This window comes from Delphinus delphis, chromosome 8 (assembly GCF_949987515.2).
Source record: "Delphinus delphis chromosome 8, mDelDel1.2, whole genome shotgun sequence".
In the NCBI taxonomy this organism is placed as follows: domain Eukaryota; kingdom Metazoa; phylum Chordata; class Mammalia; order Artiodactyla; family Delphinidae; genus Delphinus; species Delphinus delphis.
In genome coordinates this window covers 7,489,487-7,633,665 of record NC_082690.1, presented here as the reverse complement: position 1 = coordinate 7,633,665, position 144,179 = coordinate 7,489,487, and the positions used below count along the sequence as shown (strand labels likewise).

The following is a 144,179-nucleotide window of genomic DNA, read 5'->3' as shown; positions in this document are numbered from 1 at the left end:
CCCTACAGTGTCAGCAGCAAAAGTTCGTGATTTGGCTCATCGCCACAGTAGCTTTTGATCTCTTAATAATCTGGAGAATGGTAAGGTGAAAAGTTTGGCAGCAAAATGAAGAGAAATCCCCTGCTGACGTTTCTATTGCCTTCTGTTCTCTAAAAAGTTTCTGTATTCCAAGATAGTATGATCTCCAAGGAGGATGCGGTCATGCCCTGACCCGATGATTTGGCCCCTACACCTCACGCCTGGTGAAATGATAGCTGTGCTAAGACATTGCACACGCATCCTCCTCTTCTTAGTATTAATATATAACTGTTGCTTAGCACTGGCCTGGTTCCAACCACTGAAAGATAAAAAAGTTATTTGAAGAACAGTGAGTCTAAATCAAAAGAGAATGATGATAATATTGTTTCTCAGTATGTTAAGTCATAGCCCGTACCCACTATCATTTTATCAGATGTCTCTGGTGAGCACAATGATTTCTAATGCCCAGCTAAGGGACCATTTATTTTAAGAAATATTAGCTATATCTACATTCAAGTACATTTTAAAAAATGGGCAGACCCTTGAGATTATAATGGAATGTTGTCCATAGAATATATAGTCACCCAGGTAAATTTTTCTTTCTTTCTTTCTTTCTTTCTTTCTTTCTTTCTTTCTTTCTTTCTTTCTTTCCTTTCTTCCTTTCTTCCTTCCTCCCTTCCCCCTTTCTCTCCCTTTCTTTCTTTCTTTCTTTCTTTCTCCCTTGTCTACCATTCCTTGATCCAAATGGCTAGATTAAAACCAAAATAAAGGCTCTGCTATGACCGACAAGACTTGTTCTAATCTGATACCTATTACATTTCCAACCTACTCTCCAATCTCCCCCCTCCCTTTATCACTTTTATGATCACAGTGGCCTGAAATATATAATTTTCTTCCCTCTAATCTTTCACACACTGTTCCATCAACCTGGAATGCTCTTTACCATCTCTAAACTCTAACTAACATCTACAGATCTTCATATCACGGAGACACCATGTCTTCCGAAGAGAAGGCTTCTCTGTTATCCCCAGACTAATTCACTCATGGTGAACAACTGTGGCTTTTGTGCCCCTGTATCCATTCAACCTTCTAATAATAAGCCTATCCCATCCTTTCTGGGGACCTAGGCTCACCCTCACTCACACACCACACATCTCATTCTGGTGGAGCTCCATGGGACACAAGCCGAAGCCAAAGTGGTTGGCATGGAAATGGGCTTATTACCCAATCAGACCTTTTTCTGAGAATTCTGGTATAAAGATTCTAACTCTTTTCCACTGGGCTTGAAGTTGAGACGTAAGATCTAGAGCTGCTGTATCTGCAAGAGGCTTCTGTAAGCAGCACGTGACATGCACACAATAGAAGTAGAGATGGGAAGCCAGACTTGGATGGCTCTGGAACCCCTACTGCGAGATACGCCTCAAGACGTCAACTCTTTAATTATGTAAGCAAATAAAATGCTTTTTTTTTCTTAAGCCAATTTGATTTGGATTTTCCCTCATTTTCAAGAGGAAAAGTTCCTGAGAACCCTGTGTTTTCTTGGATTTGGGCAGCCATGATAAGGGCAAGCATTTGTTCAATTTCTGTCTTTCACACAAATTAGAAATTCTATGAAAGCTGGAACCCTACGAATCTTATGTATTGTTCTTTTCCAGTTTCTAGTACAATGTGGAACACATAGTAGAATATCAATATTTTTGAATGAACAAACGAATGAATAACACATGAATGGAAGATTCTAAGATCCCAAGGCCTGTCACCTTTTTGTTCCAAGGTCCTGATCTAAAAAGTGATTCTAGTTCTCTGTGTCTCATGTTGGACTCGATGTTCTGGAAAGAGTTCAATTAGAGGATGTTCCCACTTTTCTGTTACTCCTTCCTTCCCAAGAGAGTAACTTACCTGTGTGTACCTTAGTTCTGTAGCTTGGAAGCCTCTTCACTCACACTCCCTCCACCGCTGCACAACTCCTGGAAACTGCCTCGTGTGTAAGGGTAGTGGAAGAGGAAGCCTCCGTGCAATGCAACTCCTTACGACCTTCTCACCTGAGCCGTGGTCTCCAACCGCTTCATTCAAATAAAGATGCTATGTCCATCTTCAGCCTGTCGACTCCATAGACTATCTCTCAGTATCCAAACTGGGGCAAGAAAAAAATGGGCTGCTATTTATTTTCCTTATGAATCCAACATTCAGTTTAATGAGCTGGAAAACTTCAGAAATAGAAAAGGGTTCGAATTTGGAAAACTAAACAGCACCTGTAGATTAAGGTTCCCGATGGGCCTTGGTTGCAGGCTTTAGGTCATAGATTTTAGCAACCATGGGTTTTGTGGAGTTTGACCTTATGCCAGGCGGCTGGCTCTTCTAGTTGTGGGTTGTGAGGCTTTTATCTAGTGCAGCTTGTGGAGGCAGATTAAGGCCTCGGGCTTTAGAAGTCAACCATATGGGATTTTGATGTTTGTAAGTCACTAAAGTTGATAGCACTTTTGTTCCGCAGGTTTGTAGCTTTCCTCAACACCCACACACCATAGCAAAATGCCCCAAAAATGGGGGGTTTAGTAAGCGCGTGCAAGCTGTGCCTATTCTAGCAAGAATTTGACCACAGGAAAAAGTCTTGCTAATACAGCCCTGCAGGCCTTGTGGTGGGTCAGCGAGGAGCTGGGCAGTGTCCAGGAAGGGACCCTGCAGAACAACATTGGCTGCCTCTGCTGCATTTCTCCAACCAGGAAGGAGGTCTAGACTTTACACTTCAAAGGTAGACACTTTTCTAAACAGCAAGGACCTCCTGTATAGCACAGGGAACTATATTTAATATTCTGTAATAACCTATATGGGAAAAGAATGTGAAAAGATTATATATATAAGTGAATCGCTTTGCTGTACACCTGAAACGAACACGACATCGTAAATCAACTATACTTCAATAAAAAGTAAATAAATATAAAAAGAAATTTGTTTTAAAAAAGTAACCACTTCCCACCTGTGCTGCAGAACACTGTAATGTGTCATGCTAGCTTTAAGTGTTTAAACCAGGAAGAGTTAGTCTTAGATCAGCTACCCATAATTTTGTTCATCTTTCCATGTTGTTTTGAAGCCCTTTTAGAGCCCAAAGAGGAAAATGTGGAAGGAATAACTTTGAATTCATGCAGCTTATCTTATCAAGAGTCACCCCCGAGTAAATGGCGTAACTTAGTTAATCACATATGTTTAGAAGGAGGCTTTAGACGTCGGAGTCCCAAGCTACAGCTCCTCCCACAGAAGAATATTATTATAGATTGTTTTAGGAAACAAAGAAAAAGGAAGGAGTATTTAATATTAAAAGAATATACCATTATCTTGGGAGGACATAAAGAGAAAAAAAAAATCAATGGAATCATTGTAAACCCAAATGCTAGAAGAGAATTTGAAACACCTATATTTAAAAGGCTTGACCTCTAGAAATCAAGCCTGCCTAGGAAATTCAAGAAGAACTGTAATTGTTTGCAAAATCAAAACATGTTTGAGTCATACAAACAGAACAGGGGTAATAAAAGATTAAGAAAAATTGCCCAAAACCTGTAAAAAATAATCAAAGGGAAAGATGGTATTTTCTTTCAATATCATACAGAAAGGTTGAATAGGCCTGCCCAAGCATTCTTTAATTTTCTTGGGGAATTTGTTTCTGTTTGACTTTCCTATTACAGTTTGATTATGGCCCAGATGCTGTAAAGTTTCAGGTTAACTAGCGTATTTCTTTCTACTAGAGAAGATAATCCCAAAGGTTACAGTTTTATTGTCCTGTTGAACATTAACCAATTTGGTACCTATCCTAGCAATCTTATTCTAACATTCTTTTTTATTTTTTAATGCTTATAAAATATCCAGTTCCTCAAAGCTGTCCTCTCTGAGGCAGCTTTACCATCTTACCGGTTTCCTCAACGATGAAAAACTATGAATAATGTTGGAGAAATAGTCCTTCTACATGTGAATGAGAGTCATGTTTTTAACTTTTTGAAAATTATACTTTAACAGTTGTGGAGGTCCCACTGAGATGCCTACAGAGCCAATTAAACTGAATTATCTAAATATTCATTTCATGGAGCAAGTCCAGAAATCTCTTTTCTTGGTTCTTGGAGTGATTCTCAAGGGGCACAACAACTTAACCTGTCCTGACTCTTTTTCTGGTCTTTTCCTCCAGATTTTGTGTTTTTGTTTTTGTTTCTATACTTAGCCAAGTTCAGTTCTGGGTCTGATTTGTGCACGGCTGACCAGTTATTCCTTATCGACGGCAACAAGATTGGGCATCTAATTCTATTAATCTGACCATTTGGTGATTTCTCTTGGATGACAGGTATCTATTCTAAGCTGAGAAACAGCAGAGAATCTGTTTTATTAATTTTTGTTTGTCTGTCTACTTATGAGCTTAAATGAAAATCATATGTCCTCTGAGAAGGAGAACTAATCTTTGAGATCTAGTCTGGTGAGTCTTTTTGTTTACTTTGACCCATGGTTAAAGTTGTAAAACTGAAGCCAGGGGATCTCTTTGTATAAGGGAGGAAAGTCTTTACCCCTCAGTGTGTGAATGTGAAATATTTTTCTACCTCTAGAGTATATTAAGAAATGAGATCATAATGTATTTTAAATTAAAAGAGCTATGTTTTAATTAGTTTAATGAAAATAAGTGCTTATAAATATATATATAACATTTTCCCAGAATTCAGAATATTTTCCCAGAAAATAAAGAAACTAAACACCTAATACTTTAAATATATTTTTAAGAGAATAAAAAGTTCTTTTCATAGAAACTACTAGCCCAGAAGTATTTTTATGTAAAAATCCAAGTTTACATAATTAAAGTGAATCCATACTGATTTGGTCATTTTGTTTGAAAATAATCATATTTTCAAATCATGGTTTTATTAATGTTAAGTAAAATATAAGCATATATCTTGTTTTTATAAGATTTGGTGTTCAACTAAATTAAAATATAATTTCAAGTTTTAACATGTTCTGTAATGTTTCAGCTTAAAAATAAGTGTAAAGATTCTTAGTTAACTTTAACTAGAACTGATATTAAATTAATTAATGACTAATCTCTGTACACCTGAATAGATTCTAAGTAAAATAGAATACTAAAGCATTGATCATAATATGTACTTAATCTATATACTTTTGTTTCTTATTTTTGTATGTTATGGAGTGACTATACCTTTGGGTCATGTTAATGGATATATTTATTTTGTCACTTTAGGAGGTTGTAAAATGGGTGTATGTGACTGTGGGTAGTTGTACCATGTATATCATATCCTAGCAATTCTGCTAAAATGCTTACGAATGGACAAATAATTATCAATCACCTCCCTCCCAGTTTTTTTCCCTATGAAAGTAGAAGTTAGTTAATTTAGTTAAAAGTTATAGTAAATATGGGTGATTAATACTATACTAGCAGAGATAGTGGCAAGAAAATACAACTGTGTTTTCATAATGATGGAAAATGTTTTGGTTTATCAAGGAAAACATGAGGGTGGGCCAGCAGGCTGGACACCCAGGGAAGAGCTGGTGCTGCAGTTCAAGGCCACCTGTTGGCAGAATTCCTTCTTTCTCGAGAGAGGTCAGCCTTTTGTTCTAGTCAAGCCTGCAGCTGATTGGGTACAGCCCACCCACATGGTGGAGAGCAATCTGCTTTCCTCAAAATCCACCAATTTGAATGTTAATGTCATCTAAAAACACCCTCACAGGAACATCCAGAATAATGTTTGATCTGGGCACCTTGGCCCAGCCAAGTTGACACATAAAATTAACCTCCACACTATTGTTTCTCAGGCACCTGAGAATTAACCTCCACACTATTGTTTCTCAGGCACTTCAGGCACCTGTGATACTGTCTTAATCAAGCCACCAAATCTACTTTTAGGACTCTTTTGAATTTAGTTTGCTAAGAGCATATCCCAAATTTGAAAAACAAACAAACAAAAAAAGAAATTGCAATTTCTTTTACACCCAAAACTATTTTTGAGATTTCCCAGAAAGCCCTGGACAGTCACAAAGATTTGTCCTTTCACCTTCTATAAAAAGAAATACTAGAAATGATTAGGTACACTTGGTATGATCTGTACTTCTCAATTAGCTCCGTGCTATTTTCAGAGCAGCATGGGAAGAGTTGTTAAGTCAAAGGATAATTTTATGTAGGTAAAATGTCATTAATATAAATATTTCTGAAATTGTACACTTTCTGAATTGGAAGTACCTGGAGATTTATTAATGTCTTTATTCTCTATAATATGTTCTTATCCTCAGGAGAAACACTTGTCAAATCTTTATGAAATGGTTACTTATTGTCCCCCAGTAGAGAACTTTGTACTTCTCCATTTGGATATTATTGATGACTGTAATAAATTAACGACAAAAACTATGGTTAATTTTATCCACACGTATTTTCTGCTTTCCTCAGATGCTTACCTGAAAGCTCACAGCTTTTCATGTGTTCAACAAAGGACGATCTCAGAGCTTCATGCAAAGGACTCTACCAAGTACTGTTAACTATTGTTATTTCAAGGAGTAGAAATTCTAAAGGATGGGCTTCAGAGCTTACAGCTGACAATGCAGAACCAGGGGACTGTACCAGGAGTCTTTTTAGTTCAAAAGCAGATAAATTCAAGAACATAGACTGCTGTCCAAAATCCAGCAGCACAAGAATTAATTTCACAAACAGAATAAATTGATGAGGGATATTCCGTGACGATTATTTATTTGGTAGATGACTTATCTCTTAATGTTTATATTTTGATGGAAATAATGAGAAAGATCATTCCTTTCCCTTCATAATCTACCGCAGATTTTCAATTTAGCAAACTATGCTCTTGCAAACTAAAATAAAAACGTGTAAATGGTATCTGATCCCCAGTGACCACTCAGAATTCAGAAATAATTGGAGGCTTTGCAGCATATGGCCCTGGTTGCAACTATAAACAGCACCAGCACTCTTCCACCGAGGTTGGAATTAACTAAGAGAGAAACACTGGCATTGGACATCTGCGGATCCAAATGTCAGGCATTTTTTTTTTTTGCGCTACGCGGGCCTATCACTGTGGTGGCCCCTCCCCTTGAGGAGCACAGGCTCCGGGCGCGCAGGCTCAGCGGCCATGGCTCACGGGCCCAGCCGCTCCGCGGTATGTGGGATCTTCCCGGACCGGGACACGAACCCGTGTACTCTGCATCGGCAGGCGGACACTCAACCACTGCGCCACCGGGGAAGCCCCAAATGTCAGGCTTTTTTACAGATAAAATCTATTTTAGAGAACGCAGCTGAGGTTCGTAGCCAAGTGGGCATGCTAATACCTCATTCTGAATTAGACAGTTACCCAATCACAAGTACATCCGGATGCAGGCCTCTTCCATGTGGACCTATCCCTGTAAAAGTCAGAGTGCAAGTAGCAAAGAGACACACTCTGCAGGAATATCTTAGGCGAGGAGGAGGAAGGGGGCTGAATAACACATGCCCGGGGGTATCTCCCAAATTCTCAGTTAGAAAAATAATTCCTCCTTCCCTGGAGATGTTTACATTAGGGGATTCAGGGGCCAGGAGTATTTCTTTACTAGATATTTATCCACAATGAGATATAAACCAGGATAAAAAACCAAAAGGTTTCTCCCATTACTTAAATAACCTTTGATCCTTTCACTCTCCTGATCAAAATGTTCAATGACCCCTCTTTCCTAGAGCACCAAGTCTGGTATCTTGCTATGGTATTGGAAGTGATTAGCTATGAGGCTATAAATTGCCATGGTTATATTACTATTAGCTACTACCTAGTAGCACTCTGGCCAGATGAGTCTATTCACAGTCTCTAGAAGATGCCATTCATATTGCTGCCTGCTTTTTTTCTGCATGCCATTGTTTCCACCTGGAATGCCCTTTCCTGTCTGCTCCAGCCTCTGTGAAAACTTCCTTGATGACTCTAGTTCTCAGTGACCTCTTTGCCCTTGAACTAGGAAAGCCTTTAGTGCCTGCCCCACTCATTAGGCATTTGCCACTTTTGTTGTCAGTAAATTTTGCACAATTACATTCTATCTCCAAATTTAGACTTTGACTTCCTTTAAGATCAGAAACATTTAGTAAGATTCTTTGTATTCTCAAAGCAGCCAGCATAGTGATTTCACCTAATGCAGGTGTTCAAATATTTGCTCATTGATTATATACTCTTTAAAATGATTTGTTAAATGTTATACAAATGTCTAACGACTAGAATTCTTCACTAATCCAAACTACTCCTGTCAGTAAAAATGAATGACGACTCGCTCTATTCAGATTAAGTCTCCAGGAAATTTCACAGGTTTTATGCTGATGTTGACCAAGAACCATGAAATGAGTTTTTAGCTGGGCTCTTCCTAATTCTGTGGAAATGTGGGCTTCCTGGGCTTCCAGACCACATCCTTCTTGTGAACGGCACAGATAGTAAGGGCATTTGCTTCCAGAGACAGAAACGGTGTCTTCAGATTCTTTCTCCTTCAAGAAAGTCTGTTGAATCCTCTTTTGCAATTATACCAAAGTAATTTGAAAGTGTTAGAACACTTGTGTGGAAAGCATAGGCCTTTCAAATAACACTGTTTCATAAAACACGAAGGTGAACTAGTCAAAGCAGGTTTTTCTACATCAGTAGCTCAGCTGCTGTGGTGTCACACTGGTAAAAAAGCCTTAGAAATTGAAAATGAATTTTGCATTGTCACACCATTGCCATTTAGTGGGGAAAAGCCAGGGGAACTAGGTATCCTAGATACAGTGAACATTCCCAGGCAACGAAAAATTACCCCACATTCCACATGGTTTGTTTTCAGAAGTCCCTTCAGACATTCGTGTGGGTGAAAATCTATTTATAACTCTCTGAGCCTAATACTTAATTCCATTTACATATAAACACATAGGACCTAATTTTTGTACAATTTTAAAGCAGGGTTTCATGCAGTTTGCATTTTCCATAAATGCAGCTTCTATGTAAATTGAGGGAAGACGTTCTTTTTTCTTGTACGGAAAATTAACAAGTTTTGTTAAGCATTCTGAAAAGTCATATTGCCAAGGGCAGCACCACTTATGGCATCTGAATACCCATGCTACACACTCATCAGGTATAGAATCATCTTCTCAAATATTTTCTCCATATAGCATTTTCCAGAAACCTCTTTTTTTCCTCTAGATGTATTCAACCAACTACTCTATCCTTCTCTCGTCAACACTGTAATCCTCAATTACACTTATTAACTTGGGCTACACTTTTTATTTACACATGCATGTCCCAGCCTTTTAAAACGTGAACATCAGAAGAGGAAAGGCTGCGTGCCATTCATCCTTATATCTTTAAAATTTTGCCTAGTACCCAATATGTAGACAGCACTATAAATGTTTAGTGAATGTATTCATTAATTTTATATTTGTTTTATAACAAATATTTATTTAGCATTTACTATGTACAAAACTGTGCTAGATGAAAAGAGTATTTCGGGGGTCAAATCTGATCTCATGGAGCTTAAACTCTAATCAGAGAGAGAAAAAAATTCTTAATTGCACAATTTTTAACTGTGATACAATTATCATAAATGCCAAAATTTACTAGAACAAGGTGCCATGAAAATGGACAAATGGGAGAACAAGATCTGGGTTAGAAGAGAAACAGGAAGTGATATTGAAATGTATCAGCTATGATTTGCTGCATAACAAATCAACCCAAAACTTAGCATCTTGAAACACCACCATTTATTATTGCTCACAAGTCTGTGTATCAACTGAAAGAATTGGTTGATCCAGGCCAGGCTCTGATCTCAGTTGGGCCTCCTCATGAATTTGTGGTTCATTTCCAGATCAGCTGAGGTTAGCTGGTCTGAGATGGCCTCAGATGGGATCCACACGCAGGCCAGACCAGGCTTGTTCACATGGTGACAGTGGGGTTCCAAGAGAGGAAGCAGAAGCCTGCAAGACTGCTGAGGCTCAGGCTCATCCCTTCTGCAGAATCCTGTTGATGGGGGCAAGTCACAGGCGAGCTCAGATTCAAGAAGGGGGAAAAGAGACTCTGCCCCTCCACAGGAAGTCACATGGCCAGAAGTGCCGCTGGAGGAGGGGTGAAGAATTGTGGCTACTTTCATAATCAGCTGCACCAAGCTAAGACCTAAAGAATAAGTAGAAGTCGATCAGACAAACAGGGAAGGGAATTGTGGTCAGCATGTAAAGACCCTGAGGCAGCGAGAAGCCTGGAACATTCCAGGAAGTCCAGAAGGCCCGAGTGGCAGCGTGCTGAGATTGCAGCTGCGCTGTGTGAAAGGAGGCTGGTAAGGAGGGTGGGGCCGGTGTCACAGAGTCAGGGAGGGAAGCCAAGCTATGAATCAAGGCCTTTATTCAGGAAAATGTTTAAAGCAGGAGAGGGACATGATCAGAATTTATATATACCTAGCTTCTGCCTGGACCATATCTCAGACAAGTTAAATGAGCATCTCTGAGTCTAGGCACCTGTAGTGATGAAACTTTCCCAGGTGATACCAACGTACAGCCAAGGTTGAACCTCTGTGTATCAGAGAAAGGAAAAACTTAAGAAGTTATTATTACCTGTTATCCAGGTGAGAGATGACAGTAGCTTGAATTAGTACGCTTGCTTAGTGAATGAATGAATGAATGCATTTGAACCTCCTGTGAAAGGATCTATAGTAAAACTCTTATCTCAAAGCACAGCTCAACCATGAACTAGCCGGGTGACCTTGGGCATCTTACTTACTCTATGGGGCTCAGCGCCCTCATTTTCACAAGGAGGACAGCAGTAACCCCTCCCTGCACAGTGTGTTATGAGGACTAATGGGGTCATCCTCCCAGAGCACTGAGTACAGTGCCCGGCAAATAATGGGCGCCCAATAAACGTCTGCTGCTGTTACCATCATTGTTAAAAGGATGATGTCGGCAACGTCACATGGTCTCACGCAGTAATAGCTTTGTCCCCATCAGTCTCCCGAAGGAAATTCTCTTCTAATCCCAATTCCACTCTGTAGCTCTGACTTAGCTCATGTGGTTACGATTAAGCCAAAGGCCGATCAGGGACCAGATATCGTCTTCCTCCGCTTGGCTTGCCATCCATCCTCCCGCTGCCCCTCCTCGGGTCTGTCTCAGGCTCTGTCATCTGGCTTTAGCTCATCTGGGGGAGGACAGGGAGAAGCCAGACGGCCGTGAATCTTGCTGTCTGCTCGTGAACGTCCGCCATCTAGAGAGGGCGGAGAGGAGCTCCTGTCAGGGAAACGTATAGCTACAGTAGCAGGGGCGATGCCCTTTGGCTGTGCCAGAGCCCAGGGTCAGTGAAAATCCTTCCGGAGACCACAGCGCCCAGCCAGAGCCTGGCTTTACACAGACTCCTGTGCAGCTCACAGGTGATGGGCAAAGGGGAAAGGGGAGACTTTGAGCCTGAGCCCCAGCTGTGTATGTGGAGCTGGGGTCCCAGGCAAGTTCCACTCACAGAAGGAGGTGATCTTGCATCATTACATGTAAAGAATTTTGTTTGACTAAATTACATATTTTAATATGTATATGCTTTGTTGAAATCTAGAAAGACGACAGGACCCTAAGATAGCACAATGGTAATAGTGATTGTCTTTGGTAAGAGTAGAGATGCTTTCATTTTACTTCACTCTTTTCTGCATGTTCTCATTCGTTGTCCATAAGCCTATATTTTAATAATCAGAAAAAAATGGAAAGTAAAAAATCAAATGTTAAGTATGCCAAGAGTTCCCCCCACATTCCTAGTGAATTCATGAATTGCTTGTCATAATTCCATGGTACAGTTCTGGGCACAAAAGCTTTCGCTTAGAACCAATCCCAATTTACTCCACTTGGATGTATTAGACACACATGTGGCCCAACAAAGTGGACCCACAGTCTGCTCTGCCTTTTGCCCTTTTGCCTCCTTTTCATCAGCTCTCACCACTTAAGACTTCCCTCACCCATTCCTTAGGGCTTTAGAGCTCAGTTTACAGTATAAGAGGTGAGTTGAATCTGAGTCAGATCCTTAGTCATGTAACCTCGGCTGGGTTATGCAACTCAAGCACATCATCTGTAAAATGAAGATAAAAGGAGAATCTGTATTAGAGGATTTTTGTGAAACTTCGGTGAGATACTAGATATAAAGTACTTAGCAGAGTGCCTGGCATATGGTGACATTTGAAGAAAACTTATCATCTTTAGTCCAGTCTCCCTAGCCATAGCACGCTTGATGTTGACTGTAATCTCTGCGCTCTGGTCCTTTGCCTGATATGACATATAAACAGGAAATAAAAAGGAAGTCAGATCATACAAACAGGCCACTGTTTTTATTATGCCAGCCTGTGCCTTATTGAAATCAGCTAGGCGGGATTGGCAAACACCGAATGTTTCTTGAGGAATGTAAGGAAAGAGGACCCTGCCCCTCGTATCTCCCCACCCGATTAGATGTCTCGGTCTGAAATTGGGAGTGGTTAAAAGCAGAGCTTTGAGGGAATTCCCTGGCAGTCCAGTGGTTAGGACTCAGTGCTTTCACTGCCCGGGGCCCAGGTTCGATCCCTGGCTGCACAGCACATGACACGGCCAAATTGAAAAAAAAATGGAAAAGCAGAGATTCGACAATAGACCTTGGTCTGCACCCTTTCTTCCCTACTTAGAGCACTGGGACTTGGGCAAGTTAGTCGCAGGCTTTCTCATCTCTCCTTGGGGAGCTGGGGTGCACACCCAAAGCCATGATGTCATCCAGCACACGCCCAGGAACCACCAGGAGGGCTTCCTCACTTCTTACAGGCTCTGATCCAATGGCAACCTATTGAAAGGCTTTCCCTGATCAGCCCATGTAAACAGGGGCTCTGCTCCATCTCCGACACGGACACACACTGGCTCTCCGCAGCCCACAGCTCTGCTTCACTTTCTCCAGTCTTCTTATCCCCAACTGACATCTCACAAGTATTTTTCTGTCTGTCTCCTCTCAGAATTCAGGTGCCATGAGGACAGGTGGCTGCATGTTTTGTTCACTGCTTTACAAGTACCTGTCATGTAGTAGGCACTCCGTAGTATTTGTTAAATGAGTATAAATGAGTAAGTTAGTAGGTGACTGGATTAATTAACTTAAGGACAGCAAAGTCCTTGGGAAAGAAGAAAGCATGAAGACCTCAGCTTGATGTGGGAAGAAGTCCTAAGATGGGTCTCAGTCAACTACTTATTTGCTGAAGTGACCCTGGGCCTGTAAATTTCTCCCTGGGCCTCAGTTTACCCATCTCTAAAATGGGGACAATACCTTACTTACCTCAAACAGCTAGTGGGAGGATAAATCTCAACCATGGAAATAAATCTGTTTTGAACACCGTCAATCCCCATATCAAAATGTGATGTTAGTATCATTATTTTAAGTAGCGCAGCAGTTTATTTCCAGGGTGACACCCAAAAAGAAAAACAGTTCCAGTCAGAATGGGATAAAGTCAAGGCTTCATTTGGGACCCATGTCTGACTTTAAGCCTTGGTGCCCCTACTTGACTCCTCGCACGCCCTCGCTGCCATGGCCCAAGGTCCCAGCTCCACGGGCACCGCAGAGGGTACGGCTGGAACTGTCTAGGCCGCCCTCCCAGGCAACACGCCTTTGGCGTGTCCACAGCCCTGGAGCCAGCCCAGGCTTAGTCACGGGATACAGAGCTTGTCGCTGGGCAGGGGAGGGCTTGCGTCAGGAGCTGTCGCTTTCTGGTGGTTGCCTGGTGACCTTAATGGAAAATGAGCTGTGGGGACCTAACCCCAGGAGCCACTCCCGGAGCTGGCGGGCCCATCGGAAAGCCCGAGTGCCACAGCAGGGGGAGGGGCCGCCTCCAGAAGAGCTGTCCCCGGCGCCTGTGTGTAGGTGGTGGCGGGGATGGGCAGAGAAGTGCGGAACCGAAGGAGGGCTTGGACCAGGGCCTGGATCTCCTTGCAGCCTGAGTTGCTGTTGCCCGTAAAGTACAGTCATTAGGGCTGGTCCCAGGCCTGATTTTAGGTAAAAAGCACAGCAGAAAAATCCCATCTGTGCTCCACACCCTGCAGCTCCCAAAACACATGAGGATGGGTTCTGAGTTTCTATGAAGTGCTCACTCAGACCCATTGCATTGCTGATTCCAGGAACCATAGAGGGGAGGTTGGGGACACTCTGGGGGAGGTAACCCACCCAGGAGAAGCTTCACACATAGGACAAGAGAGGCTTCCTGGCTCTGGGTCTATAAGAAAGAACACCGAGAGGAGAGTGGACCCTGGCTGGTTGGAAGATATACGCTGAGCTCCATCGGTGGGAAGACAAATTGCCTCGTACATTTAAAAAAGATTGAGCCGCAGATTCAGTCAAGCCCCCTAAAATGCCAGCTTGTGAAGGATGTGCAGAGGCCCTGGGCTGGGCTCCATGAGGCTCTCTCCCATCCCTGCCTCATTTCATCCCAGGGTTACTATCATCATATTTGTAGGTACTAAACGTCTTGTTATAGAGATGAAATTGAGGCCCAGAGAGACTGAACAATTTGTCTGAGGTCACACAGCTACCGAGTGACAGAGTCAGGATTTCATCCTTGCTCTTCTGATTTTAATTCTAACGTTGCCTCTGCTAACATCCCGCCAGCACCCCGGAGGGGAGAGCTCTTCTCCACCAGCACACCGACTCTCTTTCCCGATTCTATTCCCCTTCACCCAGTCTCTGGTTTCGTATGACCTCAATGAGTCAAGAACTAATTTCACTGATTTGGTCATTCATTTATTCACCAACAACTATGCACTGAGTAGCTACTGAATTTCAGGCATCAGGCTAGGTGCTGGCGATGCCACGGAAAACTTAAAGATGTGCTCTTAATCCTCAAGGAGCAGAGGTATCAACTTATCCCTTGAAAAGAGAGTTTACAGAGTTAAAAAGCAGCTTAGCAAATAAGACACAGCAAATAGCCTTCTCTACCCAGTGCTCCCCATTACTACTGCTATATTTAGAAGTCAACAATCTTCATTTCGTTTCATCCTTCTCTATTCAAAGAATGGCCTCAGTCAGCAATCTTCCCAGTCATGCTAGTGATGAGGGTCTATCCAATGAAGAGGTTATGAGGTTAAGAAAAATAACACATAACGCCCCTCTTTTTTTTTTTTTTTAACAAATCTACCCAAGGTAGCTCAAATATCTTACTGAAAATCAGAATAATTAAGAGTAGTGGGCTTCCCTGGTGGCGCAGTGGTTGAGAGTCTGCCTGCCGATGCAGGGGGCGCGGGTTCGTGCCCCTGGTCCGGGAGGATCCCACATGTCGCGGAGCGGCTGGACCCGTGAGCCATGGCCGCTGAGCCTGCGCGTCCGCAGCCTGTGCTCCGCAACGGGAGAGGCCGCAGCAGTGAGAGGCCCGCGTACCGCAAAAAAAAAAAAAAAAAAAAAAAAAAGAGTAGTTACCACAACGGGCAATTTCCCAGTTCTTGGTGCCTTTAACTCAGAAGTTTACCTTTTTTACTTACGTGATGGTGTGCTTTGGGTGGCCTCTGTTTTGCTTTGTTTTTGTAGCTTTGGAACAGACTTATTTTTAAAAATTTTTTATTGAAGTATAGTTGATTCACAATGTCGTGTTACTTTCAGGTATACAACACAGCGATTCAGTTATACATATGTATAAATATATATATGTGTATATATATATATATATATATATATTCCTTTTCAGATGTTTTTCCCTCATAGGTTATTACAAAATATTAAGTATAGTTCCCTGTGCTATACAGTAGGTCCTTGTTGGCTATCTATTTTACATACAGTAGTGTGTATATGTTACTCCCAAACTCCTAATTTGTCCCCCCAACCCTTTCCCCTTTAGTAACCGTAAATTTGTTTTCCATGTCTGTGCGTCTCTTTCTGTTTTGTAAATAAGTTCATTTGTATCTTTTTTTTTTTAGATTCTACATATAAGTGATACCCTATGGTATTTGTCTTTCTCTGTCTGGCTTACTTAGTGTGATCATCTCTGGGTCCATCCGATGTTGTCTTGATTCATGCATTTCTTTCTAGGAGAGAAAAAGATTTTGCTAAAACTATTTTAATGAATGTGTTCCCAGCACTTACGGATAGAATGGGCTTGAGTGCAAGGAAGAGTGGCTGAGACAGCTGAGATCCGCCCCATTTGTGAGAGAACGAGGCAGTGACTCGGCCAGGAGGTCAACCCTCCCTGTCTACCTCCAAGCTCCTGTGTTTGGAGCAATCCTTGGGTTTCTGGGTGCTTTAGCTCATCTGTACTTGGCTAAGGACGGTTTCCTGTTTCTAAGAAAATACTGCTCGGATATCTTACCAGGTCCCTTGGACAGTGAGTCCTTGTGGTCCAAGCATGACCGGGGGTAGAACCAGAGGGCAGGGACAGTCCCCGGGTGGCAGGGGGGTTGGTCCTCATTAACGCCCTCCAGCCCTAAGGTGTCCTGAGACTCACAGAATGAGGCTCTTACAAATATTTGTCAGATTGGCTGAAAAATGAAGAGAAGTTTACAACAGGGCTGAATATGCCCGAGCTCTCCAAAGAACATCTGGATTCGCTAAAGCCTGAGCCAGGAGACAGGACATGACAGGGACGATGGGGAGGGTCATGTGTGTAACGGCTTTGAGCCCTGGCGTGGACGCTCCCCTCTCCGCCTCCTGCTGCAGCTCCCACCCCATCGCTCTCCTTCCAGCTCGGTAGTCCGCAAATCACTTTTCCAGTGATATCACAGGCGGTTACCATGGAGGCAGCTGTTATGGCAAAACAGAAGTGGCCGATCTTCACCCCCCGGCTCGAATCCTGAGGCCGAGCGAGGAGGGCAGCCATCCTGCGACCACAGGCCTCAGTGGAGCGCTCGGTACAAACACAAACAGAAGCCTGGGACCCGCTGTGGTGGGGAAAGGAGACCCTGTGACGAGACGGGAAACTCCCCTGGGAGGGTGGAGGGAGACTCCTGCTGCGGCCTGGCCAGCCATCCAGACTGAGATGCAAGGAACAGCTGCCTTCCCCACCACCAGCCCAGCCCCGCCCCAGCTGGACCGTTCTCCCATCTCCGCTGCTCCCTGCATCCGCTGGTCGGCCACAATGAACAGCATCACTTGAGCGGCTCTCAAAGCCCTTTGAGGGGAGGAGCAGTCTACAGAAAGTTGATGAAGCTGCCTGGGCTCCGTTCCTGGTCCCACACTCACCAGCATACGACCCAGCAAAAGCCACTCAAGGTCCCAAAAACTTGAGTTTCCCAATTAAGATTATTTGGCATCATCCCTCACCGAGTTGTTATGCTAATCAGTTGAGATAATGTAGGCAGTTTCCTCCTAACAGATCTCCTGATTTCCCCTCTTGCCTCTTTTAATGCTTATCGACCAGCAGCCAGCACTCTCTCGAAAAGATGCCTCAGACCGCAATGCTTCCCTTCCGAAGCCTTCTAGTGGTTTCCATAGGGAGTGGGATTCTCACCGTGGCCCAGAAGGCCACGCCTGCTGGAGGCCCCCATGAAGCTCATCTTCTGCCCCAGCCCCAGGCCCAGGCCACCTCCAAATGCCAGGCCCTCTTTCAGGTCCTCAGGTTTGCTTCTGCCTCAGGACCTTTACACATGTTCTTCTCTCCCAGGAACACCCCCCCCACACAAGAGCCCCTCTGCCATGGGTGGCTTCATCCAAGTCCAGCACATCATCACCTCTTCAGAAGGCAACTATCTATATAAAACTGTTGTATCTACCCTCAGAGACTCTCTTTCCCATTTTCTATATTATTCACTTCACAGTACTCATCAGTGTCTAAAATTACCTTCATTAGCTTCGTATAATTGTTTACCATCTGTCTCTCCCAGGAGAAAGTAAGGCCCAGGAGAGCAAGGATCTTGTTCTCAACTGAATTGCCAGTTTCTAGGAGAGTGCCTGGCACCTTGTAGGCCCTAAATAAATATTTGTTTTATTAAAATAAATACAAATATTTAAGGCAGCGTCTGTTAAATAAATACTAACTGCTTATATTATGAACTGATCAAATGAATACATATTAATAGCACACTACCTTGTTCGGGTAATAATACCAGTCACCTCTCACTCGGGAACAGTCCATTACGGATTGACTGGACGTGTTGGCATTCTCACCTCACCTGAGTCTCAGCTAGCCTACAGAACAGCCAGCACTGCTCTTGCTTGTATTGGGATGGCCAAAAAGTCCATTCAGATTTTTCCGTAAGATGTTACAGGAAAACCCGAACAAACTTTTTGGCCAGTCTGATAGATGGGGCGTGAGGAGATTTGGCCACTTGTTAGATTCAAAACCTAGGCCTACAAACTCCAAGACAGAGGCTTTCAACCACTGAATGACCAGCCTTCAGATAACATGGCGTCTCAAACCAGGAAAATGTACGCCGTCCTCTCAGGAGGCCTGGAGGGTGAGGTGAGGAGGGATTCCAGGCCCTAGGACAGGCGGCGGGTGGACCCTCAGGCCACCTTCAAAGCTCAGGGTCCCTGAAAAGGGCCAATTCTGGCTGCTGTCATCTTGGTTGACCCACCTCCCTGCACCCATTGTCTGAGGTACGGATTCCCTCCAGGCCACAGCTCCCACTTCCCCGCCCTGTTCTGGTGCAAGCAGTTAGAAGATAGGAAAACCACAGGCCAAGAGAACCTATTGTGGGCTCCAGGCCCCAAGAGCGCAGAGCTCGTGTAAAGGGCACAGCAGCAGGAAGAGGGTTTGGAACCCACCCACCTACTCAATTCTTTCTCTTCCCCCAAAATGTCAACAGGGTTTTCCCCACCCAAGTATGGGGCATTGAGGCCAAAGGAAAAGGGGAGGACCTGGGACTACAGCTTCTGGGCAGACTGAGGAATTGGGGTATTTCCTTCTCCAAAGTATGGGATTTGGTCGTAAGAATCGTCAAAATAAGAATAATAGCCAAGTCTGCACAGGGTGGCCACCAGAGAAGTGCCCCACTGGGCTCTAGGAACTGTGGGAGAATCCAGGTCCTTCTGGATGAACTGGCTGATCCCAGCACGTTCTCCTCGTTCGACCCAGACCTGGCATATCCATCACTGTTCTACGTCATGCACAGCCTTCTCCTTCTCTCCATCACTTCAAAGCAGGAGGGGAAAGTTGGAGGAATGGAATCACCTGTCCTCTTCTCACCTTTCCTTTTGATTTGCTCAAAGAACGTCATATCCTGACATTTCCCGTAATTTGGACACTCCTTCACACATTTTCAGTGGGTACCAGTAATCACGTGCACCCTTTCCCATTCCCACCTACCCCCTTACATGGAAATGGAATTAACACGAGTACCGAGACCACAGACATTGCCAGGAGTGATTCCCAGGAAGATGGAAGAAGAAACGTACTAAACATCCAAGTCCTGGAGACCTGCCTTCTTAGTGCTCCAAGTATCAATTGTGTGTACTAGTTAGGTCAGCAAGGGTATGATAAGTGATGCCCTAGGAGGTGCTGGGCTAAATGTTGACTTACATCTCAGGCTCCACGGCTTCAGAGGAGCAGCAAACATGGTAGGGGCACGTATAGACTCTGTAGTCAATCAACCGGGTACAAATACCTCAGCAAGTATTAGTTGCATGAATCTGGGCAGGTTATTTAACCTCTTTCCCCAAGCCTCTGTTTTCTCACATGCACAATGGGGGAAATAAGAGTAATTTCCTCTTAGCGCTGTTGTGATTTAGGCCGAGTGATTGGTACAGTGCCTGGCACACAGTAAGAACTCAACAAATGTTAAATGTTGTTGTTTTTACTATTATTATTCAGTCTAGGCTGCATGCACGGCTGAATTCAAACATGTTTGTGCATTTCTGTCAAATTCATAGTTGAGGCCATCCGAAAAATTTTAGTTTTACTAGCCCTGTGGGGTCTCTGGGAGAGAACTCATTCCAAAAATAAGTTGGAGCTAGGTACAGGTATGGTAAATTACCCCAGGAGCAAAGCTCTAGCCAAACACACTGTGGGGAAATTCCCAGATGTTCCTATAAATAGAATCAGGTAGGTACCCCTTACGGGACTTTGCACTTTTGTTTGTAGTAGGGGGTGGGGTTTTCTGTTCAGTTCAGTCCAGACACTCAAAGTCTCTCTCCATCGCCCTCAGGCTCTGATATTAGTCGTGTACCTCTTAGTATGAATTCCACCAGACTATTGCCTCTCCCTCACAGTAGAAGCATTGAAAAAATTATTCTAAGGGTTAAATGGAAGTCTGTAGCAAACGTTGTAGAAAGCCAGAGGTTCTTCCTTGGAATCCTAAAAAATAAATTGGAAAGGAACTTGTGCAATGGGAACTTTTAGACCTAGGTTGTCAGGAATGGTCTCAATTTTAAATCATCTTATCTGTTATTCTCATAAACCGTCCACATTTTTCTGGAAACTACATTTCCCAGGCTTTTTCTCACACTTGGATATGGTGCAGAAATCCTTTTTTATGCCTGTGAGGCTCAAATTTAGTCTGTTAAAGTGGGCCGAGTCATTCATGGGAAGAACCCTAGACAGAGAATCAGTTCTGCTGTCACTCTAGGACTTTGATGGGCTGGCAAGTGGAGGAGACCACAGATAATACCAAACAAAGCACTGCACCACAAAGGCCCATTCCAGATTGTTTCAAGTTCTTCAGAAGGCTTGAAGTTCCAGTAAAAACCTACCCCCATGAATGATGATGTTCATAAGAGAGAACTATTATTAACACCATCCCTTGAGAATCTCAAAGCAAAATCTAGTCATTCCTAACACAGCATCACCTGAATTCTCCATGCTGATGAAACAAAGACCTGGAGGCTAAATGATCTATACAAAGTTTCCGTGTCTATAGGAGAGCTCAGACCGGAACCTGATAGTCCTAACAGGTTCGTCTGATTTTCTTAGCCTGTGGAACCTTGTGCCCTAACCTGGCTCTCACCAAACGTGGATGTGAAACAGCTTAATGGTAGAAAGCAGCTTAAATTTTAAAGACAACGCTGTGATAGAGAAACTGAGTTTTACCACCAGCCCTAAAGAGATTCCAGAAGAGGGCATTTCCTACTACTTATTTTTTATGGGCTCATGGTCTCCCCTGCCTCAGTCTGTTCCCATTTCGCTACCATTCCCTCGTCCTCTGGGCGTGGTCTCCCTGCCCCTGTTTACTTTCCTGTGAAGTCTGTGGGCGGCAAGTGCAGGGCAGGAGCTTTGGCTCAGACCCAGGCTCTGCAGAGACTTTCTCATGGAAGGACACCCTTGTCCTTATGTGGATGGGGCCGGGAAGTGTAGACACGACTGCCAAGATTCAACCACTTAGAGGCTTTGCCTACCGAGAACGGCAAGGAAGGGTCTGAACCATCCATGGACCTGCACACTGCGCGCATGCACACACACACACGCGCACACACACACACACCACAGTCTGCCCACTCACTCCCTACTCCCTACTTGTGCAGGGAAGCAACAGGACTTGGAGATATCCCAGGCCACCTTTCTTTACCAGCCTTTGCCACCCTCCCCTGGATTTGGCTTTTTCTAGTGAAAAATGAGCCCCAAAGCCCTGGAGGCTTCTCGGTGATTTACCGAGAACTTTACTACCACAAGGGCTTTCCGGCTGCAGCCAACTCCAAGAGTCAGGGGGAGGAAGAGGGAGAAAATCATAAATGGATAGTAAGATGAGAAACAGATGTTCGGAGCCTTCGCTGGCCGGGAATTCTCCACCTCGATCCCCTCTCTTCATGGGATTAGAGAGGCTTAGTCCCTGAGAGCAGACTCTTACTCTTACCTGCATTTCACCTCCCACCCTCTGCCCCCCAGCAACTCCTACTCCAGCTCTCAAGGTTCATCCTGACGCCCTGCCACATGGGTACTGACCTTGTTGGATCATTTCTTCCCGATTTTACCCAAAATAAACGAATGCTAGGTGATCAGACCACAGACAGGTATAAACATAATCCTTTGCCGTCAAGGAGCTCAAAAGGTAGAAAAGGAGACAGAGAAATGAATAGGCAGTTCCAAGTGGGTAGGGTCTGTCCCGGGACAGAGGTCAGCGCTGGACACTGTGGAAGCAAACAGGAGGGGCTCTGAAACCAACCTTGGGCTCAGGTGAGTGGAGGAATGTCAGAGGATATGTGCGCTGAGTTTGGAAGATATTACTCAATTAAAGGTGGATGGAAGTTGCTTTGGAGGTATTAACTGAGCCTGTGTCAATAGTATTTATTCAGTGTAACGCAGTGGTGAAGAGCAGCATCTCTGAAACCTGAGCTTGAAACGCAGATGGGCAATTTATTATCCCATCAGGCAAGTTAGTAAATCTCTCTGTGCCTCAGTTTCTTAATTTGTACAGTAAGGATAATAATACTTATCCCGGAGGGATTGTTACAACGAGCATGTGAAATAATATTTGTAAAGCATTTAGAGTAGTACCTGGCACATAGGAAGCACTATATGTTGTTTTTTTTTAATGAAAAGTTCAGAAGTATTTTGAGCCCACTATAGAGCAGGCAATGTGCAAGGCTTTCTGGATACTTAAATAAAAGTTGTAGTCCCTCGTTTTCAGGAGATCACAAACTAGTGCGGCTGAATTATCAATGAATTATGAGGCAGTATTTTAGGTGGTCAGATAGAGGTGTTGATCGGAGGCATCTCATATGATCAAACCTGAAATCTAGGAGCCAGCATAGACCCTTATCTGTCACGTTCAACCACCATGTCCTACAGAGTCCACTTCTTTATGATCTGTTGAATCCCTCATCTTTGCTCCTTTCCCACTGTCATTGCTTACTCTGGTCCCTCATCACCTGTCACATGGACTCGTGCAAAACCAGTGTCCATACCTCCAACCATCTTCTTACATCCACCAAGTCAGTTTCTTTTTTGTTTATTACAGTTGTATTGAGGTATGACTAATACACAAAAAACTGAATTTTTTTTTTTTTTTTTTTTTCGGTACGCGGGCCTCTCACTGTTGTGGCCTCTCCCGTTGAGGAGCACAGGCTCCGGACGCACAGGCTCAGCGGCCACGGCTCACGGGCGCAGCCGCTCCGCGGCATGTGGGATCTTCCCGGACCGGGACACAAACCCGTGTCCCCTGCATCGGCAGGCAGACTCTCAACCACTGCGCCACCAGGGAAGCCCAAAACTGCACATATTTAATGCATACAATTTGATGAATTTGGAGACATGCATACACTCGTGACACCATCACCACAACCAAGGTAATAAGCATATGCATCACCTCCAAAAGTTGGTCTCTTTGCTTTTTTTTTTTCCTTTTGTAGTAAGAATGCAACATGAGATTTTCCCTAAGCTCACAACATCACATCGTTAACTATGGCACTGTGTTGTAAGCAGATCTCTAGAGCTTATCCCTCTTGTATAAATATAACTTCATACTCACCAACAATAACGTCCCATTTCCCCCTCCCCCATCCCCTGGCAACCACCGTTCTATTTTTGCCTTCTGTAAGTTCAGCTATTTCATATGCGTCATATAAGTGGAATCATGCAGTGTGTGTTCTCCTGGAACTGACTTATTTTACCTAGTATAATGTCTTCCAGATCCATCCACGTTGTCACACATGGTAGGATTTCCTTATTTTTTAAGACTAATATTCCATCATATGTATATACCATATTTTTTTAAATCTATTTGCCCATCAATGGACATTTGGGTTGTTTTCACATCTTGGTTGTTGTAAACAATGCTACAATGAACATGAGATTGCAGATATCTCTTTGAGATACTGATTTCAATTCTTTTGAATACATACCTAGCAGTGGGATTGCTGGATCATATGATAATTCTATTTTTAAGTTCTGAGGAACCTCCATACTGTTACGCATAGTGCTTGCACCATTATAGAGTCCCACCAACAGTGCAGCAGGGTTCCAACCTCTTCACATCCTCACCAACACTTGTTATCTTTTGGTTTATGGATAACAGCCATACTAACAGGCATGACGTGATACGTCATTGTGGTTTTGGTTTGCATTTCCCTGATGATTAGTGATATTGAGTACCTTTTCAAATTCCTGTTGGTCATCTGTATCTCTTCTTTGGAGAAATGTCTATCCAAGTCCTTTGCCCATTTTTTAAATCATGTTATTTGGGTTATTTGCTATGGAGTTTTGGGAGTTCTTTCCATGTTTTGGAAATTAACCCCTTATCAGATATATGGTTTGCAAATCTATCTCCCATTATGTGGGCTGACTTTTCACTCTGTTGTTTCCCTTGCTGTGCAGAAGCTTTGTAGTTTGATGTTGTCCCACTTGTCTGTTTTTGCTTTTGTTACCTCTGCTCTTGCTGTCATATCCATGAAATCGTTGTCAAATCCAATGTCATGATGCTTTTCCCATGTGTTTTCTTCTAGGGGTTTACAGTGTCAGGCCTTACTTTTAAATCTTTGATCCATTTTCCATTCATTTTTGTGCATGGGGTGAGATAGGGGGCCAATTTCATCCTTTTGCATGTGGATATCCCATTTCCCCAACACCATTTTTGAAGAGACTATCTTTTTTCCCATTGCACATTCTTGACACCCTAGTTGAAGATCCATTGACCGTAAATGCATGGGTTAATTTCTGCGCTCTCTATTTCATTCAACTGGTCTACATTGTCTGTCTTAAGCCAACACCATACTGGTTTAATAACCAGCCTTGTTTCTTACCGCTGCTATAGTCATATTTTTGGCACCCAAATTCCCTCAGACCGTTCCTCAATTCAAAATTTCTTAATGGATCCTTCACTGTTATAGGAAAATAACCAAATTTCTTAACACAACAGAGCCCTTTGTGATATGATTCTTATTTTCCTATCGAGTCACATCTCTGGAAACTCTCAGCCCTTCAACTCAGATGACACATTCTTCTATGAAATCACTGTGCTAATTTTGTGGACATGTTGCCCTCCATATTAGGAATAGTTTCTCTGTCCCGTCCATCCAGCACACTCCTACTACTTTACTAGAGAGTTCAAGCACCACCTGCTCTGTAACAACTTATCTGATTCCTCTTTGAGGGATCAGAACATAGCACCCCTTTTTCCTATCTGAGCTCTGAAATAAATTTTTTTAAAGATCAAAAAAAAGAAAGCAGATGGAACTGGATACCAGAATATTACCTTTATTACTGATAAAGCTGACTTAATAGTGTGGAGCTTATACCTATGGGCAAGTGGACCAAGGAGCTTCCTAAAGACCCAAAGTTTAGCTAACTTACCCTCTGAGGCACAGGCTCAGATGGACGGAGTCAGACTTCCCCACTGGAAGATTTATGGGATGCCCTAACAGAAGAGAATATGAATCTGCTATGAGCAGGATTAATCTCTTCTTTCAAAATTTACCAATCAAACACATCACTCCCTGGAGCAGAGCAAGTAAGGATCAGAGAAAGGCTCAGAGTGTTAGGCTAATGGACCTCCTTCCACATTTAAGGCAGCACCAAGAGCAGTACCAGGAGCAGAGAAGATGATTGCCTATCCCTTCCCCTATACACACATTATAACTCTCAATCATGTTATATGGTGTTTTTCTTTTTTGTCTCTCCATGAAATTAAATGATACTTGTAGTCAAGACATATGCCTTTTTATCCTATATTTTCAATCTATACAAGTCAAAGACTCATACTTGGCACCAAATAGGTAATCAACCTATTTGTTAAATGTTGCTGAAGAGAGAGGAGCCAACGTATAACAGGTTCACTTAAGAAGGAACAGCTGGGACTTCCCTGGTTAAGAATCCGTCTGCCAATGCAGGGGACACGGGTTCGAGCCCTGGTCCAGGAAGATCCCACATGCCATGGAGCAACTAAGCCCGTGTGCCACAACTACTGAGCCTGTGTGCCAAAACTACTGAAGCCCATGTGCCTAGAGCCTGTGCTCTGCAACAAGAGAAGCCACTGCAGTGAGAAGCCCGCGCACCGCAAGGAAGAGTAGCCCCCACTCGCCGTAACTAGAGAAAGCCCGCGCACAGCAACGAAGACCCAACGCAGCCAGAAATAGCTAAATGAATAAAAAATTAAAAAGAATAAAAAAAGAAGGAACAGCTATATCAGCAGAAGTGGAGGAGAAGGAAAAGTGGGGGGTGGGGGAAGACTCCAAAGAACAGGAGATATTTGAGCTGGACTTTGGCAAACAAGTAAACTTTACCTCCACAGAAAAGCCAAAGGTGACAGTTGCATAAACCCAGAGGCATGAGACGGTATAGCAAATCCCTGGATGAAAAAAAAAAAATCGTTCATGAATGTAGTACAGAACGTGGGAGGTGAGGGCGTTCTCCACCCGGGAATACTTAATAGATATGCCTAAATACTGAACAGCCAAAAGGGTGACTCTCTCCTTGAGTTTATTCTTTTTTTCTTTGAGTTGAATTTTGGCCATTAGGGCAGTAGGGACAATATTATAATAGGGAAGTCTCCTCTTCCTGTCTGCTTACACTTTCTTATCTGAAAATAACACGTATTAAGGGTACAAAGAGCCTCTGGGCTCACATCTGGGAAAACCCAGAATGCTGATGTCACCCCTGTGGCGTGGAGCAGCAGGGATTTGGAAGCCACAAACCCTGACATCAGGGGAATTACATACTGCATGTCTAGATGATGAAAAATGAGGGTCTGAAAAGGCTGCTGATGGCTGGTGCTGTGATTTTTCTACTTAAATGAAAGCCAGGAAGATGCCTTTCTTTGCACTTTTCAGGATTTTTTTCCATGAAATAGTTATATGAAAATTTCCAGCCTAATATTAAGCTTTATTTACTTAGGGAACCCATATTTGAACCTGAAGTTCAGCAACAGTATGCAGACTATATCCCAAATTCTGACTTCAGACAACGCTTAAAGCCCTTTCCATGATGTTTCAATGACTCGTGTAAAGGCCAACGATAGAGTTTTTTCCTCCCAGACCCTCTTTTTTGGGAACAACACTCACCATCCATAGGGCTGATAACCTCTCATATTTCTGCTGCATGACCCTGACCCCCGGCTGTATGTCATTTGTTCAGAAATAGGAACGTGACCCACTCAGAGACTTTGGAATTGGGACTGAAAGATATAGTCTGTCTTCGTGTGTGCCTTAAATCGTAAAATTTAAACTTGGGGGCTGACGATCTGCCATTCATTGCCTTCACGTGGATTGAATAACAGAGATAGACGGTGGACAGATCAGAAAAAAAAGATGCTTATGCGTACGGCCAAAACCTTGGCAAAAGATTGGATACAGCGAAGGAGGGAAATGCAGAAGTCCAGGTTGATATCTCTGTTTCTGGCCATAAATATTATAAGACTTCTGGTTCTAAGGATAGAATAGAAGAGCAGTTAGCAAGGGGCTGTAGATATTGAAGATCATTATTACAAAAGTACTAAATGACATCACGAAAGTTGGTGAGCTCCCTGAGAGGAGGCACGCCCTGAACGCTGAGCCCAGATCCTTGAGACCCCCCAAAATCAGGGACAGAAGAAAAGGAGACTCCAGTAAAGGAGTGCAGAAATGAGTTGAAGACACAGGAGACACGCTCCACGGTAGGTAAAAAGCATAACGTGAGATTCTGTCTCTCCAATATTTCATTTACCTAAGCTGAACGTTACATTTGCAAAGCTTGGATGTAGTGGAACAGACAAGAGAGTTGTTCATTTATTTATTAACTTATTTTTATGGCCCACATTTAAAAATTTTATTTCATCGGAGTAGAGTTGTTTTACAATGTTGTGTTAGTTTCGGGCGTACAGCAAAGTGATTCAGTTATACGTATGCATACATCCATTCTTCATCAGATTCTTCACCCACACAGGTTATTACAGGATATTGGGTAGAGTTCCCTGTGCTATACGCTGGGTCCTTGTTGGTTATCTATCTTATATATAATAGTGTGTGTATGTTCATCCCTAAGCTACTAATGTATCCCTCCCCCGCCCCATGTTTCCCCTTTGGTAACCATAAGTTTGTTTTTGAAATTCGTAAGTCTGTTTCTGTTTGATAAATAAGCTCATTTGTATCACTTTTTAAATTAGAATCCACATATGAGTGATATCATATGATATTCATCTTTCTCTGAGTGACTTACTTCACTTAGCATGACAATCTCCAGGTCCATCCATGTTGCTGCAAATGGCATTATTTTGTTCTATTAATTTGATTTAGAAAGTGTTGCGCTTATATACCATTTGTGGAAATGTAGGCCATTTGAAGGAACTAAAATTGTCACATACATAAACTTTGACCCAGGAGAGTGGAAACACTGAGTTGCCTGCCCAGACACTGCTCTCTGGATCCCCGCTCGCCCTACCCCAAGTGGAGCTCCCAGCAAGAGGGTGTCTTTCCCCACAGCCGGAGCTAATGGTCAGGGGTAAGCATGTGACCCATGAAGCAGAGCCCTTTTCCTGGGAGTTTTAAATTGTGACAGAGGAAAAGAGATTTGGCCTCTTGTTGTGTGGCAGGGTCTATGTCTTCTAAGCTCTGGAACTTTCCCAAAGTCGTGTTTCCTGTCAAGAGGAGAGAGAATGCTACAGAAGAAATACAGAGGGGAAAAGAAGAGATGGATAGGAGGTCCTGATGACTTTTCAGTCCCTGGTTCTGGAAACTTCACAGTTCCAGCTGCCTTCCTGATGGTCACAGAGGCCCATCACTGAGTCCATGAAATAGGTGTTTTCCTTCAGAGAGCTCAAGATGCCTCCTGTTACTTGCAAATTAAATGAGTCTCGAAAGTAGTTCCACTTCTAAGAGTTTGGCCTTAAGGAATTAGGAGATAGTTGCAAAGTTGTATGTGTAAAGATAAATATCAGTGTTGCAGGTAACTGTGATAAAATGGTCAACAATTCCAATAACTATCAAGTCGATCTGGTAAAATAACACCTAGTAGTAGCAGTAGTAGATCAATATTGTTAATTAATACTTGGTCACTTACTTAACATTCATTTTGTACCAGGAGTTGAATTTTGTTATTTATTTGTTCGCTTGTTTGTCTTTTAAAGAACTGGTCACAGCGCTTTTTGTTTTGTTTTGTTGGCCTTGCCGCGTGGCTTGTGGGATCATAGCTCCCGGACCAGGGGAACAGTGAAAGCACCGAGTCCTAACCACTGGGCCTTCAGGGCATTCCCTGTTTTTTATATATAGCATCTATTTTAGTCTTCATAGCAGCCCTACAAGATGGGTACTATTATTTTAAAATAAGCATGCAAAGTATTTAGCACATTGCTTTGCCTACAGCCAGAGTTTCTTCAAAATACTAACTACTGGGCTTCCCTGGTGGCGCAGTGGTTGGGAGTCCGCCTGCCGATGCAGGGGACACGGGTTCGTGCCCCGGTCCGGGAAGATCCCACATGCCACGGAGCGGCTGGGCCCGTTAGCCATGGCCGCTGAGCCTGCGCATCCGGAGCCTGTGCTCCGCAGGGGAGAGGCCACAACAGTGAGAGGCCCGCGTACCGCAAAAAATAAATAAATAAATAAATAATAAAATAAAATAAAATAAAATAATAATAAAAAAATACTAACTACTAGTATTCTGATTTTATGGGGAAATAAGAGCTAAGTTTTATGACCCAAAATTCCAAAGATGTTATTCGAATTAATGTAGTGTGGAAAATGGTATAATGGTTGGGAATGTGAGAAGGGTGGAACACTCAACAGGTACCCCTCCCTAACCATTGATCTTGAGAGTGAGTATCCATCCCATAGGACCAACTTTGTCAAGTGGTAAGAGCTAGTACTTTTGTTCGTGATGTGTAAAAGCTAACAAAAAGAATTAGTTACCAAAAAAGTTACACTCAAATTATGGAATTAACTATACAGAGACACACAAACACCTTTCCAAATGACAACAGAGCCACAGATTGTATTGGCAATTGTTACCCAACTTTGCCTCCTGGCAAAGGGAAACCTCAGCTCCCTAACTCTGTTTCCCTTTTTTCACTGTCACTGAGCTGCTTCTGTGTCCCATGATAATCATTACTAGTGAATGTCAGGATGGTCATTTCTTTGAATAAGTCCTTACTAACTGCAAAAGGTCTTTGGTAAGTGCCCCAAGGTACAGTTGACTATTTCTATATTTACAAGGTACCTCACAAATATGAGAAAACGCTGGAAATGTAACTCTTCTCTAGTCACTACAAGCACGCCTGCTGTGACTACTTGTCTATGATATTTGCACTGCAACTCAGAGCTGGAAGTTTACAGTTTGGGGTGAATTTTCCAGACTGAGTTGGATCATAAGCTCTTCCTCATTACACAAGATATTATCACTCAGTGGTTATTTCCCATTGCATGTTATGGAAACCTACACTGCCATCAGAAGCTGGATTTTTAAAACACCAAACTTGTGACTTCCCTGGGATTTTTTTGTTTACTGTGTTTTGTTCACTTATGTGTAAGATACAAAAGTACCTTCAAATTCATAAAATAGCATGGAAATTATATCACATACTATACACTCCATTACTATATTCTTGGCATATACATGATATTTGTCCATCATGACATTAAATCTATTTCTAGGTATGAGAGATTAATTTTTATCACTGATTTGACTTATTTGATGGTATATTGAATACAAGTCAGGGGATGAAGGGATTTCAAAATATTAGTGAGAGCCCATCTCACTCTTGATTATGCAAACTACATCCCAGAATCATCAATGACCCTAAATATTGCAATAAGGCAAAAAAAAAAAAAAAAGGAAATAAAAGACATACTTATTGGAAAAGAAGTAAAACTGTCCCTGTTTGCAAATGATATGATTTTTTTAGTGAAAATAAAATCTGAGGGGATCTACAGAACAACTATTAGAACTAATAAATGGATTTAGCATGGTTACAAGATACAAAATTAACATATAAAAATTAATGTTATCCTTACACACTAGCAACATACAATGGAAAACAAAAATGTATAAGTTCCATTTGTAGTTTTGCCTCCAAATATAAAATACTTAATATTAAATCTAATAAAAGAGGCCCAGGACTTTACACTGAAAGAATAAAATATTCCTGAGAAATATTAAAGAAGACCAAATAAATGGTAAGGTATACCATGCGTATAAGTAGGAAGACTAAATATTGTAAAGATAGTAGTTCTTCCCAAATTGATCTATATATTCAATGCAATATCAACCAAAATTCTATCAGGCTCTGTTGTAGAAATTGACAAGGGGATTCTAAGGTTTATATGGAAATACAAAGGATCAAAGTAACTTTTATTTAAAAAAATAAACCCAAAAGTTGGAGGTCTTAGCTGTTTATTGATACTGTCAAAGTTTATGATAAAACTACAAAAATCAAGATAGTTTGGTTTTGGTAGATAAAATAGACATGAAGATCAATGGAATAGAATGGAGGGTTCAGAAATAGGCTCATATGTATTTATTCAATTCATTTTTGACAAATAAACTGGAATTGTTTGGATAAATCTTTTCAACAAATGTTAGTGGTAGTACAACAATTGCTTATGTGCCTGCTTGTTTGAACTATGTTCGACCATACACAGAAATTAACCCAGAGGAATCATAGACCTGAACAGAAAAGCTAACATAATGAATTTTGTAACAGCCAAAACTTGTAAACAACCTAATTATACGTCAGCAAATGAGTGGATAAGTAAGTTGTGGTACATCTATACAATGGAATACCACTCAGCAATGGAAAGGAATGAATTGCAACAGTGTAAGGGAATCTCAAAATTATTATACTGCTAGAAAGGAGCCAGATCCCCCCCCACAAATTACATAGTATATGATTCCACTTATACAAAATTCTAGAAAATGTAAAGTAATCTGCAGTGATAGAAAACAGATCGGTGGTTGCCTGAGGATAGGAGATGGGGTGAAGGATTGTGTAGGAGGAAGGTATTACATAGGGCTTGAGGAAACAGGGGTGATGGACATATTCATTAGCCTTAATGTGGTGGTGGTTTCACAAATTGTCAAACCCTGTAAAATTGTACATTTTAATTTGTACAGTTTATATTACATGCCAATTATACCTCCATGAATCTACTTACATTTTATTTAAAAAAAAGAAAGAGAACAGATATTTAGATGCAAAGAAATGATATGAAAATATAAGTTTACACGTGTAAGTGACAATTATTTAGATCTTTAGTCATAATGTTTAGATCTAGTGTTAAGGGATAAAGTAAAATTCAGAACTAACTAGGATTAGTTAGAAATCATTTTTAGAAAAAAGAAACTGTAGTGCTCTTCGTTATAAACCCAAAGGTTTGCTAAGGTCCATTGTCTATATGTAAACAATTTACTTGGAGAAATTATTTTTTCCCTTGTACTGGTTGTGGGTTTCCCTGAGCCATCCACACTCAGATTCAATGACCTTAAAATTTAGGAAAAAGAGGTACATTTTGCTGCTATTGGAAATAGAAGTTAACTGGCCTATGACTGGACTCAAGCTTATGGTCTTGGCCTCATTGACACTGGACATCAACCAAATGAACTAACCAGCCTCTGACAGCATCACAAAGAAACTTTATTGAGGTAAAATTACAGTGCACTAAACTGCACACATATAAAGTGTACAATTTGATGTACTTTGAAATATATATATATATACACACCCATGAAGCCATCACCAAAATCAAAATAACGAATATTTAATCAACTCCAAAATTTCCTTTGTGGCCCCTTTGAAATCCATTCCTCTCTCCACCCTCATCCCGAGTAACTACTGAGCTGTTTTCTCTCCATACTGAATAATTTTCCTTTTTCTGTAATTTCATATAAATGGAATCATGCCATGTGTACTATTTTATCCCTTATTATATTTAATATCTTTAGAAACTAGTTATGCCACCTCTCTCATTCCCGATATTAGTAAATTGTGTTTTCTCTCTTTATTTTTTTCTCATCAGTCTAGCTAGAGGGTTATTGATTTTAATGATCACCTTTTGATTTCACTGATTCTCTCTATTGCTTTTCTGTTTTCTAATTCATTGGTTGTGGTTCTGTTCTTTCTGTGTCTTTTACTTTCTTTAGTTTTTATTTGCTTTTCCTTTTCTAGTTTATTAAGTGGGAAGTTGAATTCATTGATTTAGACCTTTTTTTCTTTTCTAATATAAGGCATTTGGGGCTATAGATGTCCCCCTAAGTATTACTTGAATCCACTTATTTCAGTGTTGTGTTTCCATTTTCTTTCAGTTTAACATACTTTACAATTTCTCTCTGGATTTATGTATGATCCATGAGTTATTTATGAAGATTAGCTTGAACTACTTAGAGGCTTTCCAGCTATCTTCCTGATACTAATTTATAATTTAATTCCATGTGGTTATAGAACTGATTTTCTATGACTTGACTCCTTTTAAATTTATTAGGATTTGTTTTATTATAACACATGGTCCCTCTTGGTAAATGTTTCATTGATTCTTGAGAATGTATTCTGCTGTTGTTGGGTGTAGTGTTCTAAAACTGTCAATTAAGTCAATTTGATTAACAGTGTTGTTCAAATCTTCTAGATACTTACCTTGCTTCTACATTTTCTATCAATTATTAAAATCTCTGGCTTTAAGTGTGGATTTGTTTGTTTCTGCTCTCAGCTCGTCACTTTTTGTCTCACGTATAATGAAACTCAGTTATTTGTTACATAAACATTTAGGATTGTTATAACTTCTTGGTGAATTGACCACTATATCATTATTAAGTGACCCTCGTTATCCCTGGTAGTATTTTTTGTTCTAAAATCTACTTTTTCTGATATTAATATAGCCATTCTGACTTAATTTTGACTATTATTAACATCGTATATCACTTTTCATTTCAATTTTAACCTGTTTGTATCTTTATGTCTGATGTATATTCCTATAGGGAACATACAGGTGGGGCTTTCTCTGTATCAGTATGATGGCTCTGCCTTTTATCAGGGGTAATTAAACTATTTCTACTTAGTGTGATTATATATTTGGTGAATATGGTGATTTAAAATTTACCAGCTGGCTTTTTTAAAATTATTATTCGTTCTATTTTTTGTTCCCTTTCCCCTCTCTTTATGCTCTCTTTTGGATTAATTGCATATTTTTTATTATTCCATTTGATCTCTTTTTTTGTATTATTTTAATGGTTGATTTAGTGTTCATAAACTATGATTTAACTTATTGCAATCAGCCTTCAAGTAATATTATACCACCTTACATATATTAAAAGAATTTTACAACAACGTACTTCCATTCTCTGACTCCTGAATTTTGACTACTGTTGTCACACATTTTATTTCTACACATGTAATGAGCCCCACATTACACGGCTCTTATGCTGCTTCCAACGATCAATTTTCTTAAGTAAATAAGTCAAAGAGATTTAAATAATAAGAAAAAAACGTATTTTCTATTTCTCCACATAATTATCATTTCTAGGCTCTTAATGCCACTGTGTAGACCCAGATTTCCACTTAGTATTATTTTCCTTCTGCTTGAAGAATATTCTCTGTGATTTCTTAGAGTGCAGTTCTGCTGGTGATTAAAAATCCTTCAGTATTTTATTTCTGAAAAAGTCATTGTTTTGCTTTTGTTTTCAAAAGATATTTTCACTAAGTATAGAGTTCTAGGTTGACTGACATTTTTCTTTCAGTACATTAAAGCTCTTGTACACTGTGTTCTTGCTTGCAGTGCTTTTGATGAGAAATCTGCTGCTATTCTTGCTTTTTGTCTTCTGTATATAATGTGTCTTTCTTCACTAGTTACTTTTAAGGTTTCTTTTGTTTCTGGTTTTAAACAATTTGATTCTGATGTTTTGCTGTATTTTTTTTTTTTCAATTTTCACGTGCTTGGAGTTTGTTGGACTTCTGCGTCTTCCATCTGTGTGTTGATAGTTTTAATCAAATTTGGAACAATTTCAGCCATTAATTCGTCTTCATGTATTTTTTTCTATCACACTTCCTGCCCCTCTGGGGACTCTGATTACATGTTTATTCAGGCATTTACATTTGTCCCACAGCTCACTGACATTCTGCTCATTTTCTTTTCAGTCTTTCTTTCCTATGTACTTAATTTCACATATTTTTTATTGCTATGACTTCAAGTTCACTATTTTTTTCTTCTGCATTGTTAAACCTGTCATCAGTCTCATGCAGATCTTTCATCTCATACATTACAGCCTTCATCTCTAGAAGCTTGACTTGGGTCATTTTTTAATATGTTCCATATCTCTACGTATCATGTTCTCATAACTCTTTGAACATGTGAAATTGTTACTCTCTTTTGATATCTTTGTGGACTAATTCTAATACCTGTGTCATTTCTGGGAAATATCCAACCATCTGATTTTTTTCCCCCTCACTTTGGGTCATATTTTCTTGTGCCTTTGTATGCCTGGTAATTTTTATTGAATGCCAGACCTTGTGGATTTGCTGGATATTTTTGTATGCCTAAAAATATTCTTGAGCTCAGTTCCTTGGAAATAGTTTGACCCTGTTGAGCCGTGCTTTTCAGCTTTATTAGGCAGAAGTACAACAGTATTTAGTCTAGGGCTAAATTTGTTCCAGGACTGATGCAAAACCTTTCTCAGTACTCCATCCAATGCCCCATGAATTATGAAGTTCAAAAACTGGCAAAACTAACTTATGGTAATAGAAATTAGAATAGCAAATGCCTACAGGGTGGGAACTTTCTGGATATGCTGCTTTACACAGATTTGTCAAATGGAACAATTAAGATCTGTGCACGTCGCTGTATGTAAATTTTACCTGAGTAAAAAAGCATATTTAGTATCAAATATACATGCATATCTATAAATTCTGAGAGAATTTATACAAAAATTTCAATAGGGAAGACTAAAGGTGTTTTGTAAATTACCTCCTGAATATTTTTCAGTATTATCTAAATTTTCAATAAATATGCAACCTTTTAGAAAATATGTAAAATTAATATTTAAAAAGAATGAAAGTATTTTCAGGGGATTCTCTACCTCATAGAATAGATGACTGAGAGGAAACTAACACTTATTGGGCTTTTGCTGTGTATCAGGTCCTTTAAAAACCACTTTATTACATTATTCCATTTGATCGTATCATCCTATTTGCAAAAGAAGAAATGGTGCTTCAAACAGGTTGTTATGTGTCAAAGGTCCCCCGAGTTGATCTTAGGTCTGCATACCTCTGAAGTCCATGTTTTGATTTTAAGAGAATTAAGCCCCTAGATGGATTTTTGAAATTCAGAAAGTAAAGAGTACTGGGCAGGATGGAAAAGTCCCAGAAATTTATCACTGTCTACAGGCTTAGGAATTGCCACACTGGACTCTGGGAGTTCACTCTTAAAAAGGCAAAGCAAATTATTGGTGAAGGGAGAGTCACAAATCAGGCATAGTTCATCTGAAACTCAAGGAAGTCTGGCCTGAGAAAAAAAGAGAAGTGGGTGGCTCGGAGAATATCCACGAGCTTTACACCCTACATGGCAGGTGGAAGGAGAGGGAAGGAAGCTCCGTCCCCTCCTTACAACTTGTGGGCAGCTTATAAGGACAAAGGCTGCTTTGTCCCCAGATGGAGTAACCCCTCCGAGGCCAAGGGGTCAAGGCTGTCAGGTTACGGGAATAGGTGTATTCTCTATACCAGCTGCCTCCTGCCCAGGCAAGCCTGACTCACAGCTTGGTCACCTGTCTGGAATGGACTGCAGGAGAGCTCACCGGTGAGGTCACCCAGAGAGCAACGGGCCAGAGCAGTCTCCGTGTCGACCCCTCAGGTCACACCAGCCCCCTCCACTTTTTGCTGGAGTCCGTTTCTTTGCGAAGTGAATCTCTTCCCGTATCTATCGATACAACATACTTTGAACGTTAGGCTTTAACAACCTCATTTGCTTTTTCTTGCATCTCCCAGCTTAGAACTGTGAACGAAACGTTCACGGAGTGTTCTGGTAGACTCTGAAATGGAGTTCCTGACTCCCCACAAAGCTCTGCCAGGTCCAATTACAACGGGGTGGAGGACCTGAGATTCAGACTTGAACCTGAAGCTCTGTTTAGAAGGGGGGTCTGAGGGGTAAAGGGCATCCGTGTGTACACGTGGGTCGATGTTCTCTCCAAGCTGGCACGTGGCTTTTACGAGATCATCCAAATCCTAGCTGGAGCAACAGTCACGGGTGACAGTTGGCAGAGAGGAAGATGATGGCTCTCACACTCTGATGGCTTCACCAGTCCTTCATCTTGAATCCTCATGTGCAAAATGGGAGCCGGGGAGACGGACCAGAAGGACCGAGCCCCACCGCCCATCACGGCCCCTCACCCTGCTTCTTCCGTAACAGAGCTGGGCGGTGCCAGACCCTCTGCCAGAGGCCAGGCCCCAGGCTGGGTGTGGGCTTCCTTGTTTCCCCCCATGAGTGAGTGAAGGCTCATTCATGTCTGAGATCTTTGGCTGATCTGTGTCATGGTGGGGACTAATTATTGCCAATTGTAGCACTGCGGGGTTCTACCTTCTGACGTGGAAAAATGGTCTGCTGGGAAGCCAACGAAAACCAACACAGGGCCATTTATTGTACACTTGTTAGAAAGCCACCAGGAAGGCCTACCCAGGCTGGTTTTTAAACACATACACACTCAAATCTTCTTTCCTCTTACAGCCAAGAGCAGCCAGCCCTGTGTTGAAAAGCACAGGCTCACCTTCTCGGTCACGAGGGCATGCTCCCTGAGGGTCAGAGTGGGATTTTGGAGAGAGTGAGCTCCATTCCATTTTGAACTGCCTGACCTTCCCCGGTCCCAGCAGAAGCAACAGGAGAATGAGAAAGGGGGAAGGAGCGCTTCCTGTATGTTAAGTACTGTTCTATGCACTTAACATGAATTATTATATCGATCCTCAAAATGGACCTATGAGGTAATTGTTATTATTGTGATTTTGTGGGAACTGAGATGCAAAGATATTGAGTAGCTTATTGAGTGATGGAGTCAGGATTTAAACTCTGATTTTAACTGATTGCAAATGAGCTTTTTTCATCATAAGCAGAAAAGTTGCTGGCTCACAGAAAATATTCTTTTAGGGCAGTCATCTCAAAATTTTTCTGGCCCTATATCCCCATCAGTAAATATCTTCAAGCACCACTTCCAATAGATGCATATTTATTTGTAGATTAGATGCACTAGCTAATATCTATTCGCATTGATTGATAATAATATTAGTGCCCGGGGCACTGATGCTTATTGACGACAATGAATGTAAGTCTATATTTAATATACTGTTGGTAATTTGGAAACTTTTTTGGGCCAAATGTAATTAAATCATTGCTGTCTTAACCTCCCTATACGGATGACAAGTAATTTGTTCCACGGGTTGAAGAAGTAATCCGGCTTTTTTTTTCTTGCCTTGGTGTGCCTGAATTGTTCCTATTGTCTACAATCCAGTTTCATTGCAGGAAACATTTTAAGCCCCTTGTCCATGTTGTGAGGATCGTTTGGTTAAAATTAGATATTCTGGGTTGTAAATCTACTCGTTGCGTACATGTAAACCTTAAAACACCATAATTTGCTGAAACAGGGGCAGCAGTGTAGACCCCCTTCTATGTTGCATGATCCCACCCTGGCCTGCAGAGTTTTGAGTGCATGCAGAGAAGCCAGAGAAGGCTGAACAAAGACACCGAGGTGGATAAGCATATTCCTTTGTAGTAAATGAAAGTGTGTCTCCTATTTTCAGAGTGAAAAGAAATAGGAATCAAAGTCCTTCCATAGTCCATGTCTTATTCTGTGCGATCCCTGGAGTGTGCACTCCCCCACGAGACCCCTGCTCCAGAAGAAGTGGACACGATAGTCCTGAGTTGCCCCTCACTGAAGGCTGAGGGCCTGGGTGAGAGAAGCAGGCCGTGAAGAGCTGGGCGGGTCGGTGGGGTGCGGGCACAAGAAGAAGCAACGTCAGTGCTCAGGCATCGGCAGGAGCAAAGCTCGAGGGCTTGGAGGCCACACCAGCCATAGGTTTTGGGCCAAGCCCAGCAGACCCCCATCCTGGGAGCGTCACGTGGGCCCCGACGGCCTGGTGTTCTCGACTTCATCTTTTCTGAGCCCCGCTCTTTCAAAAGCCTCCCTGGCAAATGCTTGAATCCCAGGGCAAATGGAGATGCTCTCTGCAGCACAGTGATCCCTTAAGGTTTGTTTTCCAAGATGGAAAATAAAGGCATTTCAGCCCTTCCGTGGATAAAAATAACTTGCTGTTGATTTTGAAATTTCAAAATCATTTGTCTCCCGCAGACCAACCCGTACAATGGCACTTTGTGAGCGAGAGAGCCCTGTGCAGGGGCCACCAGGCCCGGGGTCCTCCGCCTGCCGACGGGAGGAGACGGGGAGGCCTTGGAGCCGGCCCAGCGTTGCTGTTGGACGTCATTCAGAAGCCCCCGCTGGGCGGGGGGAGCCCAAAGAGGAACACAAACAGAGAGAAGAGTAGTGGAAAACGCTGAGTCCTGGAGCTGGCCAGAACAGCGTCCGCCTTTCCAAGCCTGGAGCCAGTGCTCTGCCCACCTGCAGCTGCGACAGCAAGCTGGCCGTGCCAGGCAGGGGAGCCTTGGCACTAGAACCTTCCGTCCTGAGGCCTGGGAGGGCAGAGCAGACACACCTGCCTCTGCAGACAGCCCCTTCAGAGCCCTTACCCTGAATGCCGAAGTCTTCTCCTTGTCCCAGGAATCCAGGGGAGAAAACTGTTCTCCCAAAAGGGAGAAAAAGACTTTCTCGAGCTGTAGTTTCTCATTTACTACTGGGTTCCCTTACATAACACTTACTATGTGTCAAGCGTCAGCACATATTAAATGGCAATCACGTACCAATCCTGTGCCGTTGATACTATTATCCTTATTTCATGGATGAAGAAATCGAGACACAGAGAGGTTCATTAACTTGCCCAAAGTCACACAGCCCCAAAGCAGCAGGGCTAGGACTTAACACCATGCAGTTTAGCCTCAGAGTCCCTACTCTTAAAAGTCACTGCCTTTTCTCTCCAGCCTATGACATTTCCTCTCTAGATATATAAGATAAGAGAGACAAAGAGAGGAAACTCAGGTGGAGAATAAAGGGAATGGGTGAGAGAAAGAGGAGACGTCACCAAGAACTGGCACAATAGAGAGATTTAAAAAAAAAAAAAAAAGCAGGAGCCTGTCAGTCTCAGAGAAGCGGTGTGAGACCAAGATATAGAGATGGTAAGGTGGCCTGGTAGTAAGGGAAGACGTCACAGAGCTGGTCAGACCCCTGCTCTTTCTTCCGCACCAAATGGCATTCTGGGAATAATGCTCAGCGATTGCAAAGCAAGGGGGGCTGAGACAGCTCCCGGCGGGCTGAGGAGTGACCACTGGAGCAGAGAAACCAACACCTCCTCTTTCTCTTCAATTTCAGCCTGGGGTGGAGGCGGGTGCCCAGGGCTCCATGGAGATCAGCACCCTGATGAGAGGAGACAGCCTATGTCATCACCCGGGGAGGCCTGTCACACCCACTTGTAAGCTAAATAGCTCTTGTTCTCAGAAGGAAGGGAGGGTAGGAAGGAAAGAAGGAAGGGAGGGAGGGAGGAAAGGAAGAGGTGGACTCTTTCTTGCCTGTGCTGGAGGGACAAGCCCTCAACCTTCACGGGATACAAAGGATTGGCCTTGGAGTCAGCAGAGCTAAGACCTAATTGTGCCTCTGTCACCAGTTAGCTACGGGACCTCAGACCAGTAACCCAAACCCCCTTCACCTACACGATGAGAGGACTGGATTTATCTCTAAAGTTCTTTCCAGATCTAACATCCATGCACTGGGGATATGGTGACCGAGCACAAGGACTGTCATAGTCATCTCTGGGTACCACCCAAATCCCCGTGCTCGCACAGCAGCCCACCACCCACCCAGTCCCAGGGATTCTGTCACCTGAGCACCCTGCTCATCTGCTCACGGCTGACACTCTGGCAGGCTTCAAATGAAATCGTTTTCCAGCTGGTCTCTCTTCCTCCATCCTTGTCCCCTCTGATCTGTTCTGCTCTACAGGCAGAATAGTCCTTCTAAGCACAGATCGGGCCATGTGACTTAGCCTGTGGGAAGATCCTCAGGGTCCCGCCTTACTCTCACCTGGCTCACAAGGGCTTGAATGACCTCCTCCCCATTCTCCCCTCCTCGCCTGTCACCATGACTCCGTCGCACCCTGTGCTGTTTCCACAGAACCACTTCCAGACTGAGAAATGGAATCTTTCCTGCCAGGTCGGTAAACAAAGGATGTTGCAGTCATCAGCGATTGCGGCCACCAGTGCAATGGATGTGAGCTGGAGAGCCCTGAGGGAACTCAGGAAGGAAAGAATACCTGCCTTCTAGCAGCCATCAGGCTGCAGCCACTCCCCACGGTGCACCCTGAGGAGACTCGGGATGAGAAAGTGCAGGATACTGGCCCCAGAGAGCTGAGGTGCACATCAAAGGAATGATTCCAGTGATATAAGCCTTCCACCACCCCAGGATCCAACCTGAACACTGGCATTTAGCAGACTGTTGGAATCCATCAGAACTAATAGAAATTATTGTCATGATCAATTCTGAATTAATCAATTTTATGCCAGGATGTTTTTTTGCCTGGAAAGTGGATGAGATTTAATGAGTAGAGGAAGCAGTTTGGGGCTGGGAGGAAAGGGCATTAGAGTCAAGAATGAAATTTCAGGATTTGCCTGTTCCTGCCCAGGGCCAATGTCTTGAGCGGACAGTGTAGAATGGGCAGGGAGAAGGTGGTGGCATTCTCTTGACCCCGGCAGCTCTCACAAGTGGCTACTGAAAACCTCCTTGCCCCTCACATGCTATCATGTGGAGAGACCAGAGCCAACCTGACATCAAAGTTCTGAAAGATGCTATGGCCGAGAGCCCACTAGAGCCTGGATGGCAGGATAAGAGATTGAGCACAGGGGGGCTTCCCTGGTGGCGCAGTGGGTGAGAGTCTGCCTGCCGATGCAGGGGACATGGGTTCGTGCCCCGGTCCGGGAGGATCCCACATGCTGCGGAGCGGCTGGGCCCGTGAGCCACGGCCGCTGAGCCTGCGCGTCCGGAGCCTGTGCTCCGCAACGGGAGAGGCCACAACAGTGAGAGGCCCACGTACCGCAAAAAAAAAAAAAAAAAAAAAAATGAGATTAAGCACAGGACTAGCAACTCACCAAGGCTCTGGGGACTGCCCGGCAGCTGGTGAGAGCTGGCCACTGTTGAGTCCCCAGCGCTGCTCTGGGCAGATGGGTCCCTGTCATTACCTTGGGCATCAGCACATTGAGGGACCCCGGGCAATCGAATGAAACCGGCTTTCCCAGGGTGAAATATTTTCCAGGAAAATGGAAAAAAAAACGAAAGGGGCTGGGGCATTCAGTAAAACAGGAAATGGCAATGACCAAGGGGCAGAGAGGCCAGAGCCACCTTTCCCAGCTAATTTGAAGTTCTCAATTCCCAATAAATGGGATTTTTTTCCCCTCAATTTCAAGCCTTTTAAAATGTTCACTGGTCAATCAACACCTGCTTTTATCAGACTTTCTTAAATCCCTGCCTCATTGCAAGAGAAGCCAAGAAAGCACTTTTCTCTTCTGATATTTGCGGTTTCTGGAGAGGATTCCTGGAACTGGGAGGAATCCCAAAGAGCAGTGGATAACCAGCAGTGTGCTGAGTGGTAAGCCCATCAAAGGGCAGAGGCCAGTCCTCGGAGGGTCAAGCAGCCCTACATGTGAGCTAGAGAAAGGCCTCTGTACAACTGAAATTGCACCACAAACCACCACCCAGAGCAGCGCTGGGGAGAAGCAGAGGTTGGAAAGGGCTGTGGGAGTGGAAAAGGCTTCCTTACTGAAAGAAGACCGTCCTTGTTCCACACTCGGTGCATGAAGCATCCCTCTTAGTAACCAGGGCTGTGGCTTCCATGGAGGGTGAGCCATCAGCCAGCATCATCAAAGGAGACCTTTCAGAGCTCCTGGGTGGCAACGTGGTGTCATGGAGACAACAAGGGTTTAGAAGTCAGATGGTTCTGATGAACCTGATGACCTCTTGTGCTCTCTTCCACTGCTGGTTTCCAGAATAAAATAAGTTTCATGCCAAGTAAACACGGGAGGTGGAGAGATACCTTCACGGGGTTGACAAACTCACATTCTACAGCAGTGAGGCAGGGATGTAAACGTGTGGAGCTGAGCCATGCAGACAAAACAGGAGATTGACGTGCATCTCGAAGTGGGCAGCCTCCACTCCGCGTCCAGGGGTGTTTGCTTTACGGGAATGACAGGATTCCAAGATCACCCCATGGCCTTACTGCCGGACACTTCACTTGAGTTGCAGAAGTGAGTCCCAACACTGTGAAGGCCACACTGAACATCTCTGTGGCATAGACTCAGTCCTCAGTCAACCTGTGTGTACCCTGCAGTCTCCACGGCCTGGCTTGTTTCACTCAAAGTACAAATCACAATCCTCTTTCTTTTTCAGGTTAAAATGGTTAGACTTCATTGTACAGGTAAGCTCTTTTTGGTCAATTTTTGGTCATGATTTATTAATTTATTTTTAGCATGGGTGCTATAGCGTGCCCCAAAGCCATAGCAGTCTGGAGCCAGACTAGGCTTGGGCCATTGCTTTATCCTACAACCGCCCCAAAGCCTGTCAAACTCTGTAGAATTTTGACCACCAGCTTCTTTTGAATGATTCCTCTTTTCCCTGCATCTCCTTCTCACCTTATCCCGTTCCCCCAAATCCGGAGGGAGTTTTAGAAGATACCGTCTCTCCACCACCCCAACTCCAATATGGTGGTCCCAGCAGTGTCATTAAGAGAGCACCAAAGCCTAGGTGTCTGAGAGTTCCCCAGCTAAACTCTAGCTCCTAGTTTGAGAGACAGAGGCCTAAGCTGTTTTCGTTCCAGTGTATCTTGTATCTTTTAACCTGGTCAGCATGGAATCACATACTTCGGGGGAATAAACAGCAACTTGTCACTGAAGGAAAGTTCTCTGACCAAATCCTAGACTGAGGCAGGAACCTATTCTCTGTGTCCTGTGGATTCAGGGGGAGAAGAGCTTAGATGTGGCCTCAGGTTGGCTGTGGAGTTGTGGCTTTGCCCAGGCTGGCAGCTGAAGACTGAAAAATGTAAGGACCTCCAGCCGTCTCCCCACAGTGCCCCAGTGAGTGGCGGTGGCCTGACTGGGTTGTAGACCGGAGCCCTCCTCGCGGCCAGGCCAGCTCCCTGACCACTGGACCACACAGTCGGTGTTTAACGGGCACTCAGCAAACCTCAGGCTCCAGGCCTGAAGAAACCGATTTTCCAAAAACAGAGCTCTCTTTGTGAACGATTCAGCAAAAATTCTCTTTCCAGCTGTGAGTTGGGATTTGTGTTGCAAATGCTGGTGTTTTAAAGACATACACCTTCCGCAGTTCCAACAACAAGAGAAAAGCACCACGCAGGATGTGTTCCTAAACCCTCCTCCCCAAAGCACCTGTAAATACGATCGGATTGATGACACTGGCTGCCGGGGGCTCGGACGGGTATTATCATTCCCAGTTTTCCGCCCCAGTGAAAGAGCTGGGGCCACGGAGATGGACGGGATGGGTCCGCATTGGCACAGGACAAAATGAATGTCAGAAGGAGGGAGAAGAATGCTGCTCCTGGGCATGGACCAAAGATGTTCAACTCCCCGTGTTAATATCAGAAACTTTACCTAGTGGAAATCAAATGTTTATCTGCTGAGTCATTAAAAATTTTCTTCATGTGCCTCTTAGTTCTCCAGGCGCGATCGAAATGCGGTATGATGAGGCCGGGGACATTCCACAAAGGATGATACCATCTATGTCTAACTGGGATGTCACATTACACTTCCACCTATTCCTATTATAGTTCTCACTTTATTAGGAAATCTTTATCTGAAATGGTGTAGGGCAAGTTGAGATCAGCAAGACAGAGTCGCGTTCCTTCCTGTGCTTGTCTCTGGTTGGTTAATCTGTCCCGCTTTCACGCATGAACCAGACAGGAAAGACTGAAGACAAACCCACATCATTATGAATGAATTTCTTTGCTTTTAATCTCACACAGTTTAAAGTACAATATGAAATCAGGCTACAGTATATAAAAAATTCTCCAGCAAGATGATGTGCCAGCACCAGCTCCTAAAATAAACAAACAAAAAACTCCCCAGAAGAAATTTTTTTGCATTTAAAAAAAAACACATAGAAACTTACATTGCTACATCTCTAAGCTACCTCAGTTCCGAGTTTTAAAAAGCACCTGCTTTTCCTTTTTTTTTCATCTTGCTTTTAAATTTTCAGCTTTTAAAAAATATAAATTATATGAAAATACAAGTTGGAAAATAGTCAAACACAATATAACATCTTTTTCACTCCTATACTTCTGAGCTTAAAAAAAAAGTATTCTAAAAAAAGTTCAATAACTGAGGCAGTATTCCTGATAGAGATAATTTCCTTTTAATCTATATATTTTATATATGTATATGTATACATATATTTATGGTTCCTCGAAACTTCTTTGGAATGTAGATAAGAGTTCAACACATTTATATAGACCCCAACAGAGAAAGCAGCATGCACAGCATGACTAGGAAAGAGAAGGTGTCATTTTCACCATGAAGATTAGGCAGGTTAATGCTCTAAAACCCAGAGTGTTCGTCTCCAAAGTGAGGAAAAGCATATCTGATCTTTGAATGCTACCTCCAATCCCCAAAGCCACAAAACCAGGGCTCTGTGTAGGGAAGTCCCTCCCCTGACTGACTGCAGAAGGGAACAAAAGTGACCCTGAACCCTACAGCCAAAACCAACACAGGTTAAGGCATCTCCAGGAAAATAAGAGTTTCACCCAGCTCAACCAGATTTGCCCATCCTTCCTCTGAAGTTAACATGTTTTTTTTTTTGTTTTTTTTTTTAAAAGCAGAACTCCAACAATTCTGCTACATTTCCAGTGTATAAACCACCCACCACTCTTCCTGGGATGGTCTCTGGCCTTTGGACAGAAGGAGAAAAAGCATCTGGCCAGATCGACAAAGCTGTCTGAACTCATACACTATCTACAAATACTGAAAACGGTGCACTGAGAGAGAAAGGGCATCTGAGCAAACAAGCAGCTGAAGGGCATGAGGAAGCACTTGCTTACATCTTATCTGCTAGGGAATTACGGCAGGACTCACACGGGGGAGTTCTCAGCATCATTGTACAAGGAAAGGTTGTTGATGAGTTGAGAAAGTGATTTTATGCCTGGTGGCAAACAAGCAGTGACCGATGCCCGGCCTTGGTCCTACTCTCGCCCACCACTGAAATGCGGAAAGACTTCACAAGAAAGCCCCGGGATTATCTCAGCTGCAGTTTTGCACGTCTGCAAACACACACACACATGCACACGCACACGCACACGCATGCACACACACGCAGGCGCACACACATCTTTGCCAGTGCCCAACAGAGATCACATCATCTAAGAGAAAACAATGTAGTCCAAACAGTTCTGCCTAACACTCCCTGAGCAGCTCCTAAAATATTTCGAGAGCTTCATTAAGGCACCTGCATCCGGAAGAAGATCAAAATACACAGCTGGGCTGAATGCAGCCTTCGCTTTCCAAGCAGACGCTCCGATTTCTCAGTAGGAGGAAACGCGTGAATCACAGAGCTAAGTTCCTGATCGTTCGGGGTCTGCAAGAGGACCTGGGAGAAAACGATCCACTTTCTTGAAGCTACGCTAGAAGGTAGTTAGTACTTCCAGTTTCTCAGCTGGAGCCCGTCCTAAATATTTCTTCCCCTTCCTCACTGAAGCCCGAAAAGCCATCCCTCCGTCACCTTCCTTTGAATCAGGCGCCTGTACAGCCGGGGAAGCGGGGCGGGGGGGGGGATCCTACTTATAGGAGGTGCTTTTCCTTAGTGGTCAGATGTTGGTCCTCTCTCCCCAAACTCCATTTTCAGATGACCTTTTACAACACCCCAGTTGATTATGTTTGTAGTTCAACTTTGGGAGAACTAAAAGTAGATTTGAATCCCATGGACCACCTTATTCCTACACCCCAGCTCCTTTCCTAATAGTTCCTATATCCCTTCAAGTCTTCCTTCCTCTGCAATTACTAACCCTTCACTTACCCTGTGCCAGAATAACGGATCCAAAGCACGGGGCCCTCACAGCATCTGCGCTATGCACCGTGCTTGCCCACCCAGTCTCACCTGACACCCGACTCAGCTGCCTTAAACTCTTCAAAGGAAAGCCTTGCACTTCTCCCAAAGACAGCCAAGCCCCATTTTATTCACAGGCTCCCCATTCCATGGCTCCTACAACTCAGGACATCTAAATGGCTTTATCAGACGCTCTCCAACTCATGTCATGTCTGTAGTTACTCTTTCACTCACCCATCAGAAAGCTGTACATCTCTCTCTACTGAACAACAGAGTGGGGGAAAGCAATAAATGTGGGATGCTGGGGAAATAATACACAAAGGAGAAAGGACAGAGTGTTAGTTGGGAATGACATGCATTCAGGACTTATTTCCTAAGGCCTGAGGGGTAATGCCCGTGCATACGGATTTTATTCCAAGTCATGTACGTTACAGGTCTAAAACCAGTAAAGAACCAGGTCCATCTTCCCCCTTCGATCCCCTTTCCATGACTTCTACAGTGCTCCTACATTTACTGTGGTCCAAAACCAGGGCTGCAAAATACATTCAGTTCGCAGACTTAATGCTTAGCTCAACGTTAAGTCCAGACTCTGAGAATCCACTAATGACAAGTAAGTAGAAGGGTGTGATCACAATTTTTAAAAACTTACAGGTGAAATTCACATGCACAGTTCCCTTGTACCCAAATCAGCCTTATTTTTTCCTCCACACATCAGTCACATGAATCTGGGATCCCCGATCTCAGGGACAGCGCTTTGTCTTTCCAGTGGGGTCTATATAAACAGTTTCCTTTCACTGTGACAGAATCCTCAGCCAGCATATAAAAACAAGATTGCATGGTACAGCGATACTGAGACCACTTGAGAGCTTAAGACGATTTTTAAGAAAAAAAAAAAAAATACTGGCACAAAATTTAATAGAATAAATTTTAACACAAAAACAGTTTTGGTCCCTCCCCACTGAAGTCCACCTTTGTTTGGAAAGTAGAATAAAAGGTAAATAGTCCTTGGTTTTTAGTGCATCCCCCAAAAAAAGGCTTTACCCCACCTCCCTCTTTTTCACCCTCCCAGACCTAACAACAAAAGGAAATTAATGGCCTTTTATTAGTCTCATGACTCCTGATGCATCAATTTCTTTTGCTAATAGGTCCGTAACTCAAGACACATTATTTTTTTGTGGATGATTTTTTTTTTTAAATGATTGGACACGTTAGTCTCTTCCTCCCTTAAGCCAGATCCTTCAAGCTTCTAAGAAGGCCCTTGTCTCTCTCCTGAAAATCCGCTCAAGAATTTCCCATCCCACCCACCCCACAAGTCCTGGCTCTCCTCCTCCAACGGCGCACAATTGATTATAGCTGCAGCTTACTTAGCTCCCACCCCTGAATGTAAAAAAATGAGTTCTGGAAAATTAAAAATAGAATAACAATTAAAAATTAAGAGTCCGACCAACGTGGTTGTTCTTTGAAATGTCTCAGCAGAGTTTCTCCGGCCCCTTGGTGTCCATCACTCATCCGCGTCGGGCTTGACGTCCAGCATGGCGTGCAGCTCCTCGGGCGTGTACCCCAGGAGGCTCTGCAGGTCACACACAAAACGGTACACATAGCGTTTCCCCGCCGTCTTGTGGATGATGTTTTTGTCATAATAGTAGCGAAGGCCACGGCTCAGTTTCTCATAATTCATCTTAGGTTTGTTTTTCCTTTTTCCCCATCTCCTGGCCACCTGAAATTTAATTTTAAAAAAAGGAAGAGGGGTAAACATCTACAGGATGATCCAAATGTACATGTTTATTTGCCTGCACCCGTCCATGGTGACCCACGATGTTCAAGAAAGGGTTAGAGATTCATGTACATAGAAGTTACTTTTCTGACCAATCTTTTCTGAATTCCGAATTACAAGGGTTGGGCAACAATGACAGTGAAGTTGATTCTTTGAGTTGATGAAAACACAGTGACCCTGAACTTCTAGGGAATGGAGTTAAAGCATCTGATATTAAAAAATAAAAAAAGAAAAGCAACACTATAGTGTCTCCTCTTACCCTGTATTATTAATAGAATGTCCTTGCTTTGAAAGCATGAAATCTAATGCAAGGGATGGACGGCTGAGCTGCCATCACACCTGCCTTTCATCAACAGGAAGCATTTTTTTCTGTACTGGGCACAGGGCTCCTCATGTCTGCCGGAAGAGAGAGGTTGTCTCTCTTGTTCATTGTTCTTTATCCTCAGAATTGGGCGTGGCACAGAGCAACCACTCGCCAAGTGTTTTTTTGTTTTGTTTTGTTTTTATTTTTGTATTGAAGTATAATTGAATACAATGTTGTGTTAGTTTCAGGTGTACAGCAAAATGATTCACTTTTATATATATATATATTATATATATAAAACATATATATTATATATATATAAAACATATATGTTATATATATATTATATATATATATATATTCTTTTTCAGATTCTTTTCCCTTAAAGGTTATTACAAAATATTGAGTAGAGTTGCCTGTAGTATACAATAGGTCTTTGTTGGTTACCTATTTTATAAATAGTAGCGTGTATATGTTAATCCCAAACTCAATTTATTCCTCCTCCCCTCACTAAAGCATCTGTTAATGAAAACACAAGTTAATGTGAAAATTGTACCAATCTTCCAAGGCCTCTCAAATTGTCAGACCCCTTCCATATTCACAGAGCCACAAGACCAGGGAGGGCGCAAAGTGAGAGAAAGCAACTTGTGTCTACAAAGGGCCTACTAGGTGCCAGGCACTTTATGGGCATCATATCAATTAATCCTGGAAAACAAATGGCCAATGTAGATATTTTCACTATTTTCCAAATGATGAAACTAAGGCTCAGATGAGGTCACCCAAGTAGCAGGTGGCAGAGCTGGGATCTGAACCCTAGAAAATGTCATCAACCCCACAGAACCCATCTCCAGAGCTCTCTCTCATCCTCCCTCAACAGGAGACTCTGTGAAGTCACTCCCTTCTTACCTCATCTGGGTCAGAAAGCTTGAATTCCCAGCCATCTCCAGTCCAGCTGATAAAAGACTGACAGGATTTATCGGTGAGTAATTCCAGAAGAAACTGCCACAGCTGGATTGGTCCACTGCCTGGAGACACAAGCCATCGTGAATCATTACACCAGATGCTCCACACTCTCGGCAACTAATCCCATCACGGGCCACTCCCGACCCCTCCTCTCTCAGCCCATCAGCCGGGGGAAAATGAAGGCAACACAGAGCACAAGCGGTACAGGAGGCGCTAGGAGCTTGAACAGACTGAACAGGTGAAGAATTCCTACCAAAACAGCCCTTAACACAGAAGAGCGATTGCCTTATTTGGATCGACTTAAGGGTCAGTCCATTTTTATTGCTAAGCAAACTCCAGAAAGAAAACACTGTATCGCTCCTCTGAGATACTCTAAGGCAGCATAATCTTTTTTGCCTTCAAAAACGAAGTCATTATTTTTGCCTTACAAAGTACTCAAGGTATGAACCAAGCAAGGAATGCCTCTACCAGTTCCAATCAGAAGTCAGAGCCCATAAGCAATCTGGACACAGTGTGGCTAGGAAAGACCCAGTCCGTGTAGATGAAGAAAGCCTGGCACGCTCTAACTCATACAGGAAAACTTGACTGTTTTCAGACTCTAATCTTCAACCTGAGTTTCAAATTTGTCTGATCCAAAGTAAACTGGGATTCAATAGGAAACAAGCTTTACGTCGCCTCTCAGTCTAAAACAGAAATGTCCTTTATGACCTCTAAGGGCAAACTTTTGTTATGTCTTACACGTCTATAAGGCATGTTCACATGCACCATCTTGCTTGCTCCTAAAAGCCACTCTCTACCCTCCTTATAGGCAAGGCACACTGGGCTGACTGTTTCCATTCTACTGGTGCAGAAAAAGGCGCTCAGAAAAGTGATGTGACGTTGCTCCAGGCACAATTAGAAAATGGTGGGCCTACTGCCCGGGCCGTGACTCCCAGGCACCAGGGTAACCTTGATGGACGCCTGTGAGCAAACAGCAGCTGGTCTGGGAGCTTCCTTTGAGCTCTGGGACAGCCAAAAGAAGCAACTGCTATAGCAACAGCTTCCTAGTGGTCCCTCCTCAGCACAGCCCAGGCTCAACAGGGAAAATGAAATATCTCTACCTCATCCTCACTCTGAGTACTTTAAACCCATCTGGCAAGAAATAGCTTACACAAATTCTAGAATTAAACGATTCAGCAAATGCCTACAAAATATATTAACGTTTGAGGAAACAGTCCCAGGAGCTACACTGGTAAAGCCTTACCCTTCTCTGTTTCTACCCCTCGCTGAAGAACAAGTTCATGGACAGCTCGGACACATTTGCAGGTTTCTTAGCAGTTGAATAGTCACCAGCTACCACCCTCTGCCTGGAGTAATGTCCTAAAGTGACTTCCTATGAGGAATCACTAAGAAGTCATCCGGATGGACAGGAGTAAGAAAAGAGATTTCTACTAAGAAATGCTATGGAATTTTTGGTGGCAAAATAATAAGAAAAACACAGTTATAATAGCCCTTGTGACATAATAGGTTCCCTGAAGAAGTGGAGAATGAGTATAGATACTCACAGGATCCCTGAAATGAGACATGTAAGGAAAAATCAACTACTACAGTCCAAAACTATGTAAATAAGCCAGGGAGTTCACGGTCCTCTCCTGGGTCAACCACATAACGCAGGCGTGAGAGAGAGTGGGGTGTTGCTTTCAGACACCTGGCAAAGGAAAATATGAACCGCAGCTATGATTTATCGTGTACCTACTATGTCCCGTAGTAACAGGCGATGCTTTATAGCATCTTATTTATCCCTCACAATAAGTCCATGGGTGGAGGCTGTTGTTATCGTATTCGTTTCTCCCACTTTACAGCAGAGAAAACTGACCCACTGTGAGGCTATATAACCTGCCCAAGGCCGCGCAGGTCAGAAGTGGTGTGGCTGGAACCCAGGCAGCCTGACCCCCAAATTCTTCATCTCGACACTCCATTGCCCCTAGGCAAGACCAACCCAGAAGCTGGCATCTAAACTGCCCGCTGGCTGCAGTGGTCCCAGGGATCAAAGGACCCGGCTTTCTAAACACATGTTCTCTTGCCCGCTTCTCACAGCAAGCAGTCCCGGACACTGGGCGGCCAGTGGTCCTCCAGACACAGCCGCCACTAGTGACCTTGGTGTCCACCGCCACAGGTGGCACTCCCAGCCCAGTAAGGTCCCCTCGTGGTCGCCGTTAGCCTACGTAACTCCATTATTTCTCCCCCCACTAGTTACCTTAAAACCTCTCCCACACTACTTGTCTTAAAATCCCTTTGGGGAGACAAGGGGGGCTAATTATACCAAGCTGAGGAAAGGAAAAGAAATATGGGGATTCTTGTCCCCAGGCAAGTCCTGGCCATTGGCTGGGAACAGCAAGCACGTCCCGAGTCCGGGGAGGGCGGTCCAAGAGCCACTTCCGTCCTCCACCCTCGAGACGTGCAGCCATCAAGTGGGGAAGGGGCTTTGATTAGCGTCGCTGGGACTGGCGCGTGAGGAAGGGACGTCAGACAGAACTATTGCCACTGCTCATGCTGCCGCTTCCTGAACTGAGATGTCCGAGACGCAGGCCCTGCAGCTCCAGACCGTTCTCTGTGTGCCTCTGACCCCTGGTGTCTGTGGATGTGGCCGAGGGCGGGGTGAGCCCTTGCATGTGGGTGTTTTCGCTTTTCTGTCATTGTGAGCCTTCCTTTGCTCATAAGGAACATAAACTGAAATCTGGGAACTGGGAGGCCAGGTCCTAGGTGTGGTGTCCTCTAACTCTTTTTTTTTCCTATTTACAGAAGGGAAGGGGGAGGATCAATACGAAAACCAGATGCCTAAAGAAAGCACAGGGCCTGGGATGGGGAGTCTCTGCTGGGCTGCGAAGTCAAAACAGCGGTGATGTCAGCTCAAGGCTCCTTCCTCAGTTCTCGAGGAAGAATCCAGCCAGCCCACTCAGGCCAACCACGCACACAGGGCTCCCACCCAGGGCTTTCTGGAAGTTGCCGCTAACCCTTCAGAAAGCGCTCACGGTGACCCCGAACGAAAGGGATCCGTGATGCCTCCCAGAAATTCCTCTCTTGTACACTTCTGCTGACACCCCGACCCTCCTTTTGGCTGTGGAGGCAACAGAAATGGGAAGGACGTGGGGTTCTTTTGCCGGCCAGAAACGCTGGGTCAGGGCAGGAATGTGGGCGTCAGGACAGCTTGTCCGCCGGCTGGACCAGTGGACAGTCCAACACGGGAGCCTGTTTCCACAACAACGGGGTTGTGGGAGGGCCTGGGAGGGGAAATCAGGGCCACCTGACAGGCCAGCACTTGGAGGTGGCTCTGGGGTCCCTGGTGACACTGACCTCCTGGCCAGAACCCAAGTCCAGCCCCAAGGGAAGTTCTCAAGCCCCAGACTTGTGCAAACAATGGCTGAGGCTGGCCCTCCCGGTCCGAGCTCTCCCAGGGGCTGTTTCTGCAGCGCTTGGAGTTGGTCTGTTCAAATCCTCAGGGCCGGGCTCCATCCCGTGCCCTCCCTCCGACACGCCCTCACGTGGTAAAGCCTTTTCCTCTATTTTCCTGGCACCTCCTCTCCGCTCTGGGCCCAGGCCCACACACCCACCCAACTGGACTGTGGTCCCAATGACCTTTGTCCCAGGGAGCAGAGAATGGTACTAAGAATAGTGCCAGTCATGGGAAGGGGGAGCTCATACACCAAATGTGACTCACAATGGTGTCCCTGTCCAGGGGCCCCGAGGCAGTCAACAGCGGCCTTCACCAGGCTGCCCTGGGGTGTCACACTTCAGGAATCCAGTGGCATCACTGGGAAACTATGCTTCAGAGCTCTGAACCGCAACAACAGAGGGGTCCCTGTTAGAAGGAAGTCTCTCCCCCAGGCGGTGCGGGAGGGAGGGCCCCTGCCCCACTCACACACACCACCCCCTACCCCGCCGTCGGCCCCCTCCCTGGCCGCAGTGGGGAATTTCCTCTGACTGCTTTGTTCTTCTCGGCTTCTGGGGGGAAGAGGAAAACTCTTAGCGCAACACTGACAGTCCTGATCTGAAGACTGTGACACAATCTCAGAAGAGATAATATCAGGTGGGTACCTGGAGGGACCGCAGGCCAGCAGAGCAAGTCTCACACGAGGATGCTTCCCTCCAGAGGCGACCCTCAAAGCACTTCAAATCCAAGGCTACGATCTCTTTTTTTGTTAAGGCGAAGCTTCAAGTCAAGTCTTACTCATTTGGTTGTTTATGTCCCTTTTCTTTGTCTGGGGACTGGGAGATCCCCATATCCATCTCAATGAGCCAGGGATGGTTATTTAAAAGCCCCTGCTTTTTTACTCCCTCGCTCCGAGGCTAAGAAGTGAGCAACTTCGGTAAAAGGAAAGCAACGGGCTAGGATGGGATGTTAGAAAGGCTCAGGATCATAATTCTTTCCGTGTGGCCACGTACAGGTATCTTCTCTGTTTCTAGGCTTGGGGGTTGCCTGCCATGGCAATGAGCTCGCTGCTCATGAACGGGGGTCAGGGTGGGACTTCAGTTTTTCCTTTCCAGTTCAGCTGCAAGTTCTCACTCTGTCACCTGTGCCCAGCGCGAGGTTAACACACAAGAGTGGAGCCCGGGGCAGCGGCTCTCTCGGGCAGCCTCCCATCATGCTTTGCTTGCACCAAGACCGGCTCCGACAGCTTTGTTCTCCCTGCATCTCTCTCACCACTAGAACACATGCTCCAAGGGCGGGGACTGTGTGTTTTCACTGCTGTAACCCAAAGCCTGGGATGGTGCCTCACCAACAAACACCAGCTATCAAAAAGCTATTTGTTGTTAAGTGACTCCAGCTGTTGGCTCCCTGCAAGCCTGGGCTGCGTCTGATTGACCCTTCTGTGTTCAATGCCAGGCCTGGGACCTCGTCTCGGACAGGTGCTCGGTAAACATTTACTGAACTGCATGATTCAAAACAACCCTCCTCTGCAGAAAGGTGTCAGGGTTTAAAAAAGCGACCCAAACTGCTTCTCTCTATTAAACTATATTTGGGGCCAAACAATATGGGTGACTCCCAGGCTACGTTTCATCAACATGGGCCCCAAAATAAAAACGACCACACCTCCTGTCCTTTGGGGAATTCATTTGCTACTTTGAGAATCTAATCTCTGCAGCTCGACTCTCAAAGTCAAATACCTCAGTGTGGGCAGGACACCACATTTATTTTAACCTATGAAACTCTCATGGTTGGTCACCCTTGCAACAGGGTTCACTCTGCCCCAATAGCACACATCTGACAGGTGGTTCTAAAACAGAGGAACGGGACCGACTGGCCCCTCCCTTTCACCCAGGTGTCTCTACCCACAGCCAAACGATGATGGCAAAAACAGAACACTCAAATCCAGAAATGACCCATCTGTTCACAAGTGTGAACTGTCTTTCAGACTACTGCAGGAGTGCCTACCTCTGGGGGTGGTGGGTCACCCCGGAGCCTCTAAGCATCACCCCCTTCTTGTCAACCCCCTTCTAAATTATCATTCACAAAAGATCTCCAAGTCCCTCTGTTTCCATTCAGTCCTTATGAAATGACGTTTAATGACAAATTGAACAGAAAGCATCCTGTCAGTCTCTTGCCCTCTGGGCCAAACTCAACATGAAGCGGCACCGTCTTCTGCCTGAGGATGAAGGAGCCACGAGATGCACTGCTGGTTGGTGTGGCATCCAGAGCACTGGGATTTTCAAAAGAAGGAAGAGTAGAGACTGCTTCATACTTTGGCTTGGCTTTATGCCTGTAGGTGCCTTTTCCCACCTCTTCTGAGTTATGTCCCTCCGTTGCCCTCAACTCAACCCAATTTCACCTCATCCCCAGCACAATCTGTATATGTACGATACATTCTGTAACTGGCCAAGGTGCCTCGGTTCAAGGAATCACTGTAGATCAATAGGTTCTATACACACGTTCCTCTATCAATGGCTAGTAACACAAGGGCAGCAATCAGGGATACGAGTTCCAATAATTCAACTCATAACCACAAACAACTTTCTAACAGGCACCTGAAAAACACACCTCATGGACGTCATGAGGGGCAACATGTTCGTGCCCTTGTGTTTATGTATTGCTGGTATAGCCAGGACTTAACAATGGAAACAAGTTAGAGGACAATTAAAACCAGCTTTTAATGTCAAGTCCATGTCTCTGACACGTTAGACCAAAAGAAAGAAGGAAGCATTTCAAAAAATTTAAACAAACAAACAAACAAAGATGTCAGGCATTGGACATACTGACAGAGCGATAACAGCAGATAGTATCGCATAAAATGAAAATATATACAGGATGGTGGGAAACGCCCAAAACAGGGAGTCAAGCGTCTAGAGCTTTGATCCCAATTCTTCCCCGATTCACTGAGTGACCTCACGCAGCTGGTTGACCTCTCTGGGCTTTAGTTTATCTATCCCTAAAATGAAAATAGTTACCCCTGCTCCTCTCTACTTTACAGAGATGTAGATCAAGTTCCTATTATTAAAAATAAACATAAATATAAATATATGCATATATATATAAAGAGCTGACCACAGCGCAGAGCAGTCTGGGAACAACATAAAACACGACAATGGAGGGAATCCCCTGGCGGTCCAGTGGTTAAGAATCTGCGCTTCCACTGCAGGGGGCACGGGTTCAACCCCCGGTTAGTGAACTAGGATCCCACACGCTGTGCGGCGCAGCCAAAAAAATAAAATAAAATAATAAAACACAACAATGGAAGAATTAAACAACAGAAAAAAATATTTTTAAAAGCAGACTTTTCCAAAAGGAAAACAAGAGAAAAAAAAGATGGAGTTGAAAAAAAAAATAGCAAAAGCACTAGATCAAATTCAATGATTCTTCCAAGAATTCAACTGGCCTTTTATACGGCAACTTTGAAAAAGGAGAAAGTTAGAAGCTAAGACAAAATGGTTAAAGTATGTAAGTGTAAAATGTTTTAAACACTGTAGATGAGAATAACTGGTTAAGGTTTTTTAAAGTGAGGGATAACTCTGAAGTTCTTGCTCTAATTCAAAGTAGGCAGGCACAAAAAGAGCAGATGCAAACTGCTTTGCAAGTGAAAGTATCACCGACATTTTATGGTTTGGGGAAATCTTGGCCACAGACAGACTTAGATCCTCTTTCCCCCAGTGCACGTTTTTCCCCTCCTAATCATTTATACCCATCACCAAAGCGCACTCCACCTAATAATTATGTAGGGCTGAGCTAGAATGAGTCCAGCATTCCCCACAAATGTCTGTAGTTTGGCCCTAGAAACAGATCCCATCACTATTAACTGAAGAAAGAGCAGAAAGTCTTGCCCAGCTATTAATGTCCAGGACAGTCTGGGCAGTGAGTCTGGGGCTGGCAATGGGTCAGCCGGGCTGCCCCACCTGCGAAAGACGAAAGTGAGGCTCACTTGAGTCTGCCTGGGGCCTGAGAACAAGACAGTTACACACTTAAGTATCTGGAGGAAAGGCCCTTGTTTTTGCTTGGGCTCCTTACACCTACGTGTGTTCAAAGTACACATGTGTGGGAGCGGCCGCAGGGAAAGGAGACCCTTCCTCTCTTAAAGGGGCAGCCTGTACTCGAATGCAGGCACCTTTCCTCCAAACCCAGGAACTCTGCCTAACCATGTTCAATCCGCCACTCAGACACACACTTGGATAGTGAGCCAGCAAAGCTGAAGGCAGGAAGCGGGCTTCTTTACAGCTTTTCCTCCTGAGGTCTGCGAGGTAACTGATTGTTTTAAGAAGTCACCAGAAATGGGTAAGGTTTGGATTTGAGGGTACGGAGTGAAAATTTTGTTTAGAAACCAAAATAGAAAGGAAAAAAAAGCGCTTTATGTCACTAATGTACATGTCAAAAGAAAATGCCTTCCTAAGTATGTAGGTGACAAGAAGAAAGAAGGAGGTCTTCACTGATTAGAACTAGAAAATAGGACTTGAGAGTTCTGAAGCCTGGACCTTTTCTAGTAGGTTCTCAAATGCCATCTGAGCTTTATTTTATCCTAGGGGGTAAAGTTTCCCCCTCGTACCAAGTTTCCCCCTCGAGAAATGACTAGTTAACGTATTCAAATTCTTGGGGAGGTGACTAGATCCTAAGCCATCATTTGCGCATATAACTTTTCAAGCCTTTATCTAGCAAATAATTTCTGAACACCCCTCAAATGTAAAGCATGGTAGCCAGATTGGGTGGAATAACAGAAGAGGGTACTAAAAGCAGCATAGAGGCAGCAGAAGAAACACTTCTGTCCCACCATAATGGGATGAGCTGAAAGGCGCTACCCACGCCTTTAAAGAACAAAGGAGCGAGAACCCAGCCTCGAGGGGCCTTCACGAGAAACTGCACCCATCTCAGCTCTGAAGGTCAAACACCTCCACGGAGCCCAGCCCTAAGAGCCCCTCTCCCGCCAAGCAAGTCCCAGCTTCCTCACCGAGTTCAGACTTTCACATTCACCCACCTTAGGACAACTTTCACTCTCATTATCTCTCAGGGAGAGGTGAGTCACACAGCAAACAATGCAGTTCGGTAAGTTAAAGTCAACAATAGGCACTGAATCCAGAAGCCCGTCGTGGGCCACCAAGAGCGTCGGGACCACGGTCTGGAGTCCTGCTGTACGACCAGCCAGACACCACGCTGATCAGTCAGGGATGATGGGGCCACGACCGCATGCTGCTGGGCCCTCTGGCCACAGGCAGCATATGTGACTCCATCCACCCTGTCCCCAACCAAGGTCAGGCTTCCTGGGGCTGCTCCAGCCAGGAATGGTGCAGAGGGCACAAGAGGCCATTCCTGCAAGACAGAGAGCTCCCCAGTCTTTGACCGAGGAGTCCCATCAGCCTGGCCACACCTCTCTTGGAATTGAGCTGCAGTTGGAGGCTCTTCCTACCTGCAGCACAGCCTGAAGGCTCCCCTGCCCTTTCTTCCTCTTCCCATTGTGTTCTTCAGATGTTCTCCCCCGAGTCTAATCGTGCCTTGGCATCTGCAGACCCAAACTAACATGCTACTAACGTTGGATATTTTCCTACAAATTGTCTGACATTGTGAAAACCTGTGAAAGGCCTCTCCTTTGCTGTTTGCCGTGTGACTTTGGGCTAGACTTCTTCCCCCTCTGAACCTCAATTCCCTCCTTTGTACAATGAGGATAACAGATTTTTCCTCATGTGGTCATTGGAGACAGTTAAAAAAAAAAAGAATGCGTATGAAAGAGTCTAGCACTTAGTAGGAGCTCAACACACATGTGGGTTGAGCTGAATAGCTGAAGGGACCTAATCTGGTATGAAATATTGGCTGTGCCCCCAAGATACTGCCCGGAATTACTGGCATTCTGTAAGTCAAATCCATCATCCCCTGACCTCGAAGAATGTAGAACTGTATTGAAGGACAGAAGGTCTGGAGAATAATACGAAACAGTGGTAACAACGAGCACCTAGAGGGTGCTTCCTGTGGACCTAGCACTGTGCTGGGTGCTTTCCGTAAGCTATTCATGGAATTCCCACAATAATCCTAGGAGATAGGAACTCCTATTATGACCATTTCGCAGGTGAGAAAACTGAGGCACAGAGATGTCAGCTTGCCCACAGTCACGCCGCTGGTCAGTGGCAAAGCCAAGACACACTCAGGCTGCCTGGCTCCAGAGTCCATACTCTTAACCCCACCACGATGAAGCCTCTGCAACATACCCAGTGGTCAAACAGCCTGGATGGTCTCCTGTCATGTGCTTAACCTGGATTTAAGACTGAAGGCATAAAAGTGACAGACGGGGTGCTGATAACCATCCTATCTGTAAGCATCACATGAAAGTCACTTTAGGGAGAAGAGGGAGGGATATACAGAGGCCCTAGAACAACAGGGGTTTGAACTTCATGGGTCCATTTATACATGGATTTTTTCTTTATAAATACATTGGAAAATTTTTTTGTACATTTGCAACAATTTGAGAAAAACTCAGACAAACCGCATAGCCTAGAAATATGGAAAAACTAAGAAAAAAGTTGGGTATGCCATGAATGCATAAAATATACGCAGATGTACACAGAACAGACAAAAAGTGTGTAAATCGACTGTTTATGTTAGCAGGTCAACAGTAGGCTAGTAGTTAAGTTTGGGGATTATACTCGGATTTCTGACTGTGTGGGAGTCAGCGCCCCTCACCCCCGTGTGGTGTTCACGGGTCAATTGTAGCACCTCTTGAATGGAGTCTCCACGCCGGGGAACCACTGGTCAATCAGTGTCCAGAGAGGCAAAGGCATCCAGGGAACCAGGAGATGCCAAGGGGCGAAATCTCACAGAGCCCTTCCCAGCAGAGGCTGCGGGAGTTTCCAGGCCGGCTGTTCAAGGCCGACAGGACCTGTGTGGATGCCTCGGCAACACACTGGCTGAATTCTGTTCAGTGGAAACATCTGACTTCAAAGACAGAAAGGTGGAGCTTCAAAGTGGAGACAGAGTGGAATTCCAGAACTGTCACCACCCAGTTCCACCACTTGGAGTTAGATTTTGTTAAAGAAACAGCGACCCAAATAAATGGGAGACTCAGAGACTCCTTTAAAGCTGGGGGACTGGGTCCCCAGAAAAGATGTGTCATCGTGTAAGTTTCCTGCCTCCTAATCCAGGCACCCACAGGCCTCGGCGAGTTGGAACGCCAGGGTCTGAGATTCTGTTTTGTGAAGTATGAAGGGGCCTCTCCGCCCCAAAGGCAGCTCGCCGGAGCTACCGTAGCTGCGTCCAGACCCCGGGGTGGCTCAGCCAGCTGCGGTCTTCAAGGGCAACTGACGGAAACAGGGAACCTCCCTGTCCATATTTCCGAAGCCAGTTAGAAGAAAAAAATGAAGAGTGAAGCCAAATCCTCCCACCGTGTGATCTTTTCCACGGGTGGCAGATGATTAAGAAAAATGGTCCCAAAGCGAACCAGTCAGGAGGCGGAAGCAGTGGAACGTCCATGCAGGCAACACCAAGGGGCTTCTGCCCCCCCCTCCCCCTCCAGCCCAGAGCTGCCAGGGAGATCTCCTTCCCCAGGCTCCAGAGTATTTCCCCAGCAGCCTCATAACTGAGCAGCATGTTAACCCGTTACTCCAGTGAGGTCCCAAAGGCACTCCACACACCCCCTTAGGACCCAGCGCCAAACACAGCACAGAGAATCAGAGTCCCCCCGGCTTCTGGCAGCAAGCCTCCAGTTAGGCTCAGGGGGTCTGTCTGGCTTCCTACAGCCTGCTACTCACAGGGGCCTGTGAGGAGAAAGGGAAGATGCTCCATCTGCCTTTCTCACTGCCAAGCTCTTTTCTTCCCAGCCACCCAGGTGCTGTCCGACGATGGTCTACACCAAGACTGTGATGCTGCCTGTAAGCCTGAGGCCAGGCCCAGCCTCGCCTGGGCCGAGAATCTCAGGGCCCCTGTAACAGGCAGTACTGCACGCAACAGGCACCAGAGTTCTACGCTCATGTCAGCAAGCTGGTTCTTCTTGACTTTAGTCAATTCACACCCTTATCGCGACAGCAGGCACATGGAAAGACTATATTCCAGAGCTTGGCTCAGGGAATCACCACCCTCCCCCCATTATAAAACTCCAGGCTGTTCCACCTGTAGACGAGCATTAGAATCTTCTGCACAGATTCACACTGCACTACCCTGCTCCGGTGATGCGCCACCCCCCTTCCTCGTCAATGACTTAGGCTCACACCAGAAGCTTCCTCGGTGGTTGTTTGTACCTGAGGACGCTGGGATGATTTTGCAATCCAGCTTTCCGTCAGAAAACTGTGATTTCAGGAAATGCCATCCAATCTCAGGTTTCATTCTGAACTGAAGGGCTTTGAAGCACTTCTTTTTGCAGGAAAGTTGTTTATTTTCAAATACATGTTTTAGCAGTAGCTTTAGGTTCCTGAACCCTAAAACTCAGTGACCAGTCAGATCCCCCAGGTTCTGGGCATGGCCCAGGGACTCTGTTATTCTGTGACGGTGGACGGGCTCTAATTTATCTACAAAATAGCAAGAAGAAGGTTTATCTCAGGCCAAAAGCAACAGGGGAATACCTAGGGCTTCTATCTACAAGGCTGGTACGGCTTCGTGTGATGCCTCACGCAAAAATATTTGCAAGTTGGATTCCTGACGGTCCCATATCGAGCCTTTAGGAGACTGAGGGATCAGCTATTCACAAATCGGCCCAGCACGGTAAAACATACTTTCGTTATAGTTACTGACTAGCTTTGGGCTCAGCTTTGCTCAGGCTCCAGGATAAAGAAGAGATCCTCACCACTTCATCAACAATTACAACACAAAGCTGGGGCTTCTCCTAGACAACGACAACACGACAGTTACCAGCAGGCCTGCTCCATACCAACTGCAGAAGTGATAGGAAAGGATTCCTTATTTGTAGCAACAAAAGTCTGGCAGTCTGGAGTGAAGCTCTATAAAGCTGATTTACAGAGCAATAGCTCCAACTCCCTCCTGCCCCCAAGACCCCCCTCCCCCCCCAACACACAGTGTGAATTAGTGACAAGCAAGAGACAAGACTCCTAATCTACTCTATGGGAGCAACTGAGATAACCAATGAGTGTTCTCATTCTTTAAGAGGGAGAAAGATTTCGTACTCAGGTGAGACATCTGGCACTTAAGGTTCAATTCAAGAGCTACCTTCCTGCAGAAGGCCTGGAATAAGTCCTTTTTGGTGCCTCAGTTTCATCATTGATAAGAGGGGCCTGGAGGGACAGAGAGGAAGGGAAAATACTCTTTGACAATCCAACATATTATTCTACACCTGCTGAAATGGAAAAAAAAAAAAAATCAGAGATGCCCATGTGTGTCAAGGATCTAGAAGGCTTTTTGCTTAGGTCCATCAAATACATAGAAAACACCAGGCCACTTCTCTCAGTTTGTTTTGTAATCAGATGGGGTTCATAATGTATCTTCGAACAAAAGAAAATGGAGCTCTCTGATCGTATCAGTTTGATAACCAAAAGCGGTCCCAGTGAGGTAAGAAGGTGCATTCTTGGCGGAAGCCAGCACTGCATTTGATGTATTCTTAACTCAGCGAACAGGCAGGCTTTCAAGCCATGTTATCTGCCCACACATCTTGACCTAATTTAACAAGTTGCCATGGGAGCCCAGTGAAGGTTGATGCAATTTTCTTATCTTGGGAGGAAGGATGCAACTGTGCAAGAGAATGTGAAAATTCAGTTTCTAACTGATTTCCACACTTACGGTGCAGTAACTAAGACAGCATCTGAAGAAGTAAAATGTATTCCTTTGAGAGTGAGACGAACAGAGACCTAGGCTCCTACTGCACTGGCAGGAAAATGGATTCACACCCCCGCACAGGGAATCTATACATGCATCCTTTAGTTCAAGCCAAGTCATAGTGATGTAAAAGGTACACATGTGCTCCTACCGTGTAGCCACACATACTCTGGAGTTAGTCGAATTTTAAGGAAACAGATTAAAAAAAAAAAAAAGAGCTCAGAACTTGAGATAGAAAATAGGTGTGACATTTATGAGCAATGAAAAGTCTTGCCAACACTTATACAATGATTTCCACTTTCCAAAGTACTTTTCCAAACTTCAGCTCATCTTAGCATGTCTGCATAGACTCAGAGATCCATTTATAAAAACTCCAGTCACTACACGCTCCCCGCGTGGTGGAGGGGGCTGAGTAAGCATGTTCCATCCCCCTTCCCCATTCCCTAGGATGTATGTGAAATGATAAGGGGTCACAATGAGGGGCAAGATATAGTTTGCACTGCGGACAGGAGAAGTCCACCAGGAACTGAACACAGGAAGAAAAGACACCCAAATTTGGACCACTCCCGACATGCCTAACAAATTCCTGACCTTCATCAAACCACAGCAATACGAAAATCCAGTTCAAGTCTAAGGACAATGACAGTGTCTTGAATTCGTCAAGATAGTGAACCTTCCAAGGCTACGAACACTTGTCTGCACTCAACATGGGCTCAGATTTGCTGAAATAATTGATTTGTTACGAGTGAGCTCTCTCCCCTGCGTCTAGCACCATGTCTAGCACTCATTTGTCTCGTTAATTGAGTTAGTTCAATTACATTTTCACAGATCTCCTACCACCGAGAGAGGGAGGGACACTTCCATTTCACTAAAAGTAGAAGAGGGTACAAGGTAAATTTGCCTGAAATCACACAGTGTGTTAGCGCTGGGAGGAGCTCAGAGGACTTCTGTTTTCTGGGCTATTGTTTGCACCTCCATCTGAGATGGTTTGAAAAGTTAAATCCCCAGTTATAAAGAAGAAACAACTGAATGGTAAGATACTTAAAAAAAGGTTTTTTAGTTCAAATGACTACTTGAATTTTTGAGATCTTTGATAATCATCCTCTCTTTGCTTCCATTCACTGAATTAGTTTTATTCCCCTAGAAAGAAAGAGAGAGAGATAGAGACAGAGACAGAGACAGAGATAGAGAGGCAGAGAAAGAGAGAGGAAAAGAGAGGGAGGGAGGGAGGGAGGGGAGAAGGGAGGGACGGAGGGGCACCCATTAAAAATAATCTATCCAAATAAGGGATGACATCAAACATAACTCACAGCTCCAGGACATTCCTGTATTTGTCCTGAAAAGAGCTTTTGAGGTTCTCATCTGTTTCCCTCTGGGTTAGGATTGCCAGAGAAGCCTCACAGGCGGCATTTTGGTGTTGGCCCTCTTGATGACATTTCATGTCCCTAATTTGTACTTCACACTCATTCCTCGTTCTTAAAATTTCCAATTCACCCTTTTCCTTCTCTTCTTGAAACTGGGACACGTGGAGAGATTCCCAACTCTCAGATAATTCTTGCCAAGGTACTGAGATCATCTTAGTCAAAACCCTTTAAATCACTCTTGTAGACTATTAGCTCTGCAAGCTTCTCCCACCTACGAAATCCAATAACTAATATATATATATATATACCCCTTTCAGAGGAGTTTCTATTTGAGGTGGAGATGAGGCGTTCACCATTTCTAGAAACTTCTAGACTTTCTGGAGTGTAGCCATGAATCCTTAACAGAATCTTTTCCCATGAAGGCTGACCTAAATCATAAGACTCTCTTTGGCCAGAACCCAAACTTTAGAACTTAAAGTCAGTTTATTTAATATCATTATCCACAAAACCGCCTTAACTAGCAACATGTTCAGAACTGTACACCAAGCTGAGAGAGAATGATGAAAATTGTCATATGGGAGAAAATTATAATTGTGCCTGGTAATGGTGGTTATGGTGGAGATTACGCCAGAGGGAATAAGGCAGGACCTTTAATAGGGAGAAACTAAGTTGAGGATTTGGTCCTGGAAGCTCGGGCAGAAGGAGGAGAAGAGGTGGCCTTTACACTTGGGCAAACGACAGAGCCGAGTGTAACCTGTGCCATAAGAACAGAAGCAAGTACAGCCACTTAGAGACGCCTGCCGCCTCCACAGCCCAGAGTCATGCCAGAGCTGCCCTGGCCTCTCCTCCTCCTAATCAAGCAGCACTTCTCTCCTCCTTCATCAGTGTATCCAACTGGAGTCCAGTTCTTAAAATACCTAAGAGTTTAATTACAGGAGCCAGCACTCCTGTGCATATTGAAAGAGACTTTATATACTTTCCTTATTCCAGGTGCCATTAATGGAAAAGGGCAAACTTTCATTGTCTGCTGCCCAAGATGGGAAGGAACTCCCTGGCAAAGCAGCAAGTTCCCATCTACTCGAGATGTTCCAGCGAGGACCTGGGGAATATACTGCAGCAAGAAGAAAGTAGGGAACCTTTAAGCTCCTTTCTGGCCCACGACTCTATATACAGACCTTGTCGCTACCTCAAAATCCAGACCTAGCTCCTGAGCACCTATCCGTGCACTGAACCGCATGGGGAGCTGGAAGAATGCAACGTAAAAGACACACACCCCCCTGATCCTTGAAGGAGGAGGAACTTTTCTAAGCATGTGAGCTGTTCTCAAAGGTCAGCTGGCTTTCCTAGTAAAGACCTGAGATTTCCCTCACACAAGAACAGGGATCCAGCACACTCTTCAGATCAGACAGACACGTCACTAGAAACACAGATCTTGCTGTCTGTCTTCATCCATACAGAGGGTCCCCACCAGTGACCTGTCCAGGGTGGATAAACTGTAAGAGAACAGAGGGCAAGGTCACAGCTGTGTCATCCAAGCTTAAAAATAAGCTCTGCTCGCGACACAATTTCTAATGTTTACAAAACACGACAATCTTACAGAAAGGGTCTGATCGTTAACATGCGTCTGCTCCTTGGACAGTTGTCAGATATACTCTTCAAACCCTTCCAGAGCTAGACAGCCTATGGGCCACACCTTGCTTGGACAATGAATCATTTTGCTCTAGTACCAGATTCTCAATCAAAGCCCAGACTCTCAACATACATCTTCCTTCCTCTGTGACATTTCTTCAGTCACCACTACTACAACTTTCACTCCTGGAAAAAAATCAACAGTAAAGCTAAGCGACAAGAAAGGTTTCCTATGTAGGGCAGGATCCGGCCAGAGTGTCCGGTGACTGAGGGCACTGTTCCCATTGGAGAGACCGGCCAAATACTGAGGATTCTACTGCAAATGAGTCCAGGGTGTAGGCCATTCCGTGACGGCTTTGAGAGATGCCACTGCTGGTTGTGGGTTTAGAGAGACCTCCCAAGGGCAGGCGAGAAGTCCTTTGATGCTAGACCACAAGGCAGAGGTTCCAGAAACACCAAATCAACAGAGTTCCCTTCTCCCAGCGCGGGGTAAATATCCAAAATATCAGTTTTCCCTACCGATCCTGGAAAGGATCCCTTGGGACAGAACGACACTGCTTGCTTCCAAAAGCCAATGGCTATTCACAGAGTGGCTTGAGAGGCTGACCCAACCTCTCCGAGTCTACTTCTCCCCACCCCCCCGGAAAGAAAGAGGCTGGCTTCAGGGGCTGGGAATGTGCACAGAAGCTTCCAGGGAGCCCACCCTCAGCGAGCAGGAGGTGGGGCGGGCGCCTACCTGTGTAGCCAGCCAGGGCCGCAGCAGGGATGACAGGCTTGTCCTTGTTGAGGTCAGCACGGTCACGCACATAGTCCTTGAAGGTGCCCTTGGGCTTGTGGTTGGGCAGGGCGGCTGGGTAGTCCTCTGAGTCGAAGCTGTCGTAGGACGGGACACGCTGCAGGCTGTTGAAGGATGACTGGCTGCTCCAGGACTGCGTGAGGCGGTCGCAGCTATCGTAGCTCTCTATGCTCTCAAAGGAGTCCTGGCCCCCGAGCTTGCCTGGAGGAAGAGGAGGTGGGAGGAGGGCAGGGAGGAGGGATGGGAAGAGACACTGTGAAACCCTCTCGGTGAGGATGCGCAGGACGGATGGAGGGAGTGGCCGGTGGGGATGGAGGCGTGTGGGTTTGCTCTGGGGAGGAGGGGCTGCCTGGGCCCAGTCTGCGAGCCCCCTGCGTGGTCTCGTCTTGCTCCAGAGCCCCTAGGACAGAGATGCAGAGTCGGGCGCAGCTTCCATCTGCCAGAGGGAGACAGCAGTGTTTGGGACCGCAAGAATTCCAGAGCCAGAAATCTACAGGCTGAGAATCATGCCGGCTATGATGGGATTTCTGGCTGATGAATTAGACCCAATGAGTAGATGAGGAAATCTGAGCAGTGTCAGGCCCAATTCATTCCCTATCCTAACTCAAGCCAGGGAGACGATTTCAAAAGGCCCCATTTGGCAAAATATTCTGGTCATGAGAAAAAAAAAATTCCATTAGACTAAGAGCAGATTGACCTTCCTTGACCTTGGAACTAAAATATTATTTTTTAGCCTTTCTTCCAAACACTCTTTTAAAATGAAATAAATGCAGTACTGCCTCTGTGCCTTCTCAAACAGAGAAAGAAGTTATGATATGCTTTTTCCAGGAGGTTAAAAAAAGCAAACACTATCCCTCTTCTAAATAGAAATCCATATTCTTTATCCTCTCCAAGTGCAGCTTTGTACTTGAAATTTGTACTTTATTAGGGAAACATAGGCAATAAAAAACAAAGAAGTCGATTAAAGAGTTAAGGTCCACAGCAGTGTCAGAAATCCTTTACTGTATGAGTTGCTTAAGGCATTCTTAACTGACCACAAGATCATGCAAGTTCATTAATTTCCCAAACCAGGTTATAAACAGCTGCTAGGATTGCATAATAGCTGCTAGAGAAATTTCCACTGGCGAAAATGCCATTAAGAAGGAGCCTAACAAAATGGGGGGGGGGACCAAAAATAAATGCATCTAACTACTGAAAAGGCTCACAGGAATATTTTTTTATGTTTTATTTCCAGATACTTTCCAGGCAACCTAAATTAAATCATGGGAGATTAAATGGCCACCTCAGCAAATTCAAGAAGCCAAAGGATGTGACAAATGTGTGTGCAGAGATACCTGTGAGTCAGGGCTGGCTGGTCTACCATGAAATTCAATCCCAGAATAAGGGCTGGCATACACAGCGTAATACTAATATGTTTCTGGTGTATCCTCCCCTTCATAACAGAGGGAATTCGTTAAACCAGTGAAATTCAAATATTTAATCTTGGTGTCCAAACCAAAATTAAATATACAGTAATTAAGAAGGAAGATACATTGCTTCCAAAAACAAATTTTTTTTAACCCCAGATAAAAGATACTCAGTTAAATATGTAATTTTTGCATAATCTCCCCTTGTAGATTTCCTGAACCTCTTAACACCTCCAGTGCTGCTTGGAACAGAAACATAGTTATTTAGCTGCTTCATCTCATTCTTTCTTCCAGTCACTCATTCAAAGAAGGGTAATCCCCAGAAGGTAGGTACATGGAAGAGCTTCATGGAATCATCGGCCCCGCCTACCCAGTCCACTGTCATATTTGCAACTTTTTATTATTATTATCTACTCAGTACTCTGTAATGACCTACATGGGAAAAGAATCTGAAAAAGAGTGTATATAGGTATACCTATAACTGATTCACTTTGCTGTACACCTGAAACTAACACAACACTGTAAATCAACTCTACTCTAATACAAATATTTTAAAAATAAAAAAAGAAGGGACTGTCCCTTCCAGAAATTCACATTAAAAGACTCAAGAAAACAGCCCCCAACCAAGAAGGCAACAGCTCCTTTTCAACAGAACAGGAAATTTTGTGGTCTCTCATGAAAAGGTATTTGCTCACACCCGCTATCCATCTTACACATACCAAAAACCTAAGAAAGAAAGTTTATATTTTCATGAAGAATACTCCCACAAAGTCACCGATGTCGAGGCTGTAGTTATACTCAAATGTCCCTGAGATGATTCTCTCAGTCATTTTTATATTTGGAGGGTACAGAGACTGGAATTTTCACATGCAAGACAGCTGAGCTTCCAAGGAGTCCCAGTAAGCAAGGGCACTAAACGAGGCCAGAACCACTCTCTGGCAGCCTCTCAAACATGAACCGAATGCAAGTCTGTGGAGAGTTGCAGTTTATAGCAGTAGGCTACTTTCATCTTAGCTCTCTTTCACAATCCTGGAGCTGGGAACCATCATTTACGGGTATTTTCTCCCAAAATGGGTGGACTCCAACTGGATTAGACACTCGGTTAGGCTACTGTGCTCACGCAGGGAAGCTCCACGCCATCCATCAGCTGGCTTTCCTGAGAAATGTCTCAGCGAGGTCCTTCCAAAGCTATTCCACCACACAGACCTCGGAGCACCCAGAACAGTAGGTCGGGGAGGACAACGGCGGCCCACTGAACAGACTAGCACAAAGAAGACAGCTCTCCGAGGCCAAAGAAGTGGCACATCGAAGCACTCTATACCCTAATGCAGTACACGAACACTACGATGATTGTTGATAATAAGCAGCTCACAGTGATGCTTTCAGTCTAGACCGATCCTACCACGTCAGAGCCAATCAGCCCCTAGAATACATCCTGTCTGCGGCACTTCTAACTCGCCAGAAGCAACCGTGAACGGACCGGTCTCCCCTTCAAGTCTGTGTGGTGTGAAGCTTGGTGCGAGTGAGGGAGAAGGAGGCCAGAGAGAAAGCCCTCCTGTCCCTTTGTACAGGTCACCGTCTGGTCCCTCGGGATTCATTTGGGGTCGCGGGGCGGGTGGGGACCAAAACCAAAAACCAAGAGAAGGAGAGGGAGAAGGGGGAATTGCACAAATGCAAAGCCAGACGCAACTGGTAAAGGACCTGGCAGCAGATCTGCCCAAAGTGACACCACGGCTGTGTCCCCACGCACACTCAGCCTCATCACACACGCACAGGAAGCCCCGTGAGAAAGAAAGGCGCTCTGTTGCTGTGACCCGCCTGAGAAAAAAGGTACACATATGTGTAAGTATTTAAATAGACCGGCATCCAAAAATAAAGAAGAAAGGGGAAGGCAAAGCTGGTCCCACCCATCCCCTTCTGTCTGAAACACAAACACCCCGGGGCTGCAAGAAGGCAGATTACAGGTTCCGATTTTGCTGGGGACTTTCCCTCTGCAGGCTTGCTGGTCATCTCGAGGCCTGCTGGGAGGAAGTAGGAACCTGAACACTTGAAGGAGATGACAATGTGTGCGGCCCGTGAGGCCTTTGGGGTCTCACTGAGGAGAGGAGCAGGGTCATCACCGAGCAGAAATCACCACGAGGCGGCCAGGCCCGACTTCCGTGACCAAAGGCCTCGCAAGCATCGCTCGGAAGGGCTTTCTCCTGTCCTCTTCCTGTCTGTAATTCTCTCCCATTTACCCATCAGAATAGTCATCTTTTTCAACTTGTTGGAAATCAGCTATAGGTCTTCCTGGATGAACAAGTCCCTCTTTACGATGGACTGCGCTTTTGTCAGAAACAAAACAATCTGGACACGTCACTAGGTGAGCCGTGCCTCTGAATGTTTATGTCCTGATCTTAAAAACTGGGCGTACTTAACCTTTTTTGCTTTATAAAGTCAGCCAGCTCTATTTTGAACCATTTATTTCACTGTCAGTGAGTATTTTATCATTGCCATAACAGTCATGGCAACAAGAGCACCTTCTTCCGGAAGCCTCTGGCCGCCTCTTTCCCTGGTCCTCTACCTAAATACACCCTTTCACCACACTGCTGAAGACTGGTTCCAAATAAGCTGTTGGTTAACCATCTTCTATCTTCCCAAACCAAAGAAGGCACAGGAGGCTAGGAAGCCCAGGCTGAGAAGCAGAGGTCATTCAGATACCCAGCCAGGATGTGCAGTCTGACCGGGAATACCTGGAACACCAGGACGATGTGGGCTCTCCAGGAGGGTCTCTGAAATCATCTTTATGTGATTGTGTCCTCCTTAAGCAAAATCCTCTCCAAGAAAATAACACATACCTTCGAAAAGAGCCACGAGCACCTGAAGTTATCACATGGTGAAATGTTTTACCCACATAAGAAAGGCGATTGTTCTTCCTGCCAGATTTCAGTTCCACCATGGACCCAGAGCCTTTGGCATCATGAAGGACTTGGCTAAAATTCCATGATACAAAGTTCTTAATATCTAGACATTCTAAGACGGAAAGGCTAAAACTCAGGAATGCCCGGGGCTAAGAGCGAGGGGGAAAAAGTGGGACCTGGAGAGCTCACAAACTCAGGTAATTCTTAGAATTTTCTAGAGCAGAAATCCGACCTACCACGACTGGTCCTCCCCATGCACATGTTGTCTGGGGTCACCACTTCTTGTTTGATGGCAAAGTAGTCAGTCTGCAAGGTGTCCGTCTGCAGAGGGTCCCGGAGGATGACCGAGGGGTAGTCGTTCTCATACTTGAGGGAGAGGAGCTCCTCCGAACTGATGGGATGGAGGGTCTGGTAGGACTCTGTAATGAAGCTGGGCTCGGAGAACTCCGATGGAGGGACACACTGGGCATGCTCGATACCGTAGCCTGGAAACACAGAGCATGGGCAATTGGAGAGAGGAGAGATGCGTACTGGAAACAGGCCGTTCCTCCCCATTGACAAGGGCCCCGCAATGTCAAACAAGCTGACTACCTTCGGGAATGCAAGAAAAATATTTTAAGTGAGAAGGGCCTGGGTTTTCAACCTTACGCCACTACTCAAGAGCCGTGGCCCTTGACGAGACACTTCCCTTTTCTGACTTGATTTTTTCATCTCGAAAATAGGAATGGTGGCAACCTTCCTCGGGGTGTTGCGATGCAGATCCAATGACAGCATACGTGGAAAAAGCCTACCCACATTTCTAGCACACAATAAGCTCGTTGTTGTTGTTAGGATAAAAATCATAATAGTAAAAAGATAAAGTGAAAATAAACCTGCTTAAGACACCCTTTGAAAGCAAAGCCATCAGATAAGCACAGCCCGAGGCTAATTCTCTCCCTCCGGCCACCCAGGAGGCCTGGTGAGGGATAAGGTACTACAAGGAGGAGGCTTTACGTTCCTGAGGCTGCAGGGCATGCTCTGGAGGAAGGATTTCAGAGGAAGTGCTGCCACATCTACCAGTAAAAAGGAAAGAACAAGGTCCAGGGCAAAATCCCTAACCCGAACCTCTGATGGCCACCGCGGGGCACATAAGAGTTTGGAGGCAAGTCATTGTCTCTCTGTGCGACCTTCATGCTGAAGACATGGGAAAGACCCCGGTGTAGGTGCGTGCAGGTGAATAAAATGTGCAGATAGGCTGAAGCCTTGTGCTTTGTGGGAAGAGCAAAACAACCAAGAGTCTACATTTAAGGAAATATTATTTTCTGTAGCATTACCAGGCGGGGGCCTGAGATGGCCTAGGACAGGGATCCTTTCCTAAGTTCCCATGACAGGAAGAGAGGGGAAGAGCAGGGGGTGAACTTACTAATGAAGTAATCCGAGGTATAGCGCGACTCTGGGTAGGGAGGGTTGACTCCATTCACTTGGTACGGCTTCACATCCTCTGCAACAGACAGGAGAGGCATGAAACAAAGAGGTCAGCGTGCAAGCAACGCTCAGCCGAAGAGGACCCTGGACAAAAGGACCACAGTGATCTCAGCCCCTCTTCGCAGAAATCTGCATGTCCACCGACTGAGCTGGTGTCGGGGTCTCCCCTGACGGGGGCCTTGTCTAGAGACGAGCTCACTGAAGGATGGCTACGTTTATGATTCCAGTAGCTGCAGAATGGGATTTAGTATCTTGGAAAGCGCATCCTGTGAGTAACCTCTAAGGGGTGGGAAGGCATTCACCGCCTTTCTGATGCATGCGTGTGCCGCCAGCAGCCGAGGCTTGAAGGCATGTTGGGAGGTTACCAGCCACCAATACTCAACCCGATCAGGTCCAAAGCTTCTCAGAAATACAGGACAATCTCTACACAGGTAGATTTAGAGCCTCCATTTCTTCCAACAGATGTCTGGTTTTTTGGTGGTTTTTTTTTTTTTTTTGCGGTACGCGGGCCTCTCACCGTTGTGGCCCCTCCCGACACAGGTTCCGGACGCGCAGGCTCAGCGGCCGTGGCTCACGGGCCCAGCCGCTCCGCGGCATGTGGGATCTTCCCGGACCGGGGCACGAACCGGTGTCCCCTGCATCGGCAGGCGGACTCTCAACCACTGCGTCACCAGGGAAGCCCCAGATGTCTGGTTTTCGTTTTGTGTTTTTTCTGTGGCCCTCAAATGTCAAGTTCAGGCCCAGATAAGATGCTAGTAAGGTGACTCTACTTAGTGAAATATGACAGGGCTCAGACAAAGAGAGAGAAGAGCCACATAACCACACTCCTGTCCAGGTGCCAACCTCCGTAGGAATGAGAATGGAACATAGATGAAGGCACCCAAGAGAGGAAGGCTCTCTCCATGGGACTAAGGTGAGCCTGTGGATCGTCTAATGACCCTGGAATCTGCTGGTGGCCCCTGACTGTCGCATGGCACAGTATGATTACGTTTCACTGTAAGAATCAGACATAAAGACAGAGGGTTGGTTTGGGTTTCTCCTCAGGTATTTGATAGCTTGTTGGGAGCAGAGACTGCTGGGAAAACAAGTTTATGCCTGCACAGAAAAACAGTTCCCAGCTGAGATAAAATGATTAAACTCGGCTTCAGCAGCTTATCAGATTGAAACATCCCCTGTACCTTTGGCCTGCCACCCCACCCAGAAAAGCTATGTTTTTTCCGCGCTGGGTTGCCTTAGTTTAATCACAGAACAAAAGCTGTAGCCTCAATACAAACATCACGTTCAGTTGTTCAAGGACCTGAACAAGGACGATCCTCCTGCCTCTCTCCCTTGAAAATGTTGTGAGATGTTCTCAAACCCACTCCATTATTTCCCAATTCTCCTAAATTTGCTTGTATTGTTCCTTCGCAGGAAGGTAGGCCAGAAGCTACCCCACGAGTCCGCATCACTACACAAAGAACACAGGACAGGAAGTTCGAGTGAAAAGACCTAGGTTTAAGGAAACAAGTGATGTTGAGGAAACCACCTAACCTGTCCTCGTTTTACAGACAAGGACACCGAGAGAACATGCCCTTCCCATGTCCCAGGGTTGTTTTGAGAGTCCTATGAGAAAAACGCAGTTTCAAGCACTTTGGAAACAAGGAGGTGCTGTACAGATGAGTTATAACTGATCAGAGGCAGGTTTAGACACTCCAGGACAGCTGCTGCCCCAGGGTGAAGACTGGAGGGAAACGGTGAATTAGCAGCATATATTGGGGCGACACAGTCTGGTGTACCCCGCCCCCCACTGCTGTGTTTATAAGCCAATGCTTGCACCAGATCTGTTCTGAGCCTGCTGTCTCTTTTCCCTCTATGCACAGGTGCTCACGTCAACACGTGTGAGTGGTTTGTCTGCAGTTACACCGAGATCACGGTGTGGCTTCGGGGAAGGCTAGATTCACCTAGTTCTCGACTCTGCTTATATTTCTTTTTCAGCAGAAGCTGAAGGGAAGGGGAAAAAAGAAAAAGATAACACTTCTGTGCCCAGAGGAGTCTAATTTGGGTCTCTCCTGGGCATTGCAGAGTGGAAAATATCCTTAAACAAAGGAAGGTATTATATGGAATAAAAGTGCTAAGCCCAAGTTCTGCTCCCTGCCCCCCCCCCCCGTCACCGCGTCTGCGCCAGGGCTTGGAGCTGGTGACCACAGGGAAAGGGTGGGCCTGGGTCAGAGAGGGCAACAGGCTTCTAGGCTTACAGTCAGCTGGAGGGCACTGCTGACTGCTGGTAACTGCAATTTATTTTAAGAAGAAATTCAGAAAAATAAGCGCAAAAACACCCAAGTTTGCCGCCTGCTGCTGTTTCTATCCTCAGCCAGGACTGTGGTACATGAGTCACTTGGTCCAGAAAGGTTGGAAGAGGCTGGTAGGGGAGGCCATGTCATTACAAGGTTGCAACACGGCGTCCTGACATAACCCCAGTTTCTGCTCCAGATGGAAAAGGTGTACCTCGCGACTGCAATTCCAATCTAGTTAGTGGGCAGAGAAGCCTGCTTATTAAGAAGCTCTGAGGAACGAAGCTTGGATGTGGCCGTGGATCAAGACAGTGTGTCTTAAGAGTATCAGGAAAAAAAAAAAAAGAGAGAGAGAGAGAGAAAGAAAGAAAAACTCTCTTGTTGCTGGCTGTGGGCACTGCTTGTTCAAACAGTACATGAGTCTAAGATAAAGTCTGGAATCAGAACTCTGCATACCAATAAGCTTCAGGAGTAGAGACTAGCTAAAGATTAAAACTGGAACCTCCAGTACACAGAAGAAAAAGAAACTAACATTTATGGAACACCTGCTATTTACCAGGCACTGTCTACGCCGTGCTGTGATTGGATGCCCAGGTGATGGCATCGACGTTGCACCACTGGGCACGCTCCTGGACCTACCCTCAAAGCCACGCCCCCCCGGCTCCCACCTCACCCTGCCCCCATGCATTTACCTTTCTGCAGGATCTCCAGATGCTCCCACAAGATGTCCCCAACGAAGTCTGGAGCCAGCTCGAGAAAGCAGTCTTTCCCCAGCGCGCAGAGGGCTGCCCCATTCATACAGAACTTCTGGAAGTCCACACCCTTTAGGCTGAACTCATTGACGGCCCACATCACCCAGTCCCGAACATGGGTCTCTGTCCACTGCCGGGGGTCTGCGGGGAGAGATCAAATGACGTTCCAGCAGATCGAGCTCTTAACTCTTCCCCGAGCCTCAGAGACAACACGAAAGCATCTGACCTTCACTGAGGATGTCCTCGGATTCATAGAATTAGGAATGCCTGATGGGGCATCTTCCATAACCCTCCCCCCACCCCCACCCCCGCATCCAACAGCCCCATCTTCTCTATCTTGCCAGCTAGAAGATCACTGTCATCAGCTAGAAAGGAGCAGAGAATTCTCCATCCTTAGAATCTTCAGACCGAGATTCCAGGGATCTCCTCTTTCACTGCCTTATTTCCATCAGACTTTTTTGAAGCCTGGGGCAAGGGAACAAATGACTTCTTTAACAGCAATAATAACAAAGTCAAGTGTGCTCTGGACGTTGCACTCACCTCTCCCTGCTCTTAACTCTTATAATTTACTTGAGACCATTATGCTTAATTATTTTTATCTTAGTTAATCATGGCTAGCCCAGTTGTCCCTGGGTATCCAAGGAGGACTGGTTTCAGAACGCCCTCGGATACCAAAATCTGTGGATGCTTATCTCCCTTATATAAGAGGGCAGGTTAGGGTACAGTCAGCCCTCTGTATCCGCGGGTTCCTGCATCTGCAGGTTCAACCAACAGAATCCGACCTGTGGTTGGTTGAATCTGCCAACGAGGAACCCTCGGAGGGCTGACTGTAATCGTCACAGCAATTAGTAACAGTAAGCCATTCGAATGATACTTGGTAATAACGACATCATTAGGTACCTGTATTATACCAGATACCCTTCAAAATATATACACATCACAGGCCCTGCGTTGAGTAGAAGTGTAGGACAGACGACATATAATCTTCACGCATGACCCCTGTTTTAACATGACTACACCAGCTAATGACACTTAAAGAGCTCAGCTGATGGCAGGCTGTGATGCCTACAGCATGCCTGCTCTCAAGGTCACCCCCTTCGATCTAGACGATGACTTTATGAGATGTTGGAAAACCCAGGGGTCAGAATTCACTGTATTCTGCCTTGTGATGGGGCATTGCTGTCAGCTGAGATTTGTGGGAAAGTAGAATACGTGGAAAGGTGGACAGACACACTCACAGAATCTACCGAAGGCTTTCGTCTGGCAGGGTGGAAGCCTCTTATGCAGCAGTAGCACTGGCCTGGTCTAAAGACAGCTTTTGTTTCTCTGACTCAATAGAAAAGTGTTCTTTCTGCTCTCAACTGTTCAGGAAATGCTGCTTGGTCAAGGCTTAAGTCTTCCCCCATCAGTTTTCCTTTCTGACAACGCAGGTCACTTCCCCTTACATTCCTGAATAAACCCTTTTGGATGAGAACACCCAAAGGTAAACACATTTCACCAAAGGACACGGAAAAGAAAAGAGTAAATTCCAGAAATGCAGGTCATCGAGTTCATCCAATGGCGGCCCAGAATGACTCCAAGGCCATGGCTTCCAAACTTGTCTGTACCGTGGAGGCACTTGAGAAGCTTCAGAATTACCGATGCGACCAGCAATTGTGACTTAATTGGTCTGGGACCTGACCTGGACTGTGGAATTTTTTGACGATCCCCCGTCTAATGTGCAAACAAGTTTGGGCACCACTGCCCTAAAACCAAGATGGCAGGGGCAAGCCTGGGAGACGAAGGAGCATCAGTATGCGTCTATGCTTGTTCCAACAGAGGTCTGCGACGATCTGTGGCTGCTGACTGAAGCACGCTGAGTAATAATGTCTATCTCACTCAACAGGTGAGAAAACTACCCATACCTCAAAGTCTGATCCCATCCTCTCTCCTTCCAACTACAAAACCTACCTTTTGGAATTCCCAGCCGTTGCTGCTCTTTAGAGAAACCACTGAAAGTAGCTTTCAAGGCTTGAGACATCATTTCTTTGCTGCTTGGAGTTAAGAGTGGAACATCTGCACATTCCATATCTGTAAGGAAAAAATAGCACATGAATACTAACAAAAACGAAGTAGGTGATGGATGTTAGCTAGACGGGTGGTGGTGATCGCTGTGCGATAGACAGAAATATCAAATTATTATGTTGTATACCTGAAACTAACATAAGGTTACATGTCAGTTATACCTCAATTTTAAAGATAAAACTAACTAGGTAATTAACCACCCATAAAATATCATGGAGCATGAATGGTCTGAAGAAGACAAGCTGAGAAATAACTGTAGTAGCATCCTCACCAGGGCAGGTAAAATTTGGGGGGCTTTCCACAATGTGGTAGGGCCCATAAAAAACACCCAAAAAAACAAAAAACCTGACTCTTGCCTCATACGCCCTGCCTCTCTGACAAAATACTTTTATTCTTTCTGTATAGCTCTGCTAATTCCCCCACAGCCCCTACCCATCCTTCACACTCACTGAGAATATTAATGTTTCTACGCACTTGCTGTTACCTATGAAAAGGAAGTAACAACATCCGTTCAATAAATAATTATTTAGCATTTGTTACATGCAAGGGATTAGCGAAAGAACAGTGAACAAGACAGTAATGATCCCTAGCCTGATGGAGCTGGATATCAGATTCTGGCAGGGAAATCAGTCATCAAAAAAACTATTTACACAATTAAACGTTCAAATACAATGTCAGTAAGGGCTTCATAGGAGGAGTAGAAGATGCAGTGTTAACACGTAACAGGGAGTCCTGCAGGTCTGGAGGAATCAGAGAAGGCCTCCTTTAGAAGTGAGATGTTTGACCTGAGACCTGAAGGATACACAGGAGTTTTTTAAAAACTACTCCAGACCAGTGGTTCTCAAAGTGTGGTCCCCAGACCAGCCGTATCAGCATCACCTGGGAGAACTCAGCCCCACCCAGGCCTCCCGAATCAGAACCTCTGAGCGGGCGGAGCCCGGAAATCCGTTTGTAACACAGAATCCAGGTAATCCCGATGAGCACTAAAATTAGAGGGCTGCGATCCGAGATGAGAGAATAGCACAAATGAAGGTCCTGAGATGGGGGAAGAGGGGAACCTTGGCCTGTTTTAGTATCAGAAAGATCAATGCAACTGGAGCAGAGCGATCAAGGGGACAGCAGCTTTAGAGGAGGCTGAAAACGTAAGTAAGGAGTGTGTTAAGGAATTTATAATTGTATCCTGAGCAAAACAGGCATTGAGAGTTTTATGCAGAGGAATGACATGACTACATTTTGTTTGAAGAATATCATCTTACGGTAAGTCTATTTTTATTTTATTTATTTATTTATTTTTGGCTGCATTGGGTCTTCGTTGCTGCGCGCGGGCTCTCTCTAGTTGCGGCGAGCGGGGTCTACTCTTGGTTGCGGTGCACGGGCTTCTCATTGCGCTGGCTTCTCTTGTTGCGGAGCACGGGCTCTAGGCACATGGGCTCAGTAGTTGTGGCTCATGGGCTCTAGAGAGCAGGCTCAGTAGTTGTGGCACACGGGCTTAGTTGCTCCACGGCATGTGGGATCTTCCCGGACCAGGGATTGAACCCATGTCCCGTGCATTGGCAGGCGGATTCTTAACCACTGCGCCACCTGGGAAGCCCCAGGTAATTCTATTTTTAAATTTTCAAGGAACTGCCATCCTGTCTTCTCACAGTGGCTGCATGATTTTACAGCCCCCCACAGTGCACAAGGGTTCCACCTCCTTGCCAACACTTATCTTCTGCATTTTTTACAGTAGCCATGCTAATAGATGTGAAGTGGTATCACATGGTAGTTTTGACCTGCATTTCCCTAATTATTAGGGATGTTGAGCATCTTTCCATGGGCTTATTGGTCATTTGTGTATCTTCTTTGGAGAAATGTCTATTCAAGCATTTCGATCATTTCTAATACAGTGATTTGTCTTTTTGTGTTGAGTTTTAGGAGTTCTCTATATACCCAGAAGAGCTGACAGCAGGGTCTTGAAGAGATATTTGTACACTCATGTTAATAGCAGCGTTATTCACAGTAGCTAAAATGTGGAGGCAACCAAGCGTCCATCAACAGATGAGTTGGATAAGCAAAAGGTAGTATAAACACACACAGTCCGCTATCATTCCGCCTTACAAAGGAAGGGAATTCTGACATATACTGCAACGTGGATGAGCCTTCACATCATGGTAAAGGAAATAAGCCAGTCTTGAAAAGACAAACTATATAAGGGACTTAGAATTGTCAAATTCATAGAGACAGCAAGTAGAATGGTAGCTTCCAGGGCCTGGAGGGAGGAAGGAATAGGGGGTTGTGTCCTGGGGACAGAGTTTCAGTTTTACAGGATGAAAAGAGTTCTGGAGGTGGATGGTGGCAAAGGTTGTGCAACATTATGGGTGTATTTAATCCCACTAAACTGTAACTTAAAAATAGTTATGTTGGTAAATTTTAGGTTATGTTCACTTTACCACAATTTTTAAAAATGGGTTAAAAAAAAAAAAAAGATCGCCTTAGCTGCCGGTAAAGAATGGCTTAGGAGGTTAACTCCAAATGGATGCAAGAAGACTTGTTAAAAAGCTCTTGTATCAGTTGTGGTGAGGGATGATGGTGGCTTTAGCTAGGAAGATGGCTCTGCAGAAAATGTAAGTGGTCAGATGTGACATGCATATAGGAGGTAACACCTATAAAACTTGATTTATGTAGGTGGTGAAGAAGAATGAGGAATCAACATCTGCAGATCCACAAATGCGTCCTCCTTTGCTATTGCCACATGCATCTTTATCTCTGCTGTGTCCCTCTTGTACTTGCAGACCATGTTCAAAGCCAAGATACATAGATATGGTTCAAGTTAAAAATCCTCCAAATTCACCTCAGGCACAATTTCCAACAAAAAGCAAACAAGCGAAGAAATGACTTGAGAATTCCTACTAGCTGTCCTGTGACCTTTAGACAGCAATGCACTTTACTGCAGTAATTTCCAGAAGCCCGCTTGCTCACCCTGAATCTTCAGTGTATCATATGAAACTGACAGAAAATGGCGGGGCCACTAGAGAAGTCCCTCCACCAGCCGTCTTTAACCCTGGCTAGTTAAAAAGTTCCCTGGATGTAAGTAACGTGTTACTGGCTGGATAAAATGGAAACATAGGAGGGAAAAAAAATGATAATTGGTGACCTCTGAAAAAAGAAACAAATATATTGCCTCTGAATATCAAAATGAATGGAAATTACGTGGCAAGAAAGAAGGGCAGGCAGCTCTTTCCCTCAGTTTGCTTTGAGCGGTGCTATCAGGAAACTGCCCAGAGTCTGCCCTGTGCCCTCGAAGAACAGAAGGGTTCACTGCTGTGGCTCTCCCAGGCCCTGCACTGAGGGGGATCTGAAGTTATAGGGAGTGGAGAGTTTGGGTTGCCCTGGGACATGCCCAAAAAAACCTAGTGGAAAAATCAACACACTTCCAGGAAGGTTGACAAAATGCTGGAAAATCCCAGATTGTTAGGGGGGAAAAGTAGGGGGATGGGATAAAATGTTGATTACATAACATCCAGCCCTTTGAACAATGGAATAATCATCACATGAGTCACTAAGAAAGACATCAGTGCTCCCCCTTCGTCCCCACTCTCCTCGCCCAAGAACAGCTAAGGGACAGGTCCAGGAGATCTTCCCTTAGAGTGGAAGTCAGTTTGACTTTAGAGAAAAGGGCTCTCTATTTAACCAAGAGTATCGCTTCTGAAAGAAGGAACAAATGCAGCAACCCCAGCTCCCAACACAGGAGTCAATCAACAAATGCTGGATGAACTCAAAGTCTTCCATATTTGAATCAACTTTCCTTCCCTTCGCTCCCATCCAACACCAATTCATGAACTTGAACTGTGTGGGTTTTGTTGTGTGTGTTTGTTCCCTCCACTGGATCTATGACTCGATGAAAAGGACTCTACTGATGGCAGAAGTGGGCCAGGAAAATGCATGTGGAAAATGTGGGCCGGGCCAAATGGACCAGCAGTGGTTCTGCTGCAAACTGGAACTGAAGGATGAAGCTAGGAGGCCCCAGACATCTTCTGAACAGGAAAGCCTGGACAGTTGGATGCCAGGGTGATGTGAAGGCTGAGGATGACAGCAGAGAGCCCGGAGTCTGCTTCCTATCACAGCAGTGCCCCAGCAGTCCGGCCAGGACAGGGCCTCTGGGCTGACAACTCCCATGCAGGTTTCCACTTCCTGTCAGGGAGCCGGCACTTCCAGGTTCTGGCTTGTTCTCTCCAAGGGAAGCAGCTGGAATTAACCTGTGCCTGTCCACCTCAGTGCCATTCTCAAAAGCCTGGTCCACACGGTCCTGCATGGCACCCAAAGGCTGTGCCCCTGACTGGGGACTCAGAGCGCTGGGTCTCTGGAAGAGGTGCTCCCAGGCCCGCTGGGGAAAGCCAACACCACACACTTGGGACACCTGGACTTGATGAGCTCAGGAGAAGGCGTACCAGTGCCTTTGGACCCAAAGGATTCAGACAGGAAAGTCAGAGTTTTATCTATCTTCATGAAGTGTGGAACGGAAGGTTTAAAAAAAAAATCAAAACTCTTCTATAAGTGAATGAACAATCAGTCAGGATCGTCTTTTTTAGTAGCACAGGCACTGCATGTAGATGATGATGAATAACCACTTTCCAAAGTGGCATTAACATAAAACATTAAACTCTCATCATGAAGAATATGAATGCAAAGATGCCCTCTGTGTTGCTCATTCATGTTTGTGGCAGTTCTGTCAATTACACTGACCAATAAAAATAATGAAATCATTACACAGGTGGAGAAGCTGACATGGTTTGGCCCAAGCAGGCATCTCTGTTATTCTGACCACACCTTATCTCATTACCTATTAAAATACTTTTCTATTAGGTACCAAAAATATTTCTAATTTTGGCAACAGCATCTATAAATTAATCAATGCTCCACAGAAGTTAACTAATTGTATTTTATGGACAAGAACCAAAATTGCCTTTGTGCTAATAATTGTACTTGCAATATCTTGAATTGCAATAACACATTTGTTTCAAAATACTGGGCACCTGACCTGGAAATATACTCTGCTGATACGGTGGAGGCTCTAAGTACATTTATGAAACATAAACATATTACAAGTATATTCGATTTCTGACCCAGGGGTTATTCCTCAGGACCCTAAATCTGAGTTAATATTTATAGGAACCACCCAGATTTCTGAGAGGAGAGTTGTACAGAAGCTAGTGAGCAAATAACGGTCCCAAACTCTGCCCAGTCAAGACTGCACAGTATCAGAGTAGAAATTAGCAGATAGTTTTTCTTGACTCAGTAGGAACACAATGAATTGTGGCCTTTTCAATGCAGGGAAACATCTGCTTCTTTTTCACTGTGATCTAATCCTGAACAAAAGCTTATACAGCCCAAGGATGTTTTAAGTCAAATGTGGAACAAGGGTTTCAATTCACTCATAATGGAACTCAAAGTTAAGGACTGCTCGGCGCCCAAGAACCCATCAACGACATGTCACGTGACTTTTCATACCATTCTATTAAGTCGTTTGAAACCGAACGGCTCGTATCAGCAATGTTACCTAGAGTCTAAGCCTGAAGTGGCGTTGGTTCCAGGAGAAGTTCAAGACCGATGGCCTTGCTGAACTGAGATGTTCCTCCTCTCACCATCCTCAAATAATAGCAGGAAGACTGGAGCATCTGGGACCCGAGGGTGAGGCGATGGACTAGAGATCCAAGGTGCACATTCCAGTCTTGTGCAGCCATTGGATTGGCCAAAGCCTGGTGGGTTACCATGACGACACCGGCCACGGGTGGTGGGTATTGCCCCAGTCAATAGCAGCAGGAAAGAAACACCAGGAATGAATGATACGCCTTACATCTGAAAACCACTACGGTCCACCGAGACCCTTCCCATATACTGTTCCCCAATATCCTCACAACATAAAGCTTCCGGGGGGCCTGGGAAAGTATTACAGGACCCCCACTCCACAGATCAGAAAACCAAGACTGCAAGAGATCAAGAGCCTGCCTTAAACTCCACCTTTCAACTCTCACACGTCCAAGGTCCTTCCATTCAATGCCACTGCGGCTGCAAACAGGAATGGATCAGAAATCCAAGAACACTAACATTTCTACAGATGAGACACAGAAAACGGGACTTTTATTTCTCAGTTTGAAAATGAGATACACTTGAGTCAGTAAATTAAAAACTTAAACAAAACCATTTCTGGATCGAAGAAATCCAGGATTTCATATAGCTCGCCCCATAAAGACATAATTAAAAGCCATTGACAGAACTGACTGTAATCTTTTCCTTTCTTGGAACCAAGGGTCTTGAGGCTTCCTTCCTTCCATACAAAGTAACACACGGTAAATGACAAGCTGGCCTCCTTCCCTGTCTGTGTTCACCCCTGAGTCACCCTGATGCGCAATTGTGCACATAATATAAGGTTAATTAGTTACATAAAGTCTGGCTGAAATAGGTTTCTTAAAGTGAAAGGACCAAGGAGAAACCTTCTCATTCATACAGAGAAGAAGAAAAGGACACTTGTCCCAAATGGAAAGAGAAGATTCTGAAGACAGGGGGAAAAGACACAGCGGGACAACGCACTGGGCTTGCTGCCTCAGCTTGCTGGTCAAAACCCACGGGTTCTCAGTTCTGCCACTTATGTCATCACGCTGGGTACGCCGCTCCGTCAGTGCATTGTTAAAAAGAGGTCTGTTGATAGGTAGTGTCTATATCCCTCATGGGGTTTTAAATTTTTCATTACGCCCATTTTTAAACACACACCAAGGTAGAGAGACTAGTATAATAAATCCCTATTCAAAATCCATCAACACTACCAGTTTTTATTTCGTCTCCTCCCCACCAACACAGAAGAACTGTAAGGCTAATCCCAGGCAACATGCCATTTCACCCACAAATATTTTATTGTCACGAGGATATTCTTGAGATAAAGGAGGATCATACTATGAAAGCTTACAAGAAACAGATAAGCTCGTGGAAAAAGAAAATAAGGGCTTCAGATTACTTTCCACGGTGCTTAAATCTAGGTCTACATTTCATTCATTGGTCCACTCGAACCACAGAACTTCTTTTAAAGCAATATTATCACGATCTGGAGAGTGATGAAGTTGGATCAGAGAGGGATGATTTCAAATCAGGGTAGCCAGCCGTTCCTTTGACCACCACGTCCTACAAGCAAAAGACTGCAGAGGTAGTTCCTCCTGACTGCTAAGGTCCTCAGGAACTTACAACTGTAACTACGAGTGGGCAGAAAGAGCTGAGGATTTTGGCCAGCACCCAAAGGGCAGATGTCAAACTGCCTAGAATAAGAGAGGAGGCACCTTTACCCCTTCAGATCAACAGAAATGGCAAAATGGCTGTGGTCAGTGACTGATTCTGAACAATCAACATTGTCCTTAGAAAGTCGTTACTGGTCCTTAAGAGAAGTTACCCAGTGAAGACACTAACATCTCAGAAGGCTGTGAAAAGGAATCTCATTCAACCTTTCTCTCATTCATGCAAGGATGCATTGGAACTAGGAAGGAAGGGTCCTCTTTGTCCTACACTCCTGACTCCAAATCCCGTTACAGGCGCTAGAAACTTGGCAAGGCAGGGCTTCCTGTTGAGGAAGTCAGTATAATCCACAAAGCTTCTGGCTGAGGCTAATGCAAAGAAGGGAAATGTGTCCCTCCTCGGCCCCTCGACCCCATTTTCGCAAACCTAATGAAGTGACAAAGTGATGAGAGACAAGCAGGACCCTTGGCTCCAGCAAGAGCTCAGCAAGAATAGCTCAGCGCCGTGGTTGGACCACCCAACCCAACCAAGCAGTCCGTCGCTGCCCCAAATGATGGGACACGCTGACCCCAAAACAGAGTTTTCTTATCAGTCAGGGAAACACGACTGGGCTTTGGTCCTTCTCTTGATACCAATGCCCTTGAAGTCACCAGCGAATTAAAAAAAAAAAAAAAAAAACTCTGAGGGATGGAGGACGAAGTTGCACAGAAAATCCCCAATTCACCCTCCAACGACCCGACCGACCAAAACTTCGAGCCAGTCTCCAGTTACTGCCTCGGGGAAACGAAGCGCGCTGCTGGGGTACAGCGTACCGACTCAGAGGTAGATGCCTCTTCTCAGAGGGAACTTGTCCCAGGACAAAAGAGATGGTCCTCGGAGAGGCAAAGCAGGCTGCAGACCGCCCAGGGAAGGCTGCCTCGGGCCAGCAGCTGGGCCTGGGAACCAAGGCTGCAGAGACAGCCGCGGACCCTGAACATCTGTAGGAAGTGACTTCAGTCCTCTCCCTTCTCCCCTCACCCACCCCTGTCCCATCCCCCGAAAGGAGTTTTAACACATTATTACCACTGAAGTCCTGAGGATTTGGTGACTCACCAGGCTCACACATGGTTCCAATGAGCCCTTGACCATTACATGGTAGGGGAGCAGGAAAAACAAATGAAAGCGGTTGTAATTCGGCAGCCAGGAGCTTAGACCTGCCAGACAAAAGGGACTGTGGGCGTGTTCCCCAATTCGTTCAGGCACCTGACATGCACAAGCTATTTTTAATCACTGGATTTATTTCTTTCCTCCCCAACCCCTCCTCCAACCTCCACCTCAGCAAATGTTTCCAAGTCAGAGCAAAACCCAAATCAATCCCAGGTGTTCAGGGAAACCCAGAGAGGCTCTTCCGTTCCAGGAGCTGCGCCAGAAAGCAGAACTGCCCCCTGGGTCCTGCAGCTACGTTTTCTTGCTCTTTTCCTTACTTAGAACAGTTCAGATCTCCCACCCCAAACATTGGGCACATGGCCTGAAAGAGGAAATATCTGAATGAATGGGCCCTGCTGGAATGGCTCCTAGTTCTGTGTTTTCTCCAGCAGCCCTGGCGAGTGAGGGTGTGTGGGAGAGTCCTCGGGGACCACTGAGAGCTCAGGAGCATCCTCCACTCGCTAGGATTCTCTACCTACCCGGCAGTGAGGATTCAATTAAATATGTGTGAAAATACCAAAGCCTAGTAGGTGTTCAATAAATTATTGGTGACTCGAACTGAACTGAAAAGTGTCTTGTAAAATAGAAAGACTAAAAAAAATATACGATTTGATTTCCCAAAGCTTAGAGAGACAGCAAGGAGAAGGAACCTGGCGATTTCCCCAGGGACGTACGACCAAGCAACTGAGAAAATGAATGTAAAAATCAGATTCTGAGATATAAATGGAAATTGACATCCCCTGAATCTGGCTCTCTGTTTTAGCAGACAGACTGACTCCTCACCTATTCTGTATCCTCCAGTCCGCTACGGGGGAAATCTTTGTAGCAGTAATCATCTAGAATGTGTGTTTTGCCATGACAACACCTCACAGCTCCAGGATCCAGGGGACCTAAGATGCCTTTTGGTGTTAAAAACTTCCTAAGAGTGCCAGCTTAGAGTCTATATGGCACAAAACAAAACTGTAATTTTGTGCTCAAAACTCTTTTCTTCATGTTTGGTATTTACCAGAAGCCAAGCTGCATCTTACCCAAGCCATTCATGTACCCGTAAATGAATGACATGCTCACGGTTTAAAAGAATGTTTTAGCTATTCAGATTAGGATTCCTGCATAGAAGGCCCGCCTCAATAGGGTACTTCAAAGAATAAAGTTCTTTAATGGTCATTCAAAGCCATTTACAGAACATATCACACGTTTCAAATCATCTTCTACATAGACAAGTTACACTTGACTCCACACCAGGCATTTTACAAGTCCTGGATGTCCCAGAACAGTGTCACTTCTTTTGTCACGGAAAACGCAGAGGCAAGGTCTCTATATTACTCTGGAAGAAAACATACATTGGGTCCTTTCAGCTTCAAGGTTCGCAGAGAGCCATGGTGCATCTCACTGGTTCCCCCCCATCCTTCGATTTCTGAGCCAGGGCAAACTCCTGCCCCGTCCTGCCTTCAATTAAGATACTCATGACAGGGCTTCCCTGGTGGTGCAGTGGTTGAGAGTCCGCCTGCCGATGCAGGGGACACGGGTTCGTGCCCCGGTCCGGGAGGATCCCACATGCCGCAGAGCGGCTGGGCTCGTGAGCCATGGCCGCTGAGCCTGTGCTCCGTGGCGGGAGGGGCCACAGCGGTGAGAGGCCCGTGTACCGGAAAAAAATAAATACATAAAATACTCATGACAGGGTCAGAAGGCTTTTGGCAACAACACGGCAAAGGACAACCCCACTCAAGAAGACTATGGAAAATATTTGACATCCTACATCTTGCTATCATCCCAGCTTCCGCGATTTCAGTTTACATATTGCTCTGATGCTTCACCCTCTGAGGCCCCGGAGATGCTGCTTCATCAGGCTGACCAACGCATTTCCATGTCACTTGATTCCCACCTGTGATTTTCAGTGCTGCTTTCTGAGTAGAAGTTTACATTTTAGAAAATTTCTTCTCCCCTATTCTACTATGAGCCTGAGGACAACCAAGGGTTTAGTATTCTCTCTGTCACATAGGTGAGGGTATGAAGGCTCACAAAGGGTACTTCAGTGATTGAACCAAGATAATCAGGCCAGTTGACTGATCTTACCAGCACTCAAACCCAGAGCACCGGGCACGAAAGCCGGGTATTTTCCACCCATACCTGTTAACAGAGTTAAAAGCAGGGGAGGCAGAAATGGACACAAAAACATTTCCTTTCATGTTTCTCCGTCATTTTCATTACAGAGAAAGTAATGACAAAGGAAGCGCGTGCACCCCTGGGACTCTCCTGGCAGACGGCAGCTGCAACACCAGAGCTTGTGGCTCCCACCCAGGACCCTGAGTCAGAGCCCCCCCCACCGCGGGGCCCCCTCCGCACTTGGCCTGGGGGCAAGGCGGGCACGGAGGGGGCGTCTGAGCATTTCTAGGAAGACCGGGCTGGTCCAGGTGAAGGATGAGTTTTCTCGGTGGGCAAAGGAACAATCTGGGCAAACAGATGGAGCCCCTTTATTTAGGCTGGAAGAGGTGGAGTTTTTCTGCACTTTTGAACTGTTTTCTCAAGGCCTGCCTCTCCCTCCCACGCAGGAAACAAACACAGAGACAGGCCTCTTCCAGTGAGGGCTCTAGTTGCTGAGGGCTGCCGGGGAGAGCAGAAGAGGGACTTAGGAGCAACGCAGGAGGAGTGGGGGCGAGCGGACAGGGAGCAGCTGGGAGAGGAGATGAGAGGCAGAGCGGGCAGTGAAGATGGGGGAGGGCGGATGGACAGCAGAGAAGGGAACACAGGGAAGGAAAGGGAAGAGCAGAGGAAGCCAATACTGGAAAAATTTAAACCAGAATAAAGGGACACATGGCAGAGTGGAAGTGGGCTGGGAAGGGCCAGCAACTTACTCCCAATTAATGATGTTCAGAAAGCAGCATTTTTCCATAAATTTTGAAAGGAAATTCTCTCTCGTCTTTCTTATTTATTTATACATTATATAAATATATTTTCAAACCAAAAAAATGGGCTGTTTTTTCCAATGGGAAAAAGCCTTGTTTGAGATGAAAGCCGGTCTTCAAAAACCCCTTGGAGGAAGCTGAAACCCCACATGTCTCGGTGCTACAGAAAGAAAAACAAAGTGGACATTCTTCCTGTGTTCTAAGGCTTTTTTATGCAGATGTGTTTTTCTTTTAATAAATAAATCTGGACAGAGAGGGCAAAAGCATACTCATAGACATTCACACAGTGCAACTGTCTGTTTTCAGCCCAGGGAAACCGCAGTGAAAAATAAGAATATCTATGTCCATTTTCCCAGTACAGAGACAAATGATCTCAAAATGCCAACCGTTTTCCAAATGCCAACCACAGGCACTGAAGCAATACGCTCTATGTGCATGATTCCCCCCCCTCCCCCGCCAAGCTTCCCAGACCCACAAAGGTTTATCTGCAGAAGTAATGACAATCAGGGGTAGGGCAGGATCTGGGACAGGATGGCTACACTCCCCAGGAAGGCCTGGAGGGGTCCTTTAGTATAATTCCTCACTTAAGACGTTCAGCCACTCTCTACTTTCTGAGCCACTCAGTTTCACTTAAGCACTGCAATAATTATTTTAAAACAACTGCATACACTGAGTTAATGTCTCCCTTCTTATGAGTTCCAACCATTGGCTCCAGTGCTGTTGGCTGAAATCAAACAGTACAATTTTAATCTTTCTTCATCTCTCAGCTTTTCAATATTTTTACTCATCCCTTTGTCATCACTTCCATCCAGGTATTAAAATTCCTTGGTTCTGCAACCATTCACAATGGCCTGGTTTGGCCACGCCTCCACCCAGGGTCACCCCTGTATGTCCGTGTCCCTAAAGAGCATCATGAACATTCACAGGTGAACCAGACTTCTCAGGAGACAAAGGAGAACACGGAGATGACCAGCCTACTCCCGCATTTCTATTGGTGCAGACCAACCCCGATCTTTCTAACAGCCATACTGCAAAAGCCACTCCCTCGAAGTGCTCCACCGGACCTTCTCCATAGGCGCCGCGATTGAGCCAGCTCTGCACTTACTGACTGAGTCTCATTAACCTCATGCAGAGGCTGCGTTTATCCATACTGAACTTCACCTTGTTTGGATCCGTGTTTCCATGCGTAGAGATCTTTTTTGTATCATGAATCTGTCCTCACCCTATTAGCTTTGCACCGTTTGAAATTTTGAAGTATACTTTCTGCATCCCTCTCTAACCTGAGCCCCTGATAAAAACGTTGAAACGTCAACGACCAAGTCCTGTGACCCATAACATAACACCAGAGACGAGGCATCATTCCAATACTGACACGTTAATCAAGACCCTTTGGGTTTAGCTGCTCAACCAGTTACAAATCCTCCTGCCTTTACAGTCATTGGATCCACAGGTCCACATCTTGGCCACAAATCATGGAAAGACTTGGACAAAATCTTCAGTGGAGTCTGTTGATCTACCAGTTGGGGAGCTCCAGACAAGTGCAAAGGCGGCTGAGGGAGATGGGGGAGCCGGGACTCTGATCCCTGCATAATGAAACAGGGAAAGAGGGAGGAGAGGGGAGGGGGGAGGGGGAGGGGAGGGGGAAGGGGGAGGGGAGGGGGAAGGGGGAGGGGAGGGGGAAGGGGGAGGGGAGGGGGAAGGGGGAGGGGGAGGGGGAGGGGAGCGGGAAGGGGGAGGGGGAGGGGGAGGGGAGGGGGAAGGGGAGGGGGAGGGGCAGGGGGAGGGGGAGAGGAGGAGGAGGGGGAGGGGAGGGGAGGGGGAGGTGGGGGAGGGAGAGGGAGAGAGAGAGAGCACAGAGCTTAAAGCTCTAGAGCCACAGCCACTTTGCTTCCAGAAACAATGGGCACTTAGAGAACAATGGCTGCAGACAAAGTCTTGGTCTATTTTTATCTGCCACTGTGAGTCCCAGACAGGAGGAACTGGATTTCTGCCCTGTACGCACAGCTCCAACTGGATCTGGGCTGGGAGGAAGATGAGGTCACCCAGAACACTGCCTGCTTAGAAATAGGCTCCTTTTTCACTCACAGAGTAGTTTCTTCTTAGCCTAAAGGATCTCTTTAGCCAAGTGAAGAAGTGTGCGTGCCTACTGCTAAAATACAGCCACCATGGAGAAGGGGTAGGTCCAGACTGTAACTGCTGCTCGGCCCAGCCCAGAGCAACGAAGGCAGGGGTGCACGGAAAGCCTGACCACTAGACGGAGGTCAACTCTCTTGTTCCCGAGACAACAGCCCCGTCGGTCCCGTCGGGTCTGTTAATGACACATGGTTGGAGTCCCTCTCGGAGTGTTTCTTCATGGGAACGTACCCTCCTCATTTCTTTGGTGCATAAAGAGGCTGAGGGCTGATCTTCACATGTATGTGTGCCCCACATCTCAATAAAGGCCTCTGACTCCCCTTTAGTTCATCCTCTTTGGACAGTCTCTCTATTTTCTGGAAATGCCATCTTCTGCTCTGACATAACTTTGGAGTGACAATTTTAATCCTTCCCAGCTGTGTTACTTATAGTCTTAATCCTCCTAGAGGCTTACTAACAAGGACCAGCAATGGTTGCATAAGCCTGTGATAGACACCAAACCGAAAATGAGCAGAGCCTGGGCCTGGGCTGGGGAACAGGGACCCTGGAGCAGGCCCTGCAAGCAGCCCTCCTGCCGCAGGGCTTCACTGTGAGTTTCCACCGACGGCCCCGGCACTGACCAGCAACTGACAGAGTCAGTAACTGCACGCCCTGGATCCAGTCCAAGCTTACAGACTTCTGAATCCTAACTGCAAAGCTGGAATCTCCTAAAGGCAAGACATCCAGGGATTCATACAGACGCCCCCCTAAGGAAAACTTCAAGCTCCCCACGCATGCCTACGAGTTCCTGCCATCAACCTCCTTGCTCCTGGAAAACCAACAATAAGTAGGTAGAAAGGAACCTGAAAAAGATCCCTTTCATCCCTTCCATTGAAATAGCTTAGGGTGTTTCACTGAGAACATCCCAGGTAATGTCACCACAGCGGGAGGGAGCTGGAGACAAGCACTTAAATGTCGTATAATTTAAAAGCTTAAGCACAGAGCAGGCAAGTGCTGCACACAGCTGGGACCGACGTAACCAGCGAGTGATTAGAAGTGACGCCCTGTGTTCCTTCCCACACTCTCTTCGCTGGCTTCAGGAGTGCAGGGATCCAGATGTTCAGGGGTCAGACCATCTGGAGGGTGGCCTGGTGAACCTGAGATACGAGGACATCTGAGACGCCACCTACAAGGCCACGACAAGCAAACACCCCTATACGCTGTTGTCCTAAGCAGATGGTGGAGACTGAAACCCAGTTGAAACATATGACCACCTAAAAGGCACCAAACTGTGAAGATCTGAGTGGGTACCTGGGCCATCCAACGTGGTCCGGGACCTCATTCAAACACTGCTTCCTTGACTTCTCCCCCACCCCCTGCTCCCAACAGGCCAAGTAAGCATCCCCTTCTTCTCCAAGGGCCCTGCTGACTCATCCCAGTGTCATTCAAGAGAACCACGTGGGAGCCACATGGCAGGAATATAGGGAGAAGGCAGAGGAACACACGTTCCCGCCCCGAAGAGACTGACATCAGAGAAGATGCAAAACTTCCCACCCATAGTATATTTGGCAAGCGCACGAGACAGCGCTTCTCTGCACCTCTCACAGGCTTCAAAGACGCCTGCTAAGTGCACCAAAATGCACACCAGCTACATGCACCAAAAACCGATGCCAGTGCCCTAACGTGGAGCATCTGGAATTTACGGCATCAGGCTTTACATGGTCAACAACTCGTGAAATAAAGGCCCCACTCAGCTCGGTCAATCCAAACGTACATCCCTGACGAGGGGTCAGAAATCCCGTTGCTTTAAGGATTTTAGGGAATAATCTGAGGCCCAGCTCAAGGTTCCCGAGCTGCCAGGGAGGTACTTGGAAGCCTGAGAGACAGCTTCAAGGGATTATGGGTCCTCTCCCTAAACCATGAGGTTCCCTGCTCAACCTAGCATCTGAGGCTGCTTCCAGGTATTCCTGGTCCAGAACTTTGGCCCCTCTATCCCTTCAGCTTTGGCCTTCTCCACGGCCTTGGGTAGGAGCTGGCACCTCACGCGCACCCTGCTTGCGTGTTCACACTCTCCCCTGGCTCTGTGCCGCTGTCTTGCCCTCGCTGTGGTTATCTGATGCACGCAGCTTATCCTAGGCCAAAAAGGGAAAAGAGGAATTCACAGAATTTGCTATAAAGCTTTAACAAGTCCTTGGAGGGATGTTCCCCTTCCTGGCAACTCGACGTAATTACAAGATGAATGAGAGGAAGCCGCCGTAGAGATGAGGGTGGGTGAGCGCCCGCCCTGGTCAGGTGGCCCACAGGACTCCCGGTCCCGGAACACGCAGGATCAGAAGGGACTTGAGACATCACCTAGTTCAACCCCTTTCTCTTACGGATGGAGAAAACGAAGCTCAGCGAAGTGACATCACGTGGTTACTAATTAGAGACCTCTTGGCTCCATGCCAGTATTTTTTGTCCTCGGCACCACTGCTGTTTCCTTATCGTGGTGGATTGGGAGAGAGACATCTCCCTCCTGTCTTTGCTTGCTATCAAGCCCTGGTCATCACTCGAGACAAACTCTACTGCTCCCCAGGTTCGTAAGAACAGAGGAACAAGCCATCCAAAGATCTAAAAAGCATGGGATATAACGGGCCCAGGATGGGATCCGCTGCTGCTCTAGCAGGTTATAAATTTTCAATCACGATGGCCAGGCTCTACGGTAGAAGAGCTTCCTGCCAGCAGGGATCCCAGCTGAATGCCAGGGATCATAAAGCAAGACTCTCCAACACCCAACTTCAACTGCACGAAACCACTCTGCGTAACAGGGCTAAAATTTGAGGGTGCTACTCCTATCGATCCAGAAAGAGTGAAGGCGGCAGTTAATTTCAGCGATCCAGTGACCTTCATCTAAAAAGCACGGAAAGAAGAGGAGAGCACCATCGTGTCATCCACAAGGTCTGTGACGCAACCATTCCAGTCCTGCTGGAAGGGTAAAGAAGACATGGTGATAGCGATGAGGGGATACAACCAACCCCACTGACAAAGGCAGAACATAAAATCAGGGGCACTGGCCTGTAAGTTGAACCTGATACATCTAATTAACAAGGCCATAAGTCTAACTCAAAAAGGCCAGGTCCTGGAGCAATACAAGCAGCTCCTGTTCTAACTGCAAATGCATTCAGAGTGCAGACAGCTAAGGGTTGTGCTGTGGTCTCTTGTAGCCTCCACAGGTTTTTTTTTTTTCTTCTCTCCTTTCAGAATGGGGCCCCAAACAACCAGCCCGGGGCATTCTGGCAGCCCTAAGGCGACCCCAGAGTCTCGCCCACACTGGCCCAGAGCAGACAGCATCCGAGGCCTCTCCCAGGGGCAAACCCAAGAGGCTGAGAAGCCACCAGGCAGACCCCATCTCCAGATCAATGGGTCTGATAGGCCAACGGGTGGAGCGCAGAGAAGAAATGATCAATGCAAAAGGAGAGGGAGCAGAAGCCACTGTCCATCCGCAGCCTCAGGTGGGAAAGGGAAAGACCGGGTGCGGATACACAGCCCTCATCCGCTGCTGCTAAGTGGCTCTGCCTCATCAAGAAGCCATTAGGAAACTTCAGCCACCACAGCCCGAAGCTCCGGGGCTGAACAGCCCTGCAGCTAGTGAAAGGGCTCATTATCTGTGCCCAGACAGACACTAGCTTCCTACACGGCAGAGCCAAAACAAGCGAGCCCCCAGCTTCCCGGGTCTGTGGGTCCGTGCTTGGGGCATCAGGGGAGAGCAGTGGGGGCTCTCACCAGGAGACACAGCTCCACGCCCCCCTGTGCCCTGCTGGACAGCCTGACCAGCACGCCTTCACGCAAAAAGAGCTACTGACTGCCATGGGCGGGGGGCTTCTTTCAGGGGTGGTAGAAATGTACCCAAGTCAGTTATTGGTGATGGTTGCACAACTCTGTGAATGTACGAAAACCCACTGAATTGTACTCTTTAACACGGTGAATTTTATGTTATGTGAATTATATCTCAGTTTAAAAAGCAATATATATATATATATATTTTTTAAACGAGCTAATGAGCCACCTGCTATGAGCCAAGCAATGGGAACACCTCCCGGTGACTGGGAGACATGGACCCTTCCCAGAAGCACACAGACCACCTCTCCACCTCTCCAGTGATGGGCTGGCTTCCAGAAGCACTGGGGCAAGGGTGCCGACGTCTGGAGCGTAGGGGGGTGAGGAAGAAGAGGGGCCAAGGTGTCAAGGACAACTCCAGTGGCAGGTGGGTGGCATTAGCGAGAGGGAAGAGACATCGTTGTGACCTCAGCCACAGGGAAGCCTCATGAGATGCAGACAGGCCCACTCACTGGGAGGCCACGGAAACGCTGGGAGAGGTCGTTTCCAGAGGCGGATGCCTGGAGCCTACAACTTCTGGGGCCACGTACAGGAGGACTGAGAGGGAGGCCACAGACCCCAAGAGACAGGCAGAGAGCATCAAGCTTGCCTCACCCCACGCCGTCCCCAGAAGAGGCTGCCCCAGGGCCCACGGAGAACACATTAGCATTTGCATATTTCGATGTTGAAGGCTTTCAGGAGAAGGAAATCTCCATCAGACCTGGCTCTTTCTGAAGGTTTCTCTCCCAGCCCTGGGGGAAAAAAAGGAAGGGCAGACAGAAAAGGGCTTCAGGCATACACACAGGGGACCAGGCTCACTGGCCGTGAACCGAGAAAAGGTGCAGATGCAACACTGTGACCAAATGGGACCTTTTGGAAAGTTCTCTTCCAAGAGGGATCATGAGTTTGGGCCCCTGGAATGCCCCAGAGCAGCTCTGATTGGTTCCCCAGCCCTGACTCAGATGCAGCAGCGCTGGCTCTCCCCTCGGGTGAGTAAATAAACTGACCCAAGGTCTGGAGGGGAGGGGGCAGGCGAGAGCAGGATGGGAATCTGGAGAACCAAGTGCTGATTCTGGTGCAGGGAACAGACAGATGAGATGTCCAGTCCGTTCCAGAGACGGGTGGTGTGGCAGAATTCAAGAAAGAATTCCCTGAGCCTTAACACAGCACTCCAGTTGGGATCCAGCCCTGCCCTGGCAGCCCGCTTGTTGCTGCTTTATAATATAGTGAATTAGTCACTGGATTAGCAAGCACATTTACACACACTGGAGCACAGCTGTTTAAAGACACAGGATCCCCTTTTCCAGGTGCCGGATTCTGGCTGTAAATCAACCACTGCAATTGGCCACAGGCAGATTCCAGAGAAGGCATCTTCAGTTGCGAAGCGCTTTAGCGGAAGTCGGCCAGTACTGCGAGGGTCTACTGGGCATTTGCTGGGGGACAGAAGGGACACGGGGTGTGGAGAAGGAAGCAAGGCCAGTGGCCTTTCTTCCGACCCGAGGCTCGTTATCTTTAGGAGGGCATCGCGTGGACTCACTGACCTGGCCCTTCCCAGCAGCAAGCTAACGTGGAGGGCAGCCTGGAGGAGGCAGCTCTACTCCAGGCCAGCTGCAGTGACAGGTCGTAGAGGTTTCCTCCTGAACCTCACATGCTTAGGTCCCTCCCAGAAGAAAAGAAGAGGACAATTAAAATAATTCTATATCCTGATAACGACAGTTCCAAGAACCGGCCCTGTTGACCTGGCCAGGGCCTGAACATGATGCTTTTAAAGTCGGACCCATGACCTGAGGCCAAGCTCAAGTTTGCTAAGTGTGCGTGAGAGGAAAAAAACACTACCACTGGCCACAGGGACCGCTCCGGCCCACTTGGTTACAGGGGTGTCGAGTGGAAAATTTTCTGTAACCAGGTTCACAGAAACCACAGTCCTAACAACCACTGAAGTAGCAACGGCGCTGTCAGCAAAGAGCCTCTGTACAGAAATGGTGGCCTACGAGACACAAGGATAACACACCATTTACGAGACCCTGTGTCAGTGGAAAAGTATCTTACAGGCATTATCTCAAATCCTTGCAAGAGCCCTGAAAGCTCTTTATGATTACCTCCGTTGTAAGGGTTGCACAAGGAAGGCTTGGAGAAGTTAAATACGTTGCCGAAGGGCAAATTAGCAAGCAGAAAATTCAAACGCAGGGCTGTCTCACCTCCAAACCCTGCTCCTTCCAGGACAGGGCGGTGGCTGCAGGGAGAGCCACCATCACAACCAATGTCATGAATGAGAGGCTGTGGGATTCACAGACAAAGAGGACTTTCTACGGAGCCGCCCAAAAATGGATCCCTCCCCTGTGACTATGAGGTCTCATCTACCGAAAGGGAAGAGAATGCGTCTGTATCTTAAGATGATGCTAAGAAACCTTTGGCATAAACAGACCATCTGAGGGATATAAGAACCAAACTCCAATGACTAAAAAAGTGGACCGCATGTAGGCTCCATTAGAACAGGAATTTGAAGAAGATCCTCAGATTCCTGGCTAGCTTGTGTGGGAGGAGCCTCCTGCGTATCTTGCACCAGCTTTTGGAAATTCAAATACTAATTCCTTGGAACTGGTTTGCCCATAAAAACACTGCGAGTGTTTTCTTACAAAGCAAGGCAGTTGGGGCCCCTGGAGGCTGGACTCATCCTCCTCGGTCACCCCTCGTTGTCTGCAGCCGATGCCTGTGAGTAGCTCACGCTAACCTGACCCTGTGAGTCCGGCAGCAAGTCGCCGGGGCCCGATCTCATCTAAAACGTGAAGTTGCTGTTTCGCTCATCCAGCACCCAAAACCCTTTGGAGACACTGCAGCCAGCCTGGACTTTCAAATTTCTCCCATCAGGCCATCCATCACAGGTGAGGGCATAGAAAAGCCACAAGGCTCCCCTGAGAGAGGCCTTCAGAAATCCAGAAATAAAGAGATTTTTCTTTTTTTCTTTATAAATCTCCAAATGAATCAGAGGCTAACTCCAGGTCCATCATGCAGACATTGATTCATTCCATGTGTGTGTTTATTTTTCTACCAACATTCCTCTTGCATCAAGTGGCCTCAAGGCCTAGACGTGTGCCTCTGAATAGCCGCTCCCCGGAGGGTTCTCAAGAATGGGTGGAGCCCTGACTTCATTCCTCGATTTCCCAATCTGGAAAATGGAGCCAAAAGCACCAACTCTCTCTATGCACTAGTAAATTTACGTACCTACGTTTCATTTGTCCACTTTGAATTTGAAAATGCACATGGAACCGATGGGAACTATGTTTTTGGCTTCTGCTCTATTACACAGCCCAGTGATATATATTTATAGATATACTGGATGTTTTTCTTTCTTAGCCTGAGAATAATGAGGAACCCAAAAGAGCACACTGAGCAGAAGGGCGCACCAAGAATCAAAGCCTCTGATGAGAATGTTAGCAAATCTTCTCTCCAAACAGATTCTAAGTTGGTAGGACTTTGTAATTAGAAGAATCTAAGTTTAAATTTGTGACTTGAGAGTTCTTGGGGAAATTATTGCAGCCTTTCTGAGACTCAATTTCTTATCTTCATAATGGCGGTTAAGACACCAACCTTGGTACAAACTCTCATGTACGAAAAAAGCTACAAGGAGATATAATACAACACAGGGCATATAGCCAATATTTTATAATAACTATAAATGGACTATGACCTTGAAAAATTGTGAATCACTATGTTGCACACCTATAACTTATACAATATTGTACATCAACTATACTTCAATAAAAACAATTTTTTAAATAAAATTTAAAGACATTGAAAAAAATAAAACACCGACTTCATAGGGTTGTTTAAAGAATGTGATTATTTGTGGGAAGCACTCTGCAACGTGCCTGGCACACAGTAGGTACTCTAGAACTATTAGCTTCATTTCTCTCATGCCTCCAAACTGAAGCGCAGATATGTACAGAGACCAGAAACAAGCACCCAGCAGTTCTGGAGAATGTTTGATTTCCATTAGGAGGTAAGGAAGGTGTAAGATTGAACTCTTGATCTGATGTGAAATCAAGGATGCATTTCCTGTACACACACACCGTTCACCCTTAGAGAGTTCCTAGGTATTCAGCATCGCCACTCTGTATCATATCTCCCAGTAATTTAAGAACACTCCTTATATCACGGATGCCTCCAGAGTTTTCTGTAAACACGAGCTCATTAACGTTCCCACTCTCTCCAAGCAAAGGCAGCTCACTCACCAGGAACGCCCTTCTTCCAGAAGAATACGGAGCTGACGGAGGTGACAGGTGACGCAGAGACGTGGCTAGGGTCTGGCAGCTCTAAGTGAATCATGTATCCTGATTCTCATGCCGGGCAGCAGAAGGTAAAGGATGAGCACCTACCTGGGTGGACCTGTCTGGCTACCAACACGGAAGATGCTCCAACCAGGAAAAGGGAAGGCCAAGCACACTGCAGGCCTGACCACAACGACTCAGAAGTGGAGGCCTGAGCCCCATTTTGAAGAGGTGACACTTGGCAGCCACAGTAAGATTTGCTTTACAAGACTAAGTGTTCCTGACAAGACTAAAGTTAGTGCCCACGTTCAAAAATGCCGAACTTAAACATATTCTCCATTCTGGCTGCAATCAGGTGTACCAAGCTCTACACCCAGCCCCACCTCCTCTTCCCCAATAATCCAGAAGCCCCCGGGGGCACTGCTGGCCATTCAGAATTAAACTCACTCCCAAGGAAACAGCCACATGCCAAGGGGCCACTTCTCCGTGTAACAACCTGTCATTTGGCTTTGAAACGCTCTTGCTTCCAGAATGACCAAAACAGGGGGAAGAAGGCTTATTTTTATTGCTAAGGAACAACACATTGTATTAGGGGGACAATCTAATATAACTTCACTAGACTCCAAGTGTATACACCCGGTGCCGTAGCAAATGCCCCAAATGGAAACTCACAGGGGAAAACATCGCTCACCGAAAATGTAATTCTTGTACACCTCTCTGGCACAATTCTTTCCCACAGCATGCAGCAGGAGATGCAAAGTTTTCTGGGTTTTGTTTTACTTTTTATCCTGAGGTGCTCCTCTGCCTACCTGAAGTTCCTGCTCGTCATTAAAGTGGACCTCATTTGCTAAAAAGGGTAAACTGAGGCTCAGAAGACCAAAGCAATGAGCATATATTTCAATATAAGGAAACGGGGGTTGGACAGGAATTCTTTTCAAAACTCTTTAGATTAAAAAACAAAAAAAAAATGCATTTCTCAAAGTCCAAAGTCAGCCTACCCCAGAGGAAAACTGCGTCTTTGTCCAGAAGCCTGTGGGGTAACTCACCTTTTTCTACTTCTTGAGAAAGAACTAACCTACCATCCTACTTAAAGTTTGGCCAGCGGTTTGGCATCATGGAAAGCTGTGCAAATTTTCCAGATCCCATATGATAGAGATTTGTGCAACCCACTTGAAGCTCAATCATCAGCCCACTGTCTACAGGGGACCGACTAACTATACACAGAAAATATGCAGGGAACTCAATCTCTAGCAAAAGAGCAGAGGATGCCTCGTTAATACTTCTACCTCAGGCTAATGTTTAGTAGCCATAGTAGTAATGTGAACGCACTATGTATTCATCCAATCAAGGAAATATTTAAAATGTGTGTGGCTGAATGGAAATGTCAAGGGGTTTGGAGAATTCCAGCTTCCTGTTCTAACTCTGCCACTTACTTACCAAGTTACCTTGGGAAAGGAACTTGGCATCACAAGTGGGCATCAGTTTCCCTACCTGTAACATATTTGTGACTCAAGGGACTGTGAAGCTAAAAGGGGGAGTAAGTCCCATGTCAAACTGCGAAATGCTACCAGATCACAACCAAGTAATAAGTGAAGTGGTAAACAATAGGCACAAACAGACCTTAGTATTTCCCCAAAGTCAACAAGTATCCAAATAGTTCTGAGAAGAGTGAGCTCTGGAGTGACCTGCAGCTGGGCTTGAATCTAAACTCCGCTCACCCGCTGTGTGGCCTTGGGCACATTGTTTAACCTCATGGTTTCTTCATCTGAGAGATGAGAAGAACACTTAGTTAGCTATCAGGGATAGGGGTAAAAGAATGAGGTTCTTGGCACGTTAGTAAGCTGGCATCCAATAACTAACAGAAAAGAAAAAAACAAGAAAAAGGTAAAAACGAGCTGAGAGATGCCTACACAATTACGGATAGATCAACGCTGCCCTCGTATCAGTGGCAGTTTTTCTTGTTTTTCCCCCAAATTGGCACGCCGATCTTAGGTCCCTGCTCCTGAAAGAAAAGGGCAACTGTGTCAGACCTTTCTCAAAACGTAGCAATAACATCCAGAACCTGATTTTCAGATAACAACTGTGTGCAGGCGCCGTGCCCCCACTGCTGTAAATGCAGCCTTTGAAAGGCCGGCAGCCTGTGCTCACCACACCCCAGCACACACTCGCAGCAGCTTCCTGGACCCGGGGAGACCAAAGCAGGTGGGATCTCCTGGCAGCCAGCACCTCCGGGAGGGCCAGACCCCATTCCCGAGCGCCCAGCAGCCAGGGGCCCAGCCCCTGCCTTGGTACACACGAGAGGCACGGGCCTCACCAGGGTGGCTTTGAGCAGAATGCGTTCCTGCTGCAGGAGGGGCCTTTTCTGCCCAGAGCAGCGCCCTGACGAGGAGTAGCCGAGATGAAACAGGTCTGGCTCAGACCACACGCTCGGCCCGGAGGATGCAGCTGGGGCTGCTGGCTGCTTCACCTACCAGACCCCCAGCCTACATCTCCTTCCTCCAGAGCAGACCCCCCGCGCTGGAGCTCCTTTCCGCTGCAACCGTAGCAAAGGCTGATGGAAAAAGGAAGCTGTTTCATGGAGAGGGACCAAGAGGAAGGTATGACGCCTGGTCCAGCGTCACCCCAGGGACAATGTGTTTCTCCAAACGTAGGCAAGGCCTGTGACAATTCCTAATGCCTCTCCCCATGAAAGGTAATCTTCACAAATGCATTCAAAATCCTCCCAATGATGGAACTGTGATGAACAGAATATGGGGACCAGGAGAAAAATACCCCCATTCTGCCTACCTCTTGAATGACATTCCATGCCCTCTCTAAGCCTTCATTATTTTAAATGCTATCTAGATTCATACACTATCAGCGCTAAGAGAAACCTTACAGGTCATCTTCTCCAGTGAGTTTATTTAACGATGAAGGGCTGGAGGTTCAGAAAAAAGAAATGACTTGCCCAAGGTCACACAGACGAAGAGTTGCAAAGCCATGGCTAGAATCCAGGCCTCCTGGGTCTCCAGGCAATGATGGGTTCCCCAGAGTAGACACTCAGCTTAGCTTATACACAAAATGTACTCCTACTAGGCTGATAGACCTCCCCTTATTAGTCCTGAATCCTCACTGCATTCCACACATTTAATTAGTATTTCAATGATATGAGACAACCAATGCATAATGTATAGAATTAAAAAAAAAAACCTAGGTAGGGAATCTCAAGATAGATAGGAAAAAGAAAAATAAATACTAGAAGTATAGAAGTCAACACATGGAAACTCTTCCACTGAAAATGCCCTGTAGTGGAGTTTCTGAAGGGTATTTGAAAATCAGACTCAACCACACACTCTCATGAATGATAAGTAACGACAGTGATTATCCCAGCACAAAACTCTAATTGCACAAAAATATCATTAATTGAGAGTAGGTATAGTACCCGGCACATAGGAGGGGTTTCTAAATATGTACTTCAAAAAACCATGTATCTACGAACACTCACCAGATTAGGAACCCCCTGGCCTAACCTAGATTCTTATTTTCCATTTGTACTTTGAAAATATGTACCTGATTGATTTGTCATCTTCTCTGAGGTTTAACGCTTATTCTGATAAACTGATATAGAGGTTTTAACAACTAACAGTATGACTGGGAGGTAAAGTAATGCTACCAAAAGAAAAAACAAATCACCTCTCTCATAAGCCTTTTCAGTAACACTGCTCTGTCCTTAAAATCTCCCTACTTTCAAAGGCAAAATTCATCCTGAGATGCAAAACGCTCTCACACAGGTCCTGGTCTCACACTTCCAACTCTCTTCCCTTTCTACAATCAAGGTGTTTTTCTTCATATTTATGTAAGCCTTTCTTTCACTCCAAACTTGCAGCATTCTCCCCACGCTGTTCTCTCTATCTAAAACATTCCTCTGTTTTTAACCACATCTTCCAAATTTTTCTGAAATACCCATGGTCTCCCTGAAGCTGACCCAGGAAATTATTCTAACCTAGAACTGTTGGGAGAAAGCGCCCAACAGACACAGAAAATAGAATCATTGATCCCCATGTACTTCCACAAGTTCAGATGATGCTCCTCCTGCACTTGTACCCATGAAAGCACCTAGAGCACAAGGGTTATTCCATCTGGGTTGCCCTGACCTGCCATACAGCCGCGCAGGATGTAAAGTATTCAGAAATGATTACAGAGACAAAGAGTGGAAACAGATTACCCACCTGGCCACTTGGACTAGAATTCTTACCCAAGTGCAATGTTTGGTCCATATGGGGGTTTTTCCAAAAGTCTATGAAATATCACTTAAATTCTTTGATCTTTTTTTCACTATCTCCTTTCATTCTTTCATTAGTCCTTTCATACTTTCTAACTCTTCTCCTGTCACCTCTCTTCTTTTTTTCTCTTCTTTTTTAGCCAAACGGGATGTTGCGGTTGAATCCACTATTCCATTCCCTTTCTCCCGCCCTAAAAAACTGAGGGCTTGCTGTTTTACTTTTCTTTTTGTTTTTACCCATTTTAACAGTACAAAAAAAAAATTTTTTTTTGCCCCTTTTGATCCCAACGTAAAACTTCTCATCTTGGATAAACATTAAAACAAAACAAAGGAAAAATGTCATTGTCTTCACGTGTGTAATGATGGCATTTCCCCCGACTCAAAAGTTCATTTTCACACACACACACCCTACACGCAGAGAGTTTACAGTTCCTCTGCAGAACTTTGCAAAGCAAAAATCGACAGCTTAGCATAGCTCCTCAAAGCTACCGAGAGGTTTCAAATGCTTAAAGTGAACTCATTTGAGGTTGATTTTTAGTTGTTTCCCAGGTGCTGAGAAATATTATATTATGTGTCAAAAAACACATTTACAAATATAACTCATGCTTGGGGGAAACCACACTGAACTTGAATTTCTTCAAACTCTTAATTTGGTCCTTTTAGCTTACTCTGGATGGCCTAAGGAGATATCATAAAGAACATTACTGTCCCAAATCAGTGTCTAAGTAGCGTGCACCCCATTTCCAGGGACAGTCCTAGTCTATCTCTCATTGTGGTGTCATTATTAACAGCACCCATTACACTCTCAAAAGTGTCCCAGTTTGGATGGGACACACCATCACAAGCACACACCATCAAGATCTGAAATCCAGTACCCTAAAACTTTCCAATGCTACACTGGGTCTTAAAGCACCATCTGGGTCAGTATCTTACAATTCTGAGACCGAACGAAATGCTACAGAAAAAGGACAAAGGGGAAAAGGTGACGGGGCAGTAAGAAGCCACCCTCCCAGTGCCCAGTGACAGGCCTGGCCCCAAGCAGCAGAAACTGGAAAGCACCTGAGAAATATGAAGAAGTTGGCCAAATAATCAATAAATATTTATGGCTCCAACAGCACTATTTTGAGTGCTTCTGTCAGCATGGCTCCCCGCCAGCGATACTGGATCTGCTGTAACCTACGCTACAGACCAATTTCCTTCTGGGCGTGCATAGAGACTATAAACTACCCAAGTGAAAGAAAAAGGTAACGTAGATAGGCACAGAGCTTCAAGAAAAGTAGCCAAATAGCCTGTTTCTGCAAATGTGAAAAACACCTACTGAAGTTCTGGAGAAAGAGCTCTTCAACCCAACTGAAAAAAAAAAAGCAAACTGGAGCTGTAGATACCTGACAAGGAAAAACGATAGATTTGGGGATTGTCTTCACATTCCTAACTCAGAGTTAAGAAGAGCTTAACAGCTGGAAGCAAAGGGTGGACCTAGAATACTGTGAACAGGGAGGCAAATCCCATCGGAGACTCTGTCTGAGCAGGGGGGTGGGGTCCCCACTTCATTCGGGAGCACCCAGATAAAAACATGAGGACTGTGTCGTGAATATCCAAATTCCTCTCTGGGATGACCGTGGGACCCAAGGGTATTAACTGTTTGGAAAAAATGCTCCCCGTAAGGCAGTGACAGAGGAACCAAGACCTCACCCGTGGACAAGTCGCCAGGGAGTCTGTTGGTTTCCCACTGAGCTGTGGGCCAGCGGGGTGGGGGTGGGGGGTGGGTTGGCGTGGGCAGGTCTGCAGGTAGCACCCTGGAGCTCAACTTCCCTCCTTGTGCCAGAACAGCTACACACTATGTGCCCTGACCCATGGCATGGGCTTGAAAACCCTACATTTTAGGCAGGGAAAAAGATAAAACTTATTTGCTGTGCAGACAATAAAGGCAGGTACCTCTGGCCTCCTTGCAGGAAGGAAAATTAAATTACATCTGTACTAAGAAAACAAACTGCTGCTGATCTGTGTCTCTCGTCGCCCAGATTGTGAGTGAGATACATGCAGAGCTGTGTCCGCGACGAAAGAGGTAAATCAGGCCGAATGGGGAGGCTCTGGGAAGGATGTGACCTTGGAAGTGAACACAATCACATCCTCACCTGTGAGAGAACGAACTACATCTGGAAGACATTGGAAAAGCAAGAAGCCTGGTTCTCTGCTTGGTGATCTCAGGCAAGCTGGAACCCTCAAGCATCTTCTTAAAGCAACACACCTCGACTGCCAGCCCTGGAGGGAGCTCATGGGACAGGCCCTAACCCCAAGCTCAGAGGAGTCGTGCAGGGCTGCAGGGGTCCCCTGCACCCCTCAACCCCCAAAGCACCGACCACCAGTGCCTCCTCGTTGCCCCTCTTTTGATTCCCTGAGTTTCTGTGAATAAGACGGTGCTTTACATTAGGTATAAAATGCTCGCAACACTCATCAGTTTATAAGTTTCTATCAGTGCGGCCTAGAGCAAATTATGCATCTCTCAGAATATCCTCTTCCTCATCTGAACAATGGATGTACTAATTTGTGCCTGTACCCCAGAGTTAGTGGTGTGAAGTGGGAAAGAACCTGGCACGTGATGCAGGTTCAGTACGTGTTTCAGAAATATCCCTACAGCTTGGGAACGGCAGGAATCTACCTTCACTGCAAGCTCAGGGAATGCCACCACAGCCATGAGTGATTCATTCCGCAAACCAGGGACGGCTGTAATTATACTGTCGCTGTCGCCATTGTAGAGTTATCTGTGCCCTTTGCAATAGGGAGCCTCGCTTTCCTGAAAAAATCCTGACCTACACTAACCAGCTCTCGGTTTTGCAGAGATTTTGATGGAGCCCAGAGCAAGCTGGGCTCTGGGAGGTTGACCGCGGGCTGGTTTGTCTCCTAGGGGGAGGTGATCCCCCTACAGGGTGGTCTGGTCTCTTTAAGAAAGAAAAAAAGTTACACAGACAAAAAAACAGCAATACAAACCAACCAAAAATGCCAGGAATGCGAGCTCTGCCAAACAAATAAATAAATAAGATGGGAGATACTTTATAATAACTGGACATGATGCATTTCCCAACCCTGCATAACTGAAGAACTCTACATTTCCATCAACCCTGCAAATGTTCCCCGGCCCCTAGTCTTGGTGGCCTTCTGGCTCTGAGGCAGCACTGACAATCTCCATCACCTGCAGTAACTGACTGATCCCTGAGCCTGTAACTGACAGCCGGGCCCCAGAGATGCCCTGACACTCTGAGAGTTACCTGGCTCCCTGTTTGCTGGGGCACAGAATGGAGTGTGAGATCTCAGTGAGGCAGGTGAAAAGGTTCTCTTTAACTTTACTCTTCTTTCCCTCTCAAATAAGCGATTAGGGGAGGTGCATAGGCAGCTGCAGCCCCTATAAAACACTTCAAGGGCCCCTAAAAATTCTACAGCCGTCGTCATTTTTGTGTTGTTATTGTGGATCAGCAGTTTTAAGATTTGCACACAGTAATAGATTTAATTCTCACATCAACCCTATGACGTAGAAGGATTATCGCACTCATTTTACAGATGCAGGAGCTGGAGCACAGAGAGAGATGAAGTAATTCGTCCAAAGTCACACAGCTAGTAAGTGGCAGAACTGAGATCCAAACCCAGACAGGCTGGCTACAGAGTCCCTGCTCGGAAATGCTGGGCTCATCATCACTAATGGCGCGTGGTCCGTGGGGGTCTGGAAGCACAGTGAACAGGCGATCCTAAGAGCCCGGCAGCTCTGCCCTTCTTTCTGGTCCATACAGATGAAGATACAAAGACTGACCAAAGGCACTGGGAGAGGGAGGGAGGTTCTTCCTATCTCTAAGGGCAGTACAGGTCCCCGAGGGATGGACATCCTTTCCTAGGGTAGGAGGGGGGCTGATCCTTTTTCATTCTTGTAAAAGTGCAAACAAACATAATTAGAATTCCTGATCTTCCCTGGGCATTATGCTCACCTCACCAAGAAAGTGGAGTGGGAAAGGAGAGGAAAAATTAAGCGGCTGGGGAAGGTATTTGCTTTGGCACCCAGCCTCCACCCCTTCTCAGCAAACTCCACACCAGGAGGGAACTCCATGCACACTCTATGGCTTTGCTTGTTTTAACCTATTTAAGCTCTGAGAACCTGGCAATCATGTATTACAATCAAAATGATATATCCAACTTTACACCCACAAGGAAAATTCAATGCCAATGTTATTTCCAAGTATATGGTAATTTGGCACTTAAAGCTGTCAAAACTCCTGGTGAGGTCTCAATCCAGAGTCAAAGTGAATAAAGGTTCTTGATAAGGTCCTAGCCACTGAGACTGGCAAATGACCCAGGCTCCTGCTGGGACACCCACCTCCCTCTTGCCTCTCTCCAGCCCTCATATATGAGGGGAGTGGGGGAGGGAGAAATCCTGGTTTAATTATTTAAACCAGGTAAGTTCCCAAAATAGTTGTCTCCACACATAAGAAACTAAACCACCCAAAGAATCATTCTGACAAATACTTGTCACAGCTGTAGACACAAAGCCACGCTATGAGAAGTTAAACTTTAAAAATGTCCTGTATGGTCTGATGGGCAAAGCAAATCCCCACTTTGCCAGTCAGTGTCTTTTCCCATCAACAAAAGCAAGCAGCCCTGGCCGATGCTTCCTGCATCCTTGCACCTGCAAGTTCAAGTCTCAACTGAAGTTTCTCTGCTAAGCTTTACAGAGGTAACTTGCAGTATTACTCAAGGCAACTGTACACTGAGATGGTAGAAACCGGGATGCATTCCACTTGAGCTGCTGGCTCACTAGACATTCTTAGGTAAATAACTTACCTTCTCTGCGCCTCCATTTCCCTTCCTGGGGTATGGGAATAATATTCACGTATATGCTATTAAACCTCCAGGAAAAAAATGATCTCAGACTTAGTTGATAGCGCCAGAAATCAAATCTCGTTACAATGAATGGCAGAAGACTGCCTAATTTCTTTGATCAGTTGAAATTTTCTTGTATTGAAGGTTGCTGACAAAATATTTTTGCAAAAGAAGGGCACTGTAAATTTGCTTATTATAATGGGTATGACTGCAGCAGTAGGCCTCACTGTCCCCATTTTACAGATGGGAAAGCTAAGAATAGTTACTTGCTCAGGATTTATTTTTATCAATAATCAACAGAACAGTACCATATACTTAAAACCTCTAATGTTTACTAAATTACTCCCCCAAAATGCTTCCGCTGTTTACTGTGATCTAAAACATGTGTTGCTAGGGGCTCTTTTTCCTTCCCAGCATGCCAAATCCATTGTAGGCTCGTAGACTGACATATTGACACCATTTCCCAGACGACCAAATCTGTCTCTTCCCCATAAACACACATATAAACAAGCCATACTTAAGGAAAGGACCTATTGGTTGAGATCTATCTTTGCTGGGAACTATCCTTTCACTTCCTCTATAAATGGTCTGAATCAATTGTGACTAACAGAATTTATTCTGGCTGCCTTGAACTCCCCAAAACCACCATCACAGCAGCATCATTTCTGAACTGTAGCTCTATGTACCCGAAATGTCTCCGAGGTGCCAGTTCATCTCAGCATCCTTGTGACAACGAACAGCCTTAGTCTTCCTGCACCTCCCAGGGAGCAACCCTGGGCTTGAGTGTTAGGGGGTCTAAGAGGAGAAGACACCAGCCACTACCATGTCTTTATTAAGATTTCTGCAGGATCTCCAAATGACAAAACGTCAGCTTGGCTTGTGTTGAAAGTTTAAGCAGATTCAGAAAGGGTTAAAATAAGCAACTAATTATGGCGGAGGCAAAGAAGTCTTAAACATGGGGAGCCGCTGAACTTACTGATAATCCAATACAACAGAGAAGCACATTACTGCGATTAATTTTTTTCCAAAAAGCACCACCTTCTCCCTACATGTTTCTATATACCTTTACCTCCAAAATAACGAATCTCTTAAGGATAGCTGGCAGTTCCCTATCCTATAAGAAAGCATCTTTTCTTCTCCAATTGCATTTATTCCAGAAATTCTGGAGCTCCAGCGTCCATTAAACTGCTTAGCACCAAAAACTGTGTCTAAGACAAAATGAAATTTCTGTCCCACCCCTTTCCTTTTCAAATCCTACAAATCCAAGAGTTGGATAACACACCAGTCAAAGACCCAAAGTCACATTTGGTGTTGGGAGGTTCTCCCTCTTCTAACAGATCTTTGGTACCAAGGGACAAATTTACGGCAGATTAGAAAGATGGATAAAGTGAGTAACCTGCATGAACAGAATCGGGATGTTTCCTGCAGTTAAGATGATCATTTCAGCTCAGCTCCCATCTCCCTATCCTCAACCCAGAAAAGAGAAGCTAGATAGCAAAGGGACATGTGACAGGGGAGCTCAGGAAGGCAAGACATTTGAAAATGTGCATGAAGGCCAGCCAGTTAGACACCGTTTGGGCTCTTACTACCCAAGGCCCTCCATCCGGCTCCAGTTCTGGGGCATGACTGCAGGGTCAGGGGATGATGTCCTCGGCGGCAGTGTCCACCCCCCTAACGTTAAGGAATAAGGCCAGAGGGTTCCCGCTCATTTGGAAAAATAAAAAAGCAGGAATGGGAGTGCTGGCCATTCTAAAAGCTTTTTCCCATTACTCACAAAAACACAGCTGTGAAAATAAATACCACCCCCCAAACAAGGGTCTCGGGCCACCAACGTCCTCTTCTTCCTCTCTACCTCTCTCCAGCTGCCACCAGCATCGCCTGCTCAGGCAGAAGCTCTGGCAGAAACGCACCACTGCCTGTAAGGGAAGAGCGAAGGGGGTAGAAGCGGAGGGGACCCCGGCCTCTGGCCGAGAGCTGGAGTGGGGGCTTCGGCAGTCACCACTCACCCGGGGATGGGAAAAGCTCCAGATCCACTTTTTCCGTCTTGATGATTGTGAGAGTCGGTTTGAGATCGACGGCCGCCTTCATGGTGCCAGGAGTGGGGGGACAGACGGGACTAGAGCAAGTTTGCTGTTATTCTTGTTGTTTCTCTTTTTAATGGGGATAAGTAACAAGGGACAGGGGACGGGGGTATCGGACCTTCTTCCCTAAAATCTCAAATTCCCGCTGACTTTCCCCGGCGCCCAGAAGGTGAGCGGCCGGAACTCTCTCCCGGGTAGTTGGCACTTTGCGGGAAAGTGCGCGCGCCGGGTGCCCGCCTCGCCTAGCGCCCCGCCGGCTACCTCCTAGTCCTGGCCCGGCTCCCTCCTCTCCGCGGGCAGCCGCCTGCGCTCGCCCTCGCCCTCGCTCTCCGGAGCCGACTCCCTCCCTCGCCCGCGCGCTCTCCCCTCCTCTTTGGGGCGTTACTCGAGGCGCCGAGCCCTGGCCGCGGGTCTGCGCGCCCGGCCCCCTCCCCCAGGGTCTCCGCGGGGGGGCCGGGAGGGACGAGGGGCGGGGCGGCGAGGGGCGGGCACGGCCGGGGGCGGGGCCCTGGACCCGCGGCCAATCGCCGGCGGCGGTCCAAACCGAAAGGAAGGCTGGGCGGAGCTCGGCGTCCGCCGCGCCCTCTGCCCCCCGGGCACTGCAGCCGGGCCGCAGAGAAACCGCACGCGGAGCCAGCGGGTGCCCAGGCCGCTCCGGCCCTTCGGGAAAGTCCGTCAGATTCTCCACGCATTCTTGAGGACTTGGTCACCCGCTCCCGCCCCGTCCCGGGAGCGGCATAGTTCTTCAAGTGCGTGTCTATCATTCATTCACAAAGACTGACACACAGGACGTGAGGCAGCGACTGGAGGGGCCTGCGTGCGAGCAAGCGCAGGGGGCTCCGAGCCAGTGTCCTCAAAGGGCTCTGGGAATATTGGACTCCAGCCGATTATGAGTCAGGGATCGGCACTGGAGTGCTGCAGGAGCCTTCGAATTTTCAAGGGCCAACAAGTGTCATCGTTAAGAAATTAGTTAAAAATGACCTGCCCTTGATAAGGATGGAGCCCAAGGCAGCCTTCTGGAGACCCAAAACAAAGGCCCAACGTCGTCTTTATTACTGGGAGAGTCAGGAACAGGGCCCCCAAACTAGCATCCACTCCTGGGCTTCCTTAAGCTTCCAGTTTCCCTACAGCAGTGGTTGGGTGGCAGGGAGAACTATTATTCTGTTCCTCTAATTATGTCACCATTGGCCAAAAGTTTTGTCTTTCCTTTCACAGATCCTCCTCTACTAGATAAAACTGACAACCCTCCTAGCACCACCATCAAAAATGGGATGCACAAGCTCTGTGGTTTCGAATTTCTGGAGTACATCATTCGCAGCCATGACAGAATCCCAGTACACAGACCCCTTTTCCACTTGGGAAGCCCAGACACTTCAGACACCATAACATGATCCTGCATAATTAATGGTTTGCCACTGGCACACTGGTTATCATAAATGGAGAGAGTTGGTCTGAATTAATAAATCAAGCATTAGACATAGAGGTGCAACCCTAGACCCATACGTATAGCTGGAGCCAGGCACTGATAGCTATCTCTGATGAACTAAAAGATTAAACATAAATCTTTCTGGGGCTTCCCTGGTGGCGCAGTGGTTAAGAATCGCCTGCCAATGCAGGGGACACGGGTTCGAGCCCTGGTCCGGGAAGATCCCACATGCTGCTGAGCAACTAAGCCCGTGCGGCACAACTACTGAGCCTGCGCTCTACAGCCCGCGAGCCACGACTACTGAGCCCGCGTGCCACAACTACCAAAGCCCACACGCCTAGAGTCCGTGCTCCGCAACAAGGGAAGCCATCGCAATGAGAAGCCCGTGCACCGCGATGAAGAGTAGCCCCTGCTCGCCACAACCAGAGAAAAGCCCGCGCGCAGCAACGAAGACCCAATGCAGCCAAAAATAAAATAAATAAAATTTTTTTTAAAACATAAATCTTTCTGAACAACCTCAGAGAAAGCTATTTTTAATACTGTTTCCTGATTTCTAAGCAAATGTTCAGCTCCCACCACTTGGCTGTAACTGTAACCTCAAGCTCTGATAAGTTTTAACACACCTGCTTACCTTCATCTAATTCCAGTTCTGTCCCCTTGAAGTATTAGTAACTTACAGGTTTCCCACAGCCAAGGAGGGGAGGAGCCAAGAATAGGAGATAAATCTCAAATCTCAGGCTCCTGGTTCAAACTGCAGATTATGCTAGTCTTCCAGTGACCAGAGGGAAGTATTTGTATGTGATAATCCTAATTGTCGAAGGAATGTTGTCATCCAGCTGTGTTTCCAAAAGGTATCAGAAAACAGTGCTGGCCCCCAGATGACAAGAACAGACCCGTCTGATCCTGGGAAAAGCTGAGGGAAACAACGCATGAATGAATTGTGCATTTACACATTCAAATGAGCAGCAAAGGAAAGGATCTTGAACCAATCCTGCCTTACCCGCTGTGAATACATCAGCAAAAGAACTGTGCAAATCAGGAGTTGCTTTGCGGAGTTTTGTTTCATTGATGTTATGTTAAGGAGATGCTGGTATTTTTTTTTTTAATCCAGGTGTGACTGCTCTATTTCAAACGCAGCTTCCTCAGAGCAAGTCCTGTCTCTCTCCCTCAGTCGGTTTCTCAGCTTTCTTTCCCAGGCTAGCCTAAACACGGCTGCTACCTCCCTCACCCCCAAACTAGACACTAAAAGAGCCCGCCATGATGAATCCGAAAAACACTGTCCACTTCAGCAATGGGGGAATTTATTCCTTCAGTTCTTCAAGGATGACAGCTCAACTTGTCAATCATCCTTTCTAACCCCGTCCTGAAGCACAGAAGTTTGACTGTGCAAATCAGGGAGTGGGGTTTGGAAGATAGCCAGAGGCCACCACAGACTTCCAAGAAAGTTACTCCTGCAGGAGGCCAATTGTGAGTATTGATGTTATCAGAAGTTATGCATCTAACCTCGGATCTGGTGGAAACAAGGAGCACTTAATATGGACAAGTGAAAGTATTTTTACATATTTGGGATATTAATGATCTGATCAGGCCTGCAATGATCCCACTTGATTAATCTGATCAATTTTGATCAACTCAATTTTTATTCTTTCTAGGACACAAGTAGATTTTTCTAAATGTTTCTGTGAACTTTAGATGATATTTCTATCTTACCGTATCCTAAAAAACAGTGCCTTGCCTGGTGCCTGACACACTGCAGATGCTCAATCAATATGTGTTGAAGAGTGAGCTATCACCTTCCTGGTCACTAGGGGCTCTTACTTTGCCACCATGGCTTTCCAATTCAAAGGTTAAGTGAGTTTGATATGCTAGCGCTTGTGAAAATGAGCTAAACAATGTCAGCCACTCTGCCTCTAGGTCTGGCCTTGGCCGACCAGAAGCTCTGTTCCCCAGCACTCCTGTCCACTGGGTTTCATTTGCGCCTCAGTTTCCCCACTAACAAGACAAGATCAGAGGAGCTTTGCCTTCCATCCCCTTGGGCAAGTTGTTTCAAGACTATATCTAATTTTTAAGGCACTCAAGAAAACTCAACCAAGGGACAACTTTTTGTTTTTGCCGGTAATGCAGCAGTCTGCTCCTCCGGTACTTGGGAGAAACCAGAATTGTATTTTCAAATATTCCCAAAACTTGGGAATCACACCCAGCAAGGGCTGAAATTCCTTAAACTAGAAGCCTCATGTCAAAGGGGTTAAATAAAGCCAGCAGGAGTTGAGGGACAGGGGTGTGACGTTAGACGTTAATGACATCAAGAAAACAGTCACATTTTTTATAAGAACTCCCTCAAAAACATAGAGTATGTAAAAAACATAAACTTTCCCTTTTATGCTCCTCTCTCAACTCCCGCTCCAACCTCAATAAAAAAGAAATAAAATACACCTAATTATAAACAATCCTGAAAGACAGACTCTCCTCCTCCAGAAGCGTGCTAGAAGAAGTTACTTTTCTATTTCCCACATCTTGACCGTCCACAAACCGAAGAATCTCTGAGTTTTGAGCTAAACTATGCTCTATTAGAGGTAGGTGCAAAAACACTCAGACCACTAACGGCTGATCCAGAGCAAGTTTATGACTCACAGATGTTCATTTACTGGCTTAAATGTAAGATTGAAAAGAAAAGAAAAAAAAAAAAAGTCCTCGATTAACAACCTGCCCGTTTTGCATTTGTGGTTGTTTTTCTCTGAGAAAAAAAGCAGCAGTCCCCCGTCACACACAGAAACAGGCTCCTAAAGCTTAGCTCTAAAGCAAGTGGCTTCTGTGTGATAAGTTGAGTCACTGAAAAGCACCCTGGGGGGAGAAAGATGCCTGGGGCTTAGATATCTACCTAAGTTATGGAGCTGCCATAAAATGGAAAATTGGAGAAAATGAAAAGAGCTCTCTTAATTAAACTCTGATGCCAAAAGGCCTTAGGGTCAGTTCAGGAACCCAAGTGGGGGATCGGAGCTGCTGTCGTCCACTGCAGCCTGGCTCTGTGACCTCACCAAAGCCACTTAACCTTTTTGTGTCACAACCTCATCTCTGTTTCAGGGAATAAAATCACCCCTGGCTCTCCCGACCGTGTAATACAGACTCATTAACTATTGTTTAGAAGGTACAATAAACAATGAGCGATAAGTAAGGAGGGAAGCCAGGGAGGAGAGGGAGGGTGGGCGGGGAGAGGGGAGGACCGGGGCCCGTTTGCCCTGGGAAAGTTCTCCAGGATAAAACCAAGATGAACGTAAGTAACGTAGGCTCTGGCATAAGGCTCAGATTCAAATTCCAGCTCTACCCACTAGGCAGCTGAATTACTACGCAGAAGTCATTTAAACAATCCTGAACCTCAGTCCCTCTCTGCTTAAAGTAGGGTCCTTTGGAGGATTAAATGAGATAGTGCATGGAAAGCATTTAGCAGTGTCTAGGTCAGAAGACGAGCTCAAAGTTAAATCACTGTTACTGCTATTAAGAGCCAGTAGACCATAGGCTGTAGGAGGAACCACATAAAAATCTTCTGCATGGTCAGCCCCTTTCCAGAGTAACATGGACCCCCTATTCACCTGAACTGTCTTATGGAGAGGTAAGGAGAACGATCATATCTAATTGAAAAAGATCTCTCCAAGCCCCTCCCCTCAGTTCCTGATTTGGGAACCTGCCCAGCTTCGGCCTCAGTTGAGAAACTCCAGCACTACCTGGTTAGGAGGGAAAACTGCAGACTTGTATTTAAGAGTCACCGAAAAGTCTTATTTCAAATTCAGAAGGAAGATCACGTTCGTGGTGACAAAACCTTAGGTCTTGGCTTTGTCACATGTTACAGTGAGATGGAGATTCTTAGAGTTAGTCAAGGTCAGCCCTCTTATTTCCAGAGGAAAACAATGACTGTGAGAGAGTAAGTCATTCTGCCCAGGGCCACACAGCCTGAAAAAGACAGTGTCAGTTCTAGAATGGGATCCCCTGATCCTCTCTCCGGGCATCTCCTTGGGTTTACAGACACCACACTGCAGGGGAAGTCACTGCAGTTCAGCTTGGTCTGTTCCCAGACACTCTTGAGAAAGGAAGCAGGATACAGTGCACACAGGAACAGATAGATGATCAGCCTCAATTTCTAGAAATCTAACAGTCTCCTCTGCACTGGACGTGTTGTCTTTGGGCAAGCACGCTGCAGGGTAACCACACTAGCATTCCCTGTGGGTGACAGCTTGGCATGGGCTGTGAGGAGAGAAAGGGTCTGGGCTGGCTCTATTGCTGTCTGCAGTTTCTTTAGACTGTAATTATGAACCATTCAGCTGCATCTGCAGCTCCAGCAATGTGGGACGGATGGGCCTCGTCCACAGACCAAGCGACATTTGAAAATCCACCAGTTCAGACGGCACGTATTCCTCTTGAAGCAGCTCAGGCTCTGCCCACACAGAAGGAGGTGAGGGGCTGCCGATCGAGGCTGCAGGGTACGGAGGCTCCCTCCACACCATGGTCAGCTGGCTTCCTTGAAGCGAACGGAGCACATTTCCCAGGATATTTTGCTCCCTCCTGGGCCTGGGTCGTGCAGAATGCAGGCTACCCTGGAGCCTCCGGGATCATGTAGTATGAATTCCAATGTAAGTTGTCCTAAATTGGCCTCTGGAGGAGGTAGAGGGACGATGGCATTAGCACAAATGGCAGGAGACCGAATATTCTTTAATAACAGGGTGGAAGCAGAGAACCAGGCTCCTGGCTGGGAGCTCCGAACCCCAGGAGGACAGGATCCCGGCTCCTTCCCCACACGGCAGGTGGTTTCTTCTGGTGGAAGGCTAAGGCCTTCCTCTGATCTTACCCTGCTTCTCTCTTGGGTTACAAAGACAACACCAGATTTCAAAACAGATGTTCTTTGCAGTTGTGGTCTAAATCTTAAGATAATTTTATTGTGGAATCTTCCCCTTTCTTTTCCCCCTTTCATTTTGAAATGCCAAGTCCATTGCCCCAAAGGAGTGGCATTTACCACCCTAGAGATGAAGGAGCGGGGATGGGGTGGAGAGTTTCTCCATCCAGTTCTAGATGCTGGAAGTTAGGCAGAGGAAGCAGACTGTACTAGAAGAATAGCTCTAAGAGAAGAAGGAAAGATAGTACAGGAGGAAGCAGTAGAGGGGAACTTTGCTGAGAACAGTGGAAGGATGGGTGGTGAGGGGGGACACGACAAGGCAGAGTCACCAGGGATTCTATGTCCTTGTCATTCTGGGACTTAAATCTCCAAGATTCCAAAATGAAACTGAGGCCTGGGCACGGATCCAGTACCTTCACAGAGTCGATTTCTTTGACTTGCGTGGCCAACGGTCAAGGGATGACAGTCAAACAAGTCAATAGGACGTCCTCAAGCTGGAAGAGTTGCAAAGGATTCAGAGCAGAATGGAAGTGAAAGGAGGTGACCACAGAAGATGCAAGGGAAGGTCAAGCTGAAAATCTACACCAAACACAGAGGGTATTTCTCAGTATTTCCCCAACATGGACATTTTCTGTATGCAAAGAATTTTCCTCCCCACACCCACAAGGTGCCCCTTTCTGCCCAACAGCCCAAGCACACCCCAAGGGAGTATTTGAATAAGCACGTCCGCCTCCTACACTCCCTCAAGGCAGTGATTAGTTTCTGTCATCACCTCCAGTGCTCAGCTCAAAACAGTATGAACTCAATAAATTATGCTGTTTATTTACTTAATGAACAGATAACTTCCTAAAATTCCAAATACAGATCTTGAACTCAAATATCAGTCTTTTTTTTTTTGGTGTAATGTGAGACTCAAAGTTGCCCAAAGTTTAAGACTAAAGAGATAACCGGGTGACTCTTTTCCAACTGGAAAGGTCTTTATAAAGTTTTACTCTGCTGTTCTCATCACCTGCCTCTCATGCCCTTAAAGGAAAATGTTGTTAAGGTCACCGTATTCATTTTGTTTTTCATCTGAGTGTAAACAGGTATAGCTGTTTGTGGAAAATGGCATTTGGCTTTACCACCAAGCAAACCAGTCATTTTGTCATCAGTCTGAACTTCTACACATCATATTGTTCATATTGTCAGAAGAAGGCTTCAGGAATTTCTGAACTTTAACTTGAATCTTTTATTTCACTGATTATCATAAAGGGAAGGTGTAGAATAGCTATATCCATTGTTCGTAAGATAAGAGAATACATGAAATGAACCCAATTTTCTCCATCTTTGTGAGAAAGAATACCTAGACACTTTATAGGGAGTCCAGTGCCTGTTACAAATCCCCTCCACCTTCTCCAATTTACTATATCTTGTCAGGTCCCCAGAAGCAATGCATTTTTTTTTTAATTGTTTGGTCATGCTATAGGCATCCTCTCCAGTGAGAAAGGGGATATGTTGAGAGATGATGGGAAAGGGGAGGGGAGGGAAAGTCAAATGAGCTGCTACTACCTAGCAGGTGGCAAAAGACACTCAAAGAAGGCCTAACCTCTCTGGCTGGCTGGACCATAGCAGATGACACCTCCCCGCACTTAATTTGTTATATCTGCTGATGCATAATGGAAATGTTGCAAGGGAAACGCAGGCTGATTTTAAACCATGGAAACCAAGGATGTAATGCATTTGGTTAGGGTCCACCATTGCCACTAAGCTGTGAAGAGAATTAGAGACACACATCATTTTACATCACTTTCTCTGAGCTAGTTACACATAATCGACCCAAGAAAAAATGAAATGTGAGAACACACTGAGAACATCTTACTAGCCAAGAAAATTAACATACTTTGAAGCTGTCATCTACAAATATCTCACTCAGACATCTACCCCTCCCTGGCCCTCAGCATCCTCCAGCGCACAACATCACTGCCTCATAATGAATTTATACGAATTCTCCGTTTGTTGATGCTAAATCTAGTAACAGAGGAAGTGGGATGCAGAGCACTTTTTAAAGTCCTTTGCTGTTTCTAATCTCTTTTTGTATGTGTACTGTCCCGAAAACAAATGTACACAGAATCTAAGTTTCATAAATATGCAGGAACATAAATCCATAAAAACAACTCTAGGGCGTCCTGAGTAATTATTCATATTTAGAATGTACTGAGCCCCAAATATGCCACTGATAGAACAACAACAGTTGAAAAACAATCTCAAGAGGGGATATGTCAACTTCTCCGGGATTACAGCTCCCATTTAATTCTCTGTTCTCCAGGGCCAAAGAGATGAAGCTGTCTTTAATTTACAAGACAGCTGGGCTCCCTAGGCACATTGCATCACCCCTTATGAAGGTGTCGGAATGTAGCGGATGGTGGAAGAGACCCCAGCTCACATCTCATCTATCTGGATTGGCTCCTGTACAACGAAAACCTTTCTCCCTTCACACTGGTGAAGAGGAGAGAAGCAAATCCAGCATATGTGACGTGCAAGAAGGCGCCATGTAATCAGTCGGGCCGGGGAAGTCCTTTCAAGCCTTGAGGGCTCGAGATGATGGGTAATGATAGGTAAGGTGGAGAAGGAAGAAAACAGAGAAGTTATTTCTTAATGGAAATGTATTTCATCAGATTGATCAGAAACATGTGTTTTCCCCAGACAGGGAGACCATCTTGAAAGACTTCATCACACAAAGGCCTTGGGTGGAAGGAAGCACCACCAGGGACCCGCTGGGGAGGGGAGGGGAGGGGAGGGGAGGGGAGGAGGAAGGAGGAAGGTCCAGCTGCTTGGGGAGCTGGCAGCAGAGTGTGGGAGGGCAAACGGCAAGGGGCTCTCTTGTGGCAGGTTCCCAGGAGAGGTCCCTTTCCAGGAATTAAAAATTCTAAATAATGTTCAGGATTTTGAAAAATCAAAAAGATCATGGACTTTTCTTTCAGGGAACTCCACAACCTTGAAAGAGACCAGATGGCTGGCAACCACCATTCCAGATCCAGGAAAGGCCCAGCATCCACATAGACTCCCCATTTTTATTGAGCTAACATTTTCTCTCCCGGAGAGTATTTTTTTAATTGAATGGAATGGAACTGAGGTGTGGAGATAAGGAGACAATTCCAAATAAATGTCCCTGCTTCCAAGGAGCCCTTTTTTTTGCCAGATCAACTATCAGGCTTTGGTTTCCTAACTACAAGGAATGCCCTTAAACTCTAAAAGAACTGAGGAGGCAGTGGGGTAGAGCGGTTAAGAGCACAAGCTTTGGCCGCGGGTGGACAAGAGTTTGAGTCAGCTTGGCCCCTCTCCAGCTGTCGGTCCCTTGGCCTCAGAAAGCCTCAGTTTCTTCATCTGTAAAATGGAGCTGATCATAGTGCCCAGCTCACAGAGCTGATCTGAGGATGGAGTGAATTTGTGCCACGCCATTTGCACTATGTCTAACGCAGAATGAGCACGCGACACCGCTTCGCCGCTATTAATAATTTAAAAAATCGGAATCCTGACTTTGGATACGGCGACCATAAAATTCTCATGGAAGTTAATCCAAGCTGTGGTAGATAGTGTTCTCACCAAGAGATGAGGACATGGTGGTCCCATGAAAGTCATGACATAATAATAAAGATAGTTTTAAGTCTGAGTATGTAAATTATACAGATCCGGACACCAGGCCCCTTGCATGAAAAGGAGTTGATACCCATTCTATAGACATGAAATATGGTTATGGAAGTTCTAGACATATGGTCACGGCTACATCACACACTAGCAGGGCAGAGAGGAAGATACACCCTCTAGGACTCCTTCCAATACTGGGTTCTCCCCACTCTGGGTTGTATGTTTGATACCCATTCAATGATTTCATACAAACTGAGCAAAATAAGATCCCAAGCAAACGGCCTCACCATTTGGCTTCCGAGCCGATCACTAACTTAGCAGAATCTTACCCACACTGTCCAGTACTTACCTTGTATCTTGCTGCCTGAAGCGTTCCCCAAACTAGCACCTCACCGCCCCCCATCCACACACCATTGCAGTCACTTCACAGAAGTCTTTTCTTACGTTATCCCCTCTGTTTCTGACAGCTAGAAGTTTCCTAACAACTTAACTTGTGCTGTAAACCTGAACCTCTAACCATCTCTAATTGTGCTGTACCCATGCCTTTTTAGCTACGGGATTCTGGGCCCATGTAGCAGCCCCTCTCTGAGCTTGGATGTGCCTCCTGGCCTTCAGATGAAGTGTTTTACTTGCTGTGTCACTACCTGTGCCGACCAGTTGAACCCGAAGGGAAGATAGCCCACCTGCCCCTCAGCAACACAGATTTTGCTGTTCAGGGGCATCCGCTACATAATTCATACTCTGGCATCGCCAATGCCTGGCATCTGGCCATGAAGACTGGCAGCATGGAACTCACAGACTCTCCTTGCGAGTTGCCTGCTCCATTTGGCAAGATGAATGCCATATCACTGGGAAAGTGGACTTAATTGGATTTCTGAAAGTGTTTAGTTAAGTCACCCCACCTCAGCTCCAAGTTGATTAAAGGATGGCTTTGCCCTTTCCAACAAACATAGCAAATAAGTGATGGGGAAATACTCTAAGATGTACATGGCTGGGTCCTCTTACTCTCTCTCTCTCTCTCTCTTTTTTTCCTAGTGACTTTGGGGAGGTTTGGGCACAGATCCTGCATACACAATACTGTTCTTGTTCTTCTTTTCTCTACAGGGCAGCCTTGAATAGCTCTGTCTAAAATTATAAGCAGGGGCAGCCCTGGGCTCCAAGAGATCAGAGCCCTCATGCTGGGCCGGAACAAAGACCCTGCTTTTTCCCAACAATTAGCCCTGCAAAAAAGGACATCTATCTGCCTCTATTAAAACCACCACGTGCCTTCAAGTCAGCCCATTGTAAAGCTAATTAAATAACACGCCTCTCTCCCCATGCAGGTCTCCTGATTAGCTTTCCTCCATCCAGAACCTCTGCAAAGCGCCTAGAGATAGACAAGCTAACGTTCCACTTCTCCTACTGTTCCCCCATCACAGATCGCTGGCCTTTGAAAAGCCACCGCATCAGCATTGCCGGGTTTGTTCAGGCTCCACATTCATCCAGAGCTCAGGCTTGAGTTATACTCGGCTTAAAGAAAGAGACAAATTTTTTTTTTTTTTTTTTTTGTGGTACGCGGGCCTCTCACTGTTGCGGCCCCTCCCGTTGCGGAGCACAGGCTCCGGACGCGCAGGCCCAGCAGCCATGGCTCACGGGCCCAGCCGCTCCGCGGCATGTGGGATCCTCCCGGACCGGGGCACGAACCCGTGTCCCCTGCATCGGCAGGCGGACTCTCAACCACTGCGCCACCAGGGAAGCCCAAGAGACAAATTTTATATTATTTTGAAAATAAGGGACTTCCCCGGCAGTCCAGTGGTTAAGACTCCGCACTTCCACTTCCATTTCAGGGGGCTCAGGTTCAGTCCCTGGGTCGGGGAACTAAGATCCCACACGCCCCGCGGCACAGCCAAAAATAAATAAATAGATAAATAGATGATTTGTGAAGGCAACACTTCTGTCACAATGCAAAACCTTTGGTGGGAATCCACCCACGTTGCAGTCTGGAAGCGCTACCCCAGCAGTGGAGCGTTTCCGAAGGACTTTCCATGGAAGTCGAGGAGCCTCGGGGGACGCAGCCAAGACATCCGCCCAGACCTGCGTGAAACAGAAGCGCAAGCTTCTCAGAAGGACACTGTATAGGAAAGCAGAGATATGAGAGAACATCTCAACCCTTTTTTTTTTTTTTACCGTGATGTAGAAATAACAAATTCCTTCAAAGACTCTGGAGTGCTAACCAGATGAAATCCAAGCATGGGGCAAATGGCCCAAATGGGCCCCCGCCCACCTCTCGGACCGGTTTCACCTTCTTCCCCTGCTCTCCAACAGTCCTGGACTTGTTGGCATCCTTGAACATGGCCTAGTGTTTCACCGTTTTGTGTACTTTTACAGGCCTTTCCCCTTCTGGAAAGCCCTGGTCCACCCATCCCACTCATCCCTCAGGAAGCAGCAGCCAACATCACATCTACCCTGCCCACCCTACCCCCACTCCCCTGCAGGTCTCCTGGGTCTTTGGGATAAAATCAGGCACTTCCTCCTTTGCACTCTCACAACAAACTGACTTCAAGTCAGTGCCCATGGACTTCTGACTGAGCACTTAACTACCTGGCTTAAAATAATCTCAGCCCTTCAAGGTCAGGAGTCATACTCTACTCAAATTTTAATTTCCAGCTTAAGACACAGTGACTTGGACCTGGTGACATAGTAAATGCTTAATAAATGTTGAAAGAATAGATAACTGAATAAATGAATGAAATCATGAAGAAATGGAGGAGTGACTAAAACCACCATTTGATATTAAAAGTGATCTGAGGGACTTCCCTGGTGGCACAGTGGTTATGACTCACGCGCCCAATGCAAGGGGCCCGGGTTCCATCCCTGGTCAGGGGACTAGATCCCACATGCATGCCGCAACCAAGAGTTCACGTGCAGTAACTAAGGAGGCTGTGAGCCACAACTAAGGAGCACACCTGCCGTAACTAAGAACCAGCACGACCAAATAAATAAATGAAATATATTTATTTTGAAGTGACCTGAGACGGTAAAATCAGGCCCACCTCCAGCTTCACTGTAGATGGTCCTGCGTGTTTAGAAAAGGGCATTATTACCTTATGACATGGTTCTCCCCATTTGAAATTGTCCAATCTCATACACACACATACACACTTTTCAGACACAAAAAAATTTTTAATAATAAAATGAAAGGAGACCAGCCCTTTTCTAAATCTGTTTAATAGTTCTAGAGCTTAACTTTTCAAATCAACTCCAGTCTTTGAGGTTTGTAGCTCATTTAATCATCAAACCATACCAACCTTTCCTTCTAAGTGTTTTTAAGAAGAGTCACCAATCTTCTCAAATGTCCTATACAGATGAATGGATGGCTAAATTATAAAGTAATCTCATATACAATTTAAGTTTCCCACGTAATACTCATGGACCTCAAAATTAGCAGAAAAAAAAATTAAAGCACTTGGCAAAACAGATTTTGAACTCTGCCAAATCCACAAACATTTAAAAACAGCCAAAGTCACTGGATGATTCCCATCCCTAAAACATAAAGCCTTACAGTTACGCCCTGATGGTTCTTGTATAAATTCACTGCCATGCACAATGCCATTTGGGGTCAATTCTTCCCTTGTTATTTTACCATCACAACCTCAACATTTAGGAAGATGCATTTTTCTAATATTTGAGGGTACCTTCTATATAGAGAGAGAAAGCAAGGGGACAAAGACACAGAGAAAGATTCCATGATCTTACAGCAATGAGTAATCACATCAGCGAGTACAGAACCTCCAACCTAAGACCAAGGGAGAAAACACCGCCATTCCTTTGGCAGCAACTCTGTTCTGGCAAGCCTCCTACTTGCTAAAGTGGAATGCCCACTTTATAATGATCATAATGGATTGAAAGCTGTAAAATTAGATTCTGACTGGCAATAAGCTCTTTATTACTTGCCTTTACCGCAGTGTGCCTCCATCCTCAGGTCTTGCCTTACGGAAGACTCATCCAAGACCTCTAAGATCTGTATAAAGTAGGATAATAAATGAAGGCAAATCGATCTGCATTTTTATAGCGATCTTTTTCCTCAACGTACCACTTAGTATGACTACAAAGCAGCCAGTGTGCGTCGAGAGTGTAAAAATCCCACCTGTTAACTTATCAAGGACAGATCAAATAAACTACATGGCAGAAATAAACGGCTAACAACAAAGATAAATAGAAAACATAGTAGAAAGAGAAGAATGATTGGAAATGAACGTAGGTGTGAATGCCATAGCATTAATCAAGTAGAACCATCAGATGTATATCATCAATGAACTTGAATCAAAGAATAGGAACATAAGGAAAGAAATATGTATTGCAAATATGACTGCTGTCATGAAGCTATTGGGTACAAGAATTAAGTACAATGGGTAAACACAATATTATTAAGGTCTTAGAAAATAGCGTACATTACGTGCGATAGCAATAGCTGCTTTCTAAATCCAGTTGTGGTTTGGAGCAATATTAAAACGCACAATATAGACAAATCAAAACACACAAGGAACCTCTTATTTGGAGCAGGAAGAGATTGGAATTGACCGTTGGGAGAAGCTGCGTTGATAGTTCATGTCAATACATTCCAGTTAGCAGGTTATTTAAGCAATGACTTCAGGGTAAGCTGGCCATGTAATTCTGCAAATGGGGTCCCTTAGAAGAGCAACTAGGAGATATCCCTTTCACACTATCTTCATAGAGTTTGGGTCATTTTAAGTCCTTTATGTGCCAAACCTCAGAATTAAATGTGAGTAAGCACAGTTCCTTTTCTCTGATTGAAATAACAGCAACATTTTACCTTATAGCCTGGAAGGTCACTTCCATCAACATCTCACAGCACCTCTGAGAAATGTCCAAGAGGAAGGCAAGCCTCCTGGCCCTGAGCATACAGCGTCTGTCCAGGGTACAGAGACTTTCCTAGTCTGCATGATTCTGATCCAAGTCAGCTGTGCAAAATACTGAAGGCACACATTCAGGCAACTCTTTCAGATTATTCCTATGTCCCGAATTACTCTCCTCTATCATTCGGGGACTTTCAAATGTGGTTTTCTCCTACCAAGTCTTTTGTCATCATTTGTTGGATTTCTTATTAGACCTTTTATCACTTACATATCACAAACCGAGTCATCATTTTCCCACCAAGAAAGTGTGTGTAGGGGGAGAAGGAGGGAAGGCGTGGTGCAGCGGAGAGAAGACGATTCATGCATTAATTCCTACCCATCTCCACTCAAAATCGAATTAAGCGAAGCTGTCATTGGGAGGAGGATACAGTAGGACTCCCAGTGATGCATCTGCCTGAACTCAAGGATGAACCAGAGGAGGAATGAGATCAGGATTGGGGATTAAGGGGAAGTGGAGGATGGCGTCAGCTCCCTTCCCGCAGGAACTACGGGGCGAGGGAAACTGACAAGAGGATTCCTGCACCCAGAACGTTCCAGTCGACCTCCCATCTCCTTGCAGCAGGAAAATGTGGGGACGCATTAGCAATAAGAGCAGCTGGTCACAAAACACATATTTCTAATAGTTTTTTTCCCACTTATATATGTTTATTGGGATTTTATAATAACACGTTCCAGTAGAGACTTCATGACAAGTGGGACGTGGCAATCACAAACACACAAACAATACATCCTGGGAGACATTCCACTGTTGTAAAATCATAGACCCCAAATTCTTCACCAAAGGCAAGTGAGCACTGGAAAGAAGGGAGAAAGAGGAAAGAGATGGGGGAGAGGATGTGGGGGTGATTTCAGGTCTTCTGTGTATTGACATCTCCAATATTACAGGTGTAATACAGTAGAAATACAGGTATAATACAGTAGAAGTACAGGTTTCTACTTCCCTGGGCTTCACAGTGGTTATTCCTTCAAGATGCCCAAATTGAACATATTAATTTGGTTAAAAGTCTTTTGTATGGTCAACTCTGTAAGTTCAGGGTGTTCTCCAGACAACTGTTAGTAACTTTGTTAGAAACTTATCAAACATAAGACCAAAAGGATGAAATAGAAATATCGATGTCTTGGCAAACACACTTGCATTAAGTTGAGATTTGTACAATTAATTCATAAAACCATGATGACTTTTTCCTTTAAAAGTCTGCTGATTTTTTTTTTTCTCCTTGGAGTTAAAATACACTAAGTAACTTCAAAATTAAATACTGTTCGTCTTGGTTTAACTGTAACACAGGAGGTCAGGGGAAGGTGTTATGTTCCTATTTAGAGATGTGGAAATTGATAATCATTTAGCATAACTAGATTTTCAGATTTTGCATTCTTCACAAATTGCACACACAGTGGCTGCTTTCTGTTTCTTATTCCTGGTTACTATTACTTCACATAACTTGCTCAAGTCCCAGCACAGTGTTTAATACTAGGCTACAGAGTCAGGCTGACCTGAGCTCAAATTCGGGGTCTATAACTTACTAACAGTGTAATTTGGGGCAAGTTACTTCAACTATGTAAAGCTCAGCATCCTCATCTATGAAATGGAGCTAATAATAACTCACAGGATGTTTTGGTAAGATTTAAATAAGATAATATATGTAAAATATTTGACAGTATCTGGCTCAAAATAAACAATGAATGGCAATTTGGGGGATTTTTCAGGTTCAAAAAAATCACATTTCAAACCAGACTTAGAATTCTGGTATCCTAACCCACCAAGTTCACTATAAACCAAAAAAATACTGATTTATCATAGTGAACAATGTTGAAAAAACCACTTAATACAAATTTTTATTTATTTATTTTTGGCTGTGTTGGGTCTTCATTGCCGCACGTGGGCTTTCTCTGGTTGTGCTGAGCAGGGGCTACTCTCCCTTGCAGTGCATGGGCCTCTCATTGTGATGCCTTCTCTTGTTGCAGAGCATGGGCTCTAGCTGTGTGGGCTTCAGTAGTTGTGGCTCGCGGGCTCAGTAGTTGTGGCGCACAGGCTTAATTGCTCCATGGCATGTGGGATCTTCCCGGACCACAGATTGAACCCTCGTCCCCTGCATTGGCAGGTGGATTCTTAACCACCGCACCACCAGGGAGGCCCTACAAATTATTATTTATGCCATAGATTAAGAAGACAGTTCATAAACATAGGTGGCCTATGTATTTAAAATTTATAAGAGGGCCAAGACATTGAGGAAAGAAAAATCTTTTAACAAATAGTGCTGGGACAATAAGATATATATATGCAAAAGAAAAAAGTTGGATCCCTTATTCACACTGCACAGAAATGAACTCAAAGTGATCCTAGATCTAAACCTAAGAGCTAAAGCGATAAAACTCTTACAAGAAAGCATAAATCTTCATAACCTTGCGTTAGGCAATGATTTCTCAGATATGACACAAAAAGCACAAACAACAACAAAAGGAAACAAACAAACAAAATAGATAAATTGGGCTAATCATAACTAAAAACTTTCATGCTGCAAATTATCACATCAAGAAAGTAAAAAGACAACTCATACTAGTGGAGAAAATATTTGCAAATCATATATATATATATATATATATATATATATATATATACACCTGATAAGGAACTTATGTCTAAACTACATGATGAACTCAATAGTAAAAAGACAACTCAATTAAAAAACAGGCAAAGATTTGGATAGACATTTCTCCAGAGAAGATAAACAAATGGCCAATAAGCACATGAACAAGTGCTCCAGATCATCAGTCATTAAGGAAATGCAAATCAAAACCACAATGAGATACTACTTCACATCCGTGATGAGATCTAACCAGAAAACAGACAATAACAAGTCCAGGTGAGGATACGTCATTACTGGAACACTTGTATGTTGCTGGTGGGAATGTAAAATGGTGCAGCCCGTTTGGACAATGGTTTGTCAGTTCCACAAATAGTTAAACATAGAGTTACCATACAACCCAGCAATTCCACTTCTAGGCATAAATCCAAGAGAAATGAAAACATGTTCACACAAAAACTTACACATGAATGCTCGTAGCAGGATTATTTCTAACAGATACAAAGTGCCAACAAATGTCCATCAAATGATGGACACGTAAGTTGTGACATATCCACGTAACAGAAGAGCATTCAGTGATTAAAAAAGAATGAAGTACTGATATATGCTGCAACATGGATGAACCTTGAAAATAGTGAAAGAATCAGTCACTAAAGCTCCCGTATGGTATGATTCCATTTACAAGGGAAGTCCAGAAAGGGTAAATTTAAAAAGACAAACTTAGACCAGCGGTTACTAGCGCAAGGCGGGGTGGGTGGGTGGAGGGAGAATAGGACGTGCTGCTAATGAGTATGAGGTTTCTTTTAGGAGGGACAGAAATGTTCTAGAATTAAAGTATGGTGATAATTGCACAATACTGTGAATATATTAAAAACCCTTAAATTTTACAGTTTAAATGAGTGAATTGTATCGTGTAATGAATTGTATCTCAATGAAGCTTATTTCAATAAAGTTGTTTGAAAAAGAAAAAAACAAAACAAAACAACTGCGCAGAGGTGAAGCAAGACGAATAAAAGAAAGAGAAAGGAGTTCCAATCATCCGGTAAGTCTGCCCAGTGGAGTCTGTGAACATCACCCCAAGACCATTTGCTTAACCAAAGTTCAGTGGAAAAACATCTAACATTTCTGTGACCTTCTTTTCTAAACTTCCTAAGTGGATTAAAGAGAGGCTGCCCGGGAAACTCCAAATGAAACCTAAAAATATTATCTCCTGGCTTTATAAACATCGGCAACGCTAACGAAGTGAGAAGCAGCAGACCCAGGGAATGGAACGTCGCACTCAGGTTGGGAAGCCCGAGGAGAGGATAAACTCATCTCTGGAGGCAGGCAGATTAGGGCCAGGGAGGTGAAAATCAACAGAGGGGAACGCAGGAAAGACTGACAAGGAACCAGGATACATAAAGCAGAACCGGAGCGGCCACTATTCTAAACATCAGTAAAACAGCCCCTTTTCAAATTGAACTCTGTCCTGTTCCCCTGACCAAGTTTGCACAAACGAATGAACCTCAAGATGAATTCCCCCCACACCACCTTCCCTTTCACTCAATTTGGAAAGAGGCCCCGGGGGAGCCTGGCTGTGCTGGTCTCTCCTTACCTGGAGTCTGCAGCAAAAATGCCGCCCTTATCATCCCCATTCCTCCCAGGCTCACCTGACTGCCCGGCGTAGCTGTGTCTGCCTGAGCTCCCCACCAAGGCTGTGCTGGTGCTCCTTGAAGACAAGTGTGCCGCCCTACTTTGTGGCCCAATATCCCATGCAGAACAAGAGCTCAGTATGTATGTGCTGATTGATGAGGGACAGAATAAAAGGGCTCTAACCAAGGTCAACTTAGACCCTAACCCAGTCCAAAACTTTGAATTATTTCTGATCCAGTTGACTACCAAGCCACCAACCACCCGCCACAAGCCGTGGTGAGTTTGGACAAGCAGGACACACATATTGATCAACCCTCTGCTCCATAGCAAGTACTAGGCTCAGTACTGGGGACACAGGAATAAATGGTAAAGTCCCTCGACCTTAGAAGGAGAAGAGCCGGAACACAAAGGGCCTTCTGGGACAATATTGGAATTTTCTTTTGAAGGGTTTGGGGCGGGGGGGGGGGTGGGGGGGGGTGTTTCATTGTTTTTTAATTTAGCGACTTAATTGATTTTAAAATCCTGGGTACTTTTCACAATCATCCTGACAGATGAAGTTAATAATCCTGGTCTCTTTACCCAACACACCTGAATTGAGTGCCTATGACAGTTCAGGCCCTCTGCCATGTCTTATGAACGTGACAAGGACAAAGCCCTACCCTCATGGTACATGTAGACTAACAGGGAAAACAAAAATCAGTGACTGCAACACAGTGTGATGATCTCAACAATAAAGGGTTAGCTCACCGATACTGGGACCTGAACCAAGGTATTGACAATAATAAGAGGGAAGATGGGATAAATTCAGGAGATATTTAGAAGATAAAGTTGACAGACTTGGTCATCTACTGTTTTTCTCTCCCGAGAGTTTCCCCCTCTTCTTCCAGCACGGGACCCCTCCCAGCTCCCCTCTACTAAAGCAAAGACATGAGCTAAAGAAAGAGGAGAAGGAGGAAGGGAAGGAGGGGGAAGCAGGGGAGGGAGAGGAGAAAAGGGGAATTGACAAGATTATTTGATTGTCTAGAATTCCCCAGGCTGGCTCTTCTACTGGATCTCTCAGTTCTATAACTCAATAAATCCCCTTCTGAAATTGGATAGTTAGGGAGTTTGGGACTGACATGTACACACTGCTATGTTTAAAATGGATAACCAACAAGGACCTACTGTATAGCACAGGGAACTCTGCTCAATATTCTGTAACAACCTAAATGGGAAAGGAATTTGAAAAAGAATAGCTACATGTATATGTATAACTGAATCACTTTGCTGTACACCTGAAACTAACACAACGTTGTTAATCAACTCTACTCCACTATAAAATAAAAAGTTAAAAAATAAAATAAAATAAAGCCAGTTGAGCCAGGTTTCTGCCACTTGCAAACAAAAAGAGCCTTGACCAACACAAGGCTTAAGGCACAAGGCAGGGAGTGGATAGTAACTCCCCATTTTCCAGCCTGGTGATTGGCAGAGGACGTGACACTGGGGTAGAGGGTAAAGACAGGCTTCCGACAGAGGCAGAGGAGTAAGAGATAAGCCCAGTGGTAACTGAGATACCTGTGTGATATCCAGGTGAACTGGTCACAGAGAAAATATCCACGGAAGAGACTTCAATGTATTAACCATTAGTGATGGAACTGAACTGCCTCCCCCTGCCCTCCCAACTAGTCTTTAATTTACACATTTTCTTTAAAGAGATGTATTATTTTTATAGTGATTGTTACAACAAAATAAACAAAGCCTGGTATATACGCACATGGCAAAGTACAGGTACACAGCCAGGAAGAAGGAAAAGATGAGGTGTTTTAAAGCAATGGAAACAGCATAGATTCGCTCTTGCCTTTCCAGCAGATCTTTCACATCCATTAGAGCGAGGGGAAGAATGATTCATTCCCACCTGCCCACCCTGCCACAGACTTTGGGAAATTTGGGAAGCGGAGGGAGTAAGGGATCAAAATGGGAGAAATTCAGAATTACATTTGAAACACTCTGTCCTCTTCTTTTCCTATCTGGCCTACTCTTACCCATTTGATAGCATCCTGAAACATTCTCCTGAACTTCTCTCAAAAGGTTCAAAATTTTTGTCTTATGTGATAGAAGCAGAAGGATAATAGAAAATTACTTAAACTACTTCTGAAATATCCTGAAGGATATTTGAGGGGAGAGGCAATTTGCAAATTCCTTTAATAATAGATTTCAGAGTTAAATTTCACCGTGGCTAATCTAAATCCCTCTTCTTCCCATTTTTTTCCCCTGTCTTTTTCTTGGATTTCAATGGATCTAAAGAATAGCTGGTAACTCCCCGATGATACTTTAAGAAGAGTTAAGGCTACGCTAGTATTTAATCTTAATCAATTTTATACTTAGTTCCAATTCACTGATTACCTGAAGCTCAATGTCTACGGAAGGCAATGAAAAATTTGAAGAGGAAAGTAATTCAAGCAAGGGAAGATGACTGGATACTCCGTGAAGCACTTAATGTTCTAGCAACAGAAAGGTCAAATATGTCCTAATGGTGGAAACCGCCCTCAACGTCACAAGAAAGCGGTTTTCTTTGTGTCTTTTACACTTTAAAGTTTTTAAATGCTCCTTGATATAAAAATAGGTAGAGAGCAAAACAAGCGTTCCTTCAATGCCATTAAAAACTTGTGAGATCAGGAAGGAATTCTGAAAGGGCAGATGGAAAAGTGATTAATTGTTACTAAAAAAATATATGGAATTTCCCGCCTCCATAGCCCAGCGAGTAGGTCTGGGAGATGCAGGCGGCCCTGGGGAAATGTGGATGAATGTACAGAGGCTGGAGGTCTGGTCCCTGAGCCCCTCACCCCTGCTTTTCCCAGCTCTGCTTAGACATTTCCATCGCATTCTTCTCCGAGGCTCTCCCTGCCATCTCCTGAGCAGCAGCCCCGCATCACATTGAGTTTAAAATAAAGAAATGCTTTTCCTAAAGAATTCGCACACAAATAATCTCATTACCCCAGTGCTTAGGTTTATACAGCAGACGTCTTCTGCCAGGAAAAAAAAAAAAAAAAAAAAAGCACTCCGCTCACTCACATGGAACAGCTGTGAGGAGAGAAATGGTATTTAATTCATTGTGAAATATTCAACAATGGCTCCACTACACTTTTGAAAGCCTTTTGATAGTAAAACCCACAGAGAACAGCCCATCCTGTGCGCTGAAAGGCAGCTTCCCCACAATTAGTCTCTCTATTCAGAGGTCCGAGGAGTCTGTGTAAACTTCAGCACGTGCTGCCTGCACTGTGGAGAGCTTCAAGGGTATAACCTTTCAGAAACTTCTCAGGGTTGAGTTGGGCTCAGCGACTCTGTCTGCTCACAGAGCTGGCTGACGGAGGAGGGGGCAAGGGGCAAAGGGAATGCCATGCTTCGGTGACAGACCCGAAGTGAATGCCAGCAAAGGAAACCATTGTCCACGGCAGCTCTGCAGATGACCTTGCTCCTTCATGCCCTTAAGGAACCAATGTGGAACCAAAAGAAACCAGAGAGAAGGTCCAAAAAGTAAAGCACAGAGGCTCATTTCCTCTATTTCACCTCTGCAAGGTTTTTAAGGGTCTCTAGTTTGTGGGGAAATTAGGAAAGTGTATATTATCCTATAGGGTGGACATCAGCCACTAGGCAACAATGCAGACTTTAAAAAAAAAAAATGTTTGGGTAGCAAAGTTTGTACAATGCTTAAGAGCATGGGGTTTGAAGGAAGATCCCAGTTTGACTGACCCTCTCCGCACCTCCGAGAATTATAGTTAGACTTGTGCGGGAAGTAACTCTCTGAGCCTCATTCATCACATCTGTAAAATGGGAATAATATCGCCCTCTTAGGAATATTGTAAGAGTGTGTGATCCTTCGCCTAGAGAAAGTATTTCATGAATGGCAATTACTCTACCTCTCAAGCTGTTCTAGAAAAAGGCAGACCTTCTCCTGGACGTCCTACAATAAGATTATTTAAAATTGAAGAAGAATGGGACAGGAATTATTTTTACTCTACATTGTTAATTTCTTAATTGATTGGTAGGTAAGCAACAAGGAAGAGAGATAAGCACAGATATCTAACTGAAAATTCTGAGGGATCTGAACCATGCTGAAAACAAAACAAAAAACTACCACTCAACGTCAACCAAACTTTGCACCATGGTAGGCTGGTTTTGTTGTTTAGGAACTTTAAACTCAAAGCACAAAGTACTGATGAAATGCCTGAATATTTTGGATGTGGTTGAAGGAAACACGACAACTTTTCTGTAATTTCCAATCTTTACTCAACAGACCGGGAACAGGCTACAGACATTTCAGCCACGTTCATTGTAAAACCCAATAGTCAGCCTATCAACGGGATGCAGGCTGTAGGCCTGCTCGGTTAAGAATGTCCATCTTTACTGACCATAGGAGGAAACGCTGAGCCATCCCTGGGCAGCTCCAAATAGCTGACCAGTGTGGGGTAATGCCTCGTGCTCAATTTGAGACTCTGAAAATGGTCTCCACTTGTCTAAGTTAGTTTGTGGCAGAGGATGTAACAGCCAATGGTTCCAAGAGAAGGTAAAGAACGGAAATTAGAGCTAAGACTCCAAGGGACGGCCAGCATCAGAGGCAGTGGCTGGGGGAGTGAAGGAACTCTACGTGCCGCGGTGGCTTCTCCCCCCATTGTGGGAGGGGTGCTGGCTCTGGACTTCCATCCCCCTTCAGAGGCACCGTCCCTACCGCTCATTTTTCCCCACTGCATGAGACAGCGATGCTGGGAAAATCTCTCATTCACTGGCTAGTCCGTGAGAAGCAGATCACAGTGTGATGCTCCTGTGCTGCTCTCAAGTGGCCCAAGGGCTCTGCCCCATCCCGCCTCCACCTCCCAGTGGAGACCACAGGTCCCTACCCTTCATGGGCGTTTGGAGAGATCATTCTGAGGAGTGTGAGATAAAGGGAGATGTTGAAAAGGAAACAGGAGAGAAGTGGCCTCACTTCAGACAAGGCGTCCGTGCCCAATGCCTCCGAGACAATGGGATGGAAACAGTTTCCAGATTTAAAGACAATCTCTTGGGACCGACCAGAGTGGTGAGAAGGGATTGAGAGGAAGGAAGCTTTACAAGTGAATTCAACCCAGTTCAACAAAGGATGCTTGGCATACTCGCTAAGCACGACATGCTAAGTGCTGCCAGGGGGTACAAAGGTGCCCTAACCTCCTGGGGATCTCAGATCCCTTGAGAATCAGAGGAAAGCTACAGACCCTTAGAAACATCCTTGCACACAGTTTCAGAGGGAATCCCACATTTCTGAAACTCATCTGCATCAAGCACCCCTGCTCTCTATGAGAATCTGCAGGCCTGGGACTCAGCAGAAAGTTGGCAGCGTTGATAAAAAACATGTCTGAAGCAGGTAAGGAATCAAGTGACAACTGCAAAGGCAACTAGAACCCTGGGTCTGTGGATATTGAAATCACTGGGGGCTGTTTCTTAAGGTCCACTTCAGCAAGTCTGAGGAGGTATGGGGAAGACTGGTAAAAACAACTTCAGGAATTGGTAGCTTTGTTTTTTGCTTTTTTTAAAGATTTTTTTGATGTGGACCATTTTTAAAGTTTTTATTGAATTTGTTACAATATTGCTTCTGTTTAATGTTTTTGGTTTTTTGGCCTGGAGGCATGTGGGATCTTAGCTCCCCAACCAGGAATCGAACCTGCACCCCCTGCATCGGAAGGCGAAGTCTTAACCACTGGACCACCAGGGAAGCCCCCTGTTTTTTTGTTTTTTTTAATGCCCCCTGCAAGGATGAACAGAGGTTCCGAAGGTCTGTTTTCTTAAATAGCAAGAAAGTCCAAAAGAGTCAAATGTTTCTGTGGAGGTGCTGAGTGAATCTAACCGGGCTGTGCAGGAACCCAGTGGAGGAAGGGTCCCCATTCCACATCCTCACAGTGAAGGGGGGTGGGGGGCTGGGGAACGGTCAGCTGACTATACCATGGTATGGGGGCAGGGTCAGAACCGAAGCTGACGGGCCTCTCACACTGGCAGCCTCAGAGAGAGCCAAAGGTTGCCCTATACATCAGTGGGAAGGTAATTTCTCTCAGAGTGCAATTAGGTCCCATGTTTGACTTATGACCTCTGACCCATGCGATATTTACGATCTCCAGACAGGCAGCAAGGGGGCGAGCGAGCGAAGATGGAAGCTGAAGGCACTGAATAGAGGACGGGAGGAAGGAAGGAAGAAGGAAGGAAAGGGGGCCGGGCGGAGGGAGGAACCTGATCAGTTGAAAGTAATCTATGAAATCAAGAATTGAGAGCCATGCTTTGGTGCTTGCCGTTTCCACGTTCAGTACGGTTTCCTGTCCCTCACCGTAATTCTGTGAGGCAGGCACTATTGTATCACACATGAGGACGCTGAGACCCAGAAGGGGTCAGTGATGGGGCCAGGCTCGCTGAGCTGGGAGGTGGCCGGGCGAAAACCTCGGTCCAGACGAGTCTCAGCAACGCCCGAGCTCGTTTCCCAGCAGGATCCGTGCGCACGTGCGCGCCGGGCAGAGCGTTGTCTCCCTGAGCCGCCTCATGGATCTCCGCAACCCATCTGGAGCTCCCTCCAGCCTCTTGCAAAACTGAATCTACGCCCAGAATCTCTTCTGTTCCAACCGTCTGTTTCTCAAGCTCGGCTCGGGGCAGATGCGCTACCCACGACGGAATAGAAAGGCTGTGCGCTCCTCGCGGCTCTCCTCCCCGCCCGGACCGGGATCTTGCAGCCCGTCCTCCCGGACGCCCTGCCTCCCTCCGGGCGGGCCCTGCCTGCGCCCGCCTCGCTGGCAGCGCCGGGGTTAAACCGCCGGCCTGCGGAGCAATGATTTCTGTTTTATTTCAGCAGGGGAAGTGTGTGCTGGCCTGATTAGCCCGATGGTTTCCTCTTTTCCCATAACCTCCAGACCCCCACGGCCCAAGTGTTTACTCTCTGAAATAAAAAATCTGCTGGTGTTTTTCTTTTTGTGTGCTCGTGTATTTTGGGAGGATTGCAGAGGAGGAAGGCGGGGAGGGGGTGAGGCGCGCGGAGGCGGGGGGGGGAGGGGCGCCTCCCCTCGTCCCTCCTCCACCGCGCCTCTCCCAGCTGCAGGCTGGGGCTGAGACCCCTGGCCGCAGCGCAGGAAAGAAACTTATTAATGAGGGAGCTGGGTCTCCTGCTTCAGCAGCTATAAACACAGCGAACATCTGGAGAGAGGAAGAGTCGGCGGCCAGACGCTGAGAACAACAGGCTGCCTCTGCGCATCCCTCCCCCCGCCGGACTGCAGCCCCCGCTCCCTCACCCACCCAGCGCTTCATTCACCGAGGGCGGCAGAGGGAGGACTGACGCCAGGCGGCTTCCACCAGGGTCCCCAGCCCCCGCTACCCCCAACGAGTTCCTAAGAGGGGTCAGACCGCTTGAATCAAATAAGAACTCCGTGCCCCGGGGACCTTTTCCCAACTCGGACCAAATATTTGTGGTTTGAAAAAGTTAAGAGAACTTTTTTCTCCCCAGCCCCCTGGGACTTCCAGTGCAATGCTGTTACTTCCTAGGATTTTTGAGAAGCGGCACTGGAGGACTGCCAACTGAGAGCTCGCATCCTCTCCGTAACTCACTAACCGCGGCCCCGGTTTCTCCCACTAGGTTACCTTCCCTCCCGCGGAGCTACAGAGGTGATTTACATTTGTGAAGGTCTTCACAACCCTTCCTACTCTGTGCTGCTGGAATCGCTGCAGAGAGACACAGGTCTCTAACCCGCAGCTTCTCTTTCTGGTCCTCACCCGGCTCCCTTCTCCTTTCACTGGTAAAATGGGACACAAGGGAAGGTAAAATTGGCAGGTGTCAGAAGATTAGTCTGGGGCAGGGTGAGCGTGGGCAAGACTCCTGAGATAAGGGTGGGACACCAGGTTTCTTGGGTCACTTAAATTCACACTCAGCTCATGGTGAAAGGAAAAGGTAGCATCCACTGATCACCTTCTATAAGGCCCTTTGAGGTACAGCACCCCATTTAATAGCACAAGAACTCCTTGAAATAAGTGTAAGGATCCCACCTGTTAAAGGTGAGGGGACAAGATCCCAGGTGAGTTCTTGCTCTTTCCACCACGCCCCCTAACCCTTTGCTAGGACCCAGTACCTTTCAGCTTATACTCAAAAACTTATACTGGGGCTTCCCTGGTGGCACAGTGGTTGAGAGTCCACCTGCCAATGCAGGGGACACGGGTTCGATCCCTGGACCGGGAAGATCCCACATGCCGCGGAGCGACTAAGCCTGTGCGCCACAACTACTGTGCCTGTGCTCTAGAGCCCGCAAGCCACAACTGCTGAGCCCACGTGCCGCAACTACTGAAGCCCGCTTGCCTAGAGCCCGTACTCTGCAACAAGAGTAGCCCCCACTCGTCGCAACTAGAGAGAGCCCGCGTGCAGCAATGAAGACGCAATGCAGCCAAAAATAAATAAATAAAATGAACTAATTAATTAAAAAAAAACTTATACTGAAAGTGATTGTAATATGAATATGAAATAGTGTAGGCTGGACAACTACCGAGGTGGTGGTGGAGGGGTGGAACAGGATGGATGCGACAGTGTAACATTGGCAAATAGGAGCAAATTCAATCCACAGCCAGAGAAACATCCTTCACTTATGGAGACGAGGTTCAGGCATTTGTAGAAATCTCATGATCAGAAGAACAAAATGATAGAGCAAGGGCGTAGGCTAGTCTTTGTACACGGATGCTCTTCGTAATGCACTACTAGGGCGAGGCAGATCCGCGGCTCTCCCCCCAGCCTCTCTTCCTTGCAGGCTTTGGTCCTCTCGGAGGTGGGAGGCAGGTCAGGAGAGGGCTTCCTGCATTAAGCTTCCATCAGCGCTGTCCCCTGGAGGCGGCTTGTCAGGGCATCTAGGCCCCAACGGGAGCCTCCCGGGAAAGGCTGAAACCTAAGACAGGGCTACAGTTTCCCCCTTCTAAACACAACTACCAAGTCCGATTCTGAGAAGGTCGAAATTTTCCCCGAGAGGAACGGTCCCCATTACGACATCCCAGACAAAGGTACGTGCGCGCGCACACACACACAGAATCAGAACTGTTTTGAAGAACAGAGAACCTGGAACAGATCCTTTAGAAAAGGAAAACATACCCCAAATGAGGAAAGAACAGATATGTGCAGCAGACAGAGTTTGAAAAACCGTTTTTTTTAAAACCACAGGGCCATCTAAAATGGCCAGCAGAAAGAACAAGGCTGCTAGGAGAATAAACATTTCAGAGCAAGGTGAATCTCCATTTAACAAGCCTCTCTGGCATTCCCTCAATGTTCTCAACACTTAAAAGCCAAATTAGAGGCATCTGTTTTTCCTGCTGAAACTTCCCACCTGGTTGTCGATAGCCCTTTCCAAACACTGGCCCAGGTTTGATCTCTCCCAGCCGCCTGGCCGTCTGGCCCGGGAGAGACCATGAACTCGGACTCTCAATACACCTCCCACTTGAACTTCCAAAGTTTACTTGGGAAAGACACTCTTTTGTGCTACAACTTTGCTAGTAAATTTCTTTTAGAAATTTTAAATACTGTAGTGAGAGCCAAAGTCACCCCAAACTTTATCTCATAAATAAGTGTGATATTTCGTCTAGGAACCATTTCTCCTCATCGCATAAACGTAGCCTCACATACACGTCCAAATAAAAGTTGCTGAGAGACGAGGCATGAATCTTCCCCTTTCTCTCTCTATCTTCTCAGTTTCCAGCGCCTGGTACCGGCCACCCAAAGTGTTCATCCCATCAAGGGGTCACTTTCTGATTCAATGATACCCAGACATTTTTGGACTCTCAGGCGCTTTGGGACAATGAGTTACGGAGGCAAACGTTCATATCGCACTTGCTTAGTGACGGCGCTGCTTTACGCTTGACATACATTAACTTAGTGGTTCTCAACGCGTGGTCTTCAGACCAGCAGCAGCCGCAGCACCATCTGAGAACTTTGTGAGAAATGCAAATTTTGAGCCTTACCCTAGACTCAGTGAATCAGAAACCGTGGGGATAGAACCCCACAACCTGCGTTTTAACAAGCCCGCCGGTGACTCTGACACACTTGGAAACACTGGTGTAGAGGAGGAGACTGAAGTACAGGGATAAAGTAAGTTGTCTAAGGTGACACAGTTAGGAAGGGCTGATGGGCAAGCCCCATCCATCTGGGTCCAGAGGCTGGAGTCTTCACCTTAGACTGCGTATACTTCCTCTCTCACAAAGAATGAGAAGTATGAATGTGGGTAGATGAGATTTTTACTGTGACCCGTGACAAAAACATTCCAAACTGCATGATACAAGAAGAAAAAAAGTATTGTCTTGCTTCTCAAATCAAGGACCACGGTAACGAGACCATAGGTTCAGTCCCACGAGGGTGAGTGGGGTTTACTGTGTTCTGAAGCGGCAGACTGCTTTCCAATTCTAAGCAACTATTTTGCAGAAGTGAACTTTGGTCAGAGAGCACCTCTGTAAGTTTAGCTGTTTCAAGACAGATCCATCCCTGAAATGAAACCTACTTTGATAGTCTATCACTCTGAAAGTGTGTCATAGTTTCTGATACACACTATTGTCTTTCACGGTCATCCTAGCTATGAGGTTCAAGTCAAATATGGACAGCTATCAGTGGATGGGCTGGACTGCGGTCGTGTGGCCGGGTGTTCAGTTGGGTCTCTGATGTCGCTCCTCTGGTTCCCTGTGGAAAGCAGGCATCGCATGACTCCAGCTGGGTCTGGGCACCACTCTGAGCTCACTGCCTCTGTCTGAAAATAGTTTGCCATCTACTCCATCCCTTCCGTGGGGCTGTAGATAAGAACTAGTCATGACAGCTAATGGTAGTGAAATTCAGGTGACCTCCTGGAGACGAGGAACAAGAGACTGACGTTTTAATACAATGCTTCTTGCTATGATGGTTGAGAGAAAGGGCTGAGGTTGGGGGACAAAACAGAGGAAGAGAACAGAGGGGAGGCAGGGCCAGTGGACTCCACTCTAGTCAGACTATACACAGCAACAGACATTTCAGCCGTGTCTCATGTAAGGGGCTCCATTGATTCACGAGTCTCCCCGACAGAGGGATGAGGAGAGGCTTAGAACAGAAAGAGCCCATTCATTCATGCAGAACCCCACTCTCCGTCCCCATTGGCTCTCGCTAATGGCTCCAGGCTGATCCGGAGGAGGAGGGGGAAGAGGCGAGCCGGAGGAGGTAGAAATGAAAGAAAATGATGACTACAAGATTGTCATGAAGAAATGTACAGCTGCACAGGCAATTGCATGCAAATGTGGCTTCCTTTTTTAGCTGGAGAGTTAATGTCCTGAGATTCATCTCTTTTTCTCTTTCATGTTATCCTCCCCTCCCCTTCTTTCCCCTTCCCATTCATCTTTCAGTCTATCTTCCTTGTATCCTCCATCTCTCTACTAATGCCCACTTTTTCTTTTCTGTCCATTTCCACACACCGTTTCTTGTTTCCTCAGAACCAGCTATTCTGGCCAACCGATTATCGTCTCGTCTTGATTACTGAGTATTCTGTCCCACTCGCCTGGTAACCTCTCCCCCACTCACGTTCTCTCTCAGCTTGATTCTCTCCCCCCCCCCCTCCACTCCTCTCCCCCCTCTCAGCCTCAGTCCCTTCGGAACAGGAACAACATTCAGAGGAAGGACCCTAATGCTCGATGGCCCCTCCTGCCGGGCATTCCAGGCACTGACAGACGTCTAGTCCTTACAAAAGAAGTACCTTCAGCCCTTCTGAGAGCACAAACGTGAGATGGAAGCAGGGCTAGGGGTGGCCAGGAGGACAGGAAGGAAACTGAAGTTATAAATAGGATAAAAGGAGATGACAAAACTGGAGAGTGTTTTTTTCTCTCTTTTCTTCTTACTCAACATATCTCCAAGGAAATGCGCTGCAGCTGGAGAAATCATCGATTGGTCTATGTCTTCATCTTCCTTCTCTGTAACCCCAAGATCTCCTTCCAAAGGACACCCATCACTGAGGAGGGCTGGACCACAGCCCAGAAATAATTATCGCAACCCCTTCGTCTGGACGGCTCAAAAGGCAAAGGAGGGGCTGGGAAAGCTAAAAGTTCTTGCGAGATCTTTCCATCAGAAGAAGCCTAGGACAGAGAGAACTACAGACATCACGTTTGCCACCAAAGCACCGTTCCCACATGGAAGCTTGTTAGCATTTCTAAGCTGCAGTTGGTGACAACCCAGGTCATTTTAGGACTGGTTATTATGTGCCCTCGTCTTCCCATCCTACCCAAGAACCATCAGTCTGGGTGAGCCCGGCTTCCTCCTTCTTGAACAAGTAAACTGTGGAAAGTACACTCTATTACACGACTATCAGTCCTTGCATTTTAAAGCAGCTTCCTCCTGAGGTTCTTAAAATTCTTTACAGACACTGTGTCTCATTGGCCCTGAAATAAAAACTATTTTACCTTTGAGAACTTTGACAAGGAGGAGAATCAAAAATCATCTTCACTTGGGAATTTATGTATCAATACTTCTTAGCTAAAACAAGAGATGAGCCAAGACTTTTTGCTATGAATATGAGACATTCTGATCCTGAGGCTATGGGTGAGTGTGGAGATGAACTCAGCTACTCATAGCATGTATTAATAAGATGTAGTGAGCTGTAAATTGGTAGCTATAGAAACAGCATCCAGAGCCGAAAGCGTTAAGGCAAGGGAGCTTTAATCTCTGTTGCACTGGGAGATATAAGACTTCAAAGCCTAGTGGCATGAGCTCAATACCAAAAAAACAAACAAGCCAATCCAAAAATGGGCAAAAGACCTAAACAGACACTTCTCCAAAGAAGATACACAGACTGCCAACAAACACATGAAAGGATGCTCAACATCACTAATCATTAGAGAAATGCAAACCAAAACTACAATGAGGTATCACCTCACACAGGTCAGAATGGTCATCATCAAAAAATCTACAAACAGCAAATGCTGGAGAGGGTGTGGAGAAAAGGGAAGCCTCTTGCACTGTTGGTGGGAATGTAAACTGATACAGCCACTATGGAGAACAGTATGGAGGTTCCTTAAAAAACTAAAAATAGAACTACTGTACGACCCAGCAATCCCACTACTGGGCGCATACCCTGAGAAAACCGTAATTCAAAAAGAGTCATGGACCACAATGTTCATTGCAGCTCTATTTACAATAGCCAGGACATGGAAGCAACCTAAGTGTCCATCATCGGATGAATGGATAAAGAAGATGTGGCACATATGTACAATGGAATATTACTCAGCCATAAAAAGAGACGAAATTGAGTTATTTGTAGTGAGGTGGATGGACCTAGAGTCTGCCATACAGAGTGAAGTAAGTCAGAAAGAGAAAAACAAATACCGTATGCTAACACATATATATGGAATCTAAAAAAAAAAAATGGTTCTGAAGAACCTAGGGGCAGGACAGGAATAAAGACTCAGACGTAGAGAATGGACTTGAGGACATGGGGAGGGGGAAGGGTAAGCTGGGATGAAGTGAAAGAGTGGCATGGACTTACATATACTACCAAATATAAAATACATAACTAGTGGGAAGCAGCTGCATAGCACAGGGAGATCAGCTCTGTGCTTTGTGACCACCTAGAGGGGTGGGATAGGGAGGGTGGGAGGGAGATGCAAGAGGGAGGGGATATGGGGATATATGTATATGTATAGCCGATTCACTTTATTGTAAAGCAGAAACTAACACACCATTGTAAAGCAATTACACTCCAATAAAGATGTTAAAAAATAAATAAAAGAAGAGAAGATAATTATTGATTAAAAAAAGAAAGCCTAATGGCATGAACAGGATTCATGCTTATACAAACAAGATCTATATTTTGTTTAGAATTTTAAAGGATCAGCTTTTTCATCTGTTAAAATTTTAAGTCCTTAAGTCTAAACTGTGACCAGCTACAATATCCTCTCTGCCGCCTCATGAAATGGGTAGATAGCCGAGACCTTTGTATTTATGCCAGGGGGAACTGAGATGCCACGCAGAAAGTGGCAGCATAAATGTTATCCTGTCTGAGATCCAAGATAGTACCAGAGAATACCTCCAAGATCAAGGGCTATTGAGTCAAGACAATATGGAACACAGGAGTCGATTTCATTCTGCCCCGGAGAAGCGGACTTCCATCCTTCTCAACCTCCACCAAGCGCTACAGCATCTCACTCTGTGTCTGTCTATTTTGAGTGAAATATACAGTATGGGGACAACAAAGCAAACATTTTCTTTATTTCCCCACTATTATAAAAGAAGTTTACCATATAGTTTTATAGGGTAAAGAGATACTGAACAAACAAAATTGCATTTAAGTTAGTTTCCAGTGGCTTTTCCCCTATGTACTTCATCAGAATTACAGGTTTTCAATCTGTAAGAGTTATGAAATTTCTTATGCTAAGAATTCATCCTGGGAGAAAACACTGGCTTTTTGGTACTTGGATATATCATACCCTGATCTCATGAAACATTGAACTTAATGTCAGAATCAATCATTTCAGAAGCCCTAAATTTATGATTTACATTTTGCATTAAAAATAAACCA

The 144,179-nt window shown here is 45.5% G+C and overlaps 1 protein-coding gene across 1 annotated transcript; it reads right to left on the bottom strand.

Moving 5' to 3' along the window:
- Positions 1-44,806: 44,806 nt before the first annotated feature.
- Positions 44,807-110,958, bottom strand: ETS1 (ETS proto-oncogene 1, transcription factor). Its single transcript, XM_060017682.1, has 8 exons — positions 110,515-110,958; positions 77,691-77,810; positions 75,681-75,881; positions 72,657-72,734; positions 71,491-71,739; positions 66,889-67,149; positions 49,899-50,017; positions 44,807-48,631 (listed from the first exon to the last, which is right to left on the bottom strand). Exons 1-8 carry the CDS (start codon positions 110,594-110,596, stop codon positions 48,416-48,418), a joined length of 1,326 nt encoding a protein of 441 aa, XP_059873665.1. The 5' UTR covers positions 110,597-110,958; the 3' UTR covers positions 44,807-48,415.
- Positions 110,959-144,179: the final 33,221 nt, after the last annotated feature.

Excerpts from the sequence above, each read along its gene's own strand:
- ETS1 (XM_060017682.1), bottom strand. The coding sequence starts at position 110,596 with ATGAAGGCGGCCGTCGATCTCAAACCGACTCTCACAATCATCAAGACG. Across the intron at positions 75,882-77,690 it reads ACGGCTGGGAATTCCAAAAG|ACCCCCGGCAGTGGACAGAG; the intron begins GTAGGTTTTGTA and ends CTCTCCCCGCAG. Across the intron at positions 48,632-49,898 it reads AGCTTTCTGACCCAGATGAG|GTGGCCAGGAGATGGGGAAA; the intron begins GTAAGAAGGGAG and ends ATTAAATTTCAG.